General features: G+C 43.0%; 2 protein-coding genes across 12 annotated transcripts; both read left to right on the forward strand.

The window, feature by feature from the left end:
• The first annotated feature begins 3,882 nt into the window (after positions 1-3,882).
• Positions 3,883-86,172, forward strand: sdk2a (sidekick cell adhesion molecule 2a). 11 transcript variants are annotated; one of them, XM_040119634.1, is made up of 46 exons: positions 3,883-4,473; positions 48,568-48,696; positions 49,520-49,556; positions 50,296-50,402; positions 50,683-50,830; positions 53,241-53,374; positions 56,954-57,065; positions 57,480-57,670; positions 57,936-58,019; positions 58,145-58,339; positions 58,886-59,002; positions 59,278-59,445; positions 59,826-59,928; positions 60,786-60,962; positions 61,236-61,372; positions 62,088-62,235; positions 63,440-63,580; positions 63,940-64,121; positions 66,867-66,982; positions 67,295-67,490; positions 67,591-67,689; positions 67,824-68,015; positions 68,208-68,329; positions 68,477-68,586; positions 68,987-69,137; positions 71,263-71,500; positions 71,593-71,708; positions 71,915-72,104; positions 72,464-72,562; positions 73,038-73,232; positions 73,367-73,568; positions 73,729-73,832; positions 74,135-74,205; positions 74,338-74,473; positions 74,707-74,763; positions 75,213-75,314; positions 75,462-75,577; positions 75,711-75,897; positions 77,523-77,660; positions 78,338-78,520; positions 78,620-78,745; positions 78,843-79,007; positions 79,109-79,249; positions 80,440-80,608; positions 83,036-83,165; positions 84,654-86,172. In XM_040119634.1, the coding sequence occupies exons 1-46, from the start codon at positions 4,326-4,328 to the stop codon at positions 85,062-85,064; spliced, it is 6,720 nt and encodes a 2,239-aa protein (XP_039975568.1). In that variant the 5' UTR covers positions 3,883-4,325; the 3' UTR covers positions 85,065-86,172. The 11 variants fall into 11 exon arrangements, with proteins under 11 accessions (XP_039975568.1, XP_039975612.1, XP_039975604.1 ...); XM_040119678.1 differs by having other exon boundaries at positions 80,464-80,608; XM_040119670.1 differs by having other exon boundaries at positions 78,359-78,520.
• Positions 86,173-90,809: 4,637 nt separating this feature from the next.
• cdc42ep4a (CDC42 effector protein (Rho GTPase binding) 4a) lies at positions 90,810-103,536 on the forward strand. Its single transcript, XM_040124125.1, has 2 exons — positions 90,810-91,063; positions 100,565-103,536. The coding sequence occupies exon 2, from the start codon at positions 100,713-100,715 to the stop codon at positions 101,766-101,768; it is 1,056 nt and encodes a 351-aa protein (XP_039980059.1). The 5' UTR covers positions 90,810-91,063; positions 100,565-100,712; the 3' UTR covers positions 101,769-103,536.
• Positions 103,537-115,154: the final 11,618 nt, after the last annotated feature.

Genomic DNA, 115,154 nt, shown 5'->3' on the forward strand with positions numbered 1-115,154 from the left:
CTGCTTTAATTACCTTCCAGCAGCTGAATATGAAGATAACAAAGATGACCTTTATCAGCCGATGATCTAAAATTATCAAGGATATGCTCTCTAATGCTTTTCCCTTTCACATGTTTAGCTCGTTTTTGTTTACAGGGATCCAAACTGTCTCATGATTAAGGAACTCCTTTTCATGTACAAGGAATAATTATTGATTAGTGTGTTTCAATTTCGTTAGAAAGGAATCTCATAACTCTGCAGCACAATGTGGTAAACATTGATTGTTTCACTATCTATATAGTGCTGTAAACTAATATTTCACTCTTTCTTCAGCTAAAAATGACCACATGTAATGAAAATACTGTTCTTTATATGCTCTAGTGCTACAGGATTCACACTATCAGCTGCTCAGATGGAGCCAAGAAAGTGAGAAGGAGGAGAGAAAAACAAAAACAAAAAAAAAAGCGATCCATTCATTCTAAACAGAAACTTGGAGAGGAAGTAGAGACAATAAATTGCCAAATCAGTGTGGTGAAGGTTACTGGGAGTGACACAGGAAGGAGGAATAGTTCAAAACATAAAACAGGATACAATAATCACTAAACAAATGTCAAATAGTCAGGTAGCTCGACGGATTTATGAAAAGAATTGGTCTGAAAGCAAACAGTCTGATAAAGAGTTGGCCCTGGAGTGGCAGCACATTACATTACAGCATAATGTGAAGTCATAATGTAACTGTGTGGCTCTGCAGTGGCCATCAAATGTAATGTGTGTGCATGTGTTTGTATACCATTTCATGTGCTCATTTCTGTCAGTGTTAGTCGACAGAAATTGCCACTGGCATGGCACAGAATCAATCCCAATAATGTTGCATGTGTCAGGTAGCTGCAGTTTCTCTGACAACTCGAATGAAATGCATGCTTCACATCTCCAGTTTTTAGACATCCAATTCCCAGCTGCTTCTTGGGGCAGAATTCTGTGGTGAAGGATCAATTCAAAATGACTGGAAAATTGCTAATGTTATTTACATCAAAGTGAGACTGGAGGAGACCAATTATGCCAGTGATTCAAGGCAATATTCCTAAGTGAGTTGTCCCTTGGGTAATAATGGTATAATATTTTGATATTATTAATATTGTGAGACCTACCCAGTATTGTGTTTTTAACAACACATAACCTTAAGTAACCTAACTAGAGGTATTTGATATGCTGTAGATGCTATAGTTAATATGCTATTCTTCAGAATAATTTATTTTGAAACTTATTTTGTTGTGGTGAAATCATAAAAGAATTTCAGTTACTAGGTCCAGAAGATGCACAAAGATATACAAATTGGGTTTCCTTGTAGAGAGAAAACAGATCTAAAAGTGACATAGAATATGATGCTGTCCTGCGATGTCTGCTCAGATGCAGTTATGCATCTCGTAGCAGCAGCTGTATTTTTCATGTTTCAATTTGCAGTTGGAGTTGCAGTTGGAGTTTGCCACTCTCACAAGGAAAGAGCTGCGAGATGATCTGTTGCTGGGGAGAAATCAGATTGTCTCTGTGAGACACTATAGATGAAGAGAAAAGACTGATGCAGCAACTTTGTGTAGTGTTTATGTGTATGTGTGTATGCTGGCACTTGTGAGAGAGCGCTTCCTTGCTGGAAAATCAGCAATAGCAACATGTGTGTCAAATGGTAGCAGCATCTACAGAGGAACACAGAGAATGAAGAACAAAGGTGAAGCGAATGGCTGGACTGTTTTTCTGTTTAGAGCAGACAGACCATGGTAACTTTACTGTTTGCACCCACAGATGTGATAAGAAGAGTCTGGTATTTCATGGCCACTTTGTTTCCCTTTGCACTATCATGCCTGCATGCATAAGTGAGGCAGCACCGGGCCAATTTAAAAAAAAAAAACTCATTTCAATCAAGCCATTTCAAATCAGGCAAGTTGATGGTGCATTCCCCATCTCCCAAACCAACAAGAGCATTTATTTAGTTGTGATGCTATATGCAAGTGTTTTAGCATTGCAGTCCCTCTGACGGTGAACTGCAATAACCTGCCAAGTGACTGTCACTGACCTTGAGAACATGCTGGAATATCCAAAGATCCTGACGTTAAAAGAAAAAATTACAAAAAAAAGAATCCCAGGATACAAATGATTACACGTGTTTGATGCCTCTACAATTTATGTTAACAAAACTGCAAAGAGCGTCTGTCCTAAAAAAGTAGTGTTAGAAAGTCAGTAAATGAGCCTGTTTTTTTATGTTCACTGTAAAACTGTAATACACTGTGCCTCTGTTGGCGAATAAAACTAGTTACTCTCTGCAAGTGTATGTATAAATGTCAGTTATACAATACGTTATTTTGGTGCTGTGGTAAACCCCCCGTGTGGCTTATGGCATCAGACGGTCTGTGCTTCCTCTGATGCAGAAAAGTTATAGAGACGGAGACAGAGCACCTGCCCTCGCGCCCGAGCACAGTTCCCAGCAGCTTGCTAATGTCAACCTGCCTGATACGCACAGTGGGGTGGGTGCTCCAAGACAGCAGCAATTTTCCACTGCATGCGAATGAGACTGGAGAGCAATCTGCTGGCCTAAGAGCCTCATAATCAGCACATCATTATCAGGAGGGGGTTGGTGAACGGAGTGGCAGCAGGGTGAGGAGAGAGGAAATAAAGGGAGGGAGCAAGGAATGACACCAAATGAGCCCCTGGCAGCAATGAGACATAGGACACAGGGAAAAGGGAAGCTGGTGTTTGTAGACTAAAGGACAGGGGAGCAAATTCACTGTGGGACTACACAAAGCACAGCATAAAAGGGACTGAGGTGAGGCAGCATCCCACAGGCAAAGAGTACCACCTCTGTTTACACTTCAGCTAAGCTCTTTGAAAAGCAGCGGCAGACTTTACTGAGCTCACGGTAGCTTGGATGTTCCCTGTTCCCTGTCAATATTACTGCTGGTCTCCAAAACTCACAAAATCTAGCGGCACACATACAGATATGTTTTTAAGGCAGAAATATTATGACAGCTCTTTGAAGCGTACCTTTCCCTGCTTTCATTTTCCAGTGAGTTCAAAAAGAGGAAAGGACAACAAAGCTTATATCACAGCCCATATGTACCCTCCTCTGTTTTTCAAAAGTGCCCATGATTTCTGTCTGCTCAAACTTGCCTTTTATCCTTTGTCTAGAGATGGCGGGAGCAGTCTGCTGGGGTGAGCATTCACACAGTAACAGTCTGCCATTTTGCATGATGTCCAACTAATTCCTGGATCACGTTAGATTCAGCTCGGGTGTAAGATTATTTCGTGTGATATTCGTCTGTGTAACGGTGTGCCAGTTCTGCTTTGAACCAGGCCACCGAGCCACAGGTTTACAGGGGGCCTGTGTAGGATAAATGGATTCACAGAACACAGCTCATACCATTTACTTTTCGCCTGCGACCCAGTTAATACTTTACCCATAGCAGCAAAACATCCAAAAACATCTGTTTGTAAATATTTGGTTGTCTTTTTGGTTTTTACGTGTCAGCAATCAATCCTAGCTGTCCAAACAGATATTTCCCACCACTCTCTGCCGCATGGTGGCAGTAGCGCACAGAACACTTGGCCTGGCATTGCTGGGTTCAGGTTGTGCGCACTGCTATAGTCTATGTGACACTCAATTCATAAAAAAACAAAAAAAAAAAAACTGCCCGAACGCATAGTCATGTGTAGAGATCGTTTTTGTAAGCAGAAGGAAACCCTTTTAACCTGTGTAGGAAGGTAGACTGAGTCTGTTCACACTCGCAAACAGCACACACACCTGGGAGCCACGGTGCGGCCTTACTGGTTAATGAGATTGGGGCAGGTGGCTTTGCAGAAGTGATTTGCTCAAAAGACAGGAGGGGTATCTCCGTAGGAAACACATACCTCATTTTCCTCCATCAGAAGAGCGACTTATGTCAAACACACATTCTCGGCCCGAGCACAGGCTGTCGTCTTCACGTCACATGAACTTGGAGACTGTGTGCAGTCCCCATCTCGTCTCGTCATGTATTCTTGAATTTCATTGTCCCCACATCTCCGTGTCACAACCGGAGGTTATTCGGGGCAGCAAGAAGATGATGTCAATATGCTGCCTCGCACACTTGACAGCCGAGCAAATTCAATTGGACTGACTCCGCCTTGCTCGTGCGGGACTTGTCCACTGGCTTTTCACACCACCGCGTGCCTGTCTGCATGCCTGGTGTTCTCTGACGGAGTGAGCTCTCTCAACACTCCCTCAGTCACTCGCCCTCATCACCAGTGAGGAGCAGTCTGACGCGCAAGGACCAGCAGCAGCCAGGACTCTTCCCGGGAGTGTGTGGCCACCGAGCAACATGTTCCCAGCGTGGAGACGGGGAAGGCGCACCGGGGGGCTGACGGTGGCGCCGCGGACCATGGTTACAGCTGGGCGGACTGGGCAGGTGTGGGTCTCCTGTTGGATTCTGCTGTCGGCGACTTCTATCCTAGGCGCTCGGGCTCAGGGTAAGATGCGCAACTCAGATTCTCTATTCAAATAGTGTAGCTACTGTTGTTGTCGGGGGCGACCAGAGAAGCGCACAAGAAAGTCTGTGAAAGGGATGTATAGTGGTAAATGAGGTCGGGCAAAAATATATGAGAAAACAAAAACTATTCCAAAATGAGCCTGTATGCTTTTAAAGATCTGGTCATATAGACAAACTTAGACCAGTTACAGTACAACGCCTGACACACACTAAATAAGATTCGTGTTTGTCAGATTCGTGCCCTCAAACAACAACGAGTGTAAACAGCTATTTTCACCTTCCACCACATCCGCCACAGTAACCACAAGGCCACTCGCAAGCTCTAAACAGCCTGCGTCCGCAAAACTGGACACTAATATTAAGTGACAAAGGTTGGTTGGCTTGAGTAACCCGATACTTGTGAACAATTTAAAATGCATCAGTCAGAGATTTACCTTTTCACTGTGTGTGGTCGCGTTTTAAAAAGGCTTGGGGTTAATAGTTACTTTTGGAAGGGTCCACATGACCTTTAAAAATGTTTTTAATCATTAGCGAAATCTGTAGAAAGACAGGTGGCCCTGCTGAGAAACCTCAGAATATATTGTTTCAGTGTCTGTATATTGAGCCGCCCCTCTTGCCTATATGTCACCTTAATAGCCTAGCAGAGGCAGTCATTAACTTGTATGAACGTGACTATGGGGCAGAGATGCAGGGCCATTATTCGAGGGCTGTATCACATTTGCCTAATGTCCACTATACTCTTGCACTCTTACTTGCAGGCTGTGTGAAAGTAATGTGCATGTTACTGAATGAATAAATCAAGACATCCGGGATTCATTCGTGTCCAACACAGTCGGAGACATGTGGATAGAGGCATGAACATGATCTACACTAATTGTACAATTACTGTGAAATTGATATGGCCCGTCACTGCTCATCTGTCATTGGATGGCCTGTACCTCTTGACCACTGAGGTGGTAATGAGATATACAGTAGATGCTAGACAGAGACAGAAAGCCACTTCATAATTGGAAAAGTATAACTGCCAGTTGTCACAAGAACTGAAGGTAAGTTGAGGTAAGGACAAAGTATACTACATGGGATAACTGGGCTATCAATTTCATGATCAGGCTCGATGTATATTCACATCAAATGGCATTTAACCTTATGCTTCAGAATTCAACCACCAGGTTATGGTTTTTTTATTACAGGGGGGCATGCAGAGCCACCAAAAAAAAAAGACGCATGTTTGTCACACAAATCTTTGAGGTATTTACTTCAATAGGTCCCAAGAGAGAAAAAAATCTCGTATTAGAAGTCGATTCGTATGAGAAGTGATTCCTTTATGCCCCCCCCCCATCTTATAATCACAATGCTCAGTGCACCAAAGTGCTAAAAGCAGCATAATCCCTTTGCTTGTTTGTCTTTGAACAGGTCGCACTGCTCTAAAGTGCTCCCAACCTTATCTGAAAAGAGTCTCAGGCGTCTCTTATTATTCAGGGCACAGTTCCTCTAGCTGTTATTACCATCCCTTTCTTGAGCTAACATGCCTGGAGTCTGTTAGGATCTCTTGAGCGCTTCTAGGCTACTTCACAGGTCTTTACCTTTCCTCCCCAAACAGACCTCTTTCTCATCCTTGAAGTTGGCATTCAGGCTCCTTGAATGTTCCCGGCTGCGCATTAGCATTGGTGAGAGATTCACCCCTCTGTCTGCCTGCTCTTTGAATTGAGAAGGACCTCCTCTATGGCGCACAATCGCTGCTCTAGGTTCTTTAGTGAAGACGCAGTTGCAGTCTTAGTAGGGGTTCAACTCAGCATCCAGAAAGGTCTTGTTCTTCAGAAGTAGGAATCAGATCTCCTCCTCATGGGGCATCAGTGTTTGCATATGACTGGCAGTGTGGCTGTGCCTGCATAAAGTTAGAGATGCCGCAGTCATTCCCTGAGAGTTAAGGACCTGTCGTACATTAGCCGATACACAGGTACATGAGGCCCCCAAGGAGCCTAAGGTGGCGTGTACTTGTTTTTCACCAGGTTCCTACCGAGGCTCTTGCTGTGTTCAATACTCTAGGCAGCTCCATTGCACAAGAGGATACCCGATAGAGTCCACAGGGGGACCTTTCTTCCGCCACAGGCTGCTCTCAGCAGTCCATTTTAAGACTCATTTAGACCCCATCATCGAAATACCAAATAAATAGATGTGGGGTTTTGTCTTTCTTTACCTCGTGGTGGTCTCTGTATCTCCTCACCCCTCCTGAAAGCCTTTGCTGCTGAAATCTCTCGGCATGTCTTGTGAGTTACCGTGTTTCTGTGTGCACCTCGTTGTGTGCGTCTGTAAAATTGTGTGCGTGTGCTTGCTGACACTTTTGTTCCTGTCCATTGAGCTTTAATCTAGATAGCAGCATTGACATTCTGCCAACCAGCAGCTGCTATAATTTTCTGGACGTACGTTATTATGCAGCTTGACAGCTGTCAGCCATTTCCAAATCTTTAAATCTTATGATAATCCACCATGCTTACAAAAAAGCATTTGTTTAAAACACTCTGAATCCTTGTGTGATTAAAACTCTCTGCTCTAATGCAGGCACCAGATCATAATTCATCTACATCAGTGACACACTAATACACACGCATGCAAACACACCCACAAAAAAAGATAGAAAAATCAATGTGTACAAGATTACACAACTGCATCAAGAGAAATATAATACAGTTTTAATAAACTCAAGGGCATCTTCTAGTTCCAACAAAGACTGATGACAAACCCGATCATCTGTGCCCACAGGTACAACACTCCATCACAAATAATAGAAGCCTTAATCTGTTTTGCATGTAACTCCACAAAAGTAGACCCACATACTCACACTGATGCCACACTGGCCTCAGGCATGAGCCATGTGATGAAGTCATTGCATTTTCCCAAACTTAAAGCACTTTGATCACATCGCAAGTCCCATATGGGGCATACTGACGTGGCGGTGGGAGTTCTGTAACTTCTCAGCTACCATACCATCATTACACACAGTGCATATTTATGACATATGTATCTCCATGTTTGGTGAGATGTAGTCAATTAAACATGTTTACTACTCCAGAGAGCCAACAGATGCCTGCTTAAATTTGGAATAAGTGCCTGTTTTCTTCGCAATGTGGCACATGCCCAGAAAGACCAGCTAGTGGCTTGCACAGCCTCAGGTGAAACGCGGTGGCAGCCTGACTTCCAAATCAGACTCCTTCTGTGTCTTCGGTGCCTGCCTCCCATGTCTGGCTGGTTGGCTGCTTTTTCTTTGGCTGCCAAATGCTGTCTACACATGTTTATTCATGTTGCCACAAGATGCTTTATTCACCAAGATGGAACATATCACAGTTGAATTACAAAAAAAAAAGCTGTGCTCACTCGCAGCAAAATTTGAAATAAATGAATGAAAAAGCCTGATCCATTTTTCGGAGAAAATATTTAATGGTAATTTTTCAGAATAGAAAGAAAATGCAACCTGTAACTCAAACATGTTTAAGAGTGACAAATGATTATGATCTACTTTATTGTTGAAGAACAATAAGGCTGCTGCGCTGTCGACGTTTTTTTAGCTTCAGGAAGCCTTTAATTGGCTCAGTCGAGCAGCAAAACAGTGTTTATAGTTCATAATGGAAATGTAATCAAATTAACTTGTACCACAGGGTTTTGGCATTCACCCTTTGCCCAGTAATTGCCATTCGCCCACAGGGGTATGGTAATGGCTATTTGCATGGGGCAAAGAGTCCTGTCTCCCACCATGTGTCTGTAATGCTGCCATATTAGAGTAGCTGACTGAAATTATTACTTACTATGCTGGACTTTTGCTCTTTTTTTGTTGCCGTGCCAGTGTCAAGTACTTATTACTATAATGTGAGTTTGTGTCGAGAATTTTATTGGCTACAGCAGACACATAGTAACCCTGGGTTGTCTTTTACTGATAGGTTTGAGAATACAGGGTGTGATGCAACCTGTGGGGTAAAGCAACTTCTGCACCCCACAAAATCATGTTTTGCAGATTGATTTCCTTTACCCACACAGAGCCCTTCTTTGTCTTACTGGGTGAAAAATTCAGTTTAGGAAAGGTATTTTTCAATAATAGCAGCATTGACTGACGACTGCTTCTTTTGGGGCCAGTTTTAATCAAACAGCTGAGAGTGGTTTTATTTCCATGTCTCCTTGCCTACTGATGAGACTGAGGGGAGAAACGCTGCAGGGGGAAACAGACAAATTCCTCATATATTAATTCTCCTGGCTAAAAGTATTATCAATCTGACACAGGACCTGGAGGCACCTCCTCAACTATCAATAACAAAAAGAAATGTCTCAGAGCAGGCCTTGAGCTGGGACAGAAATTGAAAGAGGAAATGACCTCGGAAAGAGAGGGGGATGCAAAGTGGCACTATTTGTTTAATTTGTTTAATCACTTTGAAAAGGGAGAAGAGATGTCGTGCGTGCTGCTTCATCAAAGTATCATTCTAAGGATCCATTTGAAAATCCCTCAAAATGGTGTCATTACTTTCACCCAGGGAAAAGAGGGATTGTATTGAGGCAGTATTCCTGGACCATACATCTTTCTTCAAGCCCCCAAGCTGTTCCATGTAAACATTTAAACAACACAAAGGCAACTCACTGAAAACTGTGGTGAAAAACAATGCTTTTTACAGCATAATGTGTGCACTGAATCTCTGCTCTCATTCAGCTTTCCCCTCCTGGGGACTGGTGAGTGTATTCTTGTGTTGTGAATAAATGGCAAAAGAGGCAAAGAAAAAGAGGGATGGAGGAAAGACTGTGGTGCAGGTGGGGGTGGTGGGCCCATGTTTTTCCTCCCTTTCTCCTAGTGAAAACAACAGCGGTAGAAATCTATATAATTTTTTTTTTTTGTACATTCACATGATTTAATTCACATCTTGATGTTCTGCTCCATTCTTTTGCTGACCTCAAACCAACATCACAGCACTTGGTTATGTTGCCCTACCACCAGAAGCATGATTCCCTGCAGTACGTGACAGTGTTGATAGACTCGCCAAAATTTGTCTTACACTCAACACTGATAAATGGGAAAGGAAATATAAAAACGTCAGCTGAAGAACAAGTCCCGCAACATATGGAACTGAAGAGCACGAAAGAGTTTTTTGCTTCCACTTCCCTGCCCACTTGTTTTACTATCAAAGCTGCATCTTCCAGCTGATATTGCCAAGTTTTACCTTGCTGTTTCAAGAAAGCATTTTTTGTATGAGCAGCCTGCATGGAAGTAGAGTCAGGGGCCGGCACGTTGGCAGGGGCCGAATGAGCAGAGAAACTGTTTCGGTCTGTGGAATACTTCCTATCCATGGGCAGGGTCTTGTCTGGAAAGAAGGAGCCTCCATGCTCTCCATCTGCAGGGCTGAGTTTGCTGCTCTGCTCAGGCTGTGTTTGGCAGCAGGCCTACCAGTCCCACTAGGGGGCCTGGCGAAATGCCTCTAGCTGCATCTCGATGCCTTGTGCTCACTATTGATTAGGGCCAGAGCTGACTCTCATTCCCCATTGTCCTGCTCTTAGCCACGTGGGATCCCATATCATGTTTGATATCAGCTTTTGTTTTCCCAACACCTGCCTTCTTCCTCTTCCCCAAGATAGGCAGAGCCCCCCGCTCCTGTCTCATTTTGACAGTACTCCGCCTTCCCTGTAAACAAATGGCTTGCAGCCGTGATACTAAGGGATGTCAGTGTGGATGTGAAAGCACGAAACATGTGAAGGCATCAACCGAGATAAACCTAAAGAAATTCCTATCTACAATGTCATCCTGCATCGCTTTTTTGTTTGTTTGATAAGGAATTCCTGTCTGGTACGCATGGCAGAGTAGAGTTGGTTGTCATTGTAGCATGGCAGCACTTTAACATACACATATCTTTGATCACTGCCCTTGCCGCGAACATCAGCAACGTGTCAGCTAAGAAGTGTGATGGTGATGGGAACTGACAGAAGAACTGCAGGCTTCTGCTCTCCGGCTCGTGTCACATCTGGATTCCCTTTCCTTGGCCCCTCAGCACAAGCCATGAAAGCGCTTCAGGTGTGAGACCGAAAGCATATGGGTGGATTCAGCCCCGGGTGAAAGCCCAGACAAAGCCTTTGTCCAATACTGAATTCCTCCCCTACAGCAAATTGCATGTAGAGAGATATACTCAGATTTAAAAAAACAAATTTCAACCTGATGATATCTGCGGTAATTTTTTTACCCTATCATGGTTATCACATATTTAACACATTTGACCATAATGTCTTGGATCATTGCATTTTCATTTTTTTCTAAGGAAATAATTAAGTACCAGGAATGAAAATCCTTAATGGAAACGTACACAATGAACAAAGGCACCCGAAAAATAGGGCTAGTCTGAGAGCCCGACTGCTTGAATGATACAAATTATGTAAGCTTACAGTACATAAAAAAGTCAATGCAGCCTAGCAGCTCCTATTGAAATCAACAAATTGAGAAACTTGTGGTATTCACTGTGTGTGTTACATGCTTACAGGATTAATAGTTGCATGGCCATGGAGAGCCAGTGTTTGACAATGAAGCATGAATCTGCCAATACACAAATTGAGTCCGCCATGTGTTTCTGCCTGGAATGATTTAGGATCAGTTGGGGAGAGCTCCTCAGAGGTTAAGAAGGAAGTCTGTGGTGCATTGCACCTCTGAAAGCAACCAATACTGACAAGGATAAAAGAGACCCCGTGCAGATACATTTGCCTATTTATTTCAATTTCAAAGGCAGCTTGAAAGAGAAATCCAATAAAAGTGCCTTTATTGCTTTAATGTATGTTAGCAGAAATACAAACATGCACAGAGCAAAAGTGTGCATGTACCCTTTTACGCACACCCATTTTTTTCCTCTGACACATGCATCCACACACACACGCACAGATTGTTTCATTATCGCTAAATGGAGCTTTCATAAAAGAGCAAACCAGTATGAATGCTGTTTTCGGCACAACTAATGAAAGTGGGGCACAGCCATGGTGTCTCGTGTGAATACACAAAATCGGAATCAGCTTTTTCGGTGTGAAGCGTCATGTTCGGATGGTGTTCTGTGCGAAATACTTTCTAATTTAACCTGTCTCCCTGCCATGTCGCTCTCTCTGCCAACTGCGGTGAGGTGGTGGAGAGAGGGGAACAGAGAGAGAAATGAGCATTGCTATGGACGTTGTGAGGAGGCAATGGGTGGGTGGGTGGGTGGGTGGGTGGGGGCTGGGTGGGGTATTGATGAAGGAAAGAAAGGAGAGCGCTGCATCAGTGGGGTAGAGATTGCTGTAGTGTACAGTAGCACAAATCCTAAATTCTGTGCAGATCCGACGGTAGCTAGGAAACAGCTGACAGTAAAATGGGGGGATCAAAGGGATTAGTGTGCCCAGTTTGAGCCCAAACAGTAACCCTTCCACTTCTCCTGCTGCTTCCCTTTTCATACATTCACCCCTGTATTTCAGTGGCGTGCTTGGCCTGTTCGCCGCAACCCATCTCGGGATAGCCTCCCTTGAGTCTAATTGTTTAATTTGAAATCACCCTTTTACACACCCTTTGACTCTTACATACTCTCTCAGACAGGCAATATGTAGAAAAAGGTCACAGTTTCAATTTTAGAAGAGAAGAAGGCTGAGTGGAGAAAGACACCCACTCTAACACACTCACACAAGTACATTGGCTACACAAAAATACAAATGCCTACAAACAAATAATCCCGACAAAACAAAGGCATTGCATCTGATGGAAGCGGATGCACATGTCAGACGCAATCAGTGCTGGCTTTTGTGATCTGAGTGAGATTTCCTGTCACTGGGGCTTGAGACGCAGCCTGTTTAATTCTGCAGGGGAATGCCATGTCCCAAATGCCTTGGTCACTGTCTCTTCTTGTTTCAGAGGCAGATAGACGTACCTAAACAAGCGAGCCCCAGCGTCCCCTGTTGGGGACTTGTACTGTACTGCACCAGGAGGACTTCTGACAGTGTTGGCCCATGTCTCCATGCTGGAGATGCGGCGGATATGTGAACACACTCTAGGCTGACACAGAGCTTTCCCCAAGAGAGTAAAGCCAAATCTGATCTACATCACATGTGACGTACATATGATGGTTCAAAACTGATTTGTGATGCCTGACTTAAGCGAGAGCATTACAGCAGCAACAAAGGCAGGCTTGGCTCTTGTTGTTCCCCTGTGTGAGCAGATTCTGCATGCGGGCACATGATGGCTGCAGCTGCTCTGACTTGTGTTGCTGCTGCAGAGGCCTAAGGCTAACTTTCAGTGTCATTGTCCTCACAGCTTTCACAAATTGCTGGTCAAGCTATTTCAATTTGCAAGTGGGGGGCTTGCAAATTGAAGAGTAATTTCCTTGTTCTTTGAAAGGACATTTTTGAACACATATCTTATTGTAGCAATGCTGGACATGTCTTGACTTTGCCTGTGGGGACAGCAGAAATGGGAGAGTCAGTGGGATTATATCAGTTTAATGAAGTTGCTCTGGCTGATGTTTAATTTCATGAAATTCAATTAAAAGACTCTATTTCCACTTCTGTAATCACTCATGGGTTGCCGTCATTAGATTATAGAGAGGGAATTGTGAGAAGAAATCACCAATCAAAAATGTTTTCTTTGAGTGCTTGATATGCTGATCCGCTGTTGTCTTTCAAATGCTTCGCAGTGAATATTGTGACCCTGCAACACAGAAAACACAACTGTAGGGAGGTAAGGGAACAGAGTGCAATAAGGACATGGCTGGGTTTGTGCAGCATGCAGACATACTGTAGAAAGAAATACAGGCGTTTGATGTGGACAATAAGCATAATCACCTCAGCACAGCAACTACCTTTCCTCTTTTATCTTCCTCTGTGGGCTCGGCTCTTGATGCTCGGATTTTTATTGTTGAAGCTCCTGTTATTACTTTACATGTACTGTATGTTAAAGTGGACATGGCATTCTTTTTGCCCTCGCTGCATTACTGAGGAATAGTGAAGAAGAGAAAAAGAAGCAAGGCAAATGACAGAGAGAACATGTACCCTACCTACCTTCTTACAAACACAGATTGCAAAGCTGACATATGCAAACTAAAAGAACAGTGTTTAAAAGCTTTAATCAGACCACTGCTCAGAGCCCAACGTGCTGTTGCACTCTGCATCATTGAAAGCTTGTTTTATTAATGTTGTCCAGAGTGAAGTACAGTGGGGTGGAGTGGATGGCGGGAGGAGTGGAGGGTGTGTGTGTGTGTGTGTGTGTGTGTGTGTGTGTGTGTGTGTGTGTTCGGGGGGGGGGGGTGCATTGTGCTCTTGATTAAAAGTGGGGTGAAGCAGAAACAATGGCCATGAAAAAAACATGGCAAGGCTGTGAAAAGCAGCCCACTTCCATTATTTCAGTCGGCAAGGTTCCGAAAATGGTGCATGGGAAAGTGGATGTGCGGTATAGAGAGAAATATTCAAATATGATGGGTCTCAATGATTCGAGAAAAACGGTCTTTATATGTCAAAATGTACAGTGATGTCAGTCGTAGCAGAAGAGTGGATTTTTCCAGGATGTCACTCATAGAGGAAAAACTTGACTCTTGTGTTCTGCTTGACTCTATAGAATTAGTTCATCCTGTGCTTTACGTGACATATACAAGCCAATCAAGCCTGCCGTCTTTCAGCGAGCGAGTGTAGTTAAATCTCGTGTGAGTCTGATGCCTAATTGCTCTCATTAGCAGCCGACGTTCACACCAGTTATTCTGCACAATTAACCGGCTGCCACCAAGATGTTATGAGGCAGAATATTGCAGTGGGTCAAGGGAAAAAAAGGTTGTAATTAATTCTCACTTAAATTAATGATTTCATATTTCAGAGGCTGGTACAATGGCATTTTGGTTGAGATTCCCCAAGGGGAGGCCACTGATGAGTGTTTTTTTGTGTGTCGTGGAAATGAGGAAGTGCGCACAGTTGATGGAAATCAGGAGCCATTGTTGTTTGACAGTAGGCACCTTTGCAGTGATTGCCTGTGTTATTAATTTGTGAGATGAGAGGAGGCAGGCTCCTCCAGCCTCTGATGGTTACGTACCGCATTAAAGAACTGCTGCTATGAATGACACTCAGGACTAATGAATATGAATAAATTTATAAAAATAGGCACGGGCTCCCCTCTCAGTGCAGATTGGGAGTGACAGTCACATTGGCAGGGCATGGTTGATGAGAGAGGCAACCGCTGCCCCTGGAGATGGAGGATGTTGCTGGGATCTCACACACACACACACACACACACACACACACACACGAATGCCACAGCATGATGAAATTCAAAAAGGCTCCAGCATTTAAGACTGACAATCCTGTCATCTTGTGATACTCTTTACTCACTGGACACAAACAATCTGATATTTGAAAGCATGTGTCTACCTCACTGTTATGTCCCTGAAATAATAATTATCCCAGTATCCATCATAGCTAATTGCTCCATTTGTGCATGATATCACAGAGAATAGATCATTTCTTATTATGTATGAAATATCGAGCAGGTGGGTGGCTTGAAATAGGATTTCTCTTACTTTTGGAAATACACAGGTGACATATTGTTAGCTAGTGATTTATGCTGCATAACAATACATTTACTTTGCCTGTCAACCAATTTATAGACTGTTTCCTGTGGAAATAAAATGCAAGTAATTTATTGTCATTAACGCACAATTCATTACTTTCAGTCTGACTTTTGGGACATGAAGATATGTCAGTTTATCTCTGTGGTTGAAGTTTGGCATTTAAGAACAGTCATTTCCTTATGGCCATTAATAATAGACCAATGTTAAATGAAAGGCATTTGTTCATATTGTATCCAATATACAAGGAGGAATACTTTTAGTTCTGTAGTTTATTTTTTTGCTACTGCTGTTTGAAACCAGTAGCAGAAATATGCAGTATGATTTGTTTTTATTCTCCTGGACTTGAAAGCATTTTCAGAGTAACTTATTGCATGTGCACACAGGCTTGTTTTTTCTAAAGATGTATTTCATTTTTCTATTCATCAACATCAAAAGCCCTGACCTCAAAAACCCCCACAAATTTAGTATCATTGAGTGTGTTCTTTCTTTAACAGATGAGAGATATGCCAAACAATAATATGCAAATGTGTTCATCTGTTTCCCTCAGTATGCGACAATTTTAATTGATAAATTGAAGATGTTTATTTGATTGGTTGCGGCTTAATAATCCGCAATGTTATTTATCAGGCTGTTAAGTTTAGGTGCAACAGCGTGACTGTTTCCCCCGCCTTCATATTTTAGTTATGAGTTAAAGTCCATATTTTTCCAAGTATGAAGCAAGGCAGGACCAATCCCTCAAAGATTTGTGAAGGACTTTGATTGAGATAAGTGGACTACTCATAGGCTCTGACAGCCGTAACCTTGGTGAGTGTTCTCTGGCAGCCACTTGAGGAGCATGGCAGACTGTGAGCGCCGGACACTGGGCATGACTGACACCATGGTGTTAACCTTGAGCCAGGTTCCCGTAGAGCAGCGGCTCAGTATTTGAGGCTCGGAGAAAACTCATTGAGCAGCTGACTTAACTGGGTTAGACTGCACCCATGGATGCGAGCCATCAAACTGAACTAATTAACAGCAGAAACAACCTTGAAAACTGCAGACAACAGTGTGTTAGCAGCATTTGCGCCCCCCCCCACAACCACCACCACTGTCATTCCCACACCATTTTCTAGTGTCTGTGCTTTGTGCTATGCTAATCAATTAATTTATTTTGCACTTGAACAACAATTACTTTATAATCTTTTCTCACAGGCTGAAATTCGGTTAGAAGACTCTCCCCATCAAACCGTTCTGTTGAAAATGGGAGAGGCAAAAAAAACAGATAAAACAGTACATGTTGCCCTGAAAAAACATGTTGGCTTGTGGGGTTGGAGACAGAGTGAGAGGGAGGGAGAGAGCAGATGCAAGAGCAATATCAGAAATATGCTCATCACTTTCTAGGATGCTCATGAAGACTCGACTTAATGGGATGACTAATTTATTTATGTGGTATTTGTATGTTCTCTTGTCTGTGTTGTATGTTCATGGTGTTGCCCTAGAAAAGGAATTTCTGTGCTTTTGACTTATGTCCGTATGAATCAAAAAACAGCAAAAAGGATTTACTCGAAGGGGAGACTCATCAAATTCTGTCAGATTTGAACTCTGATACCAGTCAGCCCCGGGGATTCTGTTTGATTTCCTCCCGATTCAGCAAGGCTGCCATTTTCTTCTGATGGTAGTTTGGTGTGAGCTTCTGCTGGGGGTCAGGGGCCAATTGAACGTTATTGAATAATAAATAAATAGAAATGTGTTCCGGCTGTCGCTGATCCCTGTTGTTCCTTCTCCTCTCACTTCCCTGGGTAGACAGACAGCAGCTGGGCCCTTGTATTTGCCGTAATGGCCTGTATATATGCAGGATTTCATATTTCAATCGCCGCCACGGCAGCAGAAATAGGTGGTTTAAGATGAAGTTGAAATTGGAAAGTGGCTATCGTGTCTGCATGAGGAAACACATTTGAATCCCAGTGGAGAAGGTGCTTGGCAGCGGCATCTGGAACGTAGACTGGCAAGTCCGTAGGAGTGGAGTTAAGGTTAGACCCACAAGTGCTCCTGCGCCTTTCAAGCCTGAGCCAAATGGTTTTCCAGCGGAGGTCGCATCAGGGACATGAGATTTGAGGAAGTATTTCATAATAGCCTCATAATCAATGATTCATCACAGGAAATATTAATGAGCCATAAATGATGTATTGGACTCTGATGAGGTAGATCTACAATCACATTGTTAAATGTCAAAGAACCGTTCATTCATGGTAATAAGGTATTTGTAATAATTGATGAGTCGTGTTATTTGGCTGTTAAGTCTGTAAGGGAAATGATATGCCAGTATACATTCATTTGATTTTTGTAGTGGTGCTGAAAGGGCGTTGAAAAATTAGTTCGAGAGTTTCACCTTCATTTCTTGCTGTCACTTATTTCTGTTACTCACAGTCTCTTCTCTCTGCTACATTAACTGAATATTCATTATGTGGCTAATAGTGGCGCCTTTGAAGAGGAATGATCGTATTTAATTTTCTCGCCTGAGAAGGAACAAGTCAGTGAGGAGAGCGTGTATGGGAAAGATAAAGGGGAGGGAGTGAGAGAATTAGATCAAGCGATGAATGGAGCGGCAAAAGGGGCATGGAGTTTATGGACATGCAGGGGTGCGGTGACGAAGGGGGGGGCGCTGAGATGAGTCTCTAGATTACAATATTATTATATCGGTCTGTCTGCCTGATAGCATTGATTGACCTGCACCTGTGTCTCCACAACTCCACCATCTGTCAGTGCCAGTACAGTACACTTTATCAGGGTGCATTGTTCTCTCCCCCACATTGTGCCTCTTCTATTTGGAAGGAGAGAGTCTTTTTTTTTCTACTTTTTTCCCTTACTCTTGGCAAGAGGGGATCAGATTATGAGCAAAAAAACTCAACCAGTGGCAGCGGTGGTATTTCTTCACCCCAGCAGCTGCAGTGCCTGGCTGCGTTTATCGCTTTATCGATTACCATCACAAGGCAGTAATTTGCCGGGACTTGCAGGGACATGATTAAAGATCCGCAAGCGATGCATGGTGGCTGAAGTTGGTGCCGGGGTGACATGTTGATGAACATACACAGACACTAACACGCTGGTAAGCAGGGACTGCTAAAGGGAGGGGCGAGGAGTGCATTCCTGTCATAGACATCAATGGCTTTAAATCTCCTGAGCTAACCTTTTAATGCTCTCAGATCCTTATGGCTGGCTGGATAATTGATTGTGTTTGGTCTAATGGGATTAAGAGGCAGTAGTGGCCTTGGGCTGGACACAGTGGCAGTGAAGGCAGCAATGGTAGTGGATTGAAAGATGGAGAGGTAGATAGAAGCATAGAGTGAATGCAGTGTGGATTGAACTGAGACAGAGGAGAGTGTCCATGAGTGTGTGTGTGTGTGTGTGTGTGTGTGTGTGTGTCTGTAAGAATGAGAGAGGGACCGGGAGACAGACAGAGTGAGACATAGCGAAAGAGACAGAGAGGCAGGGCAGAGACAGACTGAGAGACTGAGAGGAGAGAGGATAAAAACAGGGTGGATAGATAGCTGCAGGTCTGCTTCTCAGTCCATCCCTAATTAGCTTTATATGAAAACCAGGGAGTTGATGGTATCCCCAAGTGAAAAGCTTGTTAGCGTAAGAGATGCTATCTGCTGGCTATTGGTTTTGGCTGTGTTTTGCTCGCTGCGTGAGTCGCTAGGTCTACGGTGTGCAGCGAGATGAAAGCGGCGGGAAAATGAGAGCCAAGGTGGTGAGGCCCATCCCCCTCTTATTACCCAGGATAGAGTCTGTCCCATCCTAACTTATCAACAGCCGCTGTGCTTGAGCTTCATCCCTAACACCAGAGCTTGTTTGAATGTGTCAGTCTGCCAGCCCCCCTTTCTTCTCTGAATTATTTTTAACTTCCCTCCACACTTGGGATGAGATAAAAGCAGAAGTTTGTGTGGGAAAGTAGTGAGGGATGAGGCTGCGGTTAGTAAATTTTTGCTGGAGTTTTCACTGGCTGCTTGTCGTTCTGTATATTGCGGCTGTGTACTTGGAATCCCCAGTCTCTTTATGTGGCGCATGGCTCTCTCATGAGCGCACATGCAGCACAGAGCTGTCATCATCAGTGCCAGTTTTTTTAGTTTTTACGTCTGCGCCCTCCCTAGTACTACACACCAGCACCTCCCTCTCCATTTACGTTGTATACAGCGAGGCAGCGCCTCATAGTATGAGGGTTAACGCGGTCTGTCATTGCTGGATTGCTGTCTCTATTCATAAGTCCAGCCAGCCAGATCATACCACAGATCCAGGTTTTGTCTCTAGTGAATAGAGAGGCTGCTGCAGCCCACCGGCCCTTTATACTGGGCCACGTTTTCACTTGGGCTCGGAATATGCCAGGTCAGGATAACTCTTTCCATTTTGGTGGGCGGCGGAAGGCATTTTGCCAGCTTCCTGTGGCGAGAGTAGTGAAGCTGAAATGTGTTATCGTGATTATGTGTCTGTGTGTGCATCGGTAACACTGCAAGTGTTGGTGAATGAGAGACAGCGAATGGAAACCACATTAGAGAAGTGCGAAAAAGGCAGATGATAAATCTGGTGTGTGGAGGAGACTACGTGTGTCTGCTTATGCTCTGGTGGGAATAAGAGAGAGGATGGGGGACTGCGTAGCACATGAAAAATCAACCTGTGTTCGCTAGTTACGGAAAATGTGTCACTCTGACCTGGCTGTCTGCCTCTTCTTGTTTAGGAGACGACAGGTGAGGGGTTGCTATGGTTACCTGGATTAGGGGTAGGGTTGGAGTGAGTGTTCTTTTTTTTTGAGTTGGCTTCGCAATTTCACATTTAGAACTTTTTTACACCTCACATGTTTCAGTTTTGTTTAGGTGATGGGTGATATTGTAGCGCCATATGGGCGAAGCAGGTGTTACTAGTAGCTGAGTGCCAGCCCTTACACATAGTGGGTGTTAGAAAGAGCTATCAGTCAGCCCCTCTCTCGCTCCGTAGAGACTTCCCAGAGAGCTGCGTTGTCCCTACAAGGGCCAGATGCTCCCTTGGTTTGCTCTGCTGCCCTCTTTCCTCTCCTCCCTTGTTCCCAGGCCCACATCAAACACGCAGCCCATTTCCCCTACAGCTCTAAATCTCTTTAATTCCATCATCTGTTGCCCATTGAGGGCAGCAATTTAGTCTTTACGCAGCATTTTAGTGTGCCATTAAAAATTCTGTGGGGTTGGTGGCCAGGCCCTGTAGCGGAGAGGTGGCCAGTGTTCAATCTGTGTCTCTGTGTCTAACCTCTGCTTTGCTTCCCCTGAGACACATCCAACCGTAAATACGTGTGTTTGAACAGCTCGACCCGAGCACATAGAGAATACATTACATATCCCGTACATGCCAAGCTCAACTACTCCATCATGATGACTGTCTATATCGTTCATATTTTGTTATAACCACAGAGGCCACACTATGCTGTAATAAGGGGCTGCCTGAGTAGTTATCCGGTAGGTATTTTTCTTTTTTTTTTTGTCTGCAGTTAACTATCTTATACATGACTTCACTTCAGTTTCTGGATATCGCACGACCTGACCTTAAGCAACATCTGGAAGGTTATTGCTGCTGCATGGATTTTATAGGCACAAATTTTATGTAATTTCCAGCAATTTCACCATTACTTTTACAGTGATTAGAAACAGGCTGTGCTCATTAAATGACTTCCCTATCTCCCAGATGGAGAGCAACACCCACACTCAAAACAATGACAGAACAATGACTTGCAAAATAATTCTGTCTCACATAATGATACCAGTATGAATTGTTTACATCATTACAGCAAAAGCACTCCAGACTAACCTGAAGCTGCTCAAGCTTAATAAGCAAGCGGTTTTGCCCTGTATTGAATCATGGGTCTCATGAGGTGGGGTTTCACTGGTTCACTTCTACTAATGGGCGGTTGGATGAACCGGCATTGGCCCTCTGCCACTCTGACCAGCCATTCTCCTCCTCTAAAGGGGGAGAGAGACTATGTCCTTAGCAGACCTTACATTGACACTAAGAGTGATTGGCCTGTTTTAATCAGTGGATTGACTTGCAGCGGCAGGGAGTCCCTGTGCTCGGTTCAGACCTGACCTGTCTGACTGCCCTGCTGCCCAGCTCTCCTTCTGAGGTGGCAGGGTAAAATGTTTTCAAATTTTTCTCAACAAGGTCTTCACAACAAACTTTAACTACTATAAATACCTAAACAGACAAATATAATAAATAAATAATAATAATAATAGAGAGTTTTTTTCTTTAAGACGTGATACGACTGGAATATTGTATCCCCCCGAAATAATTCTCCTTTCTTTGTTTATGTCCATTTCGAAACTGTAAAAGCCCTCTGGATATCGTACAAAGTCGTAGCATTATACCGTGGTCTAATCTGGACTTGCGCATGCATTTGGTCACAACGACCAAATGAGAGATCAGTGGAAGAGGCGACAAGAACCAGGCACACTGAGGGAATGAGTCATAGCACATAGACCGGCACTGTCATCAAACATACATTGAATCATTGGTTTATAGCACTATGTGAATCGTTCTGTCTCGGTGTAAATGTGTACATTTAAGCGACTATTTTTTCATGCGTACTTATCACGCTCCATTTACCAGGATGGATGCAGAATGTGTTATACCACTTATTATTCCTACCAGTCTAACACAACAGAGGAGATGTTTATTGTTGAGAAAAGAGAACCTCCATTCATCTGTTTGATGAGATTATTATCAGTAAATATTTCCTGTCTACCTATTTACTCTGGTATCTCATTGGCAGCGGCATTCGCCCATCTGGGAGTGTTTTTCACCCAGTATCTCACAGACAAAGATAAACACTGGTGTTGTTTGCTGGTGAGCTGATGTCAACACCAGTGATGTCACTGATACCCATTGTAACAAACAAAATCACGAAACAATGATACGGGATTAGCTGCCCGCTGATCAGGGACAGCCCAAGGGTAGCAGAGAGATGTGGGCCTATAAAGCTCTTTGGTTTAGCACTACTTGCTGCCATTTGTTTGTCCACATGTCAGCCACTGCAACAAACCTGATCCAAGGCTGCGTGGCACCTCATACATACAGCAGCGACGGTAAGGAGAGCAACAACGTGCCCCCCCCACCACTCATGAGATGCTAGGTGCTTGATTATTCCTGGTGTGGCAGATCATCCACAGCCCTCCCACCCACCCCGTCAGCCCCAGAGGTGGATTAGAGGCCTGCTAATCTGACTGTGTGTGGTGACACATGTCAACCATGGGATGTCTACAGAGAGGAGTTGGGGTGAATTAGAAATGGCTGGGTAATCCAGGCTACTGAGCACAAGAGCCTTTCACTTCACTCCCCTACATCAAATCCCTCAACCCCGACCCACCCCCAACAGCCACGCAGTAACACTAATGTACGCACAGGCACGTATGTAAGCAAATATCGCACACATGTGCAGACATTCCTGTACATGAGCCCGTAGGCTTCCTTGACATTACCTCCCTGACATTACCTCCTCAGTATAAGCCCGGGCTGGGATTCTTGTCACATCCTTCCATGGGCAAGACTCACATTTTCAGCACGGTGGAGCCAGTGGCGCTGCACAACCTTTTTCTCCTCCCTTCCTCTCCTATTCTCCTCTTCATCACCGTGTCAATCATCGCCATGCTGTCACTTTGGATCTGTCTCTGAACTAAGCTGTCTCAGAGCTGAAATCAAGACACACTTGAGAGACCGAGGCAGACTACTCACCCAGATGCTTCTCTCTTGAAGTTGTACCAGCGGATCACTCCTTTCTGCCTCTCGACACTTCCCTAAGTTTTTTTTTTCTTTTCCCAGATTTTTTTCCCTTTTTCTTTTTTTACTGATCTAATTTGCAATATTTCCACATATTAGATGAAGCCTGTACATGCGGAACAGAGTACACATGGCCAGGGAATTGAGAAGTGCAAATAATTCCCTCATGTGGAAAGGCTGCAATTAACTGGGGATGTCAGCCTTTGTAAAATATAATTGAGTTCAGGACGAAATGAACGTCTCTAATCCGGCCGACAGAGCACTGTCAATCAGCGTTCCTTGCATCCCCAAAACCAACTGTCATGCTTGTTTATGTCTGTCTCTCTACTGAATTTTTGGACACTAATGCTCTTGCAGCTGCCTCTCTTTAATGCGTGGGTGACTGGGTGACTTTGTGAACGCCCGGTGGGAGCAGAATGCCGTAGTATAGGGAGAGACTGGACATCTGTTTTCTCTGGTCGGGCTGGAGATAACATTGTGCGCTAAGGCATGGTGTCAAACACCTGTGTGATTGAAGAAACATTTTTTCCATTAATGAGCATTAATCGCCTCTCGTGACGTGTGGAATGATATCAACAGGGAATGCAGCTATTAGCATAGCATGGCTTAATCTCAGTTCTAAGGGTCAAATAACAGTCAGCTTTCTCTCTAGTCAATACGCGTCTTCCTCTCCCGCAGATAATGTATGTGGATTACCTTTCACATCATCTTCAGGACATCCTCCTGGAAATGTCAACCATTTACAACACTCAAATATTGCCTGTCATGGCAAAAAGACAAGCGTTGACCCTAAAGTGTCTGGATAAATGAGTCCACTTAGAGAACAATCTTTTTTTTGTCCTCTTTAATTCCTTCCCACCTGTCTCTCCTATAGCGGCGGCTGCTCCAGGCTTTGATCTGTGGCTTTGCTCTAATCAACCCTCTTACTCAGAGGTAAAGGGCTGTGAACACATTGGTTACCTCGGTGTCACTCAAAACAGGGCCTCTGTGTCTTTGTTTTGTGTGTCACACAGTTCGGTTTTTGTGTGTCTAATGATTGCCTTTCATGGGCCACCTCGGTGATCCCCACAGACTACCAACAGGCTCCCATGGAAATGGATTAATTACAGGGCGCCTGACAAATGGCTGCCCACAGTTGCGGCAGCTTTGTAAACTCTCTCGACTAATCAGCTGGAAACAGAGCCTGGTCACTCAGCACGACCTTATCACCAGCCTGACACTGTAGCTGTGGATGAAGGGCCTCTAGTCAGGAGATTAATTGCATGAATTCTCATTGCTGTACACCACTAACTGATGCTGTCATCTCAGTCTTGTCAACAAAAGCAGCGGCTCTTCACCCCAGACACCTGTAGGCCCGCTGTGACAGAGAAAAATCTCTCTAGTCTTCTTCAAACCCTTCATCTCTGAGTTTTGATCGCTCTGTGGAATAGATTTAGGATTGATTTGTCTGCACACTGTGCTTGGTTTACTACAAATTTCTATGTTTTATATGTTCACCCTGTTGTTGTGCTCTCTGTTTTCTTGGGGATTTTAGAGCAGCTGAATGCATGTTTGTTTTGCTGTCTTTTAGTGATTAAGAGGAAATTTAAGTAGATGTTCTTCTGTAGCCCATTGAAGCTTCATACCAAATACATAATATGTTCCATAATATATTGATACTGAAATGTGTTTTTTTACAAACAACTGATGTGCAAATATCCAACATGATTTCACTTAAATCCCTAATAACCAGAATTCTTTGTGTTCATTCCTGAGACCCACTTTGAATTACTCTGCTGTCTGTAACCTGTTTTCTTAGCCGCTTACCATATGTTGGTTTTGAAACTAGTTTCTTATCCAATGCTTCAAAATTACATACTCAAGTCTGAATAATCATTTAATATATTCAGTCTGCTTTTCTGAAATAAAGAGAAATGCCTGCGGCATTTTTCATGAATTTGAATAAAGCTAAATCATAGAATGTGGCAGAAATACGGAGCAATGCCCTGATATACCTCTAAAAACACCGTTGTTAGTGAGTAAATGTGCGACTGTGTGGAGGGAAGATGAAGGTGGATGAGAGAGGGTTGGTGGGGTGTTGGGCATGCGTGATCCCCTTGACTGGGATCCAGATCCACAGGCGGAGAGCACTGAGCCCCCAGTCAGCACATCACATAAAAGCACCAGGCTTTGCAGGATTGCAAACTGAGAGTTTATTTTTTCCTCGTTTGTTTTCCTTCCTCTCGGTGAGGACAGGTTTTCTATTATTGTTAGGAGTAGCCTACACAAAAGAGTCTACCATTATCACAGCCGTAATCTGCCATTATAGTTTCTCTCCCACTAGAGTGCTCGTTAACTGCAGGACAAAAAGCCTCCAAAACAGACAGTGTGTCCTGGTGCAAACAACAGGGCAGTTCATCGTGCCAGCTTAAACCAACAGCTTGTAAATTGAATCCTGTGGCATACAGTCAAGTTTACAGTGTTCAGTGGAGCTTTGCCACTATCAACCAGCCAGCACAGCCCCAAACTGACCCTGAGGCTCCACAACACCTGGCTCTTCTCTTGTTAATCGTGGGCAAGGATCCAGTCTAAGCAAAGGTGTCTGTGTAGCTATTGCATTTCATGTCAGGCGTGAACCATGCTTATACATCACAGCATTTTTATTCACCAAAAGCAATGCTTTTGCTTCATGTCTACAGCTTTATAGTGTATGTCAGCTGTGCTGCATTGCACCTTTTTCAGAGTTAGTCTAATTCACTGTGCTTCTCACCGTGTCTGCATCTATTTGCAGGTTTTTGTTCCCTTTGTCAAAGCGCATTATTGACGCTAATGGGCTTAGATGCCGTACACGATTTGAACTGTCAGCATCTGGATAAAAATAAAGGCTAGTTGAAGATGAAGTACATGTTTTCAAGTGTGTGTCTGTAGTTTGTGTCTGTATGTGAAAAAACCGTTACCTGTGTGTATGTGTGCGTGCAACTTTACCTACGCTTCAGGTGGCTCATTCCAGGGGCACATGTGCAACAAATATCCAGTTGCATCAGAGAAATTATGTGCGACAGCAATCACTTTACATTCCCAGAAGTGAGCAGATGGAGCGTGCTATACAGTGAAATAAACACACTGGTGAATGTAGCACTGGTAAAATCAAGCTGGCTCTGGGGCGGAAGGGGCAGAGAAAAAAAAAAAACAAACATGGAGAAAACAACAGTTGGCCAGGCTTTGATTGGGGTTGTCCGCTGTGTTGATGGACTTGAAGGTAGAGAAATAATCTGTTGATCGAAGTAACATTTGTGCTTAACACCGTGTCATCCGTTTATTTCAAACACATCTTAACATCCCTCAATCTGCTCTCTACTCTTCAAATGTCTTGTGGGCAAATAGGATTATGAGGAACTGGACCACATATGGCCTGTGCTGGTCCCCATCCCTGTCGGGGGATGTAATCCAATGCCCCCCCCCCCAACACACATACACACACACACACACACAATCACACACACCCCCACACCCCTTATGTTCTATCCTGACTCATTATCAGATGGCCAGCATGTGTATTAGTAATATGCCACATACCAGCACATCAGCAACCCTCTCACGGAGAACTAAGTACTTTCTAAAGAAGTTTTTTCAGTTAACTGTCTCCTTTCTCTTCCTTTATCTCCCCCAAATTGTGGCTGTCCAGGATGTTTGATACACTATATTCGACGGATTCGGGGGACAGAATGGACTTCCAAGGAGATTACAGTGAGGGAAGTAGAACAACAACAATGTACGGATTACAGGCAGGATTTGTGTGAGGAACACATGATATCCTCTCTCATCCCTTTATCAGATTGTCCGTGATGGTGAGGCAGTAGTGGCTGGGACCAGAGAGGAGTAGGTTTGGATTCATTAGGACAGAGCCAGATCACGACAGAGAGGGATGATAGCGGATCATAATTTAATAGAAAATCATCTCAAAGTCAGATGAGGCAGCAGTCTGCAAAGTCCATCTTAACAAGTAATGCTAGAATCAGCTTTTTCCTTGAACAACAGAAAAAATTGCCAGTTGGATTGGATCATTTCAGAAGTCTATGATTCAACTTGACTTGATTCATGGATTTCTATAATTAAGACACATTACTGTAGTTTATAAGCGACACTTGTTCCTGAAACAAGAGAAAACAGCCAATGTTCCCAAAAAAACAACAGTATCAATTGTTTCATGTCCCAGACAAACACATCTATGTTCTAGTGACAGTAAACTTTGGTTTTTCTTTTTTTTTTTTTTTTTTTCCATAAAGGTCAACTAACCTTAGCAAAGTTTGAATTTTAACTCCGAACTATTGGTTTTCTCACCTTGACTCCTTCAATAAAACCAAGTCATTTTTGTACCTCGTTGTTTCATTCTGGAAGGCGGTTACAAACAATTTATTTTGTCATTTAATATGGAGGATTTAGTGCATATCACTGTCGATTTCTTTTATTCCAGGCAGGTATGAGTCTCATTTCAGTTTTTGTCAGTTCACCTGATTGTCACTCAGTAATGCACTATGTTGAAATATTCTTTATTAAAAACTGTTTTGGTTGTTTATTCAAAGAAACGTGTCTCCAAGGTTTGTGACTTGGTTTCTGAAAAGGATTTAAAAACAGCAGTAATGTAAAGCCAAGTGTACTTGTAGTTAAGACTAAAGCACACAAAAAAAACCAGTATGATCTTCTAAGAGAACGCAATGGGCATTTTTCTGCGGTGAAGTCGGCCACATCCTTAACAGGAGTCTCTTGAATATCAGTAGTGAGGGAATTATAATTTAACCTATACAGACAGAAAATCCATTCTTTTCCTCCCATGAAGCTGTACGTAAACACAGAACAATCAACAACATGCCCTTTACCTATAGTTATCTGTGCTGACCGAGGGGAAAATGAATACACAGTTCGCTGCTGGATTTATGGTCTGTGTCCTGTAGAAACCAACTCTGACAGCATCAAACAAACAAGGCTGAGTCCATTTGATACACCTCCTCACAGTGCTTTCTCTCCACTCCTTCCACTAGTCTCCTCTAAGTAGCCACAGTACAGGCTTTGCTATACATGCAATCCCTGTAAAGACAAAAGTCACTAAGGCGGACTTGCTAAGGTTGCAGTGTGATTTCACCACAATGCCAGACACAGGGAGCTGGGAAAGTGATAGACAAATGAAAGAGCAAGGAAATTAAATAGCTAGAGTGAGTGATAGAGTGAAAAGAGGAACTAAGAAAGGCAAAGAGCTGAAGGAATAATAGAGTGAGAGGAAAGGGGAAGGAAACAGATCGAACAAGAGGATGCCATGACAATTATAGGCAACAGAGCCCCTAACGTCAAAGTGGAACCTTATTTCTGGGAGCTGTCTATTCTCCCAAATGTGAGACAGTAAATACCTTGTTTCTATCTTCCCCAGACGTCATTGTGACCACCAGTGCCACAATGGAAACCCTGATGAGGAGCACATGCAATTGCTCTCTTTTAATAAAATCTCACAGTTCCCATTACACCACAGCACAATGGGCTTCTCGCCTGGCTGCTGATTGAGTTCGTACTCTCCAGGAGCTATAATAGCAGCCAAGCCACTCCCTCCCACCACCCTCACCCATTTTACCCTGCTTCCCTCCTCCGCCTACACTAGCCCCTGTACAACTCCTTCCCTTGCTCGGGCTTCGATATTTTTCACAAGTGAGATCTTTTCATCCAGTGCCCACATCCCCTCCTCCTACTCCTCTGCTCTGCTCGCCTCTCTATGCCTTTCTTTCTTCACCCCCCCCCCATCGTTGCAACCTCTAACATGGAGGAAAGAGTGACAGAGACCTAGTTTCTTTGGCTGCTATTGATCTGATCAATAAGTGGCTATTTTTAGTGTTACCCCATCTGATTGATGTGTGGCACACCTTTATCGGGACGGCCTTAGTAGCTGTGGAGACAGACTCTGTCTGGGAGCAGTGCTGATTATGAGGGATTTTGAGGAGGTTTGCTGAAAGGGTCACGAGGTGGGTTGGATTCCTTTCCTGGGGAAAAGGGCGAGATGGTTTTCAGAGGTGGGTTAGGTTGTGGGAAAGGGGATTTATTTGGTGTAATTGGACTTTCTTCTCTAGCAACACTGTGCCTTAAGCATTAATATACCTTGAAGGAGAATTCACCCCAAAGTAGGAACACAACTAACAAATGTAACTAAGGATTTAGACAGGTCAGTTCACAAGGTTGGAAACAGTAAAAAGTATTCAAACTCAAAAAGCCAGTTTAATGTCAATGTCTTGCATAGATAAATACAAAGTTGGCTTCCCATAATGAAAGAACAGAGGAATTTAGTCAATGGCCAGACCATGACCTCATCTGACCTCTGAAGCTTTTTAAAGGTGTGGTTTCGCTGTTGAAAAGCAGCAGTGGTTGGAACGGTCATGTGGTGACTACAAATTAAAAGATGACCATGAAACTCGGATTTGATTTATTAAATTCTACTGACTCACACCCACTTTGAGGGCCTTCGCAGCACAGCATACGTCCACTTTGCAGTGGACCAAAGAGGTAATTTTCTTTTCCTTGTTGACTTGTAATAATATAATCAAAACATTATAAGAGCATATACACAGCAAAATTATGCACAGACACATAAATCCACAATCTGACCCGGTACATAAATACACACACATCAGAAAATAGACAAACACACACACATAGCTCCCCACGGGTGGTAACCCATAAGAGACCTTTTGATTATTTGTTTTCAAGATGTGAGTCAGGTAAACCGAGGCACTCCCTGCTGCTGTGTGATGCTAGTAAAGGTCAGCAGCTGGTGGCTCCGCTCCTGTCTACACTAAACTCGCTCCCTGAGCAGAGCTTCGACACCCTGGGAGTGAGGACAAAAAGAAGAAAAAAAATTAAAAGGCCTGTATTCACCAGCTGGCTTCATTTGGAGGCACACGTATATAAACATATATAATTGTAAACAGATATGTTTAAAAAAAAAAGAGTGAGAGATAGGGAGAGAGAAATTGGATGTGAAAGTTTAGTTTTACACTTTTTAGATAAGAGTGTGATAAGAGCTTCCAGATATCACTTGTTTTTCTGGCAAGGACAATTTCAGATTTCTAAATTTGCTAGAGTGCGTGAAACAGGGGGAACGACAGAGGAAAAGGGAGATGTTCACTCTGCCACCGTCCATTCTACTGTTTAACTTGACTGAAGCTGTTTCATGTAGGTCAGAACTCACGATGAAGGCTTTCTGTCATTCTGATACCCCCCTGGCCTGGCATCAGCTGCTTATGTCATATTCATTTCATATGGCCCAGTAGATGGGCAGCCCTTGATGTTCTTTGTATTGATTTTTTGTGTGTTACTTATATTTGATCCAGTTGGCCGACTTGTCTATGTGTGAGGGGGGCTGATACCATGAAGATAAGGGTGTCAGATCAGTCGGGTGCCATGCTTTATTTCCCCCCTCGACAAAGCCGCCGAAGTTTTCACATCTCATCCCCGTACCACGGTGACAGCCCGACAGGAGGGGTCCAGCCCGACACACTGCAACGACAGACAGCTCACACTGACAATAATGCCACCGTTGCTCATGCTGACAAGGGCCCATCCTTTCTCATTTCATTGAGAAAGGCTGCAGAGAGATAGACAGAGAGAGAGAGAGAGAGACAGAGAAAGAGAGAGAATGGGAGAGAGAGATGGAGGAAGGGAGAGTGTGTGTGTGTGGGGGGGGGGCACACTGGCACACTGGCATCCAGGCATGACAAAAAGACCAATTTTTGAGCTGAGCTCCAGACAGTCTGCCACCACGATGCTAATTCTTCAGAAACACCCTTCTTCTGCTGCGTAGGTAGACTGTCAGACACGCACACAAACACGGATTATATAAACCAGGCCTGTACACACGTAAGCAACTCGTATGCGTGGTAACACACTGCTCGGTAATATTTTGATGAAGAAATCACTGTCTCACCTACAGAAATAGAAATACAGCTGCACTTGTTATCAAACATCTAAAAACAAATTTTAGTCAAATCATTATCTATGCTGCCGTTGATAACGAGACAAAAACATAGAGGCATTGTTAACACTGAACAACTGCAGAGCTAAAAGCTGACTACATTTACTGTACAACAGCAGTATTTATATGTGTTTAATCCCTTTGGAGAACTTTTCCTCACCAGTCTCCATGATAATAGTATCTATAACTATCAAAAGCCATTTACGTCAGCTAATACAGGATGGAGATCGTGGTTTTGTATTGAACACTGACTCTGACCTTGTAACAACAATTCTTGTGTATAAAATGAGCATGCACATCAAATGTTCACCTATACCGTATATATATCCATAGTAAAGTTGACATAGTCAGTAACATAAACTTAACTGTCTTCAAAAGTCGTAAACCCTGGGCAGTGTTTAGCATTTCAGTACAGCTGGTTGTTTGCACCCACGTCATAAAATCAAAAGACATATGCTTACTTCCACTGCACAAAAAATAAGCCAAACTCCCTCCGGTGAGAAGCTGCCAAAATCATGACTGATTTCGTACTACACTGAAAAGCAACAAGTCATTTATTGTGTTAAAAATGTGGGTGTGTGGCTCTTTGAGACTAATGTGATTTAGTGTTGCACAAATAAGTTCGACTTGACTTTTCTTATTGGGGTTGGATGTGTTTATCCAATTTTAAATGTTAGCCTAAATCTGTGATTTCATACAAGAAAGTAAGTATGATTACTTTTAGCCTGAACAGAAGCCATGTTGTTATTTTTTATTATTATCATTTTTTTTTTTTTTCATTGGAATAACAAACTATCTCTAAGGATATTTTGAAAATGTTCCTTATTTCTGCTTGAATTGGATATCAGTACTGGAAGAAAAACAAACTGATTTTGTCCTTCGATCGACCAACAACCTGTCTACTCTGCTGGGATGTAATAGTTGACATGTTAAGAGAACAAGCACAAATACAAACATAAAAGAGTAGCGAGTAGGTGAGTGAGTATTATTTTTGAGAGGAATCTCAACACTGTTAAACACATGTAGGATAGCACAGCATAGCAAAACCTGACTTCTCAACATATAAACATGGCATTCTCTGTCTGATATGCATAGGATTAGATGAGAGTGGATTAGAGGAATGTGGAGGAAGGCTGGTGAGAACAGATCACCTAGATTGAAGAGGGATTTCTAACACTTCTAAATGAGATATGGGCACGCAGTCAGAGATAAGGAGCCACATATGAAAATGGGTCAATTGTTCTGCAGGTTTAGCTTGTGATTAAGAAGATTACGTTTCACCAGTGAACAACAATGGCAAAGTCAGACAGCAGCCCAGTTGTACTTAGCCACTCTGTCAGCCTGGCTGATCCCTATTCTGTCCTTTCACCAGAATTCAGACTTTCATGTTTTGAGCGATGGGACTTAAGTACTGAGACTATGCTTGTCAGACAGCAGATTTTCTGCTGGAACAGAACGTAACAAAGCACAGTATAATTTGACTCATTCCCAGACCAAAGACTGTTTTGATGAAAGTTTATGTGGGTGTGTTTCTGGTCGTACCACCTTATCCTCCATTTTTCAGAGGAGAGTGATTAGAGCAGGGTCACTTAGGCCAGAGCTAGTGGACTGCTATTGATTGATCAAACCTGGCTGTTCGGTCCAGGAGAACAGGGAGCGTTTCCATGCAGTCTTCTAGTCCTCCCTAATGAAAGGGAGGCAAAGCTTGCTGACTCCTTTGATCCAGAAGGGATTAAAAAGAGTGTTGCTTATGGAAGTAGGAAGATCAGGGCTGTCTGTTTCTGTCTGTCTGATGTACTGCTGGGAAAGATATATAGCTCTCTACTGTGGAGTCTGAGGCTGGGTCAGTTCACAGCGAGGCCAGGAGATTCACTATATGGTCAACTAACAAACCACCTGCTGTCGCCATGCTTTGATCATCATCACCATCACTTGCTCATCTTTATTTATTTTCAACCTCTGTTTTCTCTCTTCTGCTTGCTTAGAAAGACATGAGCTGGGCCTCTATCTCTCGTTTCTCTGTTTGATTCTCATTTCCTTCCAGAATCATATCTCTGTTTGCTACTATTACATGTCTCCTGTGTGTCTGTGAACAGTTGTCTTTGTAATGCATCACAAGCCCTCGACTGAAGGCAACAGATCTGAGGTTTTTGACAGTCTGTCTGTTTGCAACATGGAAAGCGGGTTAGAATCAATAAGATCTTTTTGATATGCACAACAGCACATTGGACAGCAATTTGAAGGAAGTCCTGAAAAACACTAATAACTTGAAGCCACGCTTTCAATAATTAAAGCTGATTTTCTCGGAGAGAAAACATTTTTGAGTGAGCGGGAGAGGTGGAAGGCTTTGATACAGCCTAGAAGCCTTCATAAAAGTTTTAGATTTAGAGAGAGTAATTGACATTTTTCGCAAGTTGGCAGTCTATGCTTTGCCAAGTGCGCCCTCAAGTTTGTGCGGTCCGTCTCGCTCCTTTTCTCTCTCTCTCTCTCACCCTCACACACAAACACACACGTAAACAGACCGGCATATATACATACGCACACCTTCTGTCCGGTTCGTTTTCAGTAAGATCTGCTTTATGGATTTCGCTCAAAGCTCAGCTAAAAATTCAATTAATTGAGCCATGCTGTGAAATATGTTATTTTTCAGAGTGAGGACCATGCAGCATTTATATCTGCAAGATACATAGAGTGCTAAACATAAACAATAGTGGAACAGTGGATTTATGTGCATATCTGCCTGATTTATTTGCACTGTTACACACACACACATTGAGGCAGGCACTTTAGGTGATGAAGCAGTCGTCAGGTACTGCCCTGGGGCAGTGGAAAGCGCTGTGATATGTACAGTGACATGTGGCTCTGCTGCTAACGGTACACTTGTTGTATGCCCTTGTGAAGCCACTGTTTTTATAGTCTTCAAGCAATTCAGAATGGTCTGTTTGTTCTAAAGCTGGCCACCAGAGGGTTTTTGTGTGGCTAGTTAACACACACACACACACACACACACACACACACACACACAGTTTTTCCCACATGTGTGTTACCACAGAGGGGAAGTGGAGTTGTTAAACAGACACTGATAGCCACTGGCAGAAGCTGTAGCTCCGTCTGATCGTTCTCTCTAAGAGCGTTGTGCATGAGAGAGCGAAAACACAGCAAGTGGCATCAGGGAGAGACAGAAAGTGAGCTTCTCTCTGCTGCGTTCCTCCTCTCCATCCAACTACCTGCTCATTAGGCTGGAGACCGGTGAGCTGCATGAGGCCTGGGGCCTGTGTGCCCACCAGAGAAATGTCTGACAATATCGCCTATTTATCAGAAGTTGCTGAACTCGTCAATGCATTACCAGGCATCAATACATCAATAAATCAGCATTCACTCTGGGCGGTCTTGACTTCTATAGCTTCTTGCCGCCCTGACACACTTTTATATACTCCGTTTTATTCACTTTTTATGTGCTGGGTTGATGTATTTTATCGAGCTAGTTACTACAGAACATAAACTAGGGATTACAACCTTGTGCATTAAAAAAAAAATCTTCCCCCAGAGAGAAATGGAAGCAATCTGTTTTTAATATACCCTACTTCTCATTCTCTGCACTGCTTCCACACTTCACTTTCCGTCAGTCAGCCTGCCTTCCAATGTATGTAGAACCTGAACAACGTTGTTTTTAGATCCTATTATCCAGAGAATTTGCCTGGCCCTCTAAACAACCCCCCAAACCCACCACCCCCACTTTACCTTTCTACCTGTTAAGACTTCCAGAAGCACATGCTGTTGTCTCCCGGGCTTTCAACAGCCTGTCACATCCACTAGCTGTTCCCCCCTTCAAAAGCTTTCTCCCCACTACCATTGTGGATGCACGCCCTGCAGTTCCTGATACCTGCTGTGAGGCGCAGGCAGTGATGTCAAACTTGGACGACTGCGGAAAAAAAGGAGGAAGCAACGCAAGGGTCAGAATGATGGAAGGAACGAGAAAGCGTATGAGTGAAAGACTGAGCGGTGCCGCTGAAATAAGGTTGTTATTTATTTTTTCCTTCTGTTTTCAAAGCTGACTTTATTGATTTTTCTAACCTGAAACACAGCCACAGCAGAACCTTCCATCGTCCTATGGATTGGAATTGATTGCCTTGAGGCTCTCTTGTCCTGTAAATATTTGCAAGGCGTTATTGATTCCATTAGTGGTTCGCAGCTATTTGTGACAGTGGTATGGATGGTTGCTGTTGGTAAGACTAAACTAATGCTGGGATGCCAGTGTTTCCTTCTGCCAGCACATTAAGGTCTAGTTTCACACATGCGTTTTTGTATACAACCTGTCCTTAAAGCCATTATGAAGGAAATGGTCACCCACTTGAATTGTGTGCCAGGTTTTGAAAGCCAGCGGTTTAGATATAGGATATGTGTGTGTGTGTGTGTGTGTGTGTGTGTGTGTGTGTGTGTGTGTGTGTGTGTGTGTGTGTGTGTGTGTGTATATATATATATATATATATATATATATATATACACACACAATATACTTGCTCACAGCCATTCACATTAATCAATTTATACATCTTCAAAGAAGGCATTGTGTATGAAATAAACACAGAGGATGACAGAGATGTGTGTTGGTGTAAGGTGTCAGGGCCTGCCCTTGGATCTGACCCTTACTAGCACAAGGTGATTTCCGCATGATGGAAAGGAAGTGAGAAGGCCACTGCTTTAAAAGACCTGTAGTCTCACACTCATAAAGTCTATACACAATGCTTATGTACGGGCCAATGATGTACTGTAGATATAGACTGTGGGTGTTTCATCTAAACTGAGGAAGCGAGGGCCAGCGCTGCCTAAGAGCACAAGGGAGAGTGACGTGGCCCACGCACTGCTGCTTTGTTAACCCACATCTCCTCAACCCCCCTCCCCACCCTCCCCCTGCATATTCCACCGTTGTCTCAGGAACACAAAGACTATTTTCAGGCAGCCAATCCATGGCAGAGTGGGAAACTGCAGCCCTGCATGCCCCTAAAAGCCTTCATGACTTTTTAATCGGTGGCTCAGGGCTCTGCGTCCGGCGGTTGGAGAGTGGACCCCACTGCCAGAGCTCCACTCCACGGAGGGATCAAATCCCCCCTGCTTGAATCCCAGGCCTGTCAAAGCAGTCAGGCATGGAGGCAGTGGATGAGTGGCATCTGAAGGTGAGGGAGGGAGGGAAAGAGACAAAGTTGGCAGTGGAAAAGAGCTGTTTGTGGTTGAGATGGGTGGATAGTAGAATGGAGCCAAGAGGGAATGTTTTTATGTGAAACTGCTGAGAGAAGGAATTGCCCTGCACCAAAATAGCAATTTCTGAGGTGAGAAGGAGTTTATTCGGTTGAGTAAGAGAAAACTGATGTGTGCGTGTGTGTCTGTGTGTGTGTGAATATGTTTTGTGTGTGCATAGTACGTTCAACACAGCATTTGGAAGTGATGGATTGTTACAGCATACCAAACAGAGTAGGAGAGGTGGGTGGTGGATTCTGTTGGAGAGCTGGAAAGGTTTTGTGATGAATAATAGTCATGAGTGAATTGGTCATTGTCAGAACCCTCCAGAGCCTATCGAATCAGCAAAGCTAGGGTTTTACAATGAGCTTCAGCCATGAAGATCAGCCTGTTGGGTCGTAATAGATGGAAAGTGAGTTGATGGAGGCAGGAGGCACAATAGATGAGGCTAGCTCTCACCACTGGAGCGGCATTTGTCTGTGGGGAAATGGGCCACAGGAGAGTCCTATATTCCTCCCACACACTGTACAGAAGTCAGAGAGCAATATTGATGCATCTGATGATCGCATACAGGCATGTGCACAGACATGCAAGCCCAGGTGCACACACACATACGACAAGACTCAGACCATAGTAAAAATGCTGCAAGGGTAGCATGCTGGCTAATGATGCCCTGTTGACTCATCGCTAATGATCCACCTCTCCTCAACCTGGAACATGATGAGCTTTGATCTGTGTGTCATTAAGGGACTGGAGAGTATGTGCACACCTCTTTAATATGCTAGAGAGACGCTCACACACACACACACACACATTTAAAAGCATGTATCCACATATGAATAATTATAAACACAAACTCACGTGTGCAGACACAAAGTAAGCACCTACTGTACACTCTCAAACATCTGCATTTACTGTATATGAAGGCCAACAAGTACGCAGACACTTCCAGTAACATTGAGAGATCTTACAGACACACAGACACACACACATACACACATACACACATACAGGAAAGCACAAAAAGCCCTTAAATCCATGATAGAGATTAAACATGTCATTTACTTGCCATGGTAAAAGAGCAGTAATAAATAAAACGGATGATTTATTAATATCCACAGTTGTAATCCACTGCATTATATGTGTATTAAAGCACACCATACCATGGCATGGTGAGCGTTAAAGTGCTTCTAATAAAATTCTTAAGTGCCTACAGGCATTTCAAAGCAGCAGCAGATCTCTGAGCAGTATCTCCTCAGTGTCTCACTAATGGGACTGATGTAAATATGTTCATTTGTGAATCTTCCCTCCAATTTAGCACTGCTCATATTGTAGATGAAGATTATCCAGGGATTACGGGGCTTGAAAAAACGCTATTTGATGTGTATTTATGCACGGCTTATAGATGTAGTAATAAGGAATTAGGTCCCATCATGGCTGGAAACTCAAACGTGAAAAAAGTGTCACTCCTGCCTCCCCCATGTGGCTCCCTGTCAGGTTGTCATTTAGTGATACTCATTTACAAAAGTGGAAATTTAACAGACGTTTATGATGCAAATCACAGGCTATAACTCTATGTACTGTGGAGGGCCGCATTAAGCCTTCAAATCACTCATGCCGTTGCTTGGGCGCCAGCAACATTATGCCATATCCGCTTGATCGTTTGAACATATTTCAATGCGTGATTGCAGCCAATAACAGTCAATGCTTCTGCTTTGAAGGTCCTCAGAGCCAGAGAAAGTTCAGAAAATTACCAACATGATTTTTTTTTTTTTTTACACTGGTGTGTAAAGAGCAGTGGTGGGAACATTTCAATAACACAGTGGGAAAAAATACTCTCTGAATACATTAACTTGATGGGAGATGGTGTTCCTATGTAAATTTATGTAATTTAATAACCTCTAGGATATACCTGAAATTGTGAGAAGACTAAAATTGCTGTGGTTGTAATTCCTTTTTTTAATATTTATATGAAAAGCTCTTGCATATGTATACGACTGTGTCAAAAAAATAGAGCTAACCTTGGTCTGTATTTTCACAAATTCGGAAACATGTTTACGCCTTTCCATACTTCACATTCTCTTGCATATGAAATGGCCGTATTTAGGTGCAGAGAGTCGAAGGTTTGAATCCAGGATCGGACAGAGCCGATTTTCCCTTTAGCAAGGTTCTTAATCTTTGCTCCCCACTCAACTGGAAGATTGGTTGCCAACACCACTGCAGCAACACCGGAAGCAATGTTAGCTTGAGTGCAAATTTAAGAATATAATTAGAAAAACATCATTAACCTCATATATTAGATAGCATTGTTGGCACAGGGCTCCAAGCTTTAGTTTGTGGCAGTGTTGTGATAACTATTGATTAAGGGGTATGATCTTCTTGTAAGGCAGCTTGCAATGTTTAGATCAAAATGACACAATCTTTACAAGCAGAAATGTGGACTTAATCCAATCGGGAGGAGAACAGATGACAGGGATTTTTGAAGAAGGGTGTTAAAGTACACTGAGAGTTTGATTGTATCTATATAACAAATATATAATCAAATAGACAAAATATAATAGTAAAATGTAGAGGACAGATCTTCCACTTTGTAATTATAAGTTGTGTATATTTAGTTAATCAAGATAAATACACTCATCTTTAATGTTTTGGTGTGGTCTCTCAGAATAAGTGTCTAATCATTTTTCATTCATTTAATTCCCAAGCATGCATAATTTCATATTATTCACATAGGATGTTATTATGCACACCCTATTTTAACAAGTTGTGTTTCTCGCACTAAACCATCCTCAAGGATCATGTGGAGAGAGCGCAACAATTAGCATCTCTGACTGAGAAATTTCCTGCTTTGTTTGAGACGCATGCTTCTCACTCAGCACCCGTTCCTGTATCTGATAATTGAGATGAACAATGTGGTGTGAAGTCATGTAAGAACCAGTCAAACGCTCCCATTAGCATAATGTCAGGGCGTTCGGATCTTTGTCTGCCTGCTGGCGTAGTGCTGGCTGCCTCTCTTCACACAATGCCACAGAGCTGTGTTCCTCCTCTGTCATCCTCCCTTGTCAGGGGACATGTGCACTTCAGAGACAGAAACGGGCAAGGGAGAGTCCTGTCTGTGTAGATGCCTCAGAGGTCAGAGATGTGGCCTGGTTGGATGTTGTATAGGAGGCTGGCAGCTTTGAGGTTTTATGAAGGAAGTGATTTTTCGGGGTGATGGGGTAGCTATCACACCCTCAAAGAGCAGGACTTGATGCTCTAGCATGGATGATGGGAGAAAATAGTGGTCAGAGGGCATCTCTGTAATGTAGTACAGACAGGTAGTAATGTGAAAAGCTCCATTCTGTTAGCTTTCACACTCTAGAGGTCCCAATTAGGAACAGGGACTTTGTGCTCCCACAGGCTGTCCGGATCACAAAGGTGATGATCCTGCTACACATCACTCTCAATCTCCACCAAAATTAGAAAAAATGAAAAAAAAAAAAAAAACCCTGTCTATTCCATCCTCCATACACTCTTCAGCTCTGCTCATCTCTCATCTCTAACTCTTTCTCATCAAAGACCCATTGTTGCTCACGTTTAATCGCGACTGTGTGACGTATTGTCAGTGTGAGAAACTCCTGTGATCCTAGTCCCTGAGTGGATGATGCATTGACACCAAAGAAGGTGTCCTCTGCAAAACAGGTAAATAAAGCTTTGCCAACAATGATTGCTGTTCACGCCTGGGCCCAGAGGAAGGAAGGAAGGGAGAGACAGACAGGCAGGCTGTGTAAATGTAATGAAGGGAGATAATAATTTTTTTCTCTGTCAGCTGCTCTCTGCCATTAGCATTTACTGCCAGCCCCTGCCACTCACTGCTTGGCGCCCATGCACTCTGCCACACTGATAAGAATCACAATCACCAGCCATTCCACGCGCATATATTACAACGGCGGGCGTCCTGATACTTCGCACCTAGCAAAACACTATTAGCATGCCAGTGGTATCTCTCCCAATTCAGAGATTCAAAGGGATCGGCTGGAAAGAAAACCACGGATGGCACATGGCGGTTTGAGACCATGCATTTTGCCTGATAATATTCTGGTGTCTGTATCTTAAAGACACACGGTCACAAACACACAGAGATTAAGGCATTCGCACACGTTTTGACGCACGGGACCACACTTGCACACACTTATACAGTAGGATATGAAGGATAAAGGAGAACAAGGAGCAGAAAGGTTTTAGGATCTCAAGAGCAAAGAAGACTTTCCTCCAAAAAAGTGTAACTCTATCTATATGTTAATGGTGGGAAGGAAAGAGCCAGATTTTGTCTGGTGCATCAAGCAATTAAATCAAGACTTGTCTAATAGCTACATCTTCATGGAGCTACCCACGGGGGTCCAAGGATTGACAGGCAACACAGCAATGCAGGTGCATCTGATCATCTCCATCTCAATGCGTGTGAAATAATGTTTCCCCCACCATACCATCTACTAATTAGGATCTAATTATCCAGCCTAGTGTAAACAATCACGGCAGATGGCATAGCACGCAGCATTAACTCTAATGACCTGGGGCCCTGTGGAATTCACATTTCAGCGTGTTTGTTTATTTTCCTCCGTTAGTCTTTGCCCTACTTTCTAAATTCACTTAGGCCTATTTCCAACCTTCTCATGCCTTGAGAAAAAGCTGCCCGCCTCCAATTCCCGATGCTGCTCCCATTTTTTTTAAATTTCCTATTTCTTCCGCTAACTGTCGTTTAGCTGCTTTGTGTTTCTTTCTCTTGTTTTTTTTTTTTTTTCAAATAATGTCAATTAGCTCTCACAAAGATCAAGTGAAAATTTGTACCTATTTTCTCCCCCACCCGCTACCATCTCCCTTTTCCCTTGCGAAAAGAGAAAAAAGTCGGAGAGAGACAAGTATGTGATCTGGCGCACGAAAACTTTACTTCTACCTCCAAATCATAGTCTGTCACACCTGGTAAATAATACTATGATGTCAGTCACACATACACTACAATGATTGGGAAGCCTGGGTAATTTCCCATCGTGTTCTACCCATGAGAGCTATCCAAACCTCACCTAAGCTACAACAAAACATTTTTATATATCTTGTCCTTAGAGAGTAAGAAATTGCTATAGTCTAAGTTGATGTATTGATCTGTTGGCTCCACGAATATGCTCACAGCTTGCTGCTGCAAGACATAAATCTTATTTGAGTGCCACGAAGTCAGACAAGTATCCCCGCTTTATCTGTTACAAAGCTATAACTATCCCTTGGTGATTAAAGACATAACTTTCTTACATCGAGCAACATTTGTTCAGCTGTGGTTTCCCTACCGTTCATCGGACAAGGCTGAGCTGACTAGAGACTTGATTCTGCATAGGGCGTAATGTAACGGCGACTGTGGGTGTGTGAGGTCTCATTAATTCATGCCAGACCTTGTGCCTATGCTCCTCTGTGCGGTTCTGTGTTCTCTGCCAGGAGCTGGACTTGCTAATTAGGCTCCTGGATATCACAGACATGTCCCTCGACACGCCATACGATATACTGCTAGTGACACAGAAGCAGACTGCTAAAGAGAAGGAAGGAGCAGGGCAAGAGGATGGAGGAAGACAGGGTGTAAGGAGCGATGCATAGAGACCGAAAAAGATGAAGAGACGTATCGACAGAAAGCTCAGAAGGAGGGGACGCGGAGAGAAAGTGTGAGAGTGAGAGATGACAACTGATGAGAGGACAGGGGGAGAGAGTATGAAAACAAGGCCAGAGATCAAGAAAAAGGGACTGCCACAACACACAGAGAGGAAATTGTTATTGTGGTGAGCAGAAGAGAAAAGAGAAAGGGAAACTTAAGATGTGAACAGAAAAAAGGGGTGGGAATCAAAAAGAGAAAGATAGCTTTAGACAGGTGGAGCATAGCAGAGAGGTGGAGGAAGGTGCTCAGAGGGGTAGCAAGGCAAACAAGGAGAGAGGGTGTGTGTTTTAGTATGTGTGCAACTGTGAATTTGTCTGTGCTGCCTGCTGGAGTGTGTGTCCAGATAATTCAATCTGCTAGCCATTGACTGGCCTCCCGCTCCGTCTTCACTCCTAATTAAATCTCCATTTGTTGGCTGGATGCTGCTGCTACTAATTGTGTTGCTGTAGCATCAGATAGACACACAGGCACACCTAAACACTCACACATGCGCAAACACAAAGGCCCCGCAGCGAGTGGGATCCCAGACGCGTCAGCGCGGTACATTACACCTCAATTAATCACATCAATTACAAATCAATTAACCTGTGGCGATCCACTAAAAACAGCTGGGATGCCGGCAGTATTTCCTCTGCAGCGACCTGAGGATTTTTTCCTGCAACATGAAAGCAGACGCATCATCAAAAAGAAAAACATTTTTGACAGCTTAACATGAAAATCCATATTCTTACTTAATCTCTTCCACCGAGCAGTGAGCAGGACCGCAGACGGTATGAGCTTTTAAAAGCATGTCACTTTGGCCATGAAGACTATATTGCCACAACATAGATACTGAGGGATCGTATAAAGTGCATAGTCCTACTGAATGCTGGGCAAACATGATTTAGGGGCTATACATCCAATCGGGGGGCAGGAAGACATCAAGCTGTGATTGACTGGCACTCACATGCGGCATGCAAATGCTGATCCATGGGCCATTTCTCAAAATGAATGGAGGGCTAGATGGAGGCTCTCCATCTCCCCCCCCTGTCTTTTAGTCCTGGCCTGCTTGTTTGGCTTCTGCTGTAATGGGTCGCTTCACCTTGCTGCCTATTGTTGGAGGACACCCCCCTCTCTCTTTTTATTTTTCTTTCTCCCCCTCTTAGTCCCTCACCTCACCGTGCCTCTACATCACTTCTCAAACTCTCTTTGTTCTTAGCATTATGCCCTGCATTTCACTAACCATCTGTTTGACCATCACTCTCGCTTCCTCCTCTCTGTCTTCTCTTGTCCACTCTTCTTTCTTAATTCCTCCTGTCGTGTCCACCTGCTTTGGGCCTCACCTAAGTGAGGGAGTGTAATTTGGCGGGGTGCCTGTTGTCACAGTGTCACAGTAGCTTGTGACAGAGTGACAGATCAACTTGACCTTGTAGACGGACTGTGTTTTCATGCAGGAGAGGTGCAAATATATGTGGGTGTTTGTGTGTGTATTTATGTATTTGTTAAAGGAGCTTCATGTCAAGGCCCAAACATTCTCATCTTAACCTAGTATGTGTGCAAGTGTTTGAACGTGCGTTTGTGTATCCATAAGGGAGATGTTTCATCAGCTTTTAAGATGCTTTCAACCCCTTTCACCAACTCATTACTAGGCCAAGGTCACTGCCATGACTGTTGCATAACCCCCATCGGAGAGGCTAACCATAACCCATCTCACATCTTAAAGTCCAATTGAAGAGGCTAAATGACAGCTCTAAATTTTCCTGAATGACATGATGCACCAGGAGGTGAACTGGAGGCGGACGATGAAGCAGGGGATAGAGTGGACATGGATAACAAAAGAGTAGACGTCCAAATATTGCAGGCAGGGGCTCGACTTTATCACTGGATCTCAGTGATACAGTTGTGTCGAGTGCCAGCGAGGACGTGGTTGCATAGGCTCAAACACAGGTACCTGAGGATTAAACAGAGGGTAGAAGGAGCTCCCTGCTGCTGGAGTGGAGCAAGGCTAAGGAGGTGAGGCATAAAATAAGCAACAGAAAGAATACAAGACAAAAGCCCAATGTGAACACCGTCTGTGTGATTGCGTGCCAGCATGGTGCAATGGGGAGCACAATGGGCCTTGGCTTATAAAGCTGCCCCAGTGCCTGTGGTCTTTGTCTCACAGCCATTAAAATTCTGTGTATGCAGCAGGGGACCCAGCTGGAGCCATGCCACCATTCAACCTCAGCTGTCAGGTTAGAATAAGGTGTTTTTTTTGGTGAATGAGCTGTAGGGGTGCAGCCTGACTGTTAGGGGTAGCTGCTCTTCACAGCATCCACATTAAAGCCCTCCTGGTCTTCCCGTGCCAGTTTTTGGTCTTTCCTAGATCTTCCGACCCGCTTGGATTGGCTTTCATCTCTGCCCATAGTGCTGTAGGAATTCCTGGTCCAGAAACACTGCCCTCTAGCTTTCCATATGGATACAAAGCCTGCAGTGGGCACTGCCATGCACCTTCCAAATCCATCACTGCCCTTTCGTTATTCACCGCTGTGAAGGAAGTGACAGTTCTTCTTCACCAATGCTCTTCCTTTTCTTCCTCCCTCCACCACTGTCTCTTCTGGGGAAGATGTCAGCTTTACCCTGACATAGTGCAGCCAGTTAGCTGCAGATAGACACATATCCTCTATTCCTTAACTTGAGTCTGTAGTCCCCGATTTGTATCCTGATTTGTTTTTGTTTTAACATGCACACGTGTCTGCAAACATGTGATGCTTATTTACAGTATGCTTATGTTCCGTGAAGTCACAGTGCTCTAAAAGCAGGTGACACCTGAGACAAATTATCGATCGGATCAGCGTTGATAATACCACACTGGAGGCAAAAACATCGACTTGACACCTTAGTGACAGCAGCACACTCAGCGTGTCATCTCTACTGAACATAATGTACATATTAACAGAGCTTTTGTACTACTATATGCATACATATGCATATAGTAGTTACATCTGCATAAACAAAAATAGATGATGCAACATTTGACATATGCACATACAAACAGACGCATTACTCATCTTGATTTTTCTGCAGTGGCTGACACAAAGAAACTAATGGAAGCAGAGATAACACACTTAGAAATGATCCAGCCACTGTCAGTACACATGCAGCGTCTTCCACAGATACAAACATGTATCAGCGGCGTTTGACCTCAGTGGTTCCCTGTGAAGATCAAAGGGAGAGTGATGAAGAGTAAGAGGAGAATGAGGGTCAGACAAGAGGTTCTCTGTTGGAAACTCATTAGATCCCATAGCCCAGTGTGCAGGGGAATCTTTGCTATCTTCCTTCAGCAGTAAGAACTGTTAGCAATAGGCAGTCATTTTAGTTCTCACCTTCAGTTGTGCATACCGTTGAGAGCAAGTTATTCAAGAGTTTAGCAGCATGAACTGGAAGTCAATCCTGTATGCGATGTTAAACATTGACTTTTCTCTCTCCCTAAGCTGGCTTTGTTCCTAAAAATACACGCTTTTCTGTAAATGTGAAATTGGTCACAAGTGGTGCACATAGCCAGAGTTCATGGATTAACAATCAGGACTCAACTGAATGGGTCATTTGAGGCAGAAAAAAGTGTGAACATATAAATGGCAAACAGGTAACCATAGCGGTGATTACAGTGCACTCAATTTCCTGTTCCACAATTCCACATCAGTAACTTGGCATTATACATTTTCCTTGCTTCAGACGATTGATGTGTGAGTCTGAGTTAGTCAGCTGCATTTCTAAGTGCGTGTTGCAACCGAGCCCCTGAACCTGAACCAGCTGGAAGTGGTTGGGGTTTGCCTATGTTTGTTTGTTCAGGCATAAATGGATGTTTTGGGATCGTGTGTATACTGTGTGTGTGTGTGTGGGTGTGTGTGTGTGTGTGTGTGTGTGTGTGTGTGTGTGTGTGTGTGTGTGTGTGTTTGTGTCTGGGGAAAATAGGGATGGCTCCTTCATTTGGGCTCAGACAGGGATCAGTTTCAAAGGCCTGTTGGGTTTGACAGCGTTTGTTTTGGAGAATTTCACACAAGGATGGTAGAAAGAACGGATAAGCCAGGTAGCCGAGTATTGTTGTTACCAAACGGGAAAAATCTATGGACTGGTTTTGGAAACAGAAATCAATGAGATGGCCGTTTGTTTACCTTCTTTTATGACAGTTGTGTTTGTGGGTGATAGAAAGGGGAATAAGCTGCAGCTTTCGGAGGGGTATTGTGTGTGCTGTCGCGTATGTGTCTGTCCTGTTATCTGTGTTTGTGTGAACAGTCCTGGTTGAAATTATTGGCACCACTGAATTTCAAGAACAGAATTTAGAATATCTTAAGAATAAAGGCAAATTAACCAATTTTTATAATCATAATATTTTGATAAAATGTCCAAGGCTTCTAGACAAAAGAAAATAAAAAAACAAAACTTGCATAACAGTGAAATAATACAAAAACAAAATGTACCCCAGACAAAATTATTGGCACCCTTCTCTAATATTTGGCTACAGAACCTTTGGCAAAAGCGAAATCCTCTAAGGTTTTTTGTAGCCATTGAAAAGCCTCTTGCACTTGTCTGCTGGTCGTTTCTGCCAATCTTCCTCTGCTCTGCGTTCAAGCTCTTTTAAGTTTGCAGGAGTCCTTTTTGCAATGGCACATTTCAGCTCTCTCCAAAGGTTTTCAATGGGATTTAGGTCAGGACTCATTGCTGGCCATTTTAAAACAATCCATATTTTCCTTTTCAATCATTCTTTTGTGCTGCGGGATGTGTGCTTTGGGTAGTTATCCTGCTGAAAGACCCAAGGCTTTCACCTCAAACCAAGTTTTCTGACACTGGGTAACACATTTCGCTATAAAATGCCTTGGTAATCTTCTAATTTCATCATTCCCTTGATACATTAAATGCTTCCAGTACCGGGGGCAGCAAAGCAGCCCACAACAAGACAGAACCTCCACCATGTTTTACTATAGGTTGGGGGTTCTTTTCCTTATTGGCTTCATTCTGTCGCCTATAAACAAACTGAAGCACTGCATTCCCAAAGAGCTCTACCTTGGTTTCATCTGTCCATAAAACATTATCCTAGAAAGACTGTGGTTTATCTATGAAAGTTTTTGCAAACATTAGTCTTGCTTTTTTTCAATAGAGGTGTCCTCCTTGGCCTTCACCCATGGAGCCCTACTTGGTTTAGTGTGCGGCATACGTTACAGGCTGAAACCACCACTGCAGATTGATCCAGGTCAGCCTCAAGGTCCTTAGATGTCTTGCTCTGTGTTTTTTCCACAATCTGCATCAACCCTTAAGCTGTCAACTTCTCTAATTGAGTTTCTTCTTAACACCGCGTCCTGGAAGCATCTTAACAGTTTTATTACTGTGAAACTTCTTGGTAACATTATGAACTGTTGAAACAGGGATTTCAAGATCGTCCGCGATTGCTTTGTAGCCTTTGGACTATGTGAAAACATTTATTTGTTGTTGTTCTTGTTCTTCAGTAACTTTGGACGCTTTATTAAATATTGTGATTAAACAAAATTGGTGAATTTGGATTTATTTCTGAAGATATTCAAAATTCTGCACATAAAATTCAGGGGCGCTGATCATTTCAACCGGGACTGTATGTACACAGTTCTTACATGGCTGCTTGTGGGAAACAGAGGTGCATCATCATTCTTTTATTTACAGTTTCAATCAGGTTCAGTTTTCTGTATCTCTTCCCTGCTTGGTGAGGCTGCCCACACATTCACCCAGTTCCACCACACCATCGTCTGCATTTACCACCATAAATCTTGGGTCTGAACTTGTGTATGGGTTTGGAGAGAGATAGATAGAGAGAGGCTCCAGTAATCAGCCATGAGAGTGAGTCAGCTAGTGTGGTAAACCTAGAACCAGGCACGCTCCAGGCCTTCGCGGCTTACTGCAACTATTAATACAGACTTTAATTAGCCCGCCACTAACACTGGCACAATCGGCTCAGCGTCGCCCATGGCTGGTGAGGCAGACAGATCAATGGGCCTGATCATGCCTTTTTCATCAGCTCAAATGAAAGCACTTTGTCTCCAAGCTCAGCCCTGGACCTTGCGTATCACCTTAAAGGCTTTCTTTGGCTGCACTGGCTGTGTGCAGTGTTGCGGATGGGGCCTGTATAATCTGGCTGCATTAGGGAACTATAAAGATAAATGAAGGGAGGCACAGAGCATAACTCATCCTGTCAGAGAAGGGGTTTTAAGGCTGGGAAACTTTGTGTTTTCTAAAGCAGCCCCTACCACAGCCACCCCCCATGGTTTCCTGGTTTCTCACTCTCTCTTCCTCCTACTTCCTTGTGTTCTTTTTTGTGTATATACAATCTGTGTTGTATTTTTCTCCATCTGCTTCCTGTCTATTTCCCCTTTCCTCCTCTTCCCAACTCCCTCCACTTCCCTCTCTCTCTCCCTATCCTCTTTTACTGATCTAGAGGTATGGAAGAGTTCATTTACACTTCTTCTACTGCAAATATTGCTCCTCTACCTCTTTGCCAGCACATTTCAATTTGAAATGAAAGAGTAACAACTTATTTCAGTAACAACTTATTCCATGTGCTTTTTGGCAGGCTTTTGTTTTGACCTTCAAATTCCCAATCAGTGCAGAAGAGAAATAGAAATAGCTTGTTCTGAGTCCTCGTTTCCTGTGGATTGGTGGAATAATGTTGTGCGTCTGCTAACAGGGGTTACTGAATCACTGCCTTTTTTACCAACTAAACCCTCTCACTTTTTTTTCTTTCTCTCTATTTTCCTGCCTATTACTGTGACTTTTTATAATATTATTATATTCTTACATATACATATAACTTTCATTTTCTCCTTTTTCTCTGTCTCTTTCCAGTAGATGATGTCCCACCTTATTTTAAGATGGAGCCTCCCCAGACACAGGTGCACCTGGAGGGGAACCGCCTGGTCCTAACCTGCATGGCGGAGGGCAGCTGGCCCCTGGAATTCAAATGGATCTACAATGGTACTGAACTCACACGTTTCTCCTTGGAATACAGGTAAAGAATGCAACCTTGCCTGCCAGAGACGATTGTATTATCTTTTTTTTTTTTTAATTCATCAACAATAATTACCTTACTACATGATAACATTTTAGCAGCATTTAATTGTAACTAATTGCTCAAATTTACTAATTTTTATTCATATTCCAGACTAATTTCTATGGATTTATTCAGGACTGATTTGGCTGCATGTCTCCCTTGAGATGTAACAGCTTGTGTTCAGGGGATTGTCAGATTTATTCCTATTTGTATCTCACACTGTATTCAACATTAAGAGATGGTGTGAGCAGATAACTCTCTTATTTCTTATTTCTCTCTCGCTGTTTGTTGAAAGTATCATTGCTGCAATAAAAATCACACAATGCATATTTATCATCAGATTCCACAGTGTGGGTTGGCTACTTTGCTCTATCAGCAGTAAGATGCATTTTCACTGACTTCAGAGTTATTCTGGACACTTTTTATCACATACATCAGCCTCTAAACACAGTGCTGAAGAATTCTACTAAAAGCACAGACTGTGGTCATGAGAAAGCTTCAGCCTCTCCTAACAAGGTCTCTGTGTGTGTTTAGACGTATGCATCAGTGTGTTGTGCCCATTTGTACATGTACTGTATGCTTGTGTGTCAGTATGCGTGTGTGTGTGTGTGTGTGTGTGTGTGTGTGTGTGTGTGTGTGTGTGTGTGTGTGTGTGTGTGTCTTCACGGGCTCACAGTTGCAGTCCACAGTGAAAGTCAGTTCCTATCTAATTCTAGCCCTGTTTTCTGGACTCCCCACTCCCAACAGTGAGACAAGTTCCCAAGACATGGACAGACACTCAAAGGTGGCATTGCCTGATTGCTATCACTGGCTACACCCCTCCCCCTTCCCACCCACACCTTCCCTTCCTTGTCTGTTTTTCTCCCTCTCTCACATCCTCTCTCCTCTCCTCCCCCCCTCATCTCCTTCTTCTTTCCAAGTCTTTCCTCAGCATTTGGCTGTGCTCTCACGTGGCTTAGTCTGTGGGTCTGCCTTGCAGGCCAGCCCTCTGCTTGTTATTCTTCACCAGCTCTGATCAAAGAGGAGAACTGGAATCCATTTAATCAGACCCCCCCCCCCCAATACCCTGAATTGCAATGCAGGAGGAACATGGCAGGGGCGGACTCCACACTCCTAAGTGGCTGTAGCAAACCAATTAAAGGGGACTTAGCTCTGGGGTTATCTAGCTAGCATTTCACACACACTATTTAACATGAATCACATCAGTTGAGAGATGGAACTATGGCTGCTCAGGACCAACACGTGATAATTGTTCGTATGATTTGCTTCAACCGACTGAAGATACAAGATAACAACATGCACCAAATTACATTTCAAGCCTGCTCCATTATATTGTTAATTTGGAACATATATGTCTCATAGTTAAGTTGAATGCCATTCAAGCTGTGTTTCAGGTGCCCATTGAAACATCTCGATTAACTGAGCATCTTGAGTGTGGGGGATAAAAGCGCCAAGATGAGAAATGTCGCTGTCTCTAATGATGATGATGACTAATGGCACTTTCTGTTGTGTGTGCCCATTAGGTACCTGATCCCCTCACTGGACCGCTCGCATGCTGGCCACTACCGCTGCATTGTGAGAAACCGAGTGGGCGCAATAATGCAGTGCAGTACTGAAGTGCAGGTTGCCTGTAAGTACTGGTCTCTTCCCATATTTCCCCAGATGAGACAGAGCAAGGGGAGGACACTGTTTTTGTGAAAGGCTTGTCAGTATGTGGATGAGTCACTCTGCATAAACGAGCTTCGTTTTTGAAAAATGTACATTACAGGGTAGTAATAATAATTCTTCTTTTTCATTTTCTTTGTTGCTGGCATGCATTTCCAACATTTTCTCTTCTAACATTAATTTTTTATATTAACTCACTGTCTTTGTCTCTCCCTCTTACACTCTCTTTCCTTTATGTCTCCTAGATATGGGTGGTTTTGTGGAAGGTGAAAGGTCTCAAACTGTATCCCAGGGTGAGGGTTCTCTCATCCATGTACCAAGGATACACAGCTTCCCCAGGCCACAGATCACGTGGTTCAGAGATGGGCGTAAGATTCCCTCCAGCAGCCGTATGTAAGTCTACCCTTCGCCTGAGCTTGATTTGTTTGGTCTGGGCATGTGACTTGTGTGTTTCTGCACGTACCTGAGCAAGTGCTCTCATATATGAGTTGTTGGTGAACGCTGACCTGCTAAAGCAGAATATCTTTCACTTCAGAGAACTCTAAGATGTTCAATACTGCTCACAGATCCCCCCCCCCCCACACACACACACACGCAATGAGTGAAGTTGAGCAGAATTGCTGATGAATGAATGTTGGTGCAGACCCTATGTTCATCACTGAATCACCTCTCAGTGATAAAGCGGGTTATTATATCACCCCCATTGACTTGGCAGGCGAAATGATTGAAGGGTAGAGATAGAGCAGGCAGCGGGGGAACCAATTAGACAAAATTGGACAAAAGGCCTCAATTGATGATATGTTTGACTGACAGCACTCACCCCTGGGTGGATTTGTGTGTGTGAGGTTGTGTGTGTGCATGTGTGCATGTAGTAAGAATATGTGTGAGGCAACACGTGCACAGTGGGAGTTCTGGGGATGACTGTGTGTAGTCGTATGGGCTATGTTCCGAGTGTGACTGTGTTTGATTGCTATTTTTATTTTTATTTTGGATTCATGTTTTTTCGTCAAGAGAGACTGTGAAGGTAATCATCTGAGATTAATTGTACCATCCAGACAAATAGAGGTAGGCAGTCCACAACTCCTCAGAAACCACCTCCTCATCTATTATTCAGCAGCTCCACCATGTTGTAGCTGACATGAAGACTTTAACCCTGAGTTGCATGCTCTTGCTTGATGAACAGATTGGTGCATGTCTCCTCTGCCCGCAGGGCTCCAAAAGCACAGTAGAAATACAGAGGAAAAATTGCAAGAAATATCTCAACCCCTTCCATGAATGTTGGACCAATTCCAGAGCTGGTTACTATGCAGCTGACTCTTATCAGAAACTAAGCAGTGAGGCTTTGCTCTGTGGCAGTGAGTGGCACTGACAGGACACTCTGCATTTACCGCTTGTTTGCTCACTTTGTGTCAGGCTACACTGATATTCACAGGCATGGGGGTATATTGGTGTTTGTGTGTTATTATAAGTGTGTGTTGATTCGGTGAGAGCCACGACTCCTAATTGTCCAGGAGTGTGTCTGTTTATCCTACAGCGATCAGACAGATGCTGGCAGATACGAAGAGCCTAATCTGGCTGCGTGCTTAGCATCAGCTCTCATTGAATGGGCCCTTCTCAAACGTTCAAGACCATCAGCCTAACCAGCATTCAGCGAATCTCAAGGCTGCTGGGCTACTGCATTTACAAAAAGGAATTTTAAAGGGATAGCTTAGAATTTTTTGAGACAATTGCTAATGCTTAGAACGGTGTGTTTTTTCCACTTACCCATCCTTTTTCTTATATCCTTTGTAGCTTGTCATTACTGTAAATGCAATTAATGTGGAACAAATCAAAAATCTATTGTAAGTGCAAAGGACACGACAGATCTAACACAATGCTCAGCTAACACAATGTTAATACAACACATTATAGTGAGTTTTAGGGGTTATTTAAAGAAATATGTCTGTGTTTATTGCTAAATTACAGACTTTAGTTGCTTACCCTTGTAGCGGCCGGCTGTTGCCGGGCCAGGTTGCACAAATATCTTACAAATATACTTAAATATGTAGACATCAAAGCTCATCAGCTGCAGCCTGCTGTCATAGGACCAGTTAACTTGTCCGGATATACTGAGACTCTTTTCCATCTAAAAACATGGTCAACTGAGCTTCCTTGGACAAAACTCGGACTGGCCTAAATTATCTCACAAGACCAGCCTTACTTTTCTTAACCCCCGGGGTTTATACAGTGAGTAAAATGACAATGAACGTTTTGCTACTATTCAGGTACTACAGGAACAGTCAGTATACAATAGCAAGATAAATTTTGAACACTTCATTTAAGACAGTGTGGTACCTTGTGGATGGAAGTGCTCATAAAAATTGATTTGTGTGCTTCCTTTTAGACATAATTTATGAGTGTGTGTGTGTGTGTGTGTGTGTGTGTGTGTGTGTGTTTGTGTCTGTGTGTGTGTCAGTTTACCCTCAGGATTTATTGACTGTGCGAAACAACTACTCACTGGTTTAATGATATGAGTGTATCTGTGTACTTCTTAGTGTGTGCACACGCTTGCAGGGTATGGTTTGTGTTTGGAGACAAATTTTGGAAAGCACACTAGTTGACTAGGAATGTTTATTTAATTGGGAGGCAAATTCATGGCCCCAATTTGATTTCACTACATTCACACTACCTAAAGCCATTTGTGTCTTTATTAGGGCAAGGTTGAGGTTAAGTGAGTGTCATGAGAATAAATGCACATTAATGCAGTGTTCTGAACAGCATGCTTAACTAATGTGTGCGTGTGTGTGCATGAATATTTGCTCAGTGCCATCACGCTGGACAACACGCTGGTCATCCTGTCCACGGTGGCCCCTGATGCCGGACGTTACTACGCCCAGGCAGTCAATGACAAAAACGGGGAGAACAAAACCAGTCTGCCCATCACACTGACAGTGGAGAGTAAGTACACATGAATAAACACAGACACACACACACACACACACACACACACACACTCAGGCGCACATGTGCACACACATTACCCCCGCAGACTTCTTCACCCACTCCGCGAAAGAGACACAGCTCACCAACAGATTGTTTGTGTCATCAGCTGATTGCGTTAACAGGTTGTTGCAGATGAAAATCCAGTTTAAAAAAAAAATCCTTATATTCTTTCTCAGCTCCACACTTCAGCTCACATATTCATTCAACACAGCAGCAACACAACAGGTGGCCCAGCTAAAGACAATGGAAACAGAGATAGCGCCCTCTACTGGCCTGAGCTTTCTATCATATCGCTTCTTTTTGCCGCTTCTTCTTCTTCTCTCTGTCCAACAGACTTAGTCATACCCATCACCTGCAGCACAATAGCTGTCCCCCCTGTTCTTCAGTGCTCCTCTAACCTCCGGCTCAAGCAGTGAATTACAGTTGTAAGGTGTGTTTTAGGTGGAGCTCCAGCAGCACCTCTCTGGCTGGCCGGATACACAGGCCCATAAAGTGGTGCTTCAGTTTAATCACTGCTCACAAAAAGCAGATTTATGAAATGACACAGAGGAACAGGGAATGATTAAACACACACACATCAGATTAGAAGGTCGGCCTCACTCATAAACAGGACGTGTTCAAAACTTCAAATAAAGATTGGCATCGCCCATGCAAGCATGGTTACTTGTCAAATCATTAGTTGTTTAGCTGAAACCGACGCTTCCCCATCCTCCCACCTACTGTCACCATCTTTCATCTAAACAAAGTCACACAACTCCCCCCACCTACTGTTACTTACTTTCATTTAAACAAATCAGTCTTGCTCTGCTTACAAAGACCAGCCAATTAAAGGAGTCACAGGATGTATTTTATAGCTAACTGGCGCTGAAGGTGATCACATTTTATACCACATATAATACACCCTTTGATAAAAGATATCCCCAGATCCCCTATGATTTGTAGTATTTATCTGGTGGTGGTTTTGACTATCATATGAGGATTTTAACCTGTTCACTGTGTAGCTGCTCCTTTTAATATCAGCTTCCCTTCTCGCTCCAGCATCTGCTCATCATATCGTTAATACTGTGTTAGTAATTCAGTGCTCACTACGCATGACACAGCAATCTGTAGGGACCAGATATCACTGAATATCACCGAATCTGACCTTGCAGATCACACAACGGCATTTTGCATCTGAAAGTCAATAAGGTTTTCACAGCTGCATTTGTTCACTTTAGCAATTCTTTGGAGACAAGACGGAAAAAAAATATGCAGTAGAGGGAGCATCTTGTTCCAGAGGGAGCATACAAATGAGACAGACCTGAATCTAATAGTAAAAAGTAAACTGGCACTGGTATAATACTCCAAGTGGGCAGACATTTTGCTTTTTTGTTTTATTCTTTAGAGTGTGAAGTACACTACAGTTGAATTAGGTTTACAATTGTCTTTGGACACAGACATATGTAAACAATACTGTGATATTAGTAGCGAGAATTTCCCATGCAGGTCACCAAGTTGTTTACTTTTCCCATTTAATTAGAAGATTACACACTTGAGGTATTCTCAACAAAGAGAGTTTATGAACTGCAATACATTAATTAGTGTCTGCCATGGAAACAATCACGTGCTCTGGAAAATAAAATGAGTAATTTGACAAGTCAAATGGATTTCATTATGTCATTGGCAAACATAGACAAAATTTCCAGCCAAATATTATGGAATTGAACTTAATGTAAAAACCCTGTTTCGTTTGTATATTTACACAAATCTGTAAGACATTTGATAAACTTAGAAAAAAATATGAATGTGTAATGTAAGCATAAGGGTAAAGAATTTCAACATGACTGCATCAACAATTACAATCAATAAATCATTATGTATATATTATGTGCTGTTTATGCCAGTACCAGACATTGACCTTAGAAACTACTGTGCTTATTCTTCAGCTCTAACTCTTCTTGGCAGAAGATGGATATTAGTGGTGATAGAATTCTTCTTCTTCTTCGCTCTCCATTAATCACTTCCTCTCCTCCTCCTCCTCTCTCTACATTTACTTCTTGACCACCAAATGTATCGGTATCTCAGAGACCCTGAGACCCACAACAATTTAAACTGTCCATATAATCTCACTTGTTAATTAGGCAACAAAAATTACATGGATCAGCCAAATACTGTCATTTGACATTTTAGCCAATAACTTCTGACCCAAGTGATTTAGATTTTTTCCTCATGAATCCTTTGGATTTAGGCAAATCATTGGGGACGCTTTATTTTTTTTTCCCTTTCTTTTTTTTTGACTCTTCTGATGACTTGACAGCAAGCGGGTCTACGTGGATTGATTGGTCTTCACTATGCTAATTAATAATGATGTCAATAATACCCTCAAGATGGTGCTTGTACCAACATGATGAAATGGATTAATAGGGACTTGTAGTAGAATTCTGAAGCCTTTCAATCAGCTGCAGCATCACAAAATTCCTATTTACTTATCAATCAATGCAGAAATCATCTGCCTACATATCTTTTTCTTTTTTTTCTAATAAAACACATCTCTTTTAAAGGATAAATTTTACTGTTTGTCAAAACAAAATATCTTTTTAATTTGTGTTTAGGTGTGCTCTGAGATTAATTCACATGCATTTGTTTCAAAATGTTAAATGCATTTTTTATATGCGCCAGTATAATATCAGCAGCAGCTAGATTTTATTTTGTTCTTCTTTTCCTTCCTTGCTATTTGTGTTTAAAGCTGCACAATCATAGTTAATACTGTCTGGATTAGCTAAAATGGGAAGCAGAACCAAACAGCAGTAACCCATCAGGGGATCTGCTCCCACATTCAGGCAGTGTTTGTAGAGGAAGCTTTGTCATTACACTTCTGAGAATCCGCAAAAATGGTCCTCGGAAGATTCTGATTTACAAAGACACGGCAGAAAATAGCAATAGTGATAATAAAAACTTGATTTGGGACACTATTAACCTGGAGTAGCCCTGAAAAAAAACTTCACAAATTCACGTGGACACACATGGGCATCCACAAACCAACACACATGCACACAGTATTCGCATGCAACACGCCATAAACACGCAATCACTCACACACATGCGAGTGCACAGGACCATACCCGTACTCCTGGGAGGTGGGGGGAAAATGAGATCAGATTCAGAGAGAGATCACTGATTGAGGGCAGTGAATCGATGGTTGGCTGGAGGCTCCATGAAACCCGTGAGTGATGGTGCCGCATTTAATCGCCTTTTGTGTTTGTCTCAATTATGCTACATAATGGCTTCTAACACCTGGGCTAACACCGTGCTCAGGAAGTGCTGTGCGCACCAGAAAAAGGATCTAAAGTAAAGACAGGAGTGTTAATAGTTGCGTGATAGCATGCTGGGTACCTGCTGGTGATAGTGACAGATTGTCAGTCTTTATGTAAGGATCCAGTCATGCTCAGTTGACCAAATCAGACAGATGCACAGGCTTAATCTAAAGTCTGCATATAGTTTATAGATTTTTTTCACTTTTTTCAATCTACCTCAGTGTTTCTGTGTGTATGATAGATGTTGGAGGACCTGCAGACCCCATCGCCCCCTCTATCATCATCCCCCCCAAGAACACAAGTGTAACAGTGGGGAGAAATGAAGCCGTCATGGAGTGTGTTGCCAATGCAAGGTACAATTTGCTACACACTCATGGACAGTGAGGAAAAAACAGGTGCAAATGCAAACACAAATTATCATTACAGCTCAGCCTTCTCTCACCTCAACATCTAATATTTTGTGATATAAATTAATCTTGAAATATTTTGTGTGAACATGATAGAAAAGTGTTTTGTACATCTCTCGTTTTGTACACCTCCTCCATTCTTCCCTTTGATTCAAGGCTTCACTCTGTTCTCCCTATCTCGCGCAATCCCAGTCTTGAATTCAGACTATTATCTCCAATTCAGAGAATTAATCAGAATGACAGATGTATCCCATTGCTCCTTCAATGCAGTGTAACCTTGAAACAGAATATGAATCCGTATTCAAAACCATGCTCCCTATCTCTTACTCTCTTTCTTTTTTTCAACTTTTTCTCCATCAGACCCCTCGTCAAAATGAGTATTACTTGGAGGAAAGACGGGTTAGTGGTCAACACAGGGATCCGAGATTTCGGCCGTAGATTGGTCATCAGTTTGCCAGCCATCAGTGATAGTGGCTACTACGAGTGTGAGGCGTCACTCCGCAGTAGCAGCGTCCCCTCCATCACTGCTGGGGCCTTCCTGCATGTTCTCGGTAAATAACCCACAACTTACATTTTAACCTCGCACAGTGCAGCTGGGCCTAAATTATCCAAATTTTGCATCAGCATGCTAACCTCACGTGTCGAGAGAACATTTTGTTGCCATTTCATATTTCAGTAATTGAGTCGATGTGATTATCTGGAGTGGTGCATTCACCAGAGAAGGGTCAAGAAAAAAAACACTTTTAGAGCTTATTTGTGGATTTTTTTAAGGCTTCGACTGAGCAATGTTCTGTTTTTTTTTCGTTTCTGAAACAGAGTTTCCTCTGTTTGTAAAAGAGCCACCAAGTCACATCAGTGCAGAGATGGAAAAGGTGGTGGATATCCCCTGTCAGGCACGAGGTTAGTGATGTTTGCTTTTTGTGTGCTGCAGCACGTTTAAAAGATCCAGAAAGCATAAAAGCACAAAAAGAACAAAAGGGTCACAATGACAAGGGAAAAAAATAAATCCTCTCCTCCCTCTGCAGGCACACCGCAGCCAGACATAGTGTGGTACAAAGATGCAGTGCCCATCAGCCCGGTGAAGATCCCCAGGTACAGGGTGTTGGTAGGAGGCAGTCTACAGATCAACGGTCTCTTGCCAGATGACACTGGGATGTTTCAGTGTTTTGCCCGCAATCTCGCAGGAGAGATCCAGACAAACACCTACCTAGCTGTTACTAGTATGTCCCCTTGAAAATTTTTCAAAGCTATCTGCACGTCTGCTACTTAATTCTGCTGATCTTCCCCACTCTGTTCCCTCCCATTTTTTATTCTTAAATCCGCTCCTCTGTTCTCGTTTCTAATCCTCTTTGCTCCCTCTCTGTCTTGCCTCCTACACCCATCTATCTATATATCTCTTTGCAGTGACAGATTTGTCACCTTGGATGCTCGGGCAATTATTGGCTATATATGAATCAGAGAATGTGCAAGAGAAGCGGAGAGATGGAGGCGCTTTGTGAGATTCTCAGAGCTGTCCCTGAGAATGAGGACTGACACCCTCCCCTTTTGTCAAGTCTATTAAGCTTTCAGATACCGTCTGCTTTATTAGGGAGAAGGCTGTTTATGTCTCTCATTATCACCTCTGTCTCACCTGATTTTGTTGGTATCTTTGTGTGTGTGTGTGTGTGTGTGTGTGTGTGTGTGTGTGTGTGTGTGTGTGTGTGTGTGTGTGTGTGTGTGTGTGTGTGTGTGTGTGTGTGTGTGTGTGCTGACCCTTCCCCTCTCAGGTATCGCCCCCAATATCACCGCTGGTCCCTCTGACAGCGCCGTGATTGACGGCATGTCAGTCATTCTGCATTGTGAGACCTCAGGAGCCCCACGGCCAGCCATCACCTGGCAGAAAGGTGCGTGGGCTAACAGCGTGAGGTTTGGTTGGGGGGGGGTTCATTATGCTGCATTTGGACTTGTCAAAGTTAGATGAACACTATGGAAAGGATTCAGAGTATGCATTTTCTCTAAACAAGCTCTACGTCTTTACTTTTGCTGCACTGCTTTCCCCCCCTATTTGTTTTCCCTGACATTTCTCCAATACTTTAATCTCTCTTTCACTTGCCCCCCCTCCCCCTTTTCCCCCGTTCCTCCATCCCATACCATCAATCACTTTCGCCCTTCCGTGCAGGTGAACGTGTCTTGGCCAGTGGCTCGGTCCAGCTGCCCAGGTTCACCCTGCTGGAGTCGGGAAGCCTGCTCATCAGTCCCTCCCATTTGTCCGATGCTGGTACCTACACCTGCATGGCCAGTAACTCCAGAGGCATTGATGAAGCTTCAGCTGATCTAGTGGTCTGGGGTAAGCATTAACAGAAACTAGACACTCTCATAAAAAAAATATATATATATATAAAAACTCACATATATAAAAAAAAAAAAAGACATATCCTGCTTTTTCAATCCGTGACTTCTTAACTTCTAGATGCGGAACGTACCTGGCTCCTGGGGATCATTGTCAAGATATTCTGACTATATTGTCTAATGACTCATATATGTACTCGTTTTCTATGCATAAATTCACATTACCAGTCCTTCAAAGCCTTGCAAAGTATTCCACTCATGGAAATACTGCATGATTCACCCCGTTTCAGAAAAACATTCAGTGAAAGTCAGGCAAGCCCTCTTGAGTCCACTGCTCAAACACGGGGTCTGAAAAACAACCTCTGTGTTTGTTCACAGCACGAACTCGCATCACTAAACCACCACAAGACCAAAGTGTCATCAAAGGGACCAAGGCGGTTATGACCTGTGGTGTGACTCATGATCCCAGTGTAACTGTCAGGTAATGATGACATCCACTTGTAATAGCTGTTGGAATTTTTGTCAAGATTGTCTTTTTTGTTTTGTAATAAATGTCAGAGATCACATCCTTTTTTGTAACAATTTCTTGATGCAGCCTAGAAAACGGGTATCAATGTTGTACTTAATTAGCTTATGAAATCTGCAAGAGATCTCGTAGTGTTTATCCACCCTTTGACAGCCTCCTATGGGAAGATTTTGAAACTCAGAGTCAGATTGAGGAATTATCCCATCGCTTTTCCTCACTCTTCAGACGGCCTCGTGCATGATAGAGTGTGTGTACATGCATCTGTCTCAGAGGGGACTGAAATTATGTCTATGGAGCCCAGTGATTAGAGTGCCTGTCACCTGTGGGCCCACAGCATTGATCAGATCACGGGGTAAACAGATGAATATGTAAACAGAGTAATAACTTCAGACAGCGCCTTTAATTAAACACAACACAGAGAAGATTAGCTGGAGAGCCCAAACAGTTGCAATTAATCAAAAGAGCTCCTAGTGTGTGCATTTGTATGACCATGTGGGGTGGGTGTGTGTGTGTGTGTGGGGGGGGTCTGTACCTCTCCAGTACAGGAGAGGTTTTGTGCTGTATGTGTGACAGAGAGTGATGGTTTCCAGATTCTGATCACTTTGCAATCAGCCTCACAAGGCTTTTCATCAGTGTCAGCACCCTGTGTGTTTTTCTGTATGAACTGACACAAAGCCAACGGATTTACTGTCAAAACACTCCGAGATACGGAGTGTTCAACTGTGAGTGTGGGTGTGTGTGTGTGTGTGTGTGTGTGCGCATGCGCAGTATATGTGTGTATTAGGCTTACATACACATGTACATACCTCTAGGTATGTATGGGAGAAGAGTGGCTCGGTGATTGACGTGAACACATCGCCCCGCCTGCGGCTGGATCCCGACGGGACTCTGCACATCTCCCAGACGTGGTCGGGTGACATCGGAACATACACCTGCAGGGTGACCTCAGTGGGTGGCAATGACTCCCACAGCGCCCACCTCAGAGTCAGGTCTGCCTGTTTGTCTCATCTCTCCCCTGTCTTATCTTGCTGTCTGTATTTTTTTCCTCCTATTTACATCTGACCAGGACATGATGGATGGATATTTACTCTACCGTTGTGGTTTATCACAGCTCTCTTCTCCAATCCATCAAACACCTCTAATATTTACAATGCAAGGCTCCCAGTTGGGCTGTTTAATTTTGTTATTTGCTGCCTCTCTTGTCTGATTCAATTTGCCTTTATCATTTTGTCCCTCTCTTACACACACAAACGCTCATGCAGGCAACTGCCCCATGCACCAGAAAACCCAATAGCAGTTCTGAGTACCACGGAGAAGAGGGCCATCAACCTCACGTGGGCCCAGGCCTTTGATGGAAACAGCCCCCTTATCCGCTACATCCTGGAAGTCTCAGAAAATAGTGAGTGGTTTAAGTGTTCAACAACACCTAAGCACCAGTGTCCCCATCAAAATACAGGGATGCAAGGATGCATTTTATTGTTTCTTGTTAGTCAGTTTAAGGCAATATTGTTACTTTCTACTCCCTGGAAGCACTCATTTGCTACCGCTCTTATTATATTATATTTCAACTGTGTCCCAAAATTGCCAGTTTCATCCTCTCTTAACTTCTGCAGTCAGTAAAACTCAATTGCCTCACCTGTGCAGTTCCTTACGAATGATCAGGGGAACCAAATTGTGCTAATGTCCGAAGCTCTTATCTTCCTTTCACTCGCTGAAATCAAAGAAGTGCGAATGCGTTCACCCGCGGAGAGTGAATCGTTTAACCATTTCTCACTGAAGCTCCGGCTAACTGAGAAGATGGCAACTCATTAAGGGGAAAATGAATCTGAGGATGCAGATGGGATCTAGTTTTTGGATAATTGAATTTCAATCTGATATTTGGAGGAGTAGTATACAAAATAAATGACTTGTTTTTTTTTTCAGTAGCTGCAATATTATTACTGAAAATGAAACAATTCTGTACAACACTGCTCAGGAATAACATGGAATTCAAATTTGAGTTTGCAAGTGCCGAAGAGATTTTTCTCAAGAATGTTTATGCTCTCACAAGGTCATTTACTGCTCACTTGCTGCTGCTCACAGATCCGTCTATATGTGTGTCTTCTCCGTCTCAGATGCCCCTTGGACAGTGCTGCTGGCCAACATTGAGCCAGAGTCTACCGGGGTTACTGTTGGCAGCCTCATCCCAGCACGCTCGTACCAATTTCGCCTGTGCGCCGTCAACGACGTGGGCCGGGGCCAGTTCAGCAAAGAGACTGACCGGTGGGTACTGTTGTTCCGGATCTACCGAATATTAAAAATGTTGCTGGTACGTAGTCTGTGTAACTTAATATTTACACTGGCCACGAGAACAGCGTTGCACTTTGTGGGCCTTCACAGTTCTTGAATAACCCATTCGTCCCCAGCATTTTGGCAGTTCAATAGAAAATCCCGTGATTTTTTTTCCTGTTAATTACACTTTTTGGTCTTCACTCCTGTGGGGGTGAGCGAGAGATGAGCCAGCTTCGGGACTTCGGCTTTTTCGAGATAAAACTGTGAATGAGCTGAAATTGCACTTTGTGTAGACTTGATGGGTGCACTCTCTCCCTCCTATTAACTGTCTTGGCTGTACTTCATGAGTAAAATACAGACAGGCTTGAAAGAGGTGGATATTCTCACAGACTCAAATCTCAAGTGAATTTTCTTGACTAGTAAGAAAAAAACAGTCATATTCATAAAGGCACACCCCACACACAGTCACACACATATTCTTAGCTCGTCACTATACACCTGTATACACTACTATCTGACCTTGTCTGCATTAACTCGACCCATTTGCTGCTTGTATACCTGCAGCAAGGAACTCCCTCAAACTGAAATCCATCACTACCTATCATGCACCTTTTGCACCACTCACTCATACACAGAGCTGAATTCCTGTGTGAATGTGCCCAGACAAGAGCGCACCACAGGAGGGTGACTGAGCATCAGTGAGAGTACAGGGCTTTTCTGAGGCATCTCTCTGGCACACCTCTTTGATCCTAAACACTCTGCTTTATCTCCTCCAGAGCAGTGCTCCGGTGCACTGGGAAGAAATCAAGATGTCATCTTAAATTGACTTACGGAAAAAAGTCTGCCTGGATCTCTCTTTCTTGTTCTTTTATATCTTTCTCTCACTCCCACTGTCTCTCTATTGTGCTGCTCCTTTTTCACCAAGGCCTCTTTGATCCTTGTCATGCCACAGCAAGATGTCCCTCGGCGGACAGTATTATAGCGAAGATGTTTTGGACAAAGACCCAGCCACACTTGCCCCAACTTTGCTTTATGGTGTTAAAAAAAAATATATAAAAAGCAGGCTTTATTATGATTTGATGTCTATGATGAAATGGGATAGAAATATGTGAAACTCATGATAATTAATGCATAGCTTCACTCTTTGTCTCTTCTATCACCTCTGTTTTTCCTTTTTCTTTCTTTGCTGCACCAGACTAACTCTCCCCGAAGAGCCTCCCAGCGCCCCGCCTCAGACAGTCATCGCAAGTGGCCGCACCAATCAGTCCATCATGATCCAATGGCAGCCACCCCCGGAGGGTCATCAGAACGGTCCACTCCAGGGCTACATCATCAGGTAAGAAGACCGTGACGACCGGCCTAATTTCTCCCCAGGGATAGATGCCTGTCAGGGCCAATGCTATGTGCATATGTGATAATAACTGTTATGTCAGCTCCTTTTCTTCCTCTCCATTTCATTTCATTTTCGCTCAGCGCTGCGATAGAATAATTGGTGCCAATTAAGTACCTTCCTCTATTCATCTGTTGTCACCTCCCTTTCTGTAACCATTTTATAACCGTTCTGCGTGGCTTCTCTTTCATTGCTACTCTTTCTCCCTCTGTGTTCTAATATTTTTATAATTTTGCCTGCCTGTGCGGTCTCTGTCTGTCTGTCTCTCCCCACCTCTGTCAATCGATTACTCCCTGTGCTGCCAGGTACTGTCTGTCTGGGCTTCCAGTGGATTGCCAGATGAAAAACATCACCAACCCAGACCAGACCAGTCTGCTCCTGGAGGACCTCATCATCTGGACCAACTACGAGATCGAGGTGGCAGCCTATAATGGAGCAGGCAGGGGCACCTATAGCCACAAAGTCACTGAATGGACCCTGCAAGGAGGTGAGGACTTTATTTTGGTCTTACGGATTCCATTCATTACCTGCAGCCTCATCATGGTGGCTTGGTTAATGTTAAGCCTGCAACATTTAACTTGTGAGTGATAGTTAATCAAATCATCTGTTTTTAACGATCAAATTAAGGGCCATGTTTTCTCCACGGCATGCCCTTTTTAATCCTTAGCTAACCTTGAAAAGGCGATTCACACACGCCGTGAAGACAACAGCCGTCTTCCTTGCTCCTGTCTCAATCAGAAGTTAGCAGTTGGCGCAGACTCCAGTTACCAGGCTTTTAAAAGACATGGTCATGTTGGTGCTATTTGCCTGTCAGTGCTGCTTAGTTTTTTTTTGGTCTGGTTTTATGTGGTTAATTTCTCAGTAAGTGCTGCAACACTCCAGAATAAATTGCGTGCTGACATGAGTCAGTAGCTTCATCAGAGCCTGTTTTTTAAAATGCTATCTAAGCTTTTACTTGGCTTTTCATATTTCGATTGATTACTCTCATCTTGTAGATTTTTACTGTATCACCTGTTTTGATATGGTTGCTTTTACTTTTTTTATTCCCTGATTTGAATCTTGTGGCTTTTTTTTTTTTTTTTTTTTTTACCAGAGTGTGTCATGAAAAAGCACCACTTCACAAAAAAAGCCTGGAGACGTTGGTCAGCCCCTCAGAGCACAGATTTAATTGATTGTAAACATAAATTACCAGGTGATGATGTGTGTCAGACCTGTGACATCCCTTTCGTTGTTGCCAAAGGAAGCTGCCTCAGTTGACTTATTTTCTCAGTGTACATGCTGAGTAATATAATTAGAAGACATATTGTGAACTTTCACTCTGTGTCCCACTGCTACATATTTCCATCATGCCCAGTGATTCCAGCACCTTATGTTCTTTGCCTCCCTGTCTATTCAAAATCTCGAGAGGGTGAAAGTCACATTTGTTACTGTAAAGTTGTACCAAGTTGAATCTATGGTTATTTTCGACACCAAGTCAGTGCACATTTAGATAAGTTGTGAATCGGGCTCCTCAGAAAAAATGGTTGATATTACAATATGACTCAACTTTTTTAAACCACAGATTAACATGCTGACTTTTTATCAAGAAATATATAGCCAAAGTTGGGCTATAGCTAATGAATCAACATATTTAAGGTTAAGCCATGTTTTTATTCGAAGAAGATTAAATAATGCTCCTTTTACTGCTCTCTATCAATTCATAGATTACAGTTTAAAATGCTGCAACTAGACTTTAACCAACACAAGAAAGAGGATATCGTTCCTGGTTTAGATATGCTGCGCTGGTTCCAGTTTGATTTTAAATTCCTTTAACTTGTATATAAAGCTTTGAAAGGCTTAACACACTCACATATCTCAGAATCCCTGTCATTTTAAATCCACTCCAAAAACAGAGATCCTCTACACCAGACTAAATATTCTCAAGAGCACTCATAAGAAAATTGGGAGTGTTTCCATCTCCTATTTTGTTCTACTCCCTGCTCAGATACAGTTATTAGAGAGGGTGAATCAGCAGATATTTTGGTTGCATTAGATTTTACGGGCGCTTTATATTAGCCTGATACATTAGTAAAAGAAAAAAAATTATGGGGAAAATGTGAGGTAGCATGAAGAATTTCTTATACTAACACAATGTATGCAACACCACTCACACAAACAAATTCAAATACATTCCCCTCTCACTCTCTCTGTCCAATAGTGTAGTTGTGCTGCAAACGTAAACTTCAGAAATGCTGAAGAAGAAAAAGTTGCTCACATTATGTTTTTTCTCTCTTGAAAGTCATTTCCCTGGATATGCTTTATCTGATTTTTTTCTCACTATTTCATCTTTACAGTCATCACTATAGTGTTACTTATTGTCACTTATACTATAAGCGTTGAGCAGGTGTGTGTGTGTGTGTGTGTGTGTGTGTGTGTGTGTGTGTGTGTGTGTGTGTGTGTGTGTAAAAGAAGGCTTCTGTTTCTGTCACTTTCATTTGGCCGGATGTTTACAAAATTGTCCAAATGCTTCAGAAGTGATTGATTCTATCTGGTATACACTGTTAAAATCTTGGAAACTTCAGTATGATGCCTGATCAATCAATCGGTTAATGAGTGGGCCCAAGCCAAAGTCTGCTGCATCTGCAAGTAAACAAATGTACCGCATTTGTAAAGAAACACAAGACTGCTGTGTTTAATGAGCAAAACTTTGAAACCTAGGAGGAATGGTAAACATCACCATTTTTATTTACATCTCACTTCCCTCACAGAAAATAAATAATAATTTCGTCATCCAAGTAACTGCCAGTGAATAACGACAGTGAACAAGGAATTCATGTTGTTCAGCTCAGCTCTCATTAATTGGATGTTTCTGTCACTCACCCCATTAAAGGGACAAGACCACATCATGATGTGCATTTAAATAAATTCAAAAGAGAGTCAAGGCTAGCGCAGCGCTACGAAGACCAGTACGGGCCAATCAGCTTCATGATTGTGTGACTCCCCGACGTTTTTTTCTAGTGTTACATCAGAATGGCGTGTTCTCTTCAAACAAACTGCTGTAGGGTTCACCTGGAAGCCGCCTGAGGCAACTGCTCTCACATCTGGTTTGATTGGCATGTTCTTGCCTCCCCAAATGAGCCAGAATAAAAAATGCTTCAGCGTGACTCTCACCGCCCTCACTCCATCCCTCTCTCCACCTCTCTGTCTCTCTTGTTTGTTTTGTTTGTTTTTTTTTCTCCATGCTCTGGATCAGTGCCCACTGTGCCACCAGGAAATGTACAAGCCGAGGCTGTCAACTCCACCACGGTGCGTTTTACCTGGAGTGCCCCCAGCCCTCAGTTTATAAATGGAATCAACCAGGGATATAAGGTGAGCAGCCCCCTTCTGTCCACTGGTGCACTCTAGTGGTCAGAGGTAGAAGGGAGTGTTGTCGTCGAAACCTCATTACAAGCAGAAGTTGTCATTTTGTGAAAGAGAGCAGAATTCTCCAGGTGAATCATAAACTTAACAAATTTTCATAGTTTTTGTGTGAACAGTTTTAATTTGAATTTTCACATTCTAAAAAAAAAAAATAAGAAAAAAAAGATATTGATGCTAGAACAATCAATGCTGAATAAGATCAGCATTTGTGAGCCTTTAATGTATACATTTAAATCCTGTGCCCTGTCACATCATTCCCAGCTGCTGGCATGGGAACCCAGTCGTGCAAATGAGGTCACCCTGGTTACGGTGCGGCCCAACTTCCAGGATAGTGTTCATGTCGGTTACGTCCCCGGCCTTAAAAAGTTCACAGAGTACTACACGTCAGTCTTATGCTTCACCACCCCCGGAGATGGGCCCCGCAGCCCGCCACAACGGTTACGCACCCATGAGGATAGTACGTGTCCCCGTTTAGGATATTAAACAGTATTTGCAGATAATTACATATCCGGCTGTCGTTCTGTTCATTTAATGCCTGCTTTTCTTATTTTTTATAGCCCCGGGTGCTGTCGGACACCTTAGCTTCACCGACATCTTGGACACCTCACTAAAGGTCAGCTGGAAGGAGCCACAAGAGAAAAACGGTGTTCTCACAGGTAACCATTAAAGATAACCACGCAGCGTTGACGTGTCTTCTCTACTTTCCACGATTTAAAGTTTGTGTCACCGATCTGCTGTAATCTTTACTGTGAAAAGCGCTCTACTATTTGGAATTCGCCACTTCTTCCAGGCTATCGTATCTCCTGGGAAGAGTTCAACAGGACCAATACTCGGGTGACCCATTATTTGCCCAACCTGACTCAGGAATACAAGGTGACAGGGCTCACTGCCCTCACTACTTACACCATACAGGTAGCAGCCATGACCTCCAAGGGCCAGGGCCAGCTGTCCGCTTCCACTATCTCCTCTGGTGTACCGCCAGGTAAGTGGACAAAATGTGACTTTAAGTTGAGAATTTATAAGTACGTGAAATACCCACTGAATAGGCTATACCTAGATTTTAAAATAGTCATTCCACCTGCTTTGACTCAACAGATTTCTTTTAAGCTATTTCCGACAGCTGTGATGATTTGAGTGTCATTTTAATTTGTCTTTCCCCTGTTGTCTTCCACAGAGTTGCCCGGTCCTCCCACCAATTTAGCCATCTCCAACATCGGCCCTCGCTCTGTCACTCTGCAGTTCAAACCAGGTTATGATGGCAAGACATCCATTTCCCGTTGGCAGGTTGAAGCTCAGGTTAGACACTTCATATCTTTGTCAACGTAATTACAACAATCTGTTTTTGTCATTTGATGTTTTAATGTCGGCGCACAGGTTTATGTAGCTTATTTGTTGAATTTTTTTAGCTGCTGATATCACCCCGTGTCTCTCTGTGCGTTTCAGATTGGCATAATAGGAGAGAATGAAGAATGGCTGGTGGTTCATCAGCTGGCTAATGAACCTGATGCTAGATCACTGGAGGTCCTGGACCTAAACCCTTATACTTTTTACAGGTGAAAACACACAAACCAATTCACACTTGTACATATAATATGTGATAAAACCAATATTTTGCACCACTGTCTGGTATGAAGTACATAATATAGATGTTGCCAAGTGCAGTATCTTCAAATTAATAAATCTGTCACTGATTATCCTTTATCTTTGTTAATCATTTTACTGTTATCCTGAATATGTTGCTTTTTTTACATTGTTTTCTTCAGTTCTCTACTCATAAATACTTCCTATTCTCTGTTACTGCAATGACCTAGTTTCCTTTTGGGCCTCATTAAAGTTTAATGTAATCTAATCTAAAATCATCTAATCTAATCCTTCCTCGTGTCACCAGCATGTCATGATTAAACACCCACCTTTTGATGATTTATCCACCATCAGTTGCTTTATTTGCCCCAGGTTCCGAATGCGCCAGGTAAACATTGTGGGCACCAGTCCTCCCAGTCAGCCCTCCAGGAAGATCCAAACCCTGCAGGCCCCTCCAGACATTTCCCCTGCCAATGTCACCCTGCGCACAGCCAGTGAGACCAGCCTGTGGCTTCGCTGGGTGGTAAGTTGTCACGGCTCATTGCACATTGGGCCTGACTCAGTGTGTACGAAGTTAGCTGAGTTCCTATTCAGACTTTTGAAACTGTGCCCTGTAGATTATTGGTATGCCTCTGCATAAGCATAAGCTATTTCAAATTGCTGTCTTTTTTCTATTTTTGTCCTTATTGTTGGTTTGGTGGAAAATCGTGTTGGGACAAGACTGAACTGGCAAATTGCCCTTGGGATATTAATTGAATTGAACATTCATACTCTAATCTTTGGGAAAATCTGATTTAGGCCAATTAATTTTCCACATAAAAAAAATCTCGAAGATCTAAATTTTCATATATTAAAAAATTTGACATTAAATGATGACTTTCTCTCGTCACTGCTTTTAATCAATTGACTCACAAGAAACACTTCTGTCTCAAAACCTAAATTAGGAATTTAGTACACATTTTTATGTCTTCGTTGTGTTCAGGATTTTTTTTTTTTTTTGGAACATGAAATGTTGCCTTTTCCATCTTGTGTAAATCAGTTCCCTTACTCTTGGGGCTACTATATGATGAATACAGGGGATGGCACTGATAATATTTTGGAAAGGTGCATGCACTCTGTTCTTGATTATTGCTGCTCTCTGCATCAGCATTTGGCCAATTTGCTGTATACTGCATCTGTCCATTACCATCACCGTTCCAATGCCTGGGCAGTGCCAGGCACTGAGAGACAGGAGCGAGATTCTCCTGCAGCTCCTGCTCCTGTTACCTGATTTAACAACAGAGGGGTGTCAGCTGTGTGATACAGTTCTACAAATCAATGACCTAGCTCAATGATTGTAGCCCTTTTCAAAAGCCGGGTGTTAAACTGTAGTAAAGTTTTGTGGTCTGCTTCATTGCCAAGGACGTGGAAGTCTTAGTCGAGGCCACATTAATTTCAAGAACACTAGCACTTTCATAGAAATAGGCCAAGTACTCCACAACGTGTAAGAAGATTATCTCCAGAATGTAAAATGGCATCCTCCAGCCCAAGTCTGAGAACACACCGTATTTAAAAAAGAGGTGGGAGAAGGAGGGAAATTTTAACATCTCGGAGGAGGATGGCTGGAAAAGAATGTGTCCAGCACAGTGAAATTCAACTAGTTCAACTACACGGCTAAAATGACATGGCTAAATATGTGATTCTGTATATGTGGGTGACATCTCATTTGAAGTGTGGAATATCAATGATAAAAAACTGGTACAAATACTTATGGCAGCAAGTAAAGAGGCTGTCATGAGGAAGTGGCTAAAATAGAAATAATATATGAAATATAATTCATGGAAAGGTTTTCACTTTCCCTCAATGTCCAAAAAGATTTTTTTTTCCAAAATTGGACCAAGATGACTGAACCTCAAACCTACAAGGTCAGACTTTAGCTGACTTCATAGAGTAGATGAGTGAGAATATAATACAGTTTATATTTATCGCATCTAAGAGCTTGCTCTTCATCTATAAATTTTGTATTAATTCTTGTATTAATTTTTAAAATTTTATTTGCTACCTTCAACCCTTTGTATTATCTACTGTGAAAGAATCCCATGTTCAACTGTAAATAAATAAAGGCAGTGCTATAAAAGAAAACCTCTGAGAGAGCCAGGCTGCCAACATAGAGCCAACGTACTGCAAAATCTTTTGTTTTAAGAGTGCACAGTGCTATGTGAATCTACTTGCAGGGATATTGACACTATGTAAAATGATGAATGTGAAAGGAATGCTTTTCCAAAATTAAAAAAAAGAAAAAAAAAGAAAAAAAAGAAGAAGCCCAGTACATCTTTATGTGAGTATGCTCACTTATCATGCTCAATTATGTGCATATGTCAGTGTTATATATACTAGATATAGAAAACAGGTAGGTCTAGTTTCTTATCCTTACTGGCTGAGTGATTTTTAGACGGATTGCAAAAACTCTCAAAACACTTTTCCACAACGGTAATTTCAATATTGATCTACTAAAAATCACTCAAACCTTTACTTGTGCTTTGCAAAGCAATTATATTTTTAATTAATTTTCCAGTAACAATATTTTCCAGATGAAATACAAATAATTAAAATGTTAGGATCTTATTATTATTTTACGACCTGGGGGAATAAAAAACAAATTCTCTCAGCCTCTTCCAGAGTGGGAGTACAATGGGAATCCAGATCTCGTGGGCTACCGGGTCCAATACTCCAAAGCTGGGTCTAAAGGGGGAGTTCTTTCCCATGTCATCATGGACCGGCTGGAGAGGGAGTTCACCATCGAGGACCTGGAGGAGTGGACGGAGTATGAGGTCAGAGTTCAGGCCATCAACGGTATTGGCTCTGGACCCTGGAGCCAGCCAGTCCACGGCAGGACCAGGGAGTCTGGTGAGGAGGGGAAAATGTATACAGAGGCCAACATTAAATCACATAGGTACACTTGAGGTGTTCTAAACTTTACCCTTTACCTCCTGCCGCAGTGCCCTCCAGCGGCCCCACCAACGTGTCAGCCTTCGCCACCACCTCTAGCAGCATCCTGGTGCGGTGGGGAGAAGTCCCAGAGACTGACCGCAATGGACTCATTTTGGGCTATAAGGTCACTACACAGCTCATACAGATCACTTGAATGAGTTCATTCAAGTGATCTGAATCAAAGTAATCAATAGAACCCCATCCATATTTAACAAGGAATGGACTGTTTGACTCTAGAGTAAAATCAAGCGCGTGAAATTATCCCCCTGTTACTGATTCCTCATGACCTCAAAGATCACCCAACGGTATAACATTCCCTGTGTCTCTCAGGTAGTGTATAAGGAGAAGGACTCAGACAAAGCTCCCAACTTCTGGACAGTGGAGGGCAACACCAGTCACACTGTCCAGCTGAGTGGACTGGGAAAGTATGTCCTGTATGAGATCCAGGTCCTTGCGTTCACACGAATTGGAGATGGAAGGAGCAGCTCGCCGTCCATTCTGGAGAGGACCCTGGATGATGGTAAACAGATCCATTTTACCAGCCAATTTAATCTTGTTGTTATCGTTGAAATTGTATTTTTCTCTAAACAAACAGGGGGAAAAAATGTCACTGTGCTGAGATAGTTTAATTTGTTGTTAATCAATTTGTATATCAAATTTTCTCGCTCCAAGTAATTTTTTCAGTAAATGATTGAAATGTTCTGTGTTATTAGTCAGTGTATGAAGAAAGAAAAATATATAGGGTTTTTTTTTTAATCTTGTTTTGATAATAAATAAATAATGGCCCTGCATTTTGAGATGAATATATTTCCTTGATGCCGTTTTATCAGTGATTCATGTCGCAAATACTACTAATTTTGGTAATTTTATGTGTAACAGTGCCAGGTCCTCCGGTTGGCATCCTCTTCCCAGAAGTCAGAACCACCTCAGTCAGGCTCATCTGGCAACCGCCTGCACAGCCCAATGGCATTATCCTGGGTGAGTTTACAGTATACAGACTTTCATCTATGACCTTAAATGTTATTTCAGGACAAAGGCAAGTCAAATTTATTTGCATATCACCTTTCAGTTGAAGGCAGTTCAAAGTGCTGTACCTATGGCATGGAAGGCATTAAAACGAGATTAAAAAAAGAAAAAAAAGAAATACAAAGCAATATAAAAAGATGGGATTTGGAAAGAATAAAATAAGAGGGAACATAAAAAATAAGCTATATAAAATAAGTCAGATTAAACAGGAGAATAAAAATTACAGAGCTAAAAGGCCGTGGCAAACAGAGAAGTCTCAAGGTTTGACTTAAACAAAATATGTTGCTTTGTGTCTAAGCCCAAGATAAGAATTTTCCATCAACTTTCTCCACATGCCGTTGTTTGATTTTGAAGTGCAGCTGTGTTTTTCTCTTTGCTTCTGCTTTCCTTATGCACGACTTTATATTATATGAGTTTGTCGTCCTAGCCTATCAGATCACATACAGAAGAAACTCCTCAAATAGCAACACCGCCACCGTAGACGTGCTGAGCCCCAGCGCGCGACAGTACACAGCGACTGGACTGAAACCAGAAATGGTTTATGTATTCCGCCTCACTGCTCAAACACGAAAAGGTTGGGGGGAGGCTGCTGAGGCTTTGGTGGTCACAACAGAAAAAAGAGGTAAATACTGCAGCTAAAATGTATTGTTTAAATTATCCATCTCTAAATATTAAGTTTGAGAGTGACTGTTAGTGTGTGTGTGTGTGTGTGTGTGTGTGTGTGTGTGTGCGCGTGTGCGTGTGTGTGCCCTTCAGCTCGACCCCAACCCACGAGCCGTCCTGTAGTGCCTCAAGAGGAAGTTCAGGCTCGCGCGGTGCTGTTGTCATGGGAACCGGGCAGCGACGGCCTGTCCCCGGTTCGTTACTATACAGTCCAGTACAGAGAGCTGCCAGACAGCAACTGGACTGTCCACTCTGCATCAGTCAGCCATGAGACACACTCCTACATAGTGAATAGGTAAATATAAATTTCCACTTTAATCCTCCTAAATATCAGCGTTTTTTTTTTTTGTTTTTTTTTTAAATTAATCATTGTGCATTCAAAAAAATAGAAATATGAGCATGGCAACACATTCTGTGCACGACAAACGCATTGCACTCTTTCCCTGTCTTCAAAGGTTAAAGCCGTTCACTTCTTACCAGTTCCGCATTAAAGCCACCAACGACATTGGAGACAGTGAGTACAGCCAGGAGAGTGAGGCCATCACTACGTTGCAGGATGGTAAGACCTTGTGACTGCCGTAATTGGACGTGGACCAAACATCTCCCCGTGCAGCACAGCAACATTATCTGTTGATTCGCTGTGGATTTGTACAAGAACGCTTTTGTAGTAGTTGGATGAACCTGCCTTTACATCCATGTTTCGACTTTGGGTTTTTCAAAGTGAATACTTAACATCAAAAGTGCGTGTATTTACCCTCAAGCTGTTCCCTACCGGAATGTTTAAAATTTATATCACTCTCCACAGCTGTGTTGGTTTTTTAACAGCAAATTTTTATGATTTTTTTTGCTTGTCTTCTCTAGCCCCAGACAAAGCCCCGACAATTCTGTCTGTTACACCTCACACCACCACATCTGTACTGGTCCGTTGGCAGGTACACTGTTGAATTACTTGGCACTGTGTTTTGTGAATGGAAGAGCGAATGGTGACGGTGGAATTTATGGACCGGAACTGTTGATCGTTTGTTAAGTATCGAGCATTAGGCAGACCTCTTCTCTTTTTGTAGCCACCCTCTGAGGATCACATAAATGGAGTCTTGTTGGGGTTCAGGGTCAGGTACCGTGAGTTACACTATGACCGGCTACGCAGCTTCACTGTCCGCACAATTAACAGTCCCTCTGCCAACTGGGCTGATCTAACTGGTGAGTTGACCTTTTCACTGCTTACCCATCAACTACTTTGGCTTATATGCAGATCGTGGTGCCGCCTTGAGTCATTAATGTGCTCATTTAAGTATTGCTTTGATGCTGTCATTAAGGCCTGCAGTGTTTTTTTGCAAAATAGAAATATAAGTCTGCTAATATTGCCACTCGTTCCTGATCCTGTGACCCACCCTTGTTTTCCCTACCTTGCCCATCCTCTATCCAAACTCCAGCTCCTTACAGCGTCAGGAACTTGAGTGAATCCTCGCTCACCCAATATGAACTGGATAGTAAGTCTTATATATCCCTTTGTGTCTCTCCTCCATCACTCTCCATCTGTTTCCATGTCTTCTGTTACATTTTACTTCCCCAAAATATGCCATTTGTATAATAATTCACAGCAAGTGCGCATTGCACCATCCTCCCACTCAGCTGTATCCACTGTGGGGCCGCTGCTGATTCCTATGATGTGTACATGACTTTAATCTCTTCAAGCTGCCCCGTCATTATTTCAGTGTGTTTCGGTCTTTTGTAATCACTGACAAATTTCCCCCAAGTCCCCACAACAATCCCGTCTTTTCATCATTTTCCCTTACAATTCCAACCCTCCATTTTTTCTTTTCAATTTGTGATGCTTTCTTGCCACGGGCATCACTATGACTTTGTGTCTCCCCGGAATAATTTCTTTTTGCTCTTTTATCTTAACTGTTCTTTTATAATATGGGTTCTCTCGTCGCAGATTTGAGTAAACATAAACGCTACGAGATCCGTCTCAGTGTGTATAACGCTGTAGGGGAGGGTCCTAGCAGTGCACCACAGGAAGTGTTTGTTGGAGAGGCGGGTATGTTTCCTCTCTCACTGTACAGCATGTGTGTTAATCTGCTTACTTTTAAACTTTATTTCTTAAATGTTAAGCAAGTCATATGAAACATATAATAAGTGACGATGTGAGTAATATAATTATTGTTTACACACTGCCCCATTCTAGTCCCAACAGCCCCTCCCCAAAATGTGGTGGTCCAGTCCTCAACAGCCACACAGCTGGATGTCACATGGGACCCTCCTCCTCTGGATGCTCAGAATGGAGACATACAGGGTTACAAAGTATGTGTCTTTTTTTTAAACTTTTAAACTCAACTTTTAAAGTCAACTTATATCATGCCTGCCTTATTTTTATATTTTTCATTGAAAAAAAACTATGAATTTTGCATAATCAACTCTGTTATGCTTTTTATAGATCTATTTCTGGGAGTTTCAGCTTCAGAATGAGACGGAGCGCCTGCGTACTCTGTTCCTGCCAGAGCTCGGGGTGAAGCTTAAAAACCTGACAGGCTACACCACCTACATGATCAGTGTGTCGGCCTTCAATGCTGCAGGGGATGGACCCCGCTCCCTGCCCACCAGAGGGCGCACTCAGCAAGCAGGTGAGTTAAACTGAATCCAGATGTGGATAGGGAGATTATTTATCATTCAGAAGATCATTGGCATTTATTTTCCAGCTCAAACCCTCTGCCAAGATCATATAGCAGTTCACAGTCTTAGGCTTTGTATTTCTCTATTCCTCTCTGCCCTCTGTCTGTCTCTTTCTGTCATCTGCACAATGATACGGCCTCCCATTATTTAACCACTTTGCTTATAGTGCTCAGGTGCTTGTGTAGATTACTATGTCAAGATATGCCACCCTTCAGTAACAAAAGATGCCTACCAAAGAACAGATGACTGCCTTCATCTTGAGTCACCGTGTTATGCAAAACTGCAAGCCGCAACTGAAGTACTACAGCTTTAAGACAAACAATGTGAGACCCGCTCCTCCTATTCAGCAAGAAATAGAACATTCTCACTAAAGAGTTAGTCCTGTGAGATAAAGCATAAGAGATCAGAGTCCTCTTGGCACCTCCTCCAGGACAAGCCATGGGGGTGGAAACCCAATGCCAGCAGACGAGCAATGAATACAGAGTACGGGGGACACGTGTAGATTAGTTTTTTGGCTGCAACTGCACAAAGACGTCTGTGTTTACCAGCTAGCGAGAGTCCCTCCTCTGCGGTTTCAGCACAAAAATGGTTTACAGTATAAATTTCTATCGTCTCTTCCGCCCCCTTGAAGGCTATGACATTGGCAAGGGGTACAAAGTGCTGAGAACTTAAAAACACAGGCAGGAATTTTGGCTCTCTGCACCACAGGGTACTGGGAAGTGAGCCAGCACAAGCTTTTGTGAATTTTATGCAGAATTGTGGCTAAATCCTGACACTGAGCTGGATCTGGGTTGGGTCAGCAGGCAGAATTCTCACAGCTCTTGTTCAAGGTCACAGACTGATTTTGCACACTCTTGTGTGTACTTTGAGTTTGATTTTTGGTGACTCATTTGCTTAAACAGTCATACAGGACTTTGGTTTGGTTTTTTCCTCACATTGATCTGAGCTGTACGGCAGGTTCGCTTTTTTTTACATTCACAAAATGAACAATGAACAATGAAAGCTCTTTCACTGTTAATCTCATAGTATTCCTGTTTCATGTCATCTAGCATAATGCGATTTTTTTAGTTGTATGAATATGTCAAATTGCCTTCCCCCTGCTGTGGACTGTGAGCACTGCCCTTGGATTTCATGCTGACGTATTGCTCCAGTGCTATTTTTGTTGACAGTATTTACCCAAATGTCTAAAGAATTTGGAGAAAAGTGGGAAGGCACCTGCAACAGAAGGAACTTAACAAATTGAAAATGTTTTAAATTACTACTGCAATTTGCTGATGTCTGCTGCAGAGGAACGTCAAGAACAAGGGACATAAATAATGCTGAACTTCAAATTGCTTGCAATAGGATTATAAATGAATGATGGGTTTATTTAGTTATTATTTTATGGGTTTTTTGTTTTTGTTTTTTTATTTTTTACAGTTTCACAGAGATTTTACAAATTATTTCATGAATATGTACTCCAGGTTGGTATATCAGGTCACTGCATTGCAGCTTTGAAGTGAATGTAGAGTTTTGTCTCAGCACTTTGATGTGATCCAGCTTTCATCGCCTCTTTGCCCCTGTCTTCCACCAAAAGCGCCCAGTGCTCCCAGCTTCATCCACTTTAGTGAGTTGACCACCACTTCGGTGAACGTGTCCTGGGGAGAGCCCAAGCAGGCCAATGGCATCATTGAGGGGTACCGCCTGGTTTATGAGCCCTCCACTCCAGTCGATGGTGAGAAACTCCGCCTGGAGCCTAATAACTCTGCCATATCTTGACATTCCTCAGCTGGCTTTCTCAAACAGTGATTTACAACCTCTACCCTTGTTACCATGCTTTTTTTTTTTTTTTTTAACCCACGCTGCTTAAGCTCATGCTCTAAACTGTTACAGATGAGTACAGGACCTGCAGTAGCATATATGGCATGCCTGATAAAATATGTTGGAATGCTCTGGTGAGACTTTGCACAGCTTCCTCTATCACTAAGAGAACATAGCTAATAACTGGCTAAGTGTTGTTGCCTGGACCAGATTGTCAAGTAATTGGGAGCAGAGGTGGAATGCTGAGCTGAGGCTGCTGTGGTCCCTCGGCTATCCACTAATGAACCCAGAGCAAAGCTGAACAGAGTAGCAAAGAGAGGGAATATCAGTTGGTCTATTACAAAAAGGGTCCTGGTGTCTCTTCCCGTCTGGGTATCTAGGAGGCTGCTGGAATACTACGCGTTTTCTGTTCAATATGCGAAGATAGGGCTGTCTCCATTAGTGTTGTGAGACTGTCTGTCTGGTCTTCTAACCCTCTGTTATTGTTGTCAAGTTGTGTACATGCCTTTATGTGTCTGCTCGTATGAACAAAGCTTGGCTATTTGCCGCTTGTAGAAAGCAGCATCTAGAGTCTTAGTGTTTCCTGTACAGACTCCTCTCCTCGCACTCCAGGTGTCAGTAAGATAGTGACAGTAGATGTGAAGGGCAGCACTCCCTTGTGGATGAAGATCAAAGACCTAGCCGATGGCGTCACCTACAACTTCCGCATCCGTGCTAAGACACTCACTTATGGCCCTGAGGTCGAGGCCAACATCACCACTGGGCCTGGAGAAGGTTATTTTTTTCTAATGTTCATGTCAGTAATCTAATACTTTTGAGTACCTCCCTGACAGAATGCCAGTTTTTCTAACTGTCCATTTTTATCTTCCCAAGGAGCCCCAGGCCCTCCTGGAGAACCCTTTATTTCTCGTTATGGCACTGCCCTCACACTGCATTGGACAAGTGGTGATCAGGGTCGTGCACCCATCACACGATATGTCATTGAGGCCAGACCCTCTGGTGAGCCACACACAGTCCATGAGTTCTTTGCATGAGTCTTTCTTCTGTGATGACCACAGCTTTGATAGTTGATATAATGACATCTTTTCTTTTCTAGATGAGGGATTGTGGGATATCCTCATCAAAGACATTCCTAAAGAAGTGACATCCTACACACTTAACCTGGACATGCTAAGAGAAGGGGTCACCTATGACTTTCGAGTAATTGCAGTCAATGACTACGGCTATGGGTCCCCCAGCGCCCCCTCCCCTTCCATATCAGGTTAATTGTACTTTAAAATGAAGAGTTAATGCAAAACTGTGTTAATTATATAATTCATATTTTGTGAATTTATTAATTTCTGTCATTTGTTATGTCTTCAGCCCAGAAAGTTTCTCCATTCTATGAGGAGTGGTGGTTCCTGGTCGTGATTGCTCTGGTGGGCCTCATCTTCATCCTCCTACTTGTTTTTATCCTCATCATCCGGGGCCAGAGTAAAAAATACACCAAAAAAGCAGATTCAGGTAGGAAACACGACTGACTGCTAAACTCAGTGCTAGCATTTCCCGTATCTGATTCTGCAATCTTAAGCTATTGACTGGAATTTGTCATCCTCTTGGGCAGCTCTGCCGAGATTTGCATTTTAATGATTGCACATTTAAAGTCTATTTTATAAGACGGAAGACAAACAATTAGACAAATTACTTATATTCCTATACATTGTTTGGTTGACAGCAGAAAGATGAGTAAAGATTAACAGTGAAACAGCTGAAACAAGCAGATGAATAAACATTATTGTTCATGTTTAACTGCAGTAAGGATCAATACTGGGATAAATGGCTTGGCAGTAGCTTAATGCTCAGGTCATTAGTCAGACTGATCGTAATTATATAACTACAGCACTAGTGGCTCCCACACCACTGTATCAAGAAACCAATTTTAATTAATGTGAATTATCCCAGGTGACATTACTGATGCAAGAGACTCTTCATCAGGGCTTCTGTCTTCAAACCCAAAAACATAAGACAGGGGAAAGTAATCAACATTAGTGGCTTATTGTTAATACTTCACATCGTGGTCGGTTGGCAACTAATCACATCGAAGGCATCAAGGGCATTTTTTTAGATCTGGTATGGACACCCAACCTCTCAGAGTAGCTAGTAGTAGAGACGGACATAGTGGTAGAAGGGGGAGGAGGGATATTTAGGGGAAAGAGTGAAGGGTCAGGTCATGCCTTGCTAAAGCTTCGCACCAGTCACTTTTTAGCTTAGTCATCATTTCGTAGGGTGCCAAGGTTACCAGGGTCAGTAAACAGGGCTGGGCTAGACCAGTACATACAAGGACTGTGGTTGTGTGGGGATACAAAGAGGGCTTCTTAGCCCCCTCAGCCCCTGTCCAGTTTGTTTTACAAGAGGCCAGGACTGGACAGTGGGCCTGACTGACTGATGATGATGTTCTACCGATGAAGTCAAAAAGATGCATTTTGAGTTGTTGTGACATGTACATTTAGGGAGATGGGATTAATAAAATGCCTGTATACAACTTTTCCTTTTTTCTGGTTAGAAAAAAAATCAAGTGTTTATTCTTCAAAAAGAAGAGCAAGTTCAAGCCTGGAGTTTTATTGTATTGTGTTCAACTGATAGTTAAGGCTGAAATTGATTCTAGATTTGACTGAAGATCACAAACCACTTATTTCATTCCGTGACCCACACAGTGTCGTCCTCATACCCCTGTCCAGGCAACCACTCCAACTGCACAGCGCTGCCTCTGACCCATGGAGAGATGGTGCGCCTGGATGAGGGACGCTTCCCAGCCCTGGAGCTTAACAACAGACGCCTTTCTGTGAAAAACTCCTTTTGCCGCAAGAACGGCATCTACACACGGTTAGTTAAAATCGCTGTAGACAGGCCATCAATCATACGCTCACAATCTTCCATGGTGTTCAGCTGACCATTGCATTTGTTTCCTGCAGGCAAAGATCTCACTTCATAAAAATATTGTTAACTCAGTTTTGTCTGAGTTTCCTCTTCCAGTTGAGTGTGTTACTTATTATACTGACAGGAATTAATAATGCAGTGTTGTGTGTCCGCTTCTTCCTTCACAATAGTCTGTCATTCTTGAAAGAACAAACCGAGCCTCGAGGAACCCAGCTGCTGAGCCTCCTTCCGTTACCCTTGTTGATATCAAGCATTTGTGCGAAGCAACAATTTATATAAGGGGACAGCACAATACCAGCTAATTAGCATTCATGAGCTGCTGTATGGGCTCTTTGTCCATCACCGTTTCAGACAAAGGGTGCTTATGGGTCAGAGCCAGCCATTTTCCTTTGGCCTTGAGCCCAGAGTTTCTCCCCCAAGAGCAGTGCCACGAGAGCTATCTAAACATAAAGTACAACACTGTCAGTATGAGAACACGTCCTTCTACCCATCAACAGGACTCTGACAAGCTGGCTCTTTGGTAATGTTTGAGTAAACTTTAGATAAGAGGAATTTCACATACTCTCACCGGGTCACACATCTGATGTGTGATGATGGGGGTTCAGAGTCTGCTTCTTGTCACAGCAAAAAACAAAAAGGAAAAGAAAAAAAGGATGTTGGTTTTCTCACATTAGCATGCACATTATGGTCTAATGTGCTATAAGAGGTGCATATGTGCTATTTTCTCCTTGACCAAGGAGGCCAAGAAGGGGATCAAAGGGCCTTGAGATCCTCCCTCTCTTTGAAGGGCTCCAATCTGGTTACACACTCTTTGCTAATGATCTGTGGACTAAGGAGGAAGAGTGGGAGGGCTCCCTACGGGATATTTGAAAGGGTGAGGGAAAGAGGGATGAATTAGACAGATAGGGCAAAGGGAAAAATACAGTCCTTCTAAATAATTCAAAGCTCACTGGCAGCATTTTGTGTTGACTGTGGTAGGTAGCAGGATTCATAGCCCCTCCCCTACGCTCATGTGGCCCCCTTCATTTAATGTCTGACTCAACCTTGTCTGAATTCTAACTAGATGGGTTTTTTTGCTCACAGTCCGCCTCCATCACGTCATCCCCTTTATCCCAGAGGAGCTGTCCCTTTGTTGTGTCTCAATCCTTTCATGGCCGTTGTCATGTTGTGTCATCTAAGCTTCCTGTTCTTGCCATTCCCAGTGATTTAGCTCCTGCATATATCTCAGTAATATTAATTTTTACTTGAGAGGTCGTCAAGGTTGTCTGCTCTATGCTTTAGTATTACACTTGACATTTCAGAGTTTTATGCATGTCTATTCTGCCCCCACAGTGCAACGTTTTCCATTTCAAATCATTTAAACATTTACTTTCATGCCATTCCTAGTTTATATAATTCTCTTTTTTCTGAAACCAACTGAGCAAACTCTTCCCTTAATGTTTTATTAGCCTGAGTTACATGCTGAGCCCACTGATTTAGATCAGCGATGTGAAGGTAGTGGTCCAGTTTTGACCCTCTGACCATCCGATTCAATCTCAGCAGACCTTGAACGCAGCAGCAGTCATTACTGCAAAAGAAGAAAAATAATTGCCTGCACAGATGTTTCTCTCTGCATCACTTTACAGTCTTAATGACTGGAGCCAAAAGAAGCTAGGGGTCTGTTTACTTGACCTGCACTCATAAAAGAACTATATAATACTTTGCTAAGCTAAGGGCCATGCTTAGTTATGCAGCTTTACTGCAGGAGGTCTAAATCAATCTGTACAGTCATTCAGCTCTAATCACCACAAAGAATCCTTTCATGAAGATACTCATATGTTTTTATACAGAATCCTGTTTGTGCATCCCATGACGCTTGGAGTGATTTGAACTCATGCAGAACACACCCCCTGACAATGCTCCCAACAGACATTTGGCAAAGATCAGGATCAAGGAAATAGCAAAAGAATAAAACCAAATATAATCTCTTCCCTGCATTGTGTATTAGCAGCTTCCAGGAATGCATAAATAACCCATTCTGTGCTTGTCTGAAGTAAGCTGTCATTTTCATTTTCATAATCAATGAGTCTGTGCTGAATCTCTGCATGTTCATCCCACTGAACCCCCTGTGGGATGTGATGGTTTGGGAGCTGTTTTGCAGGCTTTCATTGGCATCTGAAAGGTGTCAGTCGCAGGAATGACAAGGCTCTTAATCTTTACTCAAATGTGTTCTCAAAAAACAGAGACTTCTAGAGTTTCCCAAAGAGAAATATGACGATGATTAGATGAAACATTTTTCTTTTATAACCATTGTCTCTCACTCTCAGGTTCTGTCTTTTGCGTTCTATCTCTCATAGAAACTCTTTCTCTGCATCCTTCTCTCCGTCTGTCCAGGTCTCCACCAAGACCCAGTCCTGGAAGTCTGCACTACTCAGATGAGGATGTCAGCACTAAGTATAATGACCTGATCCCAGCAGAGAGCAGCAGTCTGACTGAGAAACCCTCTGAGATATCTGACTCTCAGGTAAGCAGTGACCCTGGCTTGGCCTCTCTATGTCTGGAATAGGCAATGAACTTGGATGAAAAAGTAAAATTCACCTGTCTGAATTTCTCAACATGACAAAGGGCATATTCATGACCTTTTTAAACTCAACATTTTTCTCATATTACACTGTCTTTTACTTTTGTCACAGTCATTGTCTATCATCTTGATAACCTCCATTCTTTTGTCATAATCGCTGCTTTGCTAGATGCAAAAACGAGATAGCTGTCTAATTATGAAGCAGCATTTATAAAGATAAATTAATGACAGCCAGCAAGACAATCTGCCTCAAGTGGATCACCTCAAATTAAATATCCTCTGTTAGCATAGGCCCATCATGGGCGAGTTTAATACTGATTTCACCCATGGGAAGAAAGTATGGGGCCACTTCTCATGTCTCGTTTGTTGTGGAACATCTTGGCAACTGACTAATTTTCTTTAAACAGGAAATATCGTGTTAATCTGGCCTGCTGTGTCGCAGCTCAGTAGCAGCCACTCCGTGGAAACTAATGGGCATCCAAAGAAAGAAAGAAAGAAATGTCATCGCGTGATGATCTGAACAGCTCAGTGTGTGTGCGGAATAGGGAGGTCCAGTGAAGAGACAGGGAGGTTAGAAGTTATGAGAAATGATGGATTCAAAAGCCAGAGAAGCTGATTGTAGCAGATTCTGAACATCTGTCTTCCCACACTCGCTCCAGGTCTCCCTGGCCAATTTATCTGGTACCTGCACAGTCAAAACATTGTTCAATCCGGTTTGAACAAACACTGCTCTCCTGGGAGACACAAACTGGTGTTATTCTTTTCCTCTGCATAGCCTCCCACTGTTTACCTGCCACTTGTGCAAATAAATGGCGCTTTGACATCTGTTAAGTTGTAGTGTCTCAATACAGCAGTAGACAGGCAGCCACTTGTCAGGCACACAATTGCACAAAGTGTTTAATGTTTTCTGTGAGTTTAATTTGCTCTCCTTTTTTTTTTTTTTTCTTAACTGTTTGCGTTTCTCAGCCTATCCAATGTGCTGGAACAACACCAGAATTCGCACAAACAAATATTTGTATCTTATAAGGCTGTTGGCTTAATATTACAACAAAAGCAAATTAATCCTCTAAACATATTCTCTGTCCAATTCTAGGACACTCTTGTGTACACTTATTACATCTGTGCTCCACGGAGCCATGGGTGAGCTCTTATGTGTGAAAGATGCTCAAGAGAAGTGATTATCTACCCCATAGAATTGGACATGGATTAATAGATTTCAGTCGTCTCTCGGTAGATGTTCCCTGCTGTGTTATGACTCAGTATTGTGCAGATTGTCAGTAGGCATGCTGCAATAGATTTAGCCTTGATTTGTGAGCATGTAAATGTAGCTGTCTTTATTTTCTGTAGTCAGTATCCTAAATGTATGCTTTTGTTTTTCACTATAGACTATTTTGTAGTGTATTCTAACTCTGTTTCCCCATTGACTCATAGGGTAGCGACAGTGAATATGAGATGGATCAGAGCCGGCAGAAGACCCACTCCTTTGTCAATCACTACATCAGCGACCCCACCTACTACAACTCCTGGCGGCGGCAGCAGAAGGGCGTCTCTCGTCCGCCAGCGTATGGCTACTCCCAGCCCGAGCCCCTGGTGGAACAGGAGTCACGGCAGCACCCCCCGCCCGTGCCCCCTCTGCCCCCTCTCCTCCCCCAGAGTGCCCCGTCCCCACAGCCGCAGTGCCAGGGCCAGGGCACTCTCTTCAGGCCTAAGGGAAGCCGGACTCCCACCCCCTCCCTGCTGTCCTCCGAACCCCCCAGCCAGCACAGCACCCTCTACCGGCCCCCCAGCAGTCTGGGCTGTGCTGCTCAGGCACCCACCGCGGGCTTCTCCTCTTTTGTTTGACACACAGCTCTCCTTCCAATAACAACAGGACCCTGAGGACGAGTCTTTGATTTTGTTGTTGTTGGTTTATTTGTATTTTGCTCTTTTTTTTGACCTTTTGTTTTTCTCTGTCCTACTGACAGAGTTGTTGCTCAATATTAAGCATTGCAGGCATCTTGAATAGCGCTTTCTCCTCTGTGAAGAGTGTGTGTGTATGATTGTGTGTAGCGCGTATGGTTGGTTAGTCCATGTGATATGTATTTCATGAAAAGACAATCATTTGAAAGTTTTTACGCGTTGCTTCAGTAAATTTATTTGAGGGTTCAACCACGCAAACAAGGGATAAACAGAACCCGAGGTTCTGAAAAAAGAAATCCTTGTTTTAAAATACTGTATTATTGTTTAATATGAGAGCTTTATGGAAAAACCACCACCTTAGAACCATATAGACTATGGACCACTTGGCTTGCTGAGACTGGACAATGGAAAAAGCAACTCTGATGGAAAAATGTGACGTTTGAAGAAAAGGACAAACTAGTAGTGAGAAATTGACTCTGACGTGAAGAGAGGCACAAATGGTCACCATGGCCACTGGCTGCCTTTGAGTTTCTCACTCTGCCTAATCATTGTTGGAACTGCATTATGTGTTTACTATATGTACTTGTCTTATATTGTTTACCAGATATTTATATCAATCAGCTTCAAGCTCAACATTTTCAGAACATCACTAGTGACAATGTTATGAATCACATTAAAGCATTGTGGCACCTTTATAGTAGTCTGGGGAATGTGTTGATTGTGTGCTGGTACCCATGTCAGTAGATATACAAACTTAAACAACTTTCTTGACGTGCACTGGTTTGCTTTTATGTTAATCACAGAATATGACAGATGACCAAAAAGCACAAGTCTTCTTCTTCAAATGATATTATCTGATCACAACCACATCAGACATAATGCTATTAGTGGCTGTCAAAGGAGTACAACGATACCACAATTTGACCGGGTTACTAAGACATAAAGAACATAATAAAGGTGTGATGAATTAGCAAGGTAGATGTAGGAGATCGAAACCATCGTGTTGATTTTCACAACAGCGACCAAACTGAAAGCTCTAATTTAAAAAAAATAAAAAATAAAAAAAAAAATCTTCAATGCAATAATTTTTTTAATAAAGTGTTTCTGTGGCAACATTACTGGAAAGACAATATGAAATCGGTCACTTAGAGAGGGTAAAAATTCAAAGTAAGAAAGCTTGTATGTATATTACAATCTTAGTTTGTTCATGAGGCTGAAGAACAGGTCAGCTTAATTGTGTATGTGTGTTTATACAAAAAGCTTTATTTAGGGTGGACAACAACAAGACACAGGTATTGTACAAGAAATGCATCACCAAGGATTGTGTTGTGATGTTATTTGTGTTCAACATGTTACAGTGTAACATGGCATTATATGATATGATGACTGAAAATGTGTTTTATGCTCACAGTACACACATATACATATGTTATGATGAGATGTTTTCTACAACAACTTTGAATATGCTGGTTCTTGACATAAATTGAATGGGACACTGCTTTGCTGGAGTTAGACCCAGTGTATAAACTTAGATAGTTGGTCTTCGAGGTTCAGAATTATCATCTGTCAAATTTCCAATGTGAACATAACTGTATACATCATGAAGGAAACATTATGGACCTATTCATGGTAGCTCTCTAAAATAAATTATTCTATTTTGTAAGGACTTTTTCTTCATGCCTCATTTGAATATTTTTGAATATAACAGAATACTAGACAGACTAATATATATTGGCAAAAAAGGTCTTGATTTATAACTGACATATGAGAGGACTGGTAAAGCTTTGAATTTCTGACCCTGCAGAAAACTATTTTACAGATGCAGCCTTAAGTAGACCTATTTGCATAGTCTGGAAGACAAAGTGTTAATAGGTGACACTTGATCCTACAGCGCAGAAATGACCTGATTCTCTCAGCCACAACACAGACATAATTGCGATGCATAAAAGCACGAGTTACGGGGAAGAATCTGAAGAAGAACCCGACCCAGTGCAAGCATGCCGAAAAGCTGGGAGAGGGTGGGAGAGTGTCCCTGGGTAATCTCCTTATTTCAGGCCGGAAAACACTGATCTTAAGCAAGGCAAAGGGGGGAGAAACAGAGGGATCAGGCTGGAAGGTTTCCAGGAAAAAGAAAAGGTCGGGTCAAGGGGTACAGATAGTTGGTGTTGGAACATCTTTTTTGGCCTCATCAAGGCAGTAGAATTCCCACTGTCAAAGTTGTTATATTCACAACAGTGGTTGGATGATCATATGAGGATAATTTATCATTATGCAAATGGAATTATTTCTTATTGTGTGACATTACAATGATGTGGAAAATCTAACTTAAAAGTATTCCCCAAAATAAAGTCTAGAATTACAGAGGAGAAAGTCGTAGGAAGTCATATCACATCTGCAGCTCAGCCCAAAATGTTTCTACAACAAAAACTGGAGCTCGGTTTAAAAACGAAATATAACATACTGTGCTGCTTTGTAACATTTTAAATAATTGTATTTTGTAACTCGAAATTATGGTAATTCTTCACACTCAGCTCTACCAAGACTATTGCTCACCCTCTCCCAACTGACTGCCGGGGGAGCACACAAGGTGATTTTCTATTCACTCATACCCACACGCACACACAGACAGAGGCGGCTTCACATCAAGAAATCTATTACAATATTACATTTCAATTCAGTATCTCCTCGTGAGACCGACTTACACAGAACGTGTCCTAATTCTGATTGTGCCCGTCGGAGTGCATCAGAGCAGGTTTGCTACACAGTATGCTCATCTTGACTAGTGACTCCAAAATTGGGACAAAATCATGGAGGATGATGGAGACGGAAAATAGATTTTACAGCTTTTAAAAGGTTTTTTATGAACAAAGACTATCTTGGTGGTTTATCATATTTCACTCCAAGACGCAGGAGTGTCCCGTTTCTATCACTATATGCAGTCATTTCAGGCATCTTCATAACAGTCAGGAGAGTCCATAAAAGTAAGGTTATGTATCGTAATTCTAGCTTCGTGAGCATGGTCAAAGCCCTGGAGTAGGATCTATAACAGGTTTCCCCACTGTCCTCTGCAAGCCAGTGTGCTGAAATTTGCAGATACTGGTTCAACCAACAGGGCTGTCTAGACCTTTGCCATGGTATTTATCCTCATACAAAGAAAACGGCTGCCGGCACACAAATTGTCATGCACAAACACACACTTGTAGAGCAACATGGCTCAAAGGTTAAAGGGCACAGTCGTCTGTCTCTTATATGATTTATAGGCTTAGGGGTGGCGCCTGACTTTATTTTAAACCCTCTGCTGTGAAATAACAAACACACATAAGATCGACAATTTGCCGGTCACATTTGAGCAGCTCTCAAATCCATTCCAGGATCCCTCTGCGCTGAGGACAGAGGGGCAGAAATTGTTACACACAGCTTCGCCTGGATCTGCTGGTACCACAGAAATTGCCATGCTGAAAAGATACACAGCACCAGATGCCAAAGTGAAAGTTATGGAAGGTTAAAGGGGTCCAATCTGGGAGAAACCTCAACATATGACCCTCTAAGCATTACTGCAAGCAGATGGTGAAGTTTGGAAGAAGGCCAGAAAGCTTGAGATTTTCCTGAATATCCAAAAACCGCAACTGAGAATGGACTTTTTTGAAATGGTTGTGTTCACACAGCACAACAGGATCGGGACCAGGGGAACCATCTGAATACTGACCAGCTGCACGTCAATGTAGGTTTTACAGTAATCAGGTTATTGCAGTGTTTGGAAATGCATTCTCCAATTCCATGCCTCAACCAGATTTAAATAACCGGGTTTAAAGAGCGAGAGAGTCATTCCATAGAGAAAGTGTCATGTCCATCTCTTCTTCCTGGGTCATGTCTTCTTTGTTCCATTCAGTTGTGTTGCATATCTGGCTTTATTTTATGTCTCTTACCCTCTTTCCTCCTGTTTCAGATCCCCACTTGCTGCCCTCATGTGTTTCCCGCCACTGTGATTGTCGGCCCTGCCCCTGATATTTTGCACCTGTGTCTCATTGTCTCCCCTCTCCTGGTTTATTTAGTCTCAGAACTCCCTTCCCTCTGTGCCAGTTTGTCTTTGTTTTCTACAACAAGTTGTCCAGCCTTTTTTTTTTTTTTTTCCCTACTCTAAGAATTCTGTGTGACTCTTTTCTGGTAGCCTTAGCCCAGCCCTCTGCCTGTCCCTGAATGCCTGCCAGGGTACTGAACCATTCTTCTCCGTAAAGACCTTGCGTTTTTTTGGAACCCCTTTTGTGTCTGAATCATGCATTTGACTCCCTGCCTTGTGGTTTCATTTGTGATAGAAAGGTTAAGAGTGTGTCAGGTATCTCTGACGAGAGTAGATGAACTGATAATTTTTGCAGCATGGGCGTGACAAAAAAGTGACATAAAGTTTGAATGTATCTTGAGCCTCGACAAAAGGCCGCTGCAGTCAAGTTCTCATCATTAAAAGCCCTGTTCTCCCGTCAGCTGGTGGGACGGACAGACCAGTGGGATTTTTGAGAATAGCGTGGAAGGAAAGACAGACAAATGTGAATAGTCCCTCTCTCCAGGTACTGAAGGAGAGTGACTTCTGGCCTTTGATAATTATCGGCCATTCACACATTCCTTTCTCTTGAGCTCAGGGTGAGCCTAAACAGCCTTGGGGTGTACCTCGGCTGCTTCCCACTCATTTCCATTGCAAAAGATACTAGTGACTAGTCACTAACGGAGGGCAACTGATCAACCTGGAATACACAAGGTCAAACAAATGGTCAGACAGTGTGAAATCCATGACAACCTTTGGACCTCTTTCTTTTAAAGTTGACTTAATTAGACTAAAATTTGTAGGTTGATACTTTAAAAGACAGGAAGCCAAAAGGAGACAAGTTACCTTGAAGCTATTTCTTAAACTTTCACTTCAATTCTGCTGTAAATAAGCTGCTCCTGTATAATTAGGACAACTTGATTTCCCTTATCCTAATCATCCCTGCCTCTTTTGGGGAGTTTTGCCAGCAAAGAGTGCTTAATGTTGTAGAAATTTATTTTTCTTTAAACTGTCTGCAAAAAAGGACACATTTACTTGTTCCTACCTCTTGGCCTCTTTAGCTTGTACACTCTACTCTCCATGTAAAATTAGTGAGGTGTCACCCCCTCCAAAAAAAAAGAAGGTAGTGCGCGACAAGAGGGAATTCATTTTCTCCCACTTCCTTTGGTGTGTGTGTGATGTTCTCACAGAGACCATGACCAATGCGTATGTTCATTCTCAGCGACATATTGGTTCTTCATCATCAGCCAAGCCATTTCTAACATCAAAGTGAGAAAGTGAGGGAGTGTAAACACGATACTTTGGTCGAAAGAATGCACGATACTGCAGTTTTCAGTGTAAATGCGGCCTTAAATGTTGAACGTTTTTGTTGCAAAGATGGGTCTAACGCAAAAAAAACGTTCCCTAAATGTGATTTCATTTTTATATTTTTAACAGCTATTAGTGTAACATCGATATACTAATGGTATAATTCTTAGAATGATTTATTTTCTTGGTTTCCTGGCTTAAGCGTGCACGGCACCGACCCCGCCTCTCCTGGCCAGGGAAACGACAATGAGTCGGTCTGAGTGGCCCCATGCTGGCGGCCTGCGTCTTTAAGGAGCCGCGCAAAGAGGGCGTGTTCACGCACACCCCGGCGGCAGGAGGCACTGGAGTGAGTGGTTGCGCTTCAGAGCAGCGGCACCGCTTCTGAGGACGCGGTGACGGCCACAGCGACACCTCTATACACAGACAGAGAGACAGAGAGAGAGAGAGATGCGTTTGTCTAACAGCGTCGTCGGGCGTCGCAAGTGCTGATCCGAGCGTCTCACGGCTTTCTTTTCATGAACGCGCCCCCATTGTCAACCTGCCGGGGGGGGCCCCCCAAAAGTGGAGCAGAGCCCGGCTTCTATGAATGGGATGCTCGGTGAGTGTGCGCGCCTTTGTGTTTCGCGTTTGCACGGAAACTTCACAGGACGAACCGAGCCTTGCCAGTCTTTCTGCACGCGGCCCGAACATTTATTCCACGGCCCCGCTTCATTCAGCGGCTCGGGGGAGCGCAGGGTTCGCGCGAGGCGGCCGGCGCTTTGTGGCCAACCACTTATTGTTCTCCTGCTGTTGACCCAGCCCGAGCCACAGCTTCATGTCAGTGTGATCGGATCACCAGTCAGTGGTTAAAAAACACGGGAGGGAATCAAGGGCCTTTAGACGGAAATGAGAGATTTTAATGTTTGAAGCATTTCTTCGTGGAGGCAAAGCTATCGCGAGAATCGATCAGATTTCTCCCCAGACCCTTTGAAACCTTTCGAATTTATTCGTATTATTAGCTTAATTGGATGTTTTGAAGCTAAAATTGATGCTCAGTGCGTCTTATTTGTTAACATATCATCTTTTTCCAAAGGAAAACTCTTACAGGCCTCATTTGATGACACCTTAAGCTGCAAAATATTCAAAATTAGGCCTATAATGTGTCTGATGACAAACCGAGTGAATGTGCTGTAAATGTGCAAATTCATGTTTTTTGCAATACTGATATTTTGAATACTTGTAAACTCTAGAGTGATTGAAATGTCTGTTTTGGGCAACAGAGAAGCTGAATGGAATTGGCACACGCTGATTTTGATGCTGGCTGTGGATCTCACATGATCAGATGACTAAACAAAAAAAAAACAACCTCATATTACACACTACTGCACACATGTCTTGTTTATCCAGTTCATTACCCACATATCCCAGAGCCTGTCAAATCGGTCGGTCCTGTTCAGTTTGCTTGGCATGGCTGTCCCGATAGCGTCTGACGAGCTCATTGATTGGAATAATAAGGTGATGGGCCTCGGGTCCGTAGGCCATCAATCCATCACCGCCATATTGACAAGAACTCCTTGGCAGTTGGTTGAGGAGATAATGTTATCAGGCGGCTCTGCTTGTGGGATCATTTGGTCGGCTCGCTTCGTTGTCATAGGTTTGAATGTGGCATTTGACCTGTGCTATCCAATATACACAGAGGGTTTTGTGAGATGTCAGCTTGTTCAGCCCGGCCGCCGTGATGGATTTAGGTGGACAACACAGAAAACAAGCAAGCCCCATCGCCAAGACTTATGTGTCATAAGCTTAGCCTGTTTACTTTTCCCCAGAAGTGCCTCTGAAAAGGCGACACATTTTTAAACCAGCCTGCACAGGTTCTACTCCCTTTACCTTCCCCTGTTTTCTTAAATTACAAAGCACCTAATTGCCTGCAGGAGACATTTGTTTAGTGCCCGCAGGTGAAAGTTATTTTTCCCCATGTGTGGTGTTGGACACTGTGCCAAGCACCGTTTTTTGGGCGCAGCACATGAAGCTGGCTCACAGCCCAGGAAACACAACCTGCTCAGAATTTTGTTTACCAAAGTGAACAAGTATGTGCACCTTACTTTCATTTTGGAGACGATCAGCATCTCAGAACCCCTCTGCGGTGGTGCTGAAAGAGCAGTTTTAGTGTATTATTTGTGGCCAGTGAGCGTATATAGTCCTGCGCCCATGTTTGAACATGTCTGCAGTTTGTGTGCTCATACGAGGCAATGTGTGTGTTCTGTCCAGCCCCTTCACATTCCAGGAAATACCAATATAAACTGTATTGTGTGTTTTGGGTTTTTTTTTTTTGTTTTTTTTGTTTTTTCCTGGAAATGCCTCTGAACATGGTGATGGTGAACTGCTGGATTGTTATAGACTGAGGATTGAATAATGTGTAGTTTAAGTAACAAGTGGGTTGTCACCTCCTTTAGTTACTACCACAGGTCTGCAAATGATACACATAAATCCCCAGTCTAGTGGAGAATTTATTAGTTACAGAAAACTTTAATTCTCTCAGTTGAACTTTATGAATGTAGTTGGCTGGTTTGGCTTGGGACATAAGGCAACAGTTCATTAGTATGTTGTCACCTCCTTTTTTTTTTTTTTTTTTTAAAACCCTGTTGTCCCAACATCAAATTCTAAGGGCGTCTCATATATCAGTGTGTGTGAATGCTGTGTTTGTTCCTGTGTCTTTTGTTTGGACGCATTGTTTTCTGTACTTATCCAGCATGCTGCATTGTGACCCAGTATGCTTGGGTTGGTACTATAAGTCGGAGGAAATACTTCCATCCTGTTTCCTTGTCAACAGTTGTATATATTGTATAGAGTTGATATCAGCGTAGCAGTAGACAATCACAGGGGCTTACATTTAAAACTGCACAAATGTTCAGAGATTTGTAGAGTTTAAGGAGTCAGTTTTTATTTTTATCTTGCATATTCTCATTTATTTCATTTTATTTGTATTTATCATTGAATAATTAAACTTGATATTAAATTCTGAAAGAGAACTAACACACAGCAAACATTATCCACTTAAGACTGACACTGTAGATTGCCACTGTGTGGGCGAAATTTCCCAAGATGAGCAGTTTTCTGGTATTTTCTAAAAAATAAACACTTAAAGGTGGAGGTGGGGTCGAGCCATCCACTGCTTGATAGTTGCTTCTTTGGCTTCCCTCCAGCCTTTGCATTTTGTTGCTTTTTTTTTTTTTTTCCCTGCTCTTCTGACCCTATAATTATGGCACTCTTGCACGTTTTTAAAGCAAGTTTCTCTGGATCCCATAATTTCCCTGCATTCTTTTCATCAAGTAGCACAGGTTTCCGCTCGAGTGTTTTAAAAAATTTAAGGTAGCTCCTTAAGTAGCTCTGAAGAGACGCCTGGCCAGTCTGTCCTGGGCGATGATACGGACACCTGAGGCCAGAGCTGTCATCGGCTGCGACTCTGCTACCTGCTATGGAGAGGATCCAGTTAGCTTCTAGAATTACCAGCCTCAACCCGAGGTGCTCGTTGTACTGACGCGTGTTGCGTTTAGAGCCGTTGTTGAACAGACAGCCCCAGCCCTGGCTCAAACCCTGTTACATTATTAAAACTGAGTGCTGATGGAGATATGAGCTGTGTTTGTTTGGTTATCCCAATAGTAATACGGTATGATGGAGGACAGCTTTGTTTACATTATGAGCGGTCAGGAAGGGCAGGCTGAGTAGATTTCCGGAGAGATGGGAGGGTATACTGCCTCATTTTCTCCCTGCCCTTCCTGTGGACATACCCCCTAACCCACCAGCACGTTTCTCCGTGAAACACTTCCATCATGTGCAGCTACACAAATGAAATCGAAGCTTTTGGAAAACAGTGGGGTACTCGCTGTGTTGAGGTTATTGTCGTCGGTCACTTATCTCAGTGGTAATTAGTCATATTCCTGTGGTTCTGTGGGCTGTGTTCTACGTCTTTGTCGAGACAGGGAGGATTATTAATGACCTGAAGCTGGTCGATGACCTTTTGGTGGCCAGCTGGATGAGAATGAAAAGGCTAGGAAGGTTGTAGCCATGTCTCATTACCGAAAACATTCAAAGTAATGTTAAGTGCTTATTTCTGGCATGTTCTCTGGCTGATATCGCCAGCGTCAACTTTCATTTCTGCTCCTTCTCTCTGATTATGTTGCGACACTCTAAATGCAACAGTGGTGCCAACTTCTGCTCCCCACCTTCCATGTTTATTTAGATGATGTGCCCAGTGCACAGATGACGCTGATGTTGAGCCATGCTGGCTGCAATTTCAGAAGCATGAATGTAAACTTTTAGTCTGATCAGAGATGATAGCAAACAGAAATGGACAATATTGTTTCTGTATAAAAAGGCATTGTAAATCCAAGAAAATTATGTTTATCAGTCTTATTTTAACCCACAGAATGCTTTTCATTCTTGAATGTGTTGATGCGGAGTATAGCACTCTTGCCTGACATCCGCTGTTTGTGTCTGTAATAAAAGCTGACGGCTTCGCGAAAGCAGACAACAGGGAGAAAGAGATGGAGCGTCGTGTCTGAAGGCTGTGTGAGCTGTAAGTGTAAAAGGGACAAGTCATCTCCTCTCGGTTATCAGAGAGAGGTCAGCTGGTACATGTCAAGCCGATTCGCTGCAGGCCGGTTCTCTGCCAGGAATCCTGTCATTGGCTGTTGGGGCTCTGCTCTGTCCTGGTCATGATCTGTCTGTCACTTCTCCCTCTTCTAACTGGCTTGCCTGATCTGCTTGTGTAGCTAATAGGGGCTTTTAATTTTTTTTGGCTATTGATGATTATGATGATGCAGTGGCCCTTCCGCGCTGATTATATGGCGTTAACAGTTGGTTTAGTTGGATAGTAATTCACCAGTATGCTGAATGCTATTTTTAAACACTGCTGAGTTTTGTAAGTTTGTTCTTCTGGCCCAAGCTGCTTACCTCAAATATTGCACTCACTGATCTAAGGATGGCGACAGATTTAGTACTCACTGCTAGGAATGCCAATTCAAAAACCTACAGGCACTTTTATTACCAGAAGAGCTCTAAAAATCTGTTGTGCTTTGATCCTTACCGAGCAGAATGTCCCGCTGAGTGACATTAGCATAGCAGACCACTTCACACCAATTTGCCAGGTATGAGTGGGGACGGCAAAAACACTGTAATTCATTTTTTTTTTTTCTTCTTCCTGCTGTCTGTGTTTGAGAGAGACGTACAGACAGGTTTTTTTTTTTTCTCCTTCTTGTACTCCGAGGCATTAGTTTTGGTTTTGATTGATTAAGGATATATCTCCTTTTGGCTTCTTTGGAAAATAATTGTTGATTTATCTGTCAGTTATTTTATACGATTTATGGATTAGTTGTTTGGTCTATTAAATGTCAGGGAATAATTAAATTACACAGTATCCCAAAGCCCTTCAAATGTCTTGTTTTGTCAAACCAACAGTCGAAAACCTCCATATATACCGTTTAAAATGATACAAAACAGAGAAAAGCAGCAAATCCTAACACTGGACTAAGTAGAACAAGCAAATGTTTTGTTTCATTTTTGCTTGAAAATGAAACGATTAACTGCTTAACAGAATAGTGGAAATGAAATTTCCATCAATCAACTGATCGTTGCAGCTCTGTCTGCCAAAGTGTAAGAAAACAGTTGGTCACAAAAAAGGCACAGGCCAAGGTTAACAGGGGCCGGGCAGCAAGTGCAGGCCAAATCTGTTAACATGCCCAACGTTTCCCCATCATTTTCAGCATTTCACAGTAACCGATTTTGGATTTCCCTTGATCTTTAGACTGCAGAGGATTCACAGTTTGATCATAATGAGCCCTTGGCTCTCTTGCTCTATTGGAACTGCATGGTGGAGAATGGCATATAAATTGGGTTGTGTGGCAGGAGGACCCTCAAGATACCCTGAAGGTCAACAACTTGATCTGATTCCATAACACCACAAGCAAATGGCATGCCCATTCAGAGGGCCCCAAATGGGCCATTTAAGCAACAGCTAAGTCTGGCTTTTATACAAGCCTTAAAGGGCTTTATTTGTAAATTCTCATTAGATCAGTATGTTTTCTCAGTGCTGCATTTATCTGAGAGGGCAGCACCAACTTGATGTATGTTACTCCCTGTCTATGTGATTGAGAGATAATGTGATTTCCACTGTTTGTCCTTGGGCTGCTCGTTCCTAAATGAGATATTCAGGCATGCTAACTGCGTTGCATGGAAGATACCTATCTACTAGAGACCATTTGTCTGCTTAATTACTGGAGCATGTGTGTGAGAGTGTGTGTTGGCCTATTACCGAACAACGGTATACCTCTTGCTGGCGTTGCACAGTTTTCGCTAAGAAATAGAAATGGGTTTGTGAATGGTATGATCGTCAGACAAATTTTCACTTTGATATGTTGGTGAGACAGGAAAACAGCAATATTAGTCCCTGTTTTTTCACGCAGATTTGGATGCATGGGGCCTCCTAATGTCAATTCACCCTCAGGTCATTCGGTTGTCCATCCAGGTCACTGGCTTCGAATGATGCAGACAGACAGCCCCCAGCCACATGGCAGCAGCAACCCTTTCCCAGACAGTAGAATACACACTGGACGAATTAAGCACAAAGAAGGTGCATCAATACTCAATTAGGGAAATGGACCATTTTGTGTGTGTGTGTGTGTGTGAGAACTCTTGTGTATTTTTGTTGACTGGCCTAGTGTGAGATTATTGACAAGACGAGAAAAGTTACACTCGTCCTAAGCACAAATTATCCAGGAGGTCAATACTTCTCTCTGATGTTGAATGCAAGTCTTTTTCATGCATATAAATTTAGTCTTCTGATGGTGTGTGTGTGTGTGTGTGTGTGTGTGTGTGTGTGTGTGTGTGTGTGTGTGTGTGTGTGTGTGTTAGCTGAGCTGTTAAACCTTTAAGGGATGCATGTTGATTATATGAGTGATATCTGAGTCATAGCTTAAGCTTGCAGCCACTGTTTGTTCACTTCCTCTGATGTAGCATCTGTCTACTCTGTTAAGAAATGACTACAACGTTTCCTCTGAGACCCAAAATTGTCTCAGGTGAACATACTAAGGATGTTGTCTGATTTATAATACTGCCTTTCTTTCACCCGTTCAGTTAGAGTAAAAGAACATATTTCTGTTTGGTTCCTTCCTATGTTATTTCTGTGCTTTACCCTCAGAAAAATTGAATGTGTATTTTCTTCCCACAAAGTAGTGGCTATAGCCATATGATATTATAGCAGATTTAGAACCCTCCATAGACACAGCCTAGGTATTTAAATTAATACTTGAGTTATGTGATCTATAAACAGAGCTAACATTACAGTCCCACAGCATATATACATTTGGGGAACCAGGCGGGAATATCCTTACCCCGAAAAGATGAGAGAAGCGAAGCAGCATTGGCTACAATTTTGGAAATGAACCCAGTGTGCTCAAGTTTATCACAGCATATGTGTGCGTTTGCACGTATGCCGTGATACTTCTTCCTCAGCAGTTGAGAAATGCCACATCCACATGAAGACCGGTCCGTCAACCTCAAAAAGCCTATATCATTTAGAGGGCTGTCAGAGGGCTGACGGTCTGTGTGTAAGAGATGTGCGCAGTGTGTGTTAGTTTTTGAGAAGCTGGGAAACGGTTTCCGATTTCGCTGTCAAATGGAAATGATGCAGATGTTCACCATTTGCCTGTCCTGTCTTTAGTCTATCCCACAGTCTGTCTCTCCAGCGGGCTCTGCTGCAGCCAGACCCTGAGTGTTGTGAAAATGTGTTTATAAAGTCACCCAACCCCCCCACCCCCCACACTGTGACCCCATAGTTCCCACGCTAACTGCTGCCTTCTAAGGCCCCTTTCCCATTTTTTTCATTCACGTGTACTTCCGCACGTGCTTGCACACACACTTGTGCAAAGATGCACAGAGCTATAAATATAGCAGGGCTGTGAATCAGGTTTGATCTAACTGTGGAACTGTGCTGCTTCCGGGGGTCTGGTTTAGATTCAGCTGATGAAGAACAGTTGGCCTGGTAGTCTGAGTCAAATTCTGCATCCCTGCATGGGCACCATTGAGCTTTTCAGCATGATCAGGGCCTGGGGGGGAGGGGGAGGAGTGAGATGAAGGAGTGGGAGACGGGCTTTTACCATCTCTCCTTGTTTCATCTGCTAGTTGTTTTTCCCTGTCTGTTTACCACCCAGAAGCAGCGACTCAGGAAAAAAAAACTTTGTTTTTTGACTGGGTGTGAATTTTTTCCCCCCCTTATTATTTCCCAAAAAAACAAATCAGAAACTGCAGCTTCAATAATAAACATGTTTCTGTGAAAAAAGTGACCTTGTTTGTGGCTTTTGGCGCACAACCATTTGGAGTTCATGGGAAGTTTTTTCACATCGTTTCTCAGTCAAAAATGCTGCGATTTTACACAAATATGAGTCGTTTGATATAGATAGCTCTATCTCCTTCTCTACAGCGGTGGAACATTTTGTATATTTTTATGAATTTCCATTTTGACAAATAAAAGATACCCACAACACGGATGGAGCGAATCAAAACATAGCCAACATCAGACTACAAGGGTGTATTGTCTGAGTTGTAAACTGACACAGACGGAGGCCATGTGTTGCATGCTTGTATGAAGCCTGAAGACTTCTGTGGCCCCTGACAGGAAACACTGTTTCTTGCTTGCAGGAGGGTGTTTCTATGGAAACCAAAGCAGGTGAGGACATTAACAGGAAGAGCATAGAGGCTCAGCTGGCAAACACAGGGGGCTGGGAAAGAAGAACGAAGTCAATGCACTAAAAAGCCTGCCACATTAGACAGTCGAAATCTCCCAACGGCACTTCTACCAACAACTGAGTTAAATATCCTTTTGAAGGCTTGCCTGTAAGAATTCCAAAGTCAAGGTTAAGTCGCATACTGTTTTGATGATCTTACCGCGTTAAGACGAGTAAACAGAGAAAGAGGCACTGTGTGCAAGCCACAGAGGCGCACACTTAAAACCGCAAGGTAAGCGTTTTCTTCAGGCCTGCTTACATGTAGCCATCGGGATTTTCCACCCACAAGTCAGAAGTGCATGTGTTTTTGATGTCTTTCTGTAGAAACTGCTTGCACTTCATTTGCAGACCACCGCGGCAGTGTTCTTTTTGTGTATTTTATATGTTGCGATGGATCGCTAATGAGACACGCTGCTCCTGTCCTCCGGTGGAGCACCTGAAGAAAGTAGCAGGGACTAGGTGGCAGCCTGCAGTGAGGTTTCCTCCATTGTGGCTACATGTTTCAATAATGCAAAAGGGTGTTTTCTATCAACTGTCAGTCACAAACCGCTAGGGGCTTAAACACTTGTCTGAGAAAAAAGATGGCTCGGCAATATTATGTTATTTCTCATTTCTTCAGTCGAAATTCCCTGTAGATATCTGTGACTAGAAGATCGGGTTTTGATAAGTTTCCATATACCGTATGCTGTGCAGTCAAACTTGAGCTTCGCACCAGAAAATCTCTGGCAACCCTCCACTCTCACTGTCCAATTCATGTTGGTCTGTGGTTGGTGTTTTGCTCTCAATCATAATGCTGATTTAAAGCAGAATCCTGTGGTGTTCCCCATCTTTTTTTTTTTTTTTTTTTAATTTTATTTGTGTTTTTTTTTCTTCCGAACATTTTAGAGGTCATCACACGGAGATGTTTGAAGAGTGTTGCATATCATTATGGAGTTGCATAATTGATAGCTTCAGCTCTTGTAATTAGCGGAAGATTTGAAATTCCTAGAGATGTTCTATTTACTTGACGGGATTAAACAGCCAAATGTGAATTGTCTACACAACATAATGTGAAAGCTGTACAGTAAATAGACTGTAGAGTTCTCTTATTTGCTGTATGCCGCAGTTGATTCAAGCGTTTTGACACCAGTAAATCTGTCTGGCAAGGCAAAGGTGTTTTCTGTGTTTTAGTGGATATGATTTCAAGTACCCACGACTTGAAAAGTGTTTATATATTTTTTTTTAATGCCTATGCAATTTTTACAGTACTTTTTTAAAGTTAAAGGATTTTTTTTTTAAATACAAGTGCGTAATTCTGAATAGGTTCTGTGTAATTTATTGTACTTCTTTCATTTTTTCAGGTTCCCAGGCTGACTGGATTTAAGGAGCATCACTATTCATTCCAAGGTCTCTAACAAGCATCACATATAAGATCTGGAAGCTCTTTTTGTAGTCTGACTGCATCTTTTCCTACCACTTTGTACAAAACAAAACACCTGATCAGCCGCCATGCCCATCTTAAAGCAGCTAGTGCCAGGCTCCTCCCAGACCAAGCGCCGCTCACGCATGGACCTGACAAGGGAGATGATCAGTGCTCCGCTGGGCGACTTCCGCCACACTATGCATGTAGGTCGCAGTGGTGATGCTTTCGGAGACACCTCCTTCCTCAGCACCCGCTCAGGGGAACCTCCCCCCGAGACCACATCTTTCCCCCGCTCGCCCAGGCCTGGCCTCCTGTCTCGTACCTTCAGGAGCAGCAAACGCTCGCAGTCTGTGACCAGAGTGGATCAACAGAGGGACAACACCCTGGCCGTCCCGGGTGAGTCGCCTACCTATGTGAAGACTGCCATGTCTCTGCCCTTTCTCAATGATGAAGACAGAGGGGACAGTCTGGTAGCAAAGAGTCTGTCCTCAAGTCCTTTAAAGCAGCAAGGGGAGGTGGATGGGAGAGGTGCAGCTGCAGCCACTCACTTCCTGGAACTGGAGGAGCGAAGCTTCGGTGAGCTGACTGAGCTTCCGGAGAGCTCCCATCACTATGGAGGTGGAATGAAGCACGCCGTGTCAGTAATGTCTTTCCATGTCGATCTGGGACCCTCCATGCTGGGTGACATCCTGGGGGTGATGGAAAAAGAGGATGACGATCTTGGCTACGAGGAGGGCAAGAGCAGCGAGGGCCGTGCCTCACCACCCCTCAGCACCCACGGGGAGGAAGAGGATAGTGTGGAGAAGGGAAAAGATGACGATACAGAGGATCAGATAGAGGCAGAGGAAGAAGAGGCAGAACTGCAGCAACAGCCCCCTATGCACCCGGTCAGCTCAATTGATCTGGGGCCAGAGAACGGAGGGCCCTACATCCCAGAGTATACCCCTGAGCCAAGGCCCAAACACTTGCAGCATCTAGACAGCTGCTCCATGTCCAGTTCTGGCTCTGCTGCCCTGGATGAGAAACCAAACAGTCAAACCTATGCAGGAGATACAGACAGCGCCACCTTTAGTGCCCCGCCAGAGGAGGAGAGCAACTTCTCCTCTTTCTTGGAGGATGAAGATGATGAGATCCATGTATGAGATTCCAAACCCTTCTAAAAAAGTACAAAAGAGCTCTGGAAGGGGTTTATGTGAAACTAGCAAGTCCTTTGACAGTGTGGATTTGCACTTGAAGACACCGTGGTCGGGTACTGTGGGAATGGGACTGTGAAGAAGACGGAGGACTCTTACTTTGTAGGGCTGCAAAGAGAGTGTGACTGTTCCCTTAGGATTGAGCCCAAACTCGATCTGTCAGCGAGCGTTACCCTCCACTTGCTGTTTGTCTGTCAATCCGTCTCTCCCTTTTGAACACTGAGGGAGCTGACATGGAAGGGCAGCCACTTTCTGACTGTGGAACATTCCAAGGCTACGCAGGGAGACAGAGGGGTTAGAAAGGAACTTTTGTAGGAAAAACACTTTCCATAGCTAAAGCTCACGCTCACGCGCTCCCTCTCTTCATCCTCGCTCACTCACTTGACTTGTCACATGTGCTTTTTTTTCTTTTGGTTTGCCTTCTCTCTTGTTCTCTTTCTCGCTCTGGCTGTTGAACATCATGAGGCCTGAGCTGGACAAAAATGTCACCACAGGATCACTGGTGGGTATCTTGTCACAATAAAGGGGACTGTGTTTGGGACTGGAGCCTGAAGTCCTGCCATGAGCCTCTTTCATCTGAAAATACTGTATTATACTAGAGTACCATGGATCTGTCAGTTTTCTCCCTTACGTAACTCAGGGTCCTTATGACGCTGCACAAAAGTTGCCATTTCTTGCTGTAAAGCTGGACCACACGGCCCAAACCAAAATTCCCTTGTTTTTGATTCACGTTGAGCACCACAACGGCTTAGCCTTGGTGTAAATGAAAGAAAACAGGGCTATAAAGCTAATGGTGATACACTGGCCTACATTACCTACAAAGTGCATAGTGTTACTACAGGAATCTACAGGTGTGAACAGTGTTTGTACACTGGGGAAGGACTAAACACCGAGTTTGTCATCTCCTTGTCAGTGAACAGATTTTTTTTTTTTATTTCACCCTGAAGCCCTAATGGTGGGGATTTTTACAGATTTCCGTGAACTGACACAAACTGGTTAGCCTCCATCTCCTGATCTATCAATTCAGACTGAAACTGAATAGAGACTGATAACCACTTCCTTCCTTATTTTTCATACATCTGCAAAAGTGCAGTGGTGCAAGGGAACCGTATAAAAGATGCTGATCCTCTTTAGTCCAGGGGCTGCATTTTACACATAAAACAGTTTCCACCACTACTTTAGGGTTTACAGTGTGTATTGTGGAAAATTAGTGCACCAGCAGGCACAATTAAACCGCACACTACTTCTGTTTGGTGTTTTAATACCTGCTGTTTTTTTTTTTTTTTAACTTTAAAATATCTTTGCTATATTTGTGTTTATGTCTGTCTTGAAGAGTGGATGAAAAAGAAGACACAGCCAGCAATAGATGCAAGAGCATTTAGAAAAGATTGCTATTTTTGTTCAAGTTGCATAGTCATTGCAGCTTGACTGTATCTCTTGCATCATTAAAAGCCGTGGCCAGAAGTATTGAGGCTCAGTTGCGCTGATTGATTTCACTGCCTTAACTGAAACTGACATGTGCCAAATGATAATTTTCTAGCCAAAAATAATTTCAGTTGTGAAGCTCACTTTTGGGAGAGCCTGCCAGAGCTGGCTGTCACTTCGTTCTCTGTATCTGTAATCACTGTTGAATTTAAGTTAAGATTGAGATCAGCTTGCAGATTTAAAAGGAAAAAAAAAAAAAAAAAAAACTAAATTAAAATAAATCTTGTTTAAAGATGTCATATCACGCAGGAAAAAAAAAATGAATTTGCATAACTGGATATTTATATTTCCAATCACTCATACACTACATTATATATTCAGGTAATTTCCAGGGTCAATTTTGTGCAAATGGGAAGTTGTCTTTGTTGCCTTGTTCTGTATTATGTATATTATGCCTTACTGTTGTCTCCTTTACTGTGTATTTACAGCCTTTTTTTTCTGTATTATCCCAAATAACCTATATTTTTCAATAAAAGAAAGCCTGAACATCTTTACTGCTGCATATTTTATTTCCTTTTTATCCCAGTACATCAGAGGATAATGGAGAACAAGTGCTACTCAATCAGCAGCGTTAACAAAGGAATTCCTTGAGTGCCTTCTCTGTTTCCTGTCACTCTTCTTTGGCTCTCCCAGAGGAGGAAGGAAGGAAGCAATTGAGGCCTTAGTTGGACGTGTCTCTTAAGTATTAACTATACAAGCTGAGAGTGATGTTATGACTCATGAGTAAAAGTTGCGTGTGTGTTTGTGTGTGTAAGGCTTACTTTAAAAGCTCAATTTTCTGATACCCTCATGGAGCAGCTACTGTATATTCTCATCAGTACAGATGTGGAAGGGCTGAAAGATGGATGGAGGAGGAGAGGTTTATCATTGCGGAGAGCTGCATTGATGAGCGGTGATGACAGACAATGCTTCTCGCCCTGAGGATGGATGAGTCTGGCAGCCACGTAAGCATAAGATCCCACTTATCATCATGGACTTAGAATTGTTGTGTCACTTTTGATTTTTACAGACCACACTTCGGCTTGTCACACACTTGTGAACCCAACACGGCCAGGTCAAAGTTCAGTGCACTCTGTTTTGTTAACACTCGCTGCAGACAGTTCAGGGTCTCGCCTGCATGCTGAAAACGCAGTTTCATCCCTCTTTTTGTATCTTTTTTTTTTTTTTTTTTGATTCAATCTTTCATCTCTACTTTAGCGGACGTTTAATCTCCTTCCACTTTCAGTTTTTCACAGTCACTTTATACCAGTGTCCAATCTGCCAGAGGGCTAGAAACAGTCATTATTCTTAGACTTGTGGTAGAAACAGGCCATTTATATTGATTTGTAGTGATCAATACAAACCAGCAGTGCTATTGATCCCTCTCTTCACTGTGTGTATAAAGTCATTATTCTTCTTACAGATTGTTAATTTTTTTTTTGGTTGTTTCTTTGAGAAGGAAAGACTAAATCTTCAAGAGTCACCATTTTTGCATTTGTTTCAAAACTTCTTGTTTTTACGCCACTACTTGCAACTGAATTACATATGTCATTCTCTCATGCTGCTGGCTGGCTGCATGGAGCAAATCACTGTTTAAGTCTTGTTATCTACTGCCATCTAGTGGTTGTGTGAAGTTCACATCTGGTGATGGGTGTGTCAGTATGATGGCTGATTTGATTTTGAGATTGTAAATTGATCTTCTTAATACCTCTGTATCGTCTCACACACCAAAACCTATTGGTTGATGAGTTTATTTATTTTGAGTTTATTTATGTGTCAATTTTACAACCACATTTCACAGTATTTACAGATAAGTAATTGCCCCCCTCCCCCTTAAAAAAAAAAAAAAAAAATCTCACTCATCACAGAGACTGTCAAATGAGATTATATTGGGTGATTTGTAGTAAGAGGCAAGATGTGAGCACAAACTGCGCAAGCTATCCCGCACATTTAAACTTGACTCCGGACACGACCGATTTGTTCAGAAGGCTCAGCTCACCTCCCTCCCCCATAGAAACCCGTTGTAATTTGAGTCTGTCTTGCAGCTGTTTCTTCCTTTCAAACACCCTGGATGTAGTTTCTCATCTGTTTCAGACGCTGTCAAATGTCATTTCCCTTTGGTTTCCAGCTCGCTTGGGTTGGTTTCCAAACGTAATCTCCTCGCCCGAGCCACCAATGGGAGGCGCTCATTGCCTTTAGCTTTGTTATGTCAGGAGCCCCTTCCTGGACCCACAACCTTTTCCACCAAATTCCATCAGCAGACTCGCAGCTCTTCCAGGAGGCCGACGGCATGCCGAAATCTGGAAAGAATTAAACAACCTGCTGGTGGAGGGGACTGGGGAAGCAGGGGGATAGGGGGGGAGTAAAAAGTGGGGGATGGGGTAAAAAGAAACAGAATACAAAATTGCTCATATACCACCCTTTGCCTAGCTCTGTTCGCTTTCCCCTCCCACACACACACTAGCGTGTGAGCTCCCCCCAAAAATCCAGACCACTCCCAGAGCAGCTCCAGCATATTTCTTTTATGTTGGCAGCAGTAGTTTGCGAGTTCTTTTTTTTTTTTTTTTTTTTTTTTTTTAATGGGTCATAAACAAACAGCCGTTTCTGCTATGTTGTTCTGAACTGAGGAGGAGAGGTGTTACAGTTCTTGCTGGCACAGAACTAGAAGGCGAGTGCCATAATCAAAAGTCCCAACTGTGCGTTTGTGGTTGGAAGCGTAAATGAAAAAACTGGATGCCTTCCAGACATCCTTTCCCATGCTTTCATACAAACATCTCTGACCAAATGTATGCGCAGTGTCTTGGAGGGCATACCGTACTCCAGTGGGAAGGCCCACCCATAAAAGATGTATAGAATCAAAACTATGCCAAGTTAAGTTTTTGAGCAAACCAGAAAGAATTCCTCCTCCAGGGAATAAAATCTGTCCTCAGTGAAATGTGCTGGTGCATACACTGATGTTTTTATTCAAAATTGTAAATAGCCTTTTCTTCTGTTTTGCTAAATTCTGCTAAGATCCAGTTTGACTGTTTTTCAAATGAATTAATGATCATTACTGAATGAGTGACAAAAATACAGTCAGACATTTCTCCTTGGCTCTTTATGGATTTTTTTTTTTTTTTTTTTTGCCAGAATAATTTATCTTTGCCTTTTCATATGCTCCATGTCTTCCTTTAGTGCAGTAACCAATAAAAGTGTAAGACAGTCAAACTAACAAATCATTCGGAAACTTTTTTTTTTTTTTTTTCCCCTTTGTGTCCTCAAAGATAGGCCGAGGCATTCCTCCATGAGAGCAAAACGCATTACTACAGATATTGGCGCGAACAGGAGCAGTGAACATAAACATTCCAGTACCCAATGTTGACTTCTTGACCTCTAGACCCTGGAACTGCTGGGCCAGCGGCAGGAGACCACACACACACACACACACACACGTGGTGGGGGGAGGAGCAGGGAGCTTCTCTGGTGTCCTTGCTTTAAAGACCTTCAGATGCCTGTGCTGAAGACTGTGCTGTGAAAAATTAGCCCATCCTCTACACATCAGTGCAGTCTTCCCGCTCAGGGATTGTTGCAGGTATGTCAGAATGTGGGTATGGATTTCTCAGATGGAAAAGTTATTCCAAGGAAAACGCAGCTCACTCTTTCTGTTATAAATCTGGAGATTGTGCCGTAACCTCTCTGGGCAGGACTCAAATCTTCAGCATTAAATTGTGTTTTTCCATTTAGCAGCACCACAATTGCTAAATCCACCTTCAACTCAGCAGATGGAAACTGTGTATTCAACAAAGTTTTATTGTTCTTTTTCCTATGAATGAAAAAAACAGCTAGAACAATATATGCAAGTTTTAATGTGTTTTTGTTTCGAAGTAATGATTTCAAAACTTAGTTGTCAATCATAAATAAACTTCCAACATGATTCTTTCAATGCACCAGCATGTAGCGCTAAAATCTGAACATGGAGGGCTCATTTTTGCCGTAAGCACAGGAACAATGATTCATTCCCTCATTTTCCATTCTTTCCTTCTGTCTGAGCAGTGCCGAGCTAACCCTGTCTCACTCCACTGAAGAGAAGATCGGTTCCTGGAGCCATGTGCGTCCTCAGGAGGTCTGGCCTGGCCTGCACTCAGCCATGACCACATAGGATGGGGCTGGGGGCTCTGCTGCTCTCTACCCCCTCATCTCTGCCAGAGGCTGCTTCCTCTCCAAGATCTGCCCACGGCTGGCTGACACCGAAGGAGGGAGAGGAGGTATACGCCGTATAGCCGCCACATTTAACGCACTCCTCCGCCCACACCCACATGTAAGGTCATTGTCAAATGTATAAACCTCTGCACATAAGCCTTTGGGCAGTTGTTGATAACCATAAAGTACATTTTCAAACATCAAAATCCTTGCATTTAAAATGAATGGATATCCTCATATGGAAAAAAAAAAATCAACTTATTCCCCATTCATCTCTGAATGTAGCTCATTGATGGGAATAGTCAATTTATCAGTGAACCCGGGATTGATAAAAAAGAGTCTTTAGATGCTGATCACACACTGAGGCTACATCCCTGTAGCCTATAGACTTAGCACCATCCCACTAGAGGCTGTATGTCCATACAATATCCTCCCTGTTTGGTAGACACTGCATGCCCACTGTGGAGGGAAATACTCTGAAGCTGACCAGGAAGTGGGGGGTCACAGAGGGTCACTTCCCATAGGCCAGCTTTAAACCTTGACCTTCTAGTCCTTATTCAACTTAATCTTCGCTCTTTACCGGCATAATGAGTAATACCGGTGCCGCCCATTCACTGCATGGGCAGAGGGAGCTGGACAGCTTCAGAGCATGATGACTACATTTAGACTGATGATTATCTGGACACACACTCAGCACCTCTTTTCTCTTCAGCAATCTTAAGTTACTTTAATACATATTAGCCTTGCCAGCACAAAGTAATTTTTCTGAACATGTCTGTGCTTCTCCAAACTAATTTCGGCTTTTCACATCCGCTACCGACATGAGCAGATATTAGTTTTTAAGTTTAAAGGTTTTTTTGCACTTACAAATGCCGAAACGTATACCTAGTTATGTCATTAGCTATGACCTCACCTCAAAATACTTTTGAATTCACGGCTGTAATGAAGGATATTTAACCTGTTGCTCATTCACTTCTTACTTCATACTCGGTTGGGCGAGATGAGGGGCTGTGTTCAGGCCTCCACATTCCTCGCTTAGCTTTATAAAGCACACAGTGTCCACTGTTCACATGGGCTAAGGCTGCTACCTAATATCAGCACTGGTGGAGCCAATCAGACAGACTTTCCATTACAGTCTATCACCTTCCTGTTTTCATGCGACTTTATACGCAAAACCCATTTCACTAGTGGAAACACTGCAGCAGCTTAAAGGCTCATTCACTTTCCCCAAATCTCAACAGCATCATAAATGAGGGCGTGTCTAGAGATAGAAAACAACAGTAGGGTGAAGAATCCCAGAGCACCATGTGGAGAGATGACTTTAAAACACACTGTCCTGGGTGTTGGTTCTCAATTTAACAACTCCGTCATCCAGTTTATACTCCCCTCCCTCTGGCCATGGTTCCCTCAGGGCTGAGCTGGAGAGGGATGGGGGAAAAGTCTGGCTGATGCTGGCTCTCTTCATCATCCTACCGGCCAGCCTCTGACCCTCCTCTTCCCCCTCCCCCTCCTCCTCCTCCCCCTCCCCCTCCTCCTCCTCCTCTTCCTCTTCCTCCTCCTCCTCCAGGTTTACACAGCCAATCAGAGCCAGCAGACAATAAACAGATGTATTGTCTGTGCTTGTGCATGTGTTCGGGGGGTTGAGTTGTATTTATTTTATTTTCTCAGATTATTCTTTGATTGAATTAGGCTGGATTTACATTTTAATTCAATAATACAATTAAAATTTAATTTTGAGACTTCAAAAACAGCCAAGGATGCTGACTGAAGAAGAGGGTGATGTGAAAAAATGACAGCGCTTTTAAAATATAAATATTATGAAATATTCACATCTTGCACATATTAGATTCGCCCATGTATGTTTTTTGGCTCAATGTTCAATGACAGAAAACAAAACAGCAGTGGTAAACTCTTACACAAGCAGCTGCCATCCCGCAGGCATCAGTGCTATAAATGTAAATGTTCACGCAAATGCTGGATTAAAACCAGTGTCAAAAACAACACTGCACAAATATTTGATCTCTTAAACACCCTTAACATTCTCACATCTATCATGAGACATTTTTCTTTCTAAGTGGATTTAAGTGTGAAATTTGCATCTATCTGCAGTGTTTATTTTAAACGTAAACACTCAATGTGACGCTTGTGCGTGCATGTGATCTAGAGGCGTGTCTGGCTCTGAGCTCGGAAGAAGCAGCTGAGCACGTGGCCGTCTCCTGGCTTCCCTGTATCAGACAATTGCCTTTTGGCAGTCTACCTTGCACGGCAAGGCCTGGTTAAAGCCCTCTCCACCGTCTCCGCCTGTAAATGTACGCTGATTGACAGGTATGGTAAAAGAGACAAAAAAAATGTCGTGCGAGACTCATCACAAGCGAAGCACTGCCTCATTCCAACCTCAATCTCCAGAAAAAGGTCATGTTGACAGCAAAAAACCTCACACTTTATGGGAGTTGGTTTGTGTATGTGTATGTGTTCAGGAATGCAAGGGTCCTTACGTGGGTGCTTGACCGACTTGGTGAGCAAGAGCGAGGTTGGATAAGATGTGAATCAGAGCAGGATGGAACAAATAGAAAGGGAATGGTTAAGTAATCATCCAAATCACTTTTTCTTTTTTTTCTTTTTTGCAGCATTTTCCTGCTGCATGCTCCAGCTGTGCTCCAGCTTTTTGGCCAGCCAGGAAGTGTTGGAGGGGGAGTGTGTAGGGTGGAGGCAGGGTGAGGTCACTGTGATGTTGGCCCCTGGGATGGGAGGATAAGTGAGAGGAGAGAGGAGAGACACTGGGCCCACTGTTACAGCTCTGTCTATTCACTCTTCATCTTACTGTCAACTGAAACCTTCATCAGCAACATGGCATATCCAAAGCGTTCCAGCACACGCTACATCTGGAACGCCGCTGAGTGCTGTCATTTTGAACACTATCAAACACTGACCCTCTCACACACACAGACGTGCATAGTGAGAGTCAGTCACCCCGAGACCCCCTAGGCATATTTAGAGACCACTGTGTGAGTGCCTTGCCCTGCGTGCTTGGGATGCCTTGGGTGTGACCGGGGTGGCCTGCCGTGTCTGCGCCTGTGTGTGTGTGTGTGTGTGTGTGTCATCTGCAGCCTGTCCCATCAGTTCTCACTGAAGGAAGAGAACCAGCCAGTGAGACAGTGACTCAAGTAGACAACATACTTACAGACACGCACACGCACACACGAGCACACACACACACACACACACACACACACACACACACACACAAACAGAGGAAAGGCTACTCAGTGGAAAGAACAACTGATAGAATTTGGAATTTCCTGGTCACCAGCAGTTTTAAAGGGAAATTAAGCACAGGTCATTCTCAGAATTTGACTGTGGCATTTATAATCTCACAGACCTCATTACAATGGTAAATGAGTGAACCACAGAAAGTCAAATACAATAATGAAACCAAGAGGGTTGGCATTTGGCTACCTGTTACCAGTCACACAGATATTTTGATACGGTGGTTAGAGGTGACACAGTTTTACCGTCACCACAGAATTTCCAGCTCTCCAAGAAGTTTCCAGTCATCCGTGGTGCAACAATTACACTGTAGTTTGTCTGGTGATCCTCAGAACTTGGCCAGCACGTCCTACTCCCTCCTCCCACAATTATGTGTGTAGTTTTTACGGACTGGAGATCTACAAATCCAACCATGACCTCAGAGAATTAAATATTCTCCTCGGAAAACCCCATATCCCCAAATTGGTATTTAATGTTGTCAGCTGCATTGTGATTGTACTGAACGTGTAATTTTTTGTGTGAGAGAGAAAAAGAGTGCGAGAGAGAGGGAGATTTTGTTTGTGGCTTCAAATATGTGACTGTTTTCCATGGGTATGTGTCTCCAACTTGTGCTTGTTCTGTGTATGTACTCAACACATGCCTTTTATTAGTAGTGGTATTTATACTAAACATAAGTTATTTAGCCCAAAAGACTGACAATAGGTCTTGCAGGATCCCAGCTTTTGTAACAAGGCTGAAGCTTAACTGTAGGGCCCACTGTAATGAGAGCCCAGGTGATTGTTTTGAAAGGGTAACTTTATAATGGAAAAATATAAAAACAATGCCTGTTTTCAGTTAAGTCTTTCCATACCATCCCCCCCCAACTCAGAGTTCAATCCAAGCTGCCATGCTATATTTTCTTCTCTAAATTTAACACTTGCCTAAACAATATGGCCAAGTATGGGATTTAATGTAAGTTTTCCATTTACACAATATAAATCTCAGTTTTGGTCTTGCAAGATGACTTAGGTCCTATTTATAGTTATTCTTCTGTAAACCGTTTTACTCCAAAAGAAAAAAATGAAGAAAATGCTACCAAAAAAAAAAAAAAGTGATTGTTGAAATTACAAAAAAAAAAAAAGTTTTTCTCTTCACAGCACTGCTTGTTGTTTTTGACCACACCCAACTGTTCCTTTGTCATGAATGGGTGAAATTCATTACATAAAGGAACTTAGCGGAGCACATGTTTTGAAACACTTGTATGGGGGATCAGGCTAAGGTCTCATCTGGAATGCATAAAGCATAACAATACATCCCAACATCTCTCACCACGCTGGATCACGAGCGTGGTGAGGCAGGGATGGGAGTGGGTGGGATCTGCTATGTTTTAAATCCTGCTGGAGTAGTATTGGCTAATGCTGTAGGCTGTATAAAATAAACTTTTCTTCCTGTGCTTTTCTTCATATATGTGAAATATTTTCCCTTTTGGAGGAGGACACTTTTCTGCAGTTAGGTTAAAGTGATAATCTCCAAGGTCTGCTTTATGGGGATCTTAAACACATCCTTCATGACAAGCGGTGACTGCTGCTTTGTTTATGCTCTACATTTCACAGATGTAACCCGACAATCAAACAACGCGGCTGGTACAATTATATTTTTCTTTAGATTTGTTTTTGATGAATTTTCAGTTTCTGTGGTAAACAAGCCTTTCTGTTTGTGCTTAGTTACGGAAGTTATCACTGTTTGCAGTGACTAACCAATGGTTTTTCTATTTACCACAATCTAATTATGTTTTGTACATCATTTCTTACTATACAGAAAAGCTTTTGTTCATGATGAAACCTATCCGACACATGCAGCTTTATAAGCCATCATAACCTTATCATCATATTATAGAGATCATCAAAGGGGGTAACAAGATTCAACAGTCTACAGTGGCTCTTTTAGGCTGTGTTTGAGCTAAATGTTAAAGTCAGCATGCTCACACGCTCACAATGTGCTACTAACATTTACTGACTAGCACTAAACACAAAGCACAGCTGAGGCTGATGGAAAATTCCTTAGTTTTTCAGGTGTTTAGTCATGAAAATTATAATGTTGACCTGATGATGCCACTAAACAAGAAGTTTCAGGGATCACTGAAATTATTACAATTTGTCCTGGTGATGCTACAGGAAAATTCAGGGGGTTAACCAAAGTTATTAGGATTCATCCTGTGGGGACTAACATCTATACTAAATTTCAAATCCATTCAATTGTTGTTGAGATATTTCAGTCAGCACCAAAATGAGGGACCAACTGACCAACAGACAAGCCGACCAACTTTGCCATCCCGCTAGCATGGCTAATAAAAATATATTATTATAATGAATTTCTTACAAATGATTGCTGTGAGGTCAGGGAGAGGTATTTTACAGAGAGTGTTTGGGTTAATCTCCGGGTCAGGGAAGGACTGTCAGAGCAATTGTGCCTGTGAATTTGAGGATATTTCCAAGTGTGTGTATCGTCTGTGGATTTGTAGCATGGGCTAGTGCATTGCTGTGCCTGCCAAAGTTTATCAATCCATCCACGCCCCCTCCTTCATTCTGCCACTGAGAGGAGCTGTCAGAGGGTTCAGTGCAAATCTTGTGCGAGTGGATGTTCTGGGCTGCAGTCCAGACCGATGCCGACGGATGAGCACACACAACACAGATGCTGTCCTCCATGCCAGGCCTTACGGCATGGCCACAGTTTCCTTTGGCCAGGCCACTGCTATCACCGCATTCCGCAAAACAAATCAAGTTTGACCAGCCGTGTTCTTCTACTAAAAAGCCCACCATGAGAGTTATTGATTCCACGATCAAGTTTGGCTTCTTGTATCAACAGATAGATGACTCATAACTTAAGCAGCGGGGCTGATCTAGACAGGGATACAACTAAAACTCATTCAGCAGCATGCTTGAGAATTATCTTATTCATGGTTGTCTGGGGTTTTTTTGTTTTTGTTTTTTTTGCCTCCTTTCTTCCACAGAAGTCAACAGCTAGCCCTTTGCTAGCTGTCCTAAAGCTATTAATCTGCTGACTCACCTCTCAGCTGTTTTACACAAAGACTTAATAAAGTCAGTGCCTGGTGTAACCATGAGTAAAACCCTCTTGATGACCTCAGGATATCAGAGCTGCACTCGCCAGCACTACCCATGTAAACACATCTTACCTCAGAGAGTAAATGAGCTCAGGTGTTAGGTGTTTACATTGGCCTATCGTGACCTTTGACCCCAGAGGCAGCACTGTACATAGTTTCTACAAAGATAGTGTGCTAAAAGCCGGTTAGTCAGCTCCTTGCAGGTAGAGCTGATTTATAAAAGCTACGAAGTGCTGGCAAAACTTTAGGGAAGAAAATATTTGCTGGCGCGCACCTTGTTTCACATAACTCTGAACTGGCAGCCTGTAAAGGAAGTGCTGCACTGTTAGCTGTCAAAGGAGCACAGATACACTGCCCGGGAAAGATAGCACAGCAGCAGGAATGAGAAAACCACTGATACAGGGAGACAAGGAGACAAGAATTATTTTCTTCCATGGGAGTTGTAGGGAATTTTAGCTGCAGACCTTAAAGCAAACGAATCATATGACCCTGAGTGTTTATTCAGACACATTTGATTGGAATTATAAATAACTAGCATGGAGTGTGTCTAATGCAGATTAGATATTTATCCATAGATTACAGATCTGTAAGAACAGTGTAGAAATGAGAGCAAGGCGATTCAAATTGAATTCTTTCATAGCTTTTGTTGCTTCATTCCAAAGCCTTAAGGCCAGTATCGCTCTGGTTCAAAGGAACAGTGTGTATGCTGGTCTTGCCTGCTGGGATGTGTGTGCTGATGACATCGACTCCAACAGGAAGCCAGGGGCTAATGATTAGCACATGTTTAGGATCACTAGGGTGCCACAATCTGGAGTTCATCATGCCGTATGTCTCTGATTTATTTGGTTGTTGTTGCTTCATAGGGAGGGACAGGCCCATTTCTTAAGGGAAAGAAATGAAGCCCTTTCCCCTCTCAAACATTTTGGCCCGCTTTATCTGATTTAGCTTGTAGCCAATGGAGATCTTCAGCTTGGTCATGGCCAATTTTGCAACTTCAGAGTTCAAAATGGGAGAAGTGAAACAGGGCATATACGGCACAGTTGCTCTAATATGATCCTGCTTTATGCTTGTGCACAGACCGGCATATTGTGTTGCTTTGACACACAGCACAGCACAGAGATTTTTTATTTTGTGTATATGTATGGTCCTTGTCAACACAAATTATAATATCAGTGCCATTGTGCGTGAACAGTGTAACATGACCTTGCTAAGTGTGCAACCCTTTAACGTAGCTCTGGGTCTGGAGGGCTCGTCTCCAGCTCTGCGGGACGTTATCTGATAGTCACTAAGTGGCGAAACATAAACACTAAGACCAGCACAGCGCG

Source organism: Xiphias gladius, chromosome 3 (assembly GCF_016859285.1).
Source record: "Xiphias gladius isolate SHS-SW01 ecotype Sanya breed wild chromosome 3, ASM1685928v1, whole genome shotgun sequence".
NCBI lineage: Eukaryota > Metazoa > Chordata > Actinopteri > Istiophoriformes > Xiphiidae > Xiphias > Xiphias gladius.

Excerpts from the sequence above, each read along its gene's own strand:
- cdc42ep4a (XM_040124125.1), top strand. The coding sequence starts at position 100,713 with ATGCCCATCTTAAAGCAGCTAGTGCCAGGCTCCTCCCAGACCAAGCGC.
- sdk2a (XM_040119634.1), top strand. The coding sequence starts at position 4,326 with ATGTTCCCAGCGTGGAGACGGGGAAGGCGCACCGGGGGGCTGACGGTG. Across the intron at positions 50,831-53,240 it reads ATTCCCTCCAGCAGCCGTAT|TGCCATCACGCTGGACAACA; the intron begins GTAAGTCTACCC and ends ATATTTGCTCAG. Across the intron at positions 74,474-74,706 it reads CAACTGGGCTGATCTAACTG|CTCCTTACAGCGTCAGGAAC; the intron begins GTGAGTTGACCT and ends TCCAAACTCCAG.